The sequence below is a fragment of the Condylura cristata genome, unplaced genomic scaffold, assembly GCF_000260355.1.
Source record: "Condylura cristata isolate star-nosed mole 26May11 unplaced genomic scaffold, ConCri1.0 scaffold00007, whole genome shotgun sequence".
Taxonomy (NCBI): Eukaryota; Metazoa; Chordata; class Mammalia; order Eulipotyphla; family Talpidae; genus Condylura; species Condylura cristata.
Genome location: NW_004567108.1, coordinates 16403133 through 16537635, shown reverse-complemented (window position 1 = coordinate 16537635; position 134503 = coordinate 16403133). Strand labels below are relative to the sequence as shown.

General features: G+C 41.0%; 1 protein-coding gene across 1 annotated transcript; it reads right to left on the bottom strand.

Moving 5' to 3' along the window:
- Positions 1-13322: 13322 nt before the first annotated feature.
- On the bottom strand, positions 13323-87969 carry SLC1A3 (solute carrier family 1 (glial high affinity glutamate transporter), member 3). The gene is made up of 10 exons (XM_004678097.2): positions 87612-87969; positions 85721-85992; positions 66736-66873; positions 29465-29669; positions 26753-26795; positions 23950-24242; positions 21281-21514; positions 20549-20743; positions 17279-17413; positions 13323-15580 (listed from the first exon to the last, which is right to left on the bottom strand). Exons 2-10 carry the CDS (start codon positions 85899-85901, stop codon positions 15376-15378), a joined length of 1629 nt encoding a protein of 542 aa, XP_004678154.1. The 5' UTR covers positions 85902-85992; positions 87612-87969; the 3' UTR covers positions 13323-15375.
- Positions 87970-134503: the final 46534 nt, after the last annotated feature.

Here is a 134503-nt window from a genome sequence, read left to right as displayed (position 1 = left end):
GTGAGAGGCTCCACCAGAGACAGAGTGGGGAGCAGAACAGGCAGATCGACGAAGTACACTGCTGAGGGGAGCAGTGGGCTGGTCAGGAGAGGTCTGCCACACCATGTGGTCACCTCCGGGGCAGGCGGGAACCGAACCCATGCAAAAGTAGCTTCAGCTTCCCAGTGCTGCACTTTAACCCGCTGCGCCACCAGGGAGGGCCTCACAAGTCTTTTTCATAACACTTCTATCCATGTGCTGGAACCAGTGATGAGACACAGGGCCTGCCTTAAGCAATGGTCACCCTTCAGCATAGGAAGCTGAATGACACATTCATTAACGAAGTTCTTTGAAGTCTTTCTTTGCTCTCCCCAGTTTGGCAGGGAGGCATTATTTTTAAAAAATCCACATTTTTAAAGAAGGAAATTGAAACCACCAATCAATTATGGTTTTTTATTTTCCCATTCCAGTTGAATATCAACAATATTGACGGTTCTTCTTATTCTTATTGTTTGATTTGATTTCTAAAATTTATTTATGAATACAAGAGCTGGGGTATAAGCCAGAGGTGCAGGGTAGAGGGGAGGTGGGTGGGAATTGGAGTTGTGAGAGGATTCACCAGAGACAGAATGGGGAGCAGAACAGGCAGATCGTCGAAGTACACTGCTGAGGGGAGCAGCGGGCAGGTCAGGACAGGTTTGCGGCACCCTGTGGGTAGCTCCCTGACCTGAGCAGACCATCGTGACAATGTATTACTGGGCAACTTTCAGTTCATTTTTCCTGAGGAGGGTCTCCAGACTAGCTCAGCCAGTGCCTTGATTTTACACCTCTGACCTCCATAGCTGTAAGGGGGAAATTTAAATTGCTTCAAACTACTAGTTTGTAGCAATTTGTTGCAGCTGCAATAGGAGATTAATGCAGTTTATTAACAACAACAACAACAAAAAATTACCCCACAGTTGATTGCTGTCCTGGGTCATTGAAAGTCTATGATTCCTTCCCTTTTTTGGGATTTCAAAAGTGCATTGAAATGCTCAATTTAACAAAAATTATTGAATTATTCCTTTGCTAACTGTTATATATGTGTGTGTGTGTGTTTAAGTATGTGTGTGTGTATGTATTTAGACACACTAGATATATACTAGACAAATATACACAAATATCTCTCTTGCTGAGAGATCCATGAGTGTGGTATCTGGATTTCGTAAATGAAAGCAGATCTTGTACAATATGACATAGCTAACAAAACAGCACAGTTCCAGACTGGGAGGAGCTTGCAAATGATAGGTAATTAACAGCTAAAGGTGTCAGAGATAGACAATTAAAATTTCATAAAACTTTATGAATGCTTGAGTCCAGAAAAGCATATTCTGCTCAGAGCAAAATCAGCTATGGTGGTTCTTGACCCAGGGAAGCTACTTCCCAGGGGGACATTTAGAAAGGTGTTCAGGCTTTTTGATTGTCACAACAGGTTGAGAGAACAGAAATGGGCTGGAAATGAACATCCTCTATTGAGTTTTAAATACTGTTCTGTCCTCTACTCTGCTGTGTCCAGAGATGATGGAAGAGGGGTGTGGAGCATGAGGAATCACTTTGGCCGCAGCAGGGTTGGGTAGTGGTGGGGAGGTCAAAGCTTCCCTTCAGGTTAAATGTACTGGTGCTGGCCTCTTGGCCACCACCAGATGTCAGTGCTAACAAGGAATTTCTCCCCTTGGTTCTCTCCAGAGCTAAGTGCCAGGGTACACTTCATATGGAAAGAAGCACTGGTGGAGAGGGATGTCTAAGAGAAGTTTAACTGGCTCTGGAACCCATTTTCAAGTTCACAGAGTGGAGGATTTGGAAGGACTGAGTCAGAGGAACACATGTTAGGAGAGCCCAGAAAGAAACCTGGAAAACGTGTGGTAGGAGAACAGTTGACTCTTTAGGATTAACATTGCCATAGGAGCTTTCCTGTGAACCTGTAAAACCACACCCTGACTTTACAAAGTGAAAAAGCTATTGATTATTTGTTATAGACCCGCAAAGGCTTGAAGTTGTAACTTTGAACTTTAAATTTTTTTAAAGATTTATTTTTTTATGCATATAAAAACTGGGGAACAGGCCAGAGGTGAGGGGGATAGGGAGAGGATTCACCAGAGACAGAGTGGGGAGCAGAACAGGCAGATCATCAAAGTACACTACTGAGGGGAGCAGCGGGCGGGTCAGGAGAGGTCTGCCGTGCCATGTGGTCACCTCTGGGGCAGGTGGGGATCGAACTCATGCGGAATTGGCTTAAGCTTCTTAGTGCTGTGCTTTAACCCGCTGCGCCACCAGGGAGGGCCCCCACTTGAAATTTGAATCACAAAATGTAATTTATTTAGAAAGAATGTCTATACATATACATATGTGCAACTAAAATAAAAATTTCCTGAAAAATTACTTAATTACATATGATACACTTTGGTATTTTCTATTCTGCTCTGTTCTGTTCTTTCATTAAAAAACCATTAGTTGGGGGCCCTTCTGGGTGGCACAGCAGGTTAAAGCACTGCAGTAAGAAGCTAAAGTCACTTCCGCATGAGTTCGATCCCCGCCTGCCCCGCAGGTGATCCACATGAGTGTGGCAGACCTCTCCTGACCCGCCCGCTGCTCCCCTCAGCAGTGTACTTCGTCCATCTGCCTGTTCTGCTCCCCACTCTGTCCCTGGTGAAATCTCTCCGCATCTCTGGCCCATACCCCAGTTCTGTATGAATAAATAAATAAATCTTAAAAACAAAAAAAAGTTAGTTGGGATCCACTAAGATGATGACTCACAGTTTGAAAAACATTGACCCAGGACATTATGCTACAGTATATTTAGGTGAGGTGCTGCATTTTCAGTGCCTGATCAGAGTTACTGTGGTTAGAGTATGTTAAGGAGAAAAACACCTGCTTTGGGCATAAACCTGGACTCAAGCTGCAGCTTTGCTTGAGCACATTACTTATTTCTATAGACCTCAACTTTCTCTTATGTAAAATGGATGCAATTAGACCTCGTCATAGGACTGAGGTCAGGTGCCTGGTACATAAATGGTTTTCAACTTACGCTGTTCTCTCTCAAGGTTTTTATATTATTCATGGTAGGAAGGCTATAGTTTAGCTAGTCAGCGACATTCTGATGTGAAAAGCAGATTAATACTAAAGCTCTATTCTGAAGAATGGAGTAATCCTGTGTATGTAGTTTAGAAATAATTGTGGTTGGAAGGAGCATGCTCAAACAATGCCTCTTAGCGATTTGAAGGAGAGGAGGCAGATCCATTTTACAGTGATGTTCTAATCATGGGAGAGCAGAATATACAGAGAAGGCGAACAGGATGGTGAAGACAGCCTTTGAGCCTCAGAAATAGCCTCAGACTGCAAGGGACACCTGCAGATTCCTGCCTGGTTGGCAAGGAAGATGCTTCTACTGGCTCCTACAACTGTCTTATGTTACAACTCAGTCCCCTTTGACCTGACTTGATTTCAGCTATAGACCATTTTCATATTCACATTCAACTTTAGAGCCAGGAAAGACTTTAGAGGTTATTTGCTGCCATCCTGTGGCAAGTTTCTCTCTCAAGAAAGAGCCACCCTGGACGTTCAATATGAAAACAAAAATAATCATAACATCAAAATAACCATAGGTGTTCGTACAAGTACCTTCCAATTGTTACTGCTCAGAGGCTGGCCTGTTAGAGGCGAAGCAGCGATATAACTAGCTGGAATGATAATCAGCTGGAGAACTGATCTTCAGCTCTGTTTTACTCTGGAAATAGCTATAGTTTATTGAGCATGGGCTGTCAGCAAGTATTATCTAATGAGAGCTTTATAAAATTCCATGATTCCAGTGATACTCTGCCAGAGGAATGTTAGGGTTGGAGAAGTTACTACCCCAGTAAACACAGCGAGTAAATGCAGGGGTCTGATTTGTTACTGATTGATTGATCAATATAGGCAACATTGATTTACAACATTGCATGTGATTCAGAGACACAGGATCACACCTCCTGGGGGATGCATGTCACCCTGACACACGCACCATCAAAGCACCCATGTCCTCCACCATCACCCACTGTGCTCCTCCTCTGTATTTCTTTCTCCCTTTTTTCTAGCTTCTGTTCCAGTTTTCTAGATTTTGATGTTGGTGTTTGTTATTAGGTTTTCACTTCCCCTTTAGTTTTGTTTTTGTGTTTCATGTATAAATGGCAACTCGTCTTTGTCTTTCTCCTGACTTACTTTGCTTAGCATTCTCTGTTTCTATCATGTTGTGAGAAATAACAAAAGTTCATCTTTTTTTTAGAATTGAGTCTAGTGTCTAGTTCTTCTGCTCATGTTTTGATTGGGTTATTCTGTTGTGCTATATAGCATATTTTCCTGATAAACCCCTCTGTCCTGGGAAACAAACATTGCTTCCATAACTTAAGTTACTCTAAACAGTGCTGCAATGAACACATGAGTGCCTTCATCCCTTCTAATTCATGCGTTTGCATTCTTTAGGTGAAACCTAGGAGTGAAGTTGCTGGATCACGTGATTATTTTTAATCTTTTGATAAATGTCTACACTGTTCCCTAATGGGACTGGACAAGTGTACATTCCAACAACAGTTTTCTGCGGGAACCTTTTCCGTTGTACTCTAGTCAACACTTGTTTCTGGTCTTTTTGATATGAGCCATTCTCAGCAGTGTGAGGTAATGTCGCACTGTGGTTTTGATTTGCCTTTGCCTGATGATAACTGAAGATGAGCAGTTTTTCATGGGCCTGTTCACCATCTGCATTTTCTTCTTGGGAGAAATGTCTAGTTGTTCAGCTCATATTTTGATTGGGTTACTTGTTGAGTTGTGTGAATTCTTTAGAACCTAGATATCAGCCCTTTGTCAGATATATGATGTATACATATATCCTCCTATACAGTTAGGTATCTTTGTTATACTGATAGTTTCTTTTGATGTACAACCTTTTAATTTGCTGTAGTCCCATTTGCTTATATTTTCCTTTGTTTCTCTTGCCAAGGGTCTGATTTGAGTTAGGAACTTCAGTTTACAAAGCTCAAGTTTGGGTACAACCAGGTTGGGCTGCCTTCCTGTCTCAAAGGTGTATAAGTGGGTAAGTCTGAGAGTATTTTTGTTTGAAGTCTGAGAACTGGTGATATGGTGGATAGGGGAGTATTTTCTATTCTGCTTAGAGCAATTCCTTTATTTATTCTAATGAGAAGTGTTACTGAGAAGTGTTCCTGCCATCCTGTTCTGATTCCCATTGGGGAGAAAACAAATAGTAAACAAATGGCAAATGGTGGCCTCTTTCTGATGTCAAGGTTTTCCTGCTCTTTCAGGGAGTGGGTTTGAAAAACCGTTATGTTTTAACTTCAAGCCTTCTCTTCACTTTGCTACTGCCGTAATGAGAGGAAGGTGGCCAGATTCGGTCCAGGACTGAGTCTGCAGAAGCCCGAAGGTCTGGCTTCAGCGTCTGTCCAGCATTTAAGTTCTATCAGGCCTCGTGTCTGTCTCCTGTGTCCGGAACATCTTCTCACAGGGGCTCTGTGGTGAAATGAAGAGGTCTGGGGTGAACCGGGGCATGGCACAACCCCACGGAAAGTACAAATGGAGGAAGTTAAGGGGGAGAAGAACTCGGCTAGACATAAAAGTCCAACGTAGCTTGAATTTCATAAATAAACAAATCTCAGAGGGAAAAATAATAAGTAGAAGAAACTGGAAAAATTCACTGAATAAAAAAGAACCTCAATTAATCCTCATTTACCTATAATCTTAATAATTATTATAATACTAAACATTTAGATAATATTTTCATAGGCAAAGTTAACATGATTTTCTATTTTGTGTGTTTTTTTAGAGATTAATTAATTAATTAATTTAATGTTATTAACTTATGCATACAGATCTGGGGGTACAGGCCAGAGGCTCAGGGGCGGTGAGAGGATTTACCAGACACAGAGTGGGGAGCAGAACAGGCTGAATGATAAAATATACTGCTGAGGGGAGCAGCCAGTGGATCAGGAGAGATCTGTGGGCCATGTGGGTAACATCTGGAGCAGGCAGATGTTGAAATGGCTGAAAGTCATGCTGCAATGGCTTTAGTTTCTTAGTGCTGTGCTTTAACCTGCCACACCACCAGGAAGGGCCCCTCTATTTGTGTTTTGAATATACTTTTCGTCAAGCCAGCCCAGGGCACTCATGTACCTCAAGACTTAGAATAATCACAGCAGAGAGAAATCACTAGTGCTCAGGGAATGTATCTCAAAATAGGATCTTATATCAAGGCAATGGACTTGAGAGTAGATATTATGAAGAGAACATTTTCTCAATACCTTCATTTGCTTTGTTCACATACCAAGTCCTGGGCCTATTGAGTTAGACCATTGGGTTTTTACTGAAAGATTCAAGCAGGAAAAGGAGTATATGGCAGAAATTCACCTCTTGAGGTTAGGGCAGGTGGCAGGAAAGAATACTAGGGAGGCCATAAAAAAAGAAGTTGTGGCCCAAGAGGGAAGGTGTCCTGTCAGCTGAGAGACCTCTATGAGCAGAGAGCTCTGCTGAGTCCCTTCTTGTGCTGGGCTGCTCTACGCTAACCCTGGGCCCTGGTTTGAAGCCTGAGCTGTGCAGGGTGGGATTCAGGTTGAGCACAGGCAGGTGTGACAGGGACATTGCCTTACTGGGACTGAGTCCCAGGACTGGATGGAGAACGTGGGGAAGAGGAAAGGGAGTGGGTGTTTCAGGGGCTACACTGAAAAATGTCAGCATTTAGAAAGGAGAATATTTAGATGGGCAAAGACGGGGACAAAGATAGAGAAAATAAAGGATCTCTTGCTTCTCTAACTCCCAGTGGACTTCACACCCGGATTAAAAGACACAATTCTCAGCCTGGTCTATAAGAGTTTACCAGAGGGGCCCTCAGCCCCCTCTGACTGCCTCTCTGTCCCCTAGACTCCTTGGCCTCCTGGTTGTTCCTCTCACAGGCTTTCACCTACACATCAAGGATCTTTGTTCTGGTTTTATGTTCCCTTCAAGGGACCATCCTCCTCAGATAACACTCCAATCCCTTTCCAAGTCCTCTCTGACGTCATGGTTCTTTATATGGTGATTACACAACTCTATGTGGCTGGGGATGCGATAACTGGACACCACAGAGTGGGTGACTAGAGCAAGAGAAATTCATTATTTCACAATTCTGGCGTCAGGAAATCCAGGATCAGGGTGCCACATGGATGGGTTCTCCTGGCTCGACCATAGCAGCCTTCTCCCTGTGTCTTCTCATGGTCATTCCTTAGCAGGTGTATACTGAAGAGGGAGGGGCCGCGGGTTGAGGGAGAGGGAGAGAATACTGTGGAGTTAGGCCCCTATCTTTATGACTACATTTAACCTAATTATCTCCTAAGAAATTCATCATGCTGGAGATTAGGACTTCAACATTTTGGAGAAGACACATTTCAGTTCACAGCACTGAACTGTGAACTGTGAATCATTAACATTTATTATAATGTAGTTCTATCAGGGAAAGATCTTTCTTTACCCATAAGTCATTGTAACTGCATTGTCAGTTACTGTGCCTGGCACACAGTAGGCACTCTATAGGCACCTATTAGGTCCTTAGGGAAAGGACTGCATTTTTCCCTCTATATCCCAGTGGCAATGTGACAAATACGTGGCCCTGTTATAGTAACACCCCAGACAAAAGCACTGATCAGGTATGTATCTATGCTAGTACTTTATTTTATTTCCAGTTTCATCTGCACAATCCTAGAAAATAGAAATTGTCATCAATCATCATACTACAATTGAACAAATCGAGGAAGAGGCAAATCTCTTGTCCAAGGTCATAGGCAAAGCCAGGGTTTCCTTTTAGACTCTGGATTAGTGCACATCAATCCCACCTGGGAGTTGTTAGCAAACATTGCAGGGCTCTGCCCTCGAGTTTCCAATGGTCTGGGGTGGGAGCTGAGAACTTGTGTTTCCTGTAAGTGCCCAGCGGATGTGGGTGCCGCTGGTCCAGGCACTGCGCTTTGAGAATTCCTGCTGTAGACACAGAATGCTTTCAGTTCCTTTTCCCCTTCAGATTCCACAGCTATTTTGTCTCTCTGGCCTTTACTGGAGTCCATGAGTAATGGTTTCCAGTAAATGCTCTGTGCGTGACCATCAGGGGCTCAGAGGAAGACCTTTGCCACACGGTGGCAGCACCATCCCAGGTAGTGAGCTCTTAGAGTCTGCAAGGACGGCTCATTAGCACATCACCCCCTGGGTTCCCACAGAGCCCAGCCTTACTCCTCTCCTTTTCCCCTTGGCTCAGAGAAGGATAGCAGGAGGGGGCCTGGCAGAGGGAATGATTGTTGGCACACCCAGGGCAGTTTTATTCCCTGGGAGACTAGGGAGGAAGCTGGGTGGTCTCCTCAGAGTGTGGAATTGTGCACTACACAAAACCACCATGCAGTGTTGGGCGGTTGGGGGAGCCCGGCCTGACAAAAGGCCTCACAGGAGCCTGGCAGGGGCTGCCGGAGTTCATGGGGCAGAGGCCTGCGCCCCTGAGTGAAGAGGCCTGGCAGTTTCTCATGATGCCAGTTTCCAGGGGTGACCAGCCTCCGCAAAGCCTTCCTCCCTAAGGTCTATGAGGTCGGTGGCCTTCCCGGGAGTTCCATTCTGCTTATTGTGGCACAGGATGGAGCAGGGGCCCCTCTCCCCACCTCCAGCATCACCCCCACGCCTCTTCCTCCTTCATTGAGTTGGTTTTGTTCTAAACTTCTTAAGAATCTTCCCAAGTGCCAGGCACTATGCTGAAGATTTTATGACTCACACCTTCATAAAGAAGATATTTATGACATTCATTTATATGACGAAAGTGAACTTAAATCTATTATTTGCCAAACATAGTTGACCATAGGAACTAACATCTCCATGATAGGGGGATTTGGAAATGGGTTGGGTCCATTCAGTCCCCACACATGAGAACTTTCTTGAGTAAGTTTTCTCCCTTGTCAATTAGTAGCTGGGTCGCAGCTTAAATGAAACAATGCTTCATGGAGACACTGCAGTGTGAAGGAGGTGGAATTTGGTGACAGTTTTCAGTCTTGTGCTGCTGACAGAATCTTTGAGTGCTAAGCTCTCCCCAGGGTAGATCCATCATCAGTTCCTTTTTGGGGCTGAGCAGACTCTTGGATGATCTTTATTTTTTTTCTGCTAGATCTTCAAGCTCCTGGCTGGATGCTCTCAGGATATTTTATGATCCATTGAACCTAGAGATGATCCAGAGGAATCATCTGACAGCATTTCTCTAAGCTCTTTTCTGTCTGTAACAATGCACCTGTGTAATGGTTACTGGGGAAGAAACATCTCTTCCTCCAGTTGTAGCAGACAGGTCTTGCTTTTCCTATTCCTCAGCCTCAGCTGGGGAAGGGGCTTAGGTAGGGATGATGCCCATGTGTAGAGGCTGGAGTTCCCTGGAGCGAGTTGGAAAAATGCTTCATTCCCCACTTTATGATGATTGGAAAATGATGATCTTTGAATAGCACATATGAAAAAAACATGGGCGCTTTTCTAAAAGGAGCACCCCAAATGAAAAAATGTGTTAATCACTGGGGAAAAAAATATGTGAATACCAATGATTTCAGCCTTGTAATGAATTACAGAAAATATTTTCTGTTTAGAGAGGGGGAGTGGGGGCTGAGTAAGAACTGAGAGAAGGAAAGTGGGGAGAAAAGGAAAGAGAAGAAAAGAAAAACAGATGTGAGTCTTAAAAATATTTTAGGTGTGGATAACTGAAACACTTTGCTTAAGACCGTCTGTGAAGTCTTAAAGGTGATTGTTCAGGGTTTTTAAGTGCAGCCACAAGATTTACAAGCACATAATGAGTGATAATGCCCCCCCCCAAACTAATAAAAAAAGCAATGTAACAGATCTGGACTGCCTTTTAATAATTTGGGGGGGGGGTGTTGCCTGCAGAGAGAAAAAGTTAGGATGATTTTTTTTCTTTTTTAATTTATTTATTTTCGCATACAGAACTGGGGTACAGGCCAGATGTGCAGGGGCGGTGAACAGATTCACCAGAGACAGAGTGGGGAGCAGAACAGGCAGATAGTCAAAGTACACTGCTGCGGGGAGCAGTGGGCGGGTCAGGAGAGGTCTGCCACGCCATGTGGTCACCTCCGGGGCAGGCGGGGATTGAACTCATACTGAAGTGGCTTTAGCTTCTCAGTGCTGTGCTTCAACCCGCTGCGCCACCAGGGAGGGCCTAGGATGATTATTTTTAATAATCACATAAATTCTTTCACCTTTAATAACTTCACTGAGGCAAATAAACTGCCTTGAATTTTTCATTTCACTATGATATAGGGTTGCCGCATTAACAAATAAAAATCTACTTTGCCTTATGTAATATTTTTGGACATACCTAGATTTATTTAATACTCGGCAATGTTACTTATCTGAAATTCAAACTGAACTGGATGTCCTGTTGTATCTCACAACCCTGCTCATATGTGTAGCTTCATAAAATGTGACAGTTTGCAAAGCGAAGGTTGAAACAGCAATTTTGTGGTTGTTATGAGGGTAGATTCTGCTTTCTTGAGTACCTGTGCCAGGATGGAATGGAAGCCAGAGGTCCCAGAAAGGGATGGCAAAGAAGAAGGTGGGAGGAGAGACAAAGGACGCCCTGGCACTGGGGAACTGAAATGAGAAGGTCCTGATGTCATTTTCTGGGAGTTAGTGGTGGGGGGAGGGGGGTCCTTGGGGTTCGTGCTGGGAAAGTTTTCACCAGAGCTCCCCTTTCAACCGCATGTGGCGAATTCCCCCCTGAGTTTCTCCATGAGACAGAGACCCAGTTATATTTAAAGAGCAGGTGTATTAGGGAAAAGGACAGTAGCATTGGCCACTTGCATAAGCACAAGCAGGCAGGGAGAGCTGCCCAGGAATGGACAGGTTGCAGAGAGACCTGCATGGTTGCAGGCAGGAGGCCTTAGGAGAGCGGCCTCCACTGAGGGAGGTTAGTGTGGCTGAGAGGTCCTGGCAGGTTCAGGTCACAGGCAGGCAGGAGGCTGCTGCCCTGCAGAGGGAGAGAATGGGTGGAAAGATGCACCTGCAAAGTCACAGGTGGGCAGAAGACTGCCCTGGCATAGACATCTTCTATTTGGCAGGGGCTCACTCCTTGTGAGCCTAGGTTTGTTGATATTGAATAGAATCTGAAAGGAACAGGAGATTCCACACTGGGCTCCATCTCCATATCTTTATCTTTCACCTTTGGGGCCTGTGCTCTAGATACTGCCCTCAGCTGTCAGCTATCTGCTTAGATCTTCGCTCTGTCACCCAGGCATTGCGCCTGAGGATCTAGATTTCTACTGCGGTGTCAATGGCTATGCTAATCCCTTCTACCCAACTCCCAGGGTGAGTCAATATTGTGATGTCTCCTTTTTATTCTTTCCTCCATCAATATAGTCTCCTGGGGAGAGGTTACTGGAGAAGCAGGGTGACCACACAGAAAAGGAAAATGGGGGCACTGAAGGATTTTAAATCCCTTGAAGGTTTTCACATATTGATTCTCAGCACTGCAGACCTTGAAATTCCTTTCGTGCTTACCCCAGAATTCACTTTAAGAGGAAGTTCAGTCCTGCCAACAGCTCTGGCTCCTCCTAGTGGCCCTTGTGGGTATCGCTCCCCAAGCCCTGCCGTTTACCCTAGAGATGTCTCTGCTACTTCTTAGAACGCTGCCCATCAGCTTCCTTTGCTCTTGCTTCCTTGTTCCTTTTCTGTCGGCTTATTCATTCGACAAGCTGGGAGTTGACACCTCCCAACTGCTCCAGGCCTGGGGATCAGGCCACACAGAGCTGGTCATTGTTGCCCTGGTTCTGGGACCACCCGGTAGCAGAAGGGCAGGCCGCCTGGGAGGCCCTATGACTGACAGCAGCCTCGGGTCAAGAGCCCAGAGGGCTGCCCGGAAAGGGGTTCGGGGTTCTTGGCTTCCGGGGGAGGCTTCTTCCTTTTTTTGGCTCTGTGCAAAGGAGCCTTTCCTCTTGGGTCCTTCCAGACACACCACATTAACAGCGCCGAAATCTGTTTTCAGCATGGCGTTTATGAACAAAGTCTTAATAGTTTGTGAGACAAAGTGAGACAGCTTGGAAAAGGGAATCCTGCTTGGGGTAGGACGTGGTGCTGAAGGAATAGAGAGAAGGGGAACATGTAGACCCCCACCTGCTCAAAGTGTAGAATTAAAACAAATTTGTTAGGAATGCACTTGCTCATCGGCAATATTTTAAAAATGTTAACTTGAACATTTTTCATAGTTCTATTTGTGAACAGATCTGTGGCCACGTGTGGCTCCCTCTCTCTTAGTGACACCTGGAACAGTTGTCTCTCAGCCGAAATGGGTATCTACAGGCTGAGTAACACCACCTTCTCAGGCCTGAGCAGTTTGTAAGGGGTGGGTGCTTGGGGGTGAAATTCAGCTTAGGCTGCAGAAAGAAAACTGGAGACTGCAGCAGGCAGCACTTGCTAGCACTATCCTGAATCCTGTGTCCACAAACCCCACAGGTGTGCAGTTATGGATTCCCTGGGGGTGGGGGCTGGAGTTGATATGCTTCCTCAGGCTGTCAGCAGCATGCTTCCTCTTCCCCAACCAGCAGTTCAAATAGCACAGATGTCTTGGGAAACGTTAGGATAAATTGATCAAATGGTGGGTTGTCAAGATTTTGATCCAAAGGGCTTCCCCTCTAGGTGACTGCCACCTGCAGGTAGAGGGTCAGGTTAAAGAGTCCCAACACAAGTTCCCTGTCAGAGCACTCAAGTTTCCTGCTAGTTCTTTATTAGAAAGCATGATGGAACAAAAAGGAATCCATACATTGTTCTTCATGAACAGGACTAAATGGTTCACTAACATAATGGCTGTTTCTGAAATCTCCCTGGGGCTCTTCCTCCACCCTTCTTACAGCAGTAGTACTCACACAGATAAATCTATCTAATTTGAAGGTCACACAGAAAATTACTTCTTTGGAAGAACCAACGGTGACATGATATTTTCCTAATCCTAACATGGAAATGATTGCATTTACTGAGACGTTTGGATCTGCTGTGGCTGGAGGTACAGGCTGCTAGAGCAAATTGCTTTGCTCACTTCTCCCTCTGCCTCTGTTTCTAGAAGTTGAGCCTGGAGAGCGTGCAGGTGCAGTGAATCCTTACTTGTTTGCTTGCACTGGCTCTTCTTGCTAGTCCTTCTAAGATTTTACTTTAGTGCCTGCCATCTTTCTGAAGCATGAGCTCATTGCACTCATTTCATGAAAGGAAAATTTGTTTTCCTTCCAGGAGAAGAATAACAACAATATGCACAATTTGTCATGTAAAACTATTTTTTTTTTCTTTATTGAAAATACATCTACAAAGTAATGCTTCTCGGTCCACTCTGGGTGCATGAGTATACAGAGCCGGTGATGGGCTGTCAAGACGATCACCCTAGAGGATCTGCTTTCCATAAGAAGTGGTTAGTATAAAAACAGATCACACCATGTAACAGAATTAATTTGACATGATTAATTTTTGCTCTACTGATGTCATAACAGCCACGTACATTAACTTTCATAGTGTATACTTCCCAAAGAGAACTTCACCATTATATGGTTATTCACCACGGCCTAATGTTAACTTTTGTACACACGTAATGCTTGGAATCTAAATAAAAATATCTCTACCTGTATATCAGAGGATGCATGTCTATATTTTCAGTCTGTTAGCATAATTATGTCCATTCTTTACCATTTTCCATCAAACACAGCTGCTATTGTTTGACAACTTTCATTCTGCAATGATTGCATGGAATTCCTTCATGGTTAAAAAATGAATTTGCTATAAACCTGGAGCTGCCTTACCTGAAACTAATGTCCCTGCTTTTCCTTTTCTTGGAACTCTACTGACAATGTCTTCACACTAATTTAATTCCTACCATCTCTCTCAAGGACATGAACCAACCCACGAACCAAACCAACCCGAACCTGACTGTGGTGGGTAGTCCTGAATGACTTGGTAAGTGGAATTCCAGCACAAAGAAATGCCTTGTTTCTCTCATTCTAAGAACTTATGATTATGCTCAAAAACCTTTTCAAAGAAGAGACCACCCACCCAGCTCACAGATCTCTGAGAGAGAGCTCATTCATGAGACTCCTTTAAAAGATATAAGAAATGAACTTATACCATGACGTGCAGACTTCCTTGGGAAACGATTCTGAACTAAAGAGAAAATGGATTTCAGGTTAACCTGAAATCCACACAGATGAACCTCTCCTAGGGATAACCTCTAGACTGATGTTTTAAAAAACTCTTTATAATGTCAATCCGAGCCATTCTTTCAGAGCAGGCTCTTCAGTGTTCCATAGTAAGACCATGTGCATCCTTGCTAGCTGCTAGTCTTTTGATTTTCTGAAAGTCTAGCATCAGTTGAAGAGTGCTGGGAGACACTTTCCCAGAACACTCTCTTCAGATTGGGGAGAGTAGGAAAGAAGGGGATATTTTCCTGTTGGAAAGAACTGAGTGAAAAGCGGCACGATAGACTCACTGCCGAAATGGCCTGGTGGCTTGGATGACTGACATTTTGGACACAGGTCCTGGTAAACCACGCAGTTGTCAGGCCCCTACTTCAAATGTTCATTCTCCCAAAAAAAGGCCTTTTTCATGCTCTATGGAATGATACTTTCTACTCGATATTCAGAGAGAAAATAGAGGGCAGGCTTACTCATCTTGCCGCGGGATGCCTGGACTGGGAGAGACCATAAAAGGCAGCAAGGAAACTTTCTCATTTTACAGAGGAGGAAACTGAGACGTAGAAATGAGAAGTGGCTTGCCTCAGGCCACATAGAAAATTTATTATATGTGCCTCTTTGCAGCTTTGCTAGGTCTGTATGCATATTGTAAAATAAGGACCTGTCAGAAGAGAAAAGGAAAACTCCCTTCCACTGTCCAGCACACAGCCAATTTAGTTTATCCAGTTGTTTCATTTTGATGCTAACACTGAATTGCACTCTGAAAAATTTTTAAACTTTGAAAGTTGATTTAAAAGCATTTTTGCCTTTTATTTGACTCTTCCACTTATAAAAAAAGTCACATTTACAGGATGGTGTGCCACATAAATGTGTACGATCTGATCAAGACTATTTTTGACTTCAGTACCTTATTAGATAAGACTAACATGAAATGACTTAAAATTTCAAATGAATTTTGAATGAAATTTTGAATGAAAACTATACATTTTGGCCACTGCAGACTCCTCCCTTGTATTTCGAAAAATACCTCCCAATCCTGTCAGAGTGGAGGAAAAGGAAGGTATAGGTTTACTGGAGAGATTGAGCTGTAATGGGATAGAAACATTTTATAATGGTTTTCAAACACCTGGTGCTCAAGAAAGCATTTCTTGTTGTTAGTTTACATCTTGGTTTCACTGTCCATGGGCTTCTCAGATTCATTTTCCTGGGCTATCAGCTGATAGGGTTTCTTCATTTCATTCTCTTCGATCACTGAATTACCCATTTCAACATCTCTGTTCTTTAGTTCATGTCGTGACAGGTGCTCAACAATTCCGGCTCCCAGGGAGTCTCCTAGCACGTTGGTGGTGGTCCGTAGGCGATCCCTGTGGGAAGGTGGGAGGAAGGAGGAACAGTTCATGTTCTCAACCAGCCAGTTAGTCTTCAGAGGTGCCTCTTAAAATGCAGTTGTTATATTTACCAACTACATGATTACATAATAGGTGTAACTTTTATAATAGTAATTTTAAGTTATTAGGACTAGAGATCAGTGATTCTCAGCAACCAGTCTATACAGTTAGCATGCCAAGTTAGAAGGGGGTGGCCCTTCCCACTCCCCTTTTATTTAAAATTTCTCATTGATTCTTTTCCCTACAACTCACTTTCCTTTCTAGCAGCAAATCTCAAAGTGTAGTCCGGAGACTCACTGGAGGTCTCTGGTGAAAGCTATTTTCATAAAAATGCTATGATGTTGTTTTCCCTCTTCACTCCCATTTTCCCATGAATTTAGTGAAGTTTTGCAAAGATTATGGCACAAGACAAAAGATATCACAGCAGATTGAATGCAGAAGTGGTTAGGAGATTCCAGCTGTTTTGGATTAGGTGATCTGGATAAGGAGATTTGTAAAAATGTAAAGTGGTACCATTCCTCACCCTAAATTTTTGGTTTGGAAAAGGGCATTTTTCATAAAAATATTAGTCATGTTAATGTGGAAACTTCTAAAAATTCTTCAGTTTTTCTAGTATGATGCTTATAGCTATGACCCACATAGATAAAAGCTTTTTGAATCCCTGATAATTTTCGAGTCTACAGGCTGGCTGACACCAAGAGCTTTGGAAACCACAACTGTATATTCGAAAAATGCTCACACTGGTTGACTAGTGACTATGGGCCAGGCAGTCTGATGCCTGCTTCAGTGCATTTAATCCTCACTGCAAACCAGGAGGTAGATAACCTATGGTCGTGGGTGCAGGAGGAAGCAGGGTGGCTGGGGAGCCTGCGGGGTGAGACTGAGGGTCCTGCACAATCCAAATGACTGCAACAGAGGATCACAGCTGATTCTCCTCCCCACCATGCATCAGTTGCACTGTTGGGCTCTTGGGGGGGGGGGGGTGTTGGGGGAACTGGATCTAATGCAATTAACATGTGACCACTCCAGCACCTACAGGATCCTTGTAGACATTCACATAGAGCATCCTTTGAAACTTTTGAAAGTGGAAGGGAACTTATGAGACGAAAGAGGCAGAGATTCAGGACAGCAAGGGTCCTAGAGAGGTAGGGGTTCGAGTGTGTGGTGGGTACTTGGAAGTTTCCCCAGAGCCCCAAATCAAAATCGGTCCATGAATGACGCTAGCTGTCGTCCCACTGTCCTGCTTGGGCTCTGAGGGTCCATCTGTGCTGCATTACGCCATTGGAATGGGAAGCCCAGGGAGGACAGCTGAGCCAGCGTGTGAGGCCCGCAGTTCTGTCCCGGCCGCTGTGGGGACGTGTTGTGCAATTTAGGAACAGTTTTGCTGATTTATGATGGCTTTGCAGACATCAGGTTTCCCAATCCCTGAATGACTTTATGGGGTGCGAATTGTAGCCTCCAGATGTGCCCCGTGGGCTGATAAGGCTCATGGGGCATGCATCTATGGCTGGTCTCCAGATAAGGGCAGGACTTGGGCAAAAAGACAATTTAATCACAGGCCAAGCTGCCCCTCCTGTTTGTGAGGAGCTCTCTGGCAGAGGTGCCAGGCTGCCTGGCGCCCAGAGGTGACAGACTGGCCCTGCCAATGCGGGAGCCCAGCGTCAGCGTACTTACAGGAACCAGTCCACCGCGATGATGAGGGTGATGTCGTCGGTGGGCAGGCCCACAGATGTCAGCACGATGACCATGGTGACCAGGCCCGCCTGAGGAATCCCAGCTGCCCCGATGCTGGCGGCCGTGGCTGTGATGCTATTAAAAGAAGTAGCGAAACAGAAAACAATTTTATAAACCCAAATAGGATACCCTGCAAAATAAGTACGGAGAACATGCCTGCCTTGCCCAGATAACAGAGAAGAATGCGCTTTAGGGAATGTAAATGAGACCCTGATAAAACAAAAAAACCCAGAGGTAATAATACAACTAATATTTATCAAGCATGTAAGGAAGTTGGTCCCATCATTACAGTCATTTTTTTTTTTTTAAAGATTTATTTATTCATACAGAACTGGGGCACAGGCCAGAGATGCGGTGGGTGAGAGGATTCACCAGAGACAGAGTGGGGAGCAGAACAGGCAGATCTACGAAGTACACTGCTGAGGGGAGCAGCGGGCGGGTCAGGAGAGGTCTGCCGCGCCATGTGGTCACCTCCGGGGCAGGCGGGAATCGAACTCACGCGGAAGTGGGCTTAAGCTTCTTAGTGCTGTGCTTTAGCCCACTGCGCCACCAGGGAGGGCCCCATTACAGTCATTTTTAAGTGAAGTAACTGATATCTTCTTTCTCACTACCTGAAAATGCTTGGTAAATTCTAAAATACCGTAGTTCCAATAACAGATTGTCTAGTTTTTTCTCTATGCCAGTACAGGCCTGTAAAGACACTGAAGTTGTATGATTGGTGTGGCCAGAAACAAAATCAGAGTTATTAATCTAAGGACAAACTCCTGTAGCACTATGGACATTTTTTTTCTGAGGTAGTGTGGATCTGATTTATGAGGTACATAACTTATCTGGGACTCTCCTTGCTAAATATGCATCTAATAATGTGGTGTGAACATGTGAAAATGTTTTAGAAAGAGTAAACTATTGCCTAGATAGAATTGATACTAGCATAGTAATAAATCCGGACAGAGATATTCTGGCCAGTGAGATACAAGGACAGTGAACCAGTAACTCGCAGGTTATGTTACTCTACCTTCTCCCATTGGCTAAAATTTGGGGGTGGCACAACACCCCAGGGATGAGCACAACACCCCAGGGATGATGACCCACCAGCCTCAGTCTTGAGGTTTTGTGGAGCAGAGTGGTGGCTCTGAGAGAGAAGCATAACTCCACTTTTTTGAAGGCACTCTTCTTTTTTTAAACTCGGTCACATGCAATTGAATCTTTTTTAGAACTTAGGATTTTTAGCCAGTTTACCACCATATGTCCAAGAATAAATTACAAGTGAGCTTGGACACAGTTCTCCCTGCTGGGCTTTTTGCTAGTCTAGGCCTGGACCTCCTAGAACAGACAGGCCAGTCACCTCTGGTCACAATCAGCCTCCTCTTTTTCACCCCATTGTATCCAACAACTATTATCACTTTCCTATAATACAAAGCATACATATGGAATCTAATACAACTTCTTTTTTTTTTTTTTAAGATTTATCGATTTATTTATGCATACAAGAGTCAGAGGTTTTGGGAGGTGGTGGTGAGAGGATTCACCAGAGACAGAGTGGGGAGCAGAACAGGCAGGCTGACCAAGTACACTGCTGAGGGGAGCAGCAGGTGAGACAGGAGAGGTCTGCTGTGCCATGTGGGTTTCCTCCCTGGCCGGGGATGGAACTCATGCTGCAGTGGCTGCAGCTAGCTTCCTGGTGCTGCACTTTAACCCCTTTTGGCACCAGGAAGACCCCTAATATAGCTTATTCCTAAGAGTCTCATGCTCTACCAACTGCACTAGCCAGGCATACAACAGATTTATTTCTAACTAAATATGTAGACCCATACAAATATGTGGGGGAACTGGTAGAAATTAAAAAAGACTAAGGTGATATAAAAATCAAATACAAGCTACAAAGCTAGATTTGGTCTTTATCTGGGGGAAAAGACTATGAAAAATATGTTGGAGTTGGGAAAATTTGAATGTAGACTGGATGTTCTGAAATATTTAGATACTGTTATGGTTATGTCGGAACAATTCCTTATTCTTAGAAGATGAACACAGAACTACAAAAGTAAAATGTCACAAAGACAGAGACCAAGAGAATAGAGAAGTAAAAATAGTGAAAAAAAAATTAACTCTTAGATCCAGGTAGATGTTTACTGAAATATTCTTTCAACCTTTCAATAGGATAATTTTTATGATAAACGGTTGTGAAAATATATATCATCTATTTTGATCTCCAAGACAAATTGCTAATAACAGTGAACGCATGCAGACATATACAAAGAGCAGGGTCTGATATGAATTGTGATACTTAAGGTCAGCACTGACCTTTTGTGCTACTGACCTTCAGGAAAAAATAAAGAGGGTGTTGTATTCTCACATGGACGTGGGTGGGTAACTCCAGAAAGGTACACAAGAAAATAGGAAAGACTAGTAGTTACCTCGGGCGATGTAACTAGGAGATTAGGAGGTGTGGGAGGGAAAACTAACTTTTACTACATAACTCATATGTAGTAGTTAAAAAGTCCACGGAAGTCATATTCTCAACCTACTTACCAGTGTGGTTTGTTATTTATGTGAGACAGCCTAAAATTTAATCCCAAGCAAATGTTCAGGTTTTTCAATGCTGTTAATAAAAGTTAACAATTGAAATCTGATCTGACTTAGAAAAGATATTCCCATACTACATGTTCAGCAGATTTTAAATAGAAGAAGTTGGATATATTTATAGATGGTATGACTGGCAAATCAATCAGGTGGCAAACTTGGTTGCCACATAATTAATTAATGGTGTGACTCCATGAATTATGAAAAACACCGTGCATGTCTGTCTATGCATAAAAAAGGTCTTTCTACACCAAACATTAATGGCAGTGGACAAAGAGTATATAGCGCACCATTTCCTGAATCCCAAATAGGTCTGATTAGTTCCAGAAGTGGAAATGCCATTTACATGCCTGTGGGCACATATAAAAAGATGAAGAGTGACCTTGGCAGGCAAATTTCACTTTTAACTTTATATATTTCTCTATTATTAGAAATTCATTATTAATAATGATGTTCTTCTGTAATTTTTTTTAAAAAGAAAAAATCTAAATATCAAAAATAAAACTACTCTCACAACCCCCAGAACCTTATTTACGCGTGATCTCCTTCCCATCCAGTTTCTTTACCCAGATCCCAGCTCTTTGTTTAAAGTCATTCTGAAGAAAACTCTGAGTAGGACTGTTCCTGTACCTGATTGTAATAATCTGTCCAAAATTCAGGTCAAAGTTGTTTACTTGAGCGATGAAAATGGCAGCCAAAGCCTCATAGAGGGCAGTTCCGTCCATGTTAATGGTGGCCCCGACCGGGAGCACGAATCTGGTGATGCGTTTGTCCACACCATTGTTCTCTTCCAGGCACTTGAAGGTGATGGGTAGAGTGGCAGAACTGAGAACAGTAAAGTGGCATGTCAGCTGACTGTCCGGGCAGTTCACACAGCGTATGTGTGTTTGGCATTTGGAACAGAGTGTTCCTTCCTCTCCCATGTCCTGATTTAAAGGGAACTAAGTCAGCACTTGTATAAACAGGGGAGCAGGGTTAGGAACAGTGAGGGGCCTTCCCTGAGTCATTCGGCAGCTGCCTGCTTCTGGGTTCCTCTGTGAAACATTGCTTGTGATCAGCCCCTCATCACAGCAGCCAGGGGAGAGCTGCTCTGCCATGGCTTCCTCTGGCAGATGCCAACTAGAAGGGCGGGAGGCAGTAATAGTGGGCCAAGAGGAGATAGCCCACTATTCCCAAATCCCAAATAGGGCTGATAAACATTGGAAGTGACTAAGCCAATTTCTGAGTCTGGATATTGAGCCCCTCCCCCCGCAACCCAAGGGGAAAACAATAAACCTTCTGCTACTCTTAAGCTGAGGGTTCTGGTTCAAAGTCAAGGTTGAGAGGCACTTTCTTTAGGAGAATCCGCAGATGTCTACACACCTGGAAGAAGTTCCGAGAGCTGTGATGAGCGCTTGCAGCAACCCTCCAATAAAAACCCAAGGGTTTTTCCGAGTTACCAAGAAATACAGGAGGGGCAGGACAATGACGGCGTGAATGAGCAAGCCTACGATGACCGTGACTGTGTACATGGCAAGCTGCCCGCCTATCACGCCCATGTCTTCCATCTCCACAATTTTCCCTGCAATCAGGAAGAGGATGCCCAGAGGGGCGTACCTATATAGAAGCAACACACGCACAATTGAAAGTCTGATTTCCAACAAGCTGTTCTACAGACATTACCAAATGATACGACACAGTGAGTTGATTTCTAAGTGTTTTGCCCAGGATGCTTTAGCATGCACAGAAGCTGTGAACATCTGTCCTTTTTAAACACAAATTTAAATATAGATATCACCAAGTCAGGTTTTTCTCTCATCCAATTTCTCTAGGTCACAATTTTCCCCCCTCCTAAATCTGTGAAAACAGGCAGGTAGGAAGATCTTGTGGCTCACCTCTTTTTCCCTAAGATGACTCTCTCTTACTACCCTTGGGGTCACTTTTCTGGTCTCTAGATGCCTCTGGCTGCCCTGTGATGTACCCCAAACGACCAGCATCCCCTGAAACAACATCTAGACTTTTGGGAGTACTTCTAGCATCCGAGCTTGATCCCCTAATTCAAGTATTGTCCATTTCATGTCACCTCAGTGTCTTACATCACTGTGAGCGCTCTCAAGATGAGAATGGCTTCCTTATTTTTTTCCATAGTACATGCCACTTCTGTTAGGACTTAGTAGTGTTCAAATCAACTTTTTAATTTAGACACATTTACTTAAGGAAGTTTCATGTCATAGTGCAAAGGGAAAACTAGCACCACTTGCCATAAATAGGAAGTAAGTATAAAATGAACTTCAGAGCTACTAAAATGAATTGGGTGCAAGTGTGTGTTACTACAATCAGATGATAGGTGTCCTAGTGAAGCTGTTACTATCCACAGGAAGCTACTATCTTGGGGGTCAGAAAGAATGAACAACTAAGACACAGAGTGACTTGCATTTATTGAAACAACCCTGGTTGCTTCAAGGCCAGGGCACCTGGTTCTCAACTACTTTCGTCTCATGTGTGCAGTGAATGACAACCAACCTCTGCTTTCAAGAAGAGAGGCCACTCACCCTTAAGGAAGGGGTTTGCTGCAAACTGTGGCGGGCTGCTTATTTCAAATTGAAAAATACAATGCTTCTTTTAAGTCCTTTAAAAACACAGGCCAGGAAATTATACGAGTACCTGTTTTCAGAAATGTAATAACTCAACAAGTAAATGTACAGCCTGAAATGCTGCATGTGAGGTTCATTCAGCGGTCTTGAATGGGCTTCTTTCATAAAGGGGGTGAAAGGTGGAGGCATTTTAATAATATGAAGATAAATGTCCACTTTCAGCCCTGCCAGGATTTCAAAGGAGGGCCCTACGATTTCAACTGGGGGCTCCTGTGGAGACCACGGTCTGATTGGTCTTTGTGCTCAAGTTCATATCCATCCTGTCCAGACTCCTGAAAAATGGATTTCTCTGTGCTTTGGTGGCTATGAAGACAAAGGATATTTTTAATCATGTTGGCCAGTGCTTTTCTTAGAAATGGATATTTTCTTGCCTCAGGTGCCAAGAAGGAATCTGGATTAAAAATAAAGGATGAAATAAAGGATAAAGGATAAAGGAAAAGCAGCCCTCTCCCCCTCATGAGGCCTCAGCCAATCAGAGGGTTCTCTCCCTGCTGGGGAGAGTTTCCTTTCCAAGGTTAGTATTCCTGTGTGGATTCAGTCTTTTCCTTTGTCTCCTGTCTCAATTTTATTTGAAGACAGTTTTGCAATAAGCTTTGGCTTGGCATTCTAGACTTCCCTGGAGTGCTAGGGGCATGCAGGACAGTTATTTACATTTCTTTCTTGTAAGGGTTGGAATGGAGGAGAGGAGATGTAAATTTTTCTGATGCTCTAGGGGCCTCTACATTTACTTTTCCTTGTACTGGGAATTTTCTCCTCTTGGTGCTTTGTATGGTTGTCTGCTTCTAGTCTTTCAGAACTTAGCAAAGAAAAAAAAAAAAGAAAGAAAGAAAGAAAAAAAAAAGCCATCTCCTCAGAGGCCTTTCTACATCATCGAAAGCAAATTTTACGTCTCCCTTGCAGTCACTTTTTATCACATCACATCACACCACATAAAAGAAACTTGCCCTTTTACTTTATTTTCACAGCATCTGTGAGTAAAACATATGGTTGGTTGATTTCTTTATTTTCTGTCATCCTTAAAAGAATGTGGGATTCAAGGCCTCCTTGTCTGTTTTCTTCATTGTGATAGTCACAGTACCTGACATCATATGCTTGGCACATAGCAGACAGTCAATAAATACATGGTGAGTAATTAAATAGATATCAAATGGAGAATGGAATCCTGTCAGCATGGGGTAAAGGAGTTGATACTTTTCGAAAGAAGGCAGCAAATCTGATAAGAAAGACTTGTGTATCAGTTATTCGTTCAAGCTCATTGTAGACCCAGAAAAGCATTGCCTTTCTTGTGCTTACTAGAATGAGATCGATGCACTTGATCATCCTGCCTACTGACATTTCCTTGGTACAGAACATAGTGAGATAGTGAGCGTCATGTATATCGCGAGTGGAAATACATACCACATTATCACTGCTACCAGTCTCATTATGGCTTCATTAAGAGAATCAAAAAAGTCCCTTAGGGCTTGTCCCTGCTCCTTCATGTTTCCAATCACAAAGCCGAAGCACATGGAGAAGACGACAAGTCCTAGGGCATTGACCCCATTCACAGACCCGGCCACTGGCACCAGCTCCTCTTTGATCCTGGTGAGAGTCTCCATGGCCTCCGACACATTGTTTATCACGGCACCCACGAGTGTTTCATTGGGCTGGACGGGCACTTTAAAGCTTCTCTTCTCATAGTTGGTTTTGAACTTCAAAAGAAAAAGTACAAGAGGGGTTAAAGGTGATTTTTGCTTTTGTATTTATACTTTCCTCTAGTTCCAAAGTTTTACAATGGTATGCATTGTAAATATGCTGTATTCAGAGAATAGTGTTATAGAAAGCACCTTTTTTCTCTCCTTCCGTCTTGCCTTCCTCTCTCCCTCCCTCCTTGCCTTTCTTCTTTCCATCTACAGTCTTCTTCATCATCATAAATGTAATATATATATATATATATATATATATAATCTATGGTAAAGCCTTATTACTTCCTCAGCACAGACAGAAACATCCAAATACATCACAAATCATGACAGGAAATCACTATCTAGCTGAAGGTGTTGAACTATATATACACATGTGCTTTGCTTTCATATAAAACTCATGACTGTAGTGGGCTTTAAAAAACTATAAATACAAATATTCACAACAATGTCATAAGACATTCCTGACATTACCAGTTCTTAAGAATAGATGTGCTTGGTGATAAAAATCCACTTTTCAAGTCTATAGAGGTGTTTCTCTCCTTGTCAAGAGATTATCTTTCCCCCATTTCTACTGCACAGATGCTCCAGATAGAAGAAGATTCTATCACAGTGCTGTGGCCTTATGCCACAAGTCCTTCTCTTTATGATTTTACTGAAAGCAGAATTCCTGACCTTCATTGAATGGTAGTAATGCATCAGAGAGAATACCAATACAAAGATGTTGATTATATCTAGAGTCTAGGGGAGGAAAACACAGCTGTACTTGAAGTGCCAAGTCACTTCTTTACTAAGAGTAAATTGGAGATGTTGTTCAATGGAGAACTCTTTCCAAACAAAGACATGGGCATCTGTCCATACTCGACACACTTCCCTGAACAGACGTTGATACCAATGGGAATTTCAAATAATGAGGGAACTGGCCCCTCCTTGTGTCTGTCAAATCTTCTTATTCCACTGGGGTGTTCATGTGTTTTATACTTTGCCTAGGGTAACTTTCCAATACTGATCAACCTTTCTTAAGCCTCCAACTCTTTCCCCTTAAACACAGTTTGTAGCCTACACAGAAACTGCAAATTTGCATTTTGGTCTAAGACAAGTGGATCTGGGAAGATGCACTTGCTTCCCGTTCAGCATCTTAGCGATGTAATCCAAAATCAAACACAATAAATCTGCCAGAGTCAGCACTTTGTCCAGCACTGCTAGAAATCAGCATTTTTAATGTTTCCCGATGCCAACTACTAACTGTGCCCCGGGTGATGGGGATGGCTGTTAAGATTGAAAAGAGTTTATTATTTATGGTCACAGTTGTTTTTGACTAAAGAAAGCTAGATTTTAGCCTCTGAGGCTTTTTTAAAAGAAAAGACTCTTGTAATTTTGCAGTGTGTGCATGTATTCCTATTAAAGAGAGTCAATAAATTGTTTTGAAATGGGGAAAAGCCCAAAGGATAATTTATATGTGTAGAACTTGATCTTCCATGAGGTTAGGGTTTTGTTCTGTTTGTTTTATAGATCTTAAATAGAAGGGCTAGGGAATTACAAGAAGGGTCTTAAAGTGACACAATCTGAGAAAAGTTTGGTAACTGTTATCTGCCTCAGAATGTCTATTTGTTTCTTTTTCAAAAGTTGGGCAACAAAAACACTTTTATTTGGGTAAAGTTAGAATCCACCTGACTGATTCTATTTTCTAGTAATAAAATGTATCAGAAACAGTGAGAGCTAAAATTTGTTTGGCTGTGGAGTGAAAAGGAAGCAGACTTCAATATAGCCTCTAGAAAGGTATCCCATGACTTCAGTATCTCTATCTGGAAGCAGAATGTTAACAGTAGAAGAAAGAAACTAGAATTTGGAATTAACATAATGACTGGCTTCTGGGGATGCCATTTACTACCTGGGACATCTTGTGCCTGTTATATAATCCCCTGAGTTATCACAGATAAGTTGTTACATCAGTGAAGTAAAGAAGTGATACTCATCACATTATATGAGGGCTGAATAAAAAAATTAGTGCTTGGCAGATAGACAGTATTTAATAAATATGGTACTATTCATTTTTTATGATTGATTCTATTCTTTGGTAGAATACCGAAGTTCAGTAGCAGACTTCTACAAAACAACCCATTGATGTTTTAAAAAATCAAACCCAGAGGTTTGAATTACTCCCTAATCATTAAAGCAAGTTTAAAAATCACCTTAAATCTTGCTGGGAACACTGGGGTGTGGAGAAGGAGGGAGTTTCCTGACTAGATTTCTTAGCAATGAGTAGAGATGCTGAGCTATTTGTATGCAAGACATGTAGTGTCTGGCAAAGTAATAAGCCTTGAGTATAAGGTATGATCCTACCCTCCACCCCAATTATCCAGAAAAACCTAGTGCTTCAGTCTTGTTGACAAGCAAAATGTTTCTTACGGCACAGAAATGGGGGAAAAATACATTTAAAAAGGGGGTACCACTCTACTTGCAATTCCAAACTCCAAAGAGGAATTTCAATGATAAATTAGTGGCTGTAGAAGGTTTACCTGTTTAAAGCAGGCTTCCACCAGGTTTGGAGGGAACATATTCCTGAAAACAAAATAATAGTCACTTGAAAAATTTCTCAAATATTAAATGTGTGTCTTAAATACTTTCTCAGGTAGCGATTACTAGAACATGGAAAAAGGAAAGATTTTGGATTTTATGACATGTGGTCATCCCCAAGGGTAGCACACTTTTCAGGGTTGTTCACATTTTTCAGGGTTGTCCCAAGGCCAACTCTTCTATGTGACAATGGGGCTCTCTGTTCAGACATTATATCATCATTATGCATAGGGAAAATCAACATGAGAATGGAAATGTCTTTTGTCATAAGTATTTGGTCAATCAAGTACTATTCCACAGTGGATATTCTGATAATGTGCCTAGGGACCAAATGTTCTGAACTAAAAATGCATGGTCAACCTATGGAATTTTGCTTTCCCAAAAAGTCTTCCTAACAGCCGGTAGGTGATGCACTGTTGATGCTACTATAAGAATGTTGGAGGATCTTCGTTGACCTATGAGGAAATGACCCACAAAATTTGAATTTGCAGTCCATGAATTTAAGGATCTGCCAGTTCTTCAGAGAAGTGTTTCGGTTTATGGAGGTGGGGGAGGGGATAAGAAACATGGCTTTATTGGAGAGTCTCTAACCAACTGTGTGACATTGACCAACCCATGGCATCTACCTAGGTCTTAGTTGATTCATCTGTTAAAGAGGAGACTGGATTAAGCTACCACAAATGCTCTAAGGTTGAAGACTGGGAAGAGATATGACCTGGGCAGTTGTGGAACCCAAGATTCCCATTTTCATATGTTATCAAATCATGTTTTAAGGTTATAAACTCTTGTCCCTTTCTTCCCACTGCCTAGATCACTTTGCTTCCCGTTCCTTTCCATCTCTATTCTATGGGTCTATTTGTATAAATCTTAGTGAAACTGTGAATTCAGAGGATTCCAGGATAAATGCTGTAGCTCAGTGAGGGTGTGCACACTGTGTAGTCATATACTCATTACTCGGGTAAGAGGCGGGGTGTAGGGGGAGGCAGAAACACATGCAGATGTAATGGAACAGCCAGACTGAGAATTACAAGATTCCAAGTCTTCAAACAAAGAGTAGATATTATAAACAGAGAGAATATTCCTAAACCCAATTATGTGAGCATAAAGTTTATGAAAAAATTGTGAAAAGCCTTAAAGAACTAAATAAACTATGAACCAAATAAAACTATGAGTCTAAATAAAATGATCGTTACCAGGTAACGGTGTGATGTGAAATAATCATACAGGGTGGCTTGTTATCATTGTGATGAACTTCTTGGAAAAGACTTTCAATGGAGACTCCGTGGAGCTGGGTTTGCTCACGTACAGATGATTCAAAGTCACCCATGATGGGGACTGAGAGATGCAACTGAAGAGACCCTTTGTTCCCCAAATACCCCTTTACTCTAACCCCTTACTTGAGATAGTATGTAACTTCAAGTCTGTAGGAGGAGTTTCTTTTAGAAGCTCAAAGGGGAGCGCTTTAGAACAGGTATCTAGGATTGGTAAATGAGTCACTTTGTAGGTAAGTTGTAAAGAAAAGACAGTTGGGAGCTACACAATGGAGGAATAAGCAGGTAGGTAGTCTAGGGACCTGCACTGTGATAACTTCCACTTGCCCTTCTAGTCCATTCTCTGTCCTGCTCTGTATCCTAGGTGGCCAGTACCTTGGACTGTAGCACTTGGATTCTTATGCCTTCTTATGCCAGTAGGATGTGCTGACAGATGATAGGGTAGTAGACAAGAGTAGTGGATGCGTATTTTCTTTCAGCTCTCTTGCTTGTGTATAGCTCTATTTTTTCCCTCCAAATTGGGGTTTAGCTCCTTTCCTGGGAGAAGTTTTCCAAGGCTACACTCCTTCCTTTGTCCCTCAGAGCCAGGAGTGGTCACAAAACTGCTTCTTATTGCTGTTAGTCCCCTCCCACCAGAGTCTCACATTGGAGGACCCTTAAAGGTTGGACCCCTGCCTACACCTTTGCAAACCTTTTTCAATGATTCCTTTGATCATGGATCTACTTTCCTGCCAGGATGTGACTGGTATAAGGGCAGGTATAGAGGGCAAGTAGGAAGGGGCCAGGATCAAGCTTACTTTAAAGTTCTATGTTAAGTCTGACTCTATTATCAAGGCTGTTGCAAGTGGGCGATAAGACCCATTTGTAATCAGTGTGTTGTTGTACATGAAACAACATTCAAGAAGCTGTCCTGGAGTGCTTTAGTGCTTATCTGCCAAATCCTTTCTTCATAAACTGCACAAAAAGAAACTCTATGGAAAATCTGACTAGATAATCTCTCAAAGCCTTCTGGAAATAGATTGTGTATGCTGGGAGATGATACAGCTTACATGTTCGAAATAAGAAAAGTCCAATAAACAGGCTATTTTTGAATAAAAGCTAGTGGCAAAGAGTAAGACTGAGAAAAATAGGTTAAGAATTATTAATATTCCCAGGTGAGCTGCCCAGTTGAGAGATGAACTGGGTGAGCAGATTCTGAGTCCTAAAGGCAGAGCTTTCTGACTTCTTTGCCATGAGATAAGAAAATGGTGCCTCCTGTTAAATTCTCCCAGAAAGAAGCAAAGATTTGACCTGCGTGATATGCCAGCAAGGCTGTTTCATTTGGACACCTCTTCCAGCGCTTGGCTAACTCCAAGTAAGAGGGACGGGCTTGCAAGGACATACCTGATCAAGTCCAGGAAAGCGTCTGCAGCTGTCACTTGTACAATTTTGCCTTCTCTGTACATGTTTTCCTTTGTCCCCTTCCCAGGATGGATGATGATGACAATGATTATGCCAATCACCACGGCAATGATGGTTGTAGTCATGTAATAGACTACAGCTCGCATTCCCATCTTCCCTGATGCCTTACTATCTAGGGCCGCCATTCCTGGTGAAGGCAAACAGAAGGAGAGTTTCAGGAAGTCAGTGCAGGGAATTCTTCAGTGGAAGGTCATGGGAATAGCATTTCCTTCTACACTCCCATACCCTCGTCCCACTCTGTCATGGGATTTCACATGTTATTAGACTGTGGCACCGAATTTAGTCAGGGCACCACAGTGAAGGAGGAAAAGCCACAGAATAGCGAGGTGTTAACTGACTGCAAACATGTGAGATCACCCATTTTCTGCCCCAAGAGTTGACTCCACACAACTCTCTAATGATTTGAAAGGTCAATTCAATTCTTTCTTAGGTTATTACTAGTTAGGGAAGCTCTGAGTGTGATCAGTGAGTTGTGTGAATGTGTATCTGTGTCTGTGGGTATGCGAAGAGACATTTTAAAAAGACTTCCGCCAGGACAAAGTAAACATACCTAGCAAGTCTTGTAATGACTCACAAATTTATTGGTATTATATTCTTTTAAAAGAGTTATTATTTTCTATATAGACTTGAGTCTTTTTTGGTGTTTTTCTGTAAAATTTATTATTCTGATTATCTAATGACTGAGCTTCAGTTTAATTGAAAGTAGACATTGAGTTTAAGGCCAGAGTTCTCAAATAGCTGCTTTGCAGATTCATTTCATTTCATCTAATAACTTTTTTTAAAGGGAATGATTTTAGTGAGTTTCTTTTCACTTCTGCATCCTGCCTTCCTCGACCTTGTCCCGCGGTCCTGGAGAACCTCATCTCATGCTAAGCATTCCTCTTCCTCTCATTTTCAGACCCTCAAAATCTACAAGGTGTTAAGCTAGGTGAGAAGGGAGGTGTGGCTTGTAAGATTTCCTGAACTACTCTAGCAAATGGAACGCATCTTACTGTCTCTTGAGATGGGGGAAAAAAATTGAAAATGACACATCCTCTAAAGCTCAGATTTTCGATAAAAATATGGACTCTTGAATTTCCTTAGCTATTTCCTCACTTTTTCTTCCTTCTTTTTCTGGCCCAATGCCATGAAAACACTACAGTTCATTGTATAATCCAATTATATTAATCAGATTATTTCTTTCCTATTTCAAGTTGTATGTTTTATAAATGTCTTAAAGAACTACAATCTATTTCAGTGATCACTGTCAGACTGTCAGTGGCTGAATATTTAGATAGTGACTCTGTTCATACCAACATATTTAGAATAAGGAAAGTATTGAAAAAAATCCATGGTTGCTAGACAACCCTCTGTGTTTGCCCCCAGATCTTAATACAATGGTAATGAGGTGACACAGGAAATGAAGCCAGATCTTTAATTTCTAATTCAATTTGTATTTAAATCATCATTCAGAATTTTCATAATGTGCACTTACTTAGTACCTGACATGTTCTTATTTTTAACAATAACCTATGAGACAAATTGAGGAACAGTTAAGTAACCCTCTGAGGAGTGGAACTTGAACCCAATCTTATAAGATTTAATTAAATATAATTTTTGCCCCTGACAAAACCAATTACTGTCTCACAAAGGAGGCCGATTTTGGCTTTTGACACATGAAATTATCTTTTTTTATTCTTGCCCACGTTCTTGAAATTCAGGGTTAAGTATCCTTTTATAGGGAAGGCACAATGTCAACATTTTAACAGCATTAAAAATGAGCTAATCTGTTCTCATAGTGTTTGTCCCCTATTTTCATTTTCAGGTCAGAATCACATCTCAAAATATCTTGGCTTTCCTCCACTTGAAGTGGTTTTTCTCAGAAGGGGCCTCTCCTTCCCATCATTGCCTGAGCTTGTCCCCACTGAAGCCTGCGGTTTCTCAGCTGAGGAGCAGTTTGGGCACAATAGGCCGGATATCTCTGTAGGGGTACCAGGCAGCAGTATTTTATTTCTCCAAGATGCTTTCTTTCCCTATTGCCTTCTATTCTGTGCAGCTGTTCCGGTTTCCCGCCAAGGCTTCTCTGACGTAGCTGCCCAGTATTCCTGACCTATTGCTATTCAGAGAGAGCACTAAGTGGTCAAGGTAGAGCACTGGAAAACAAAGTGGCAAACAAAGGAGGATGTTTAAATTTCCCTCCCCCGGATCATGGAAGGAGGAATGGGGGAAGTTATCCCAGCATCTATGGCTATGGGGCTATCAAACATAGGAAATGAAGTTCATATATATGATATATATGATATATATATCATATATATTTTTAATTAAAAAAGTGAAAACTAATATGAAAGTATTTTCTCCATAGGTTCTAATTCTGATGTAGCTGAAGACAACCAATTTTAGGAATTTTTGAGGAACTTTTTAGTAATGATTTCCAAATGGAGAATGAGTAATCAATTGAGAGGTCTAATCAACATGTGTGTATTCACCTTTTCCTCTTGACATAGAATAAAGCAACAGCTGGTATTATACAGTCAAGGAAAGAGTGTGTGCGAGGATTTCATTGACCAATTTTTCCTTAAAGGGGTCAGTGGTCCCATACAACTCTACTTGTCTACTTCTGCTCTGGGTACTGGGCATCCAGTTCCTTCCTCCTACTATGACTACTCCCCTTTGAGACAAGCTTGTTAGCAAAAGGGACTGTTAGGAACAAGACCACAAGATGTCATCATGGAAACCACAGGGCACCTGGAAATACCTTCAAAGAGATTGACCTTGAAATTAGACGAACTAGGAAAATGGAGAGAATTCTGGAAGACAAAACCCAAAATGGGGGTCCTTCCTTCTCTCCCTCTCCCAAACTCTGTGACCATTTTCCTCAACCTCAGGAATCTGAGAAATAAAACTCAGTTTCAGAGACAATTCACAAACGTAGGTGAGTCTGAGGTCAAGCTAAAATACAAAATCACTTAGTAGAAAATGGAGCTTTGGCAGGAAGTGCTCTAAGTGTTGTGGGAAGGAAGAGTTTGCATTAAACCGTATCACTTTAAAATATAGAGAAGAAACTGAGGAAAACAAAAGTAAGGAAATGAGATGACATCAAACTAAAAAAGCTTTCTTATAGTAAAAGAAACCACCACAAAAACAAAAATGTCACCTAAGGACTGGAAGAAGATATCTGAATACATATTTCTGACAAAGGATTAAGATCCCAAAAAATATAAAGAACTCACACAAGTCAAGAACAACAACAACAACAACAACAACAAAAAAATCAAAAAATGGGCAGAAGACCGAATAGAAACTTCTCCAAAGAAGACATACAGATGGCCAACAGGCACATGAAAAAATGCTCAGCTTCACTTATTATTAGAAAATACAAATCAAACTCACAATGGCCCATGCCAAAAAGACTGGAAACAAGAGCCGGTGAGGGTGTGGGGCAAAAGGAACTTTGTACCCTGCTGTTGGGAGTGTAAATTGGTGCAACCTCTATGGAAATGACATGCAGGTTCCTTAAAATATTAAAAATAGAGCCACCATAGGATCTAGTAATAACCCTCCTAGACACTTATCTGAAGAACATCAAAAGACTAATCCAAAAAGATATAAGCCTCCCTGTGTTAATAGCATTAGTCATAACAGTCAAGACAGAAACAATCTAAATGTTCATTGACAAATGACAAATGATAAAAAAGTTGTGGTTTATATATTCAGTGGAATCCTACTCAGCTACTAAAAATGATGACATCTTGCTTTTACAACAAGTCTGTATGAAACTTGAGGTTGATTATGCCAAGTAAAATCAGTCAAAAAGTGAAAGACCAAATAGATTCTCTTATATGTGGACTATAACCAAAACAAGCAAAGTAACAAAACACAACAAAATGACTTTTAGACTTTGAAAATTATGGTGGTTACAGGTGGGGGGCGGGGTGGTCAGTCAGAGGAAGGGCAGAAGGGTCAATATGATAGTAGAAGCAGTGTTAGTATTTTGGTGTGCGTGTAAGGGGTGAGGTGAAGTTTATACCCAAATAGAGATATGAAGATGTACTCCTGACAATATATAGTACTGCAAATCAATAAAATGTTTTCAAAGATTCAAAAAATATACTTAATAGAATGCCTTACTTTTTCATAAAATATTCCTTATTCACCAATCCACACCCAACGGGAAATATATTCAAATTGCTATGCCAAGATTAGGAATCTTGGTGTCATCTGAGAATTCTATCCTTACAACCATGTTAATGAATTGAATGCTTTAGAATTGTTATGATGTCAATTCTCCCTTAAATGACCTATAAATGCAGTAAAATCCAAATAAAAATTTCTGGAATGAAAAAATATTGATAAAAAAAGAGCATGGGGCCCTCCCTGATGGCACGGTAGGTTAAAACACAGCACTAAAAAGCTAAAGCCACTTCATCATGAGTTCAATCCCTGCTCCAGACGTGACCCACATGGTGTGGCAGACCTCTCCTGACCCGCCTGCTGCTTGTACTTCGTCGATCTGCCTGTTCTGCTCCCCGCTCTGTCTCTGGTGAATCCTCTCACCCTCCACATCTCTGGCCTGTACCCCAGTTCTGTACGAATAAAAAAAAAAAAAATCTTAAAAAAAAAAGTGCAGTGGGGGTAAAGGGGAGACAGGAAGCTGCTAGAGTGTGTAGGTATGTGTGGGAGACTGATACAAGGATGGATTAATCTAAATTCGTATTTGAGAAACACATCCCAGAGCAAGTAGCAAAGGTAATGATCTTGACTTGTCTTTTTTTTTTTTTCTTCATTCAATCTTAAACTTCATTTGGGCTTAACTAAGCCAGCCCCACTCAAGATACCCATATTTTATTCTGTAAAAAACCTGCCATTAAAATCTAGATCTTTAAACTCAAAGTGTGGAAGGTTGTAAATACATGATGTCTGTGGACAACGAGTCTTACTTTTCCTCTCTAAAAATCAACCTACCACTGACCAGTCATCGAATCATCCATCATCCAATCAATTCCACAAATGTGTGACCTATTCACCAGAGAATTAAGCATCTAAAGGAAATGGAACAGGATATTTTCTATAATATCAACGATTAGGATTTTGCTTCAATTGTCTGGGTATTTTCGATAGTAATTACTGTGAAGAAAGAAGAAAGGCAGAGAGTTTTTTTGATGTAAATGGGTAAATATGTGCTTACCTCTAATTCTCAAAATTTGTTTAGCATGATAAAATGCACTAAATTAATGGGAGTTTGGGGGGACTGATGAGGAGGAAGTTTCCATAAATGTGCATGTGGAACTTTTAAGTCTGTGTAATAAATTAGATTTCTTTGATATAATATTTGGTATGATTTCATGTTGAAATGATACATGGATTCAGCCAAGTATTAAAGCATAACATGTAAATGTCACATTCCTAAGGTTGTATCAGGTGTGTGAATTTTATCCTTCCATCTGCTAAAAACCTATGCCATATATTAATGTGTCTCAGTGTACTGCCCCCTCCCAAATTCCTGTCTCTGGTTTTGAAACATGAAATCTAAAGAAGAAACTTTATGTTATGAATTGTCTTTCTGCTCATGCCTCTGAGGTCTCGTTCATCCAGGGCTGCTGGACCACATCCAGGAAGAATAGGAATGGAGAGAGGGCAACCGCTGATTCAAGAATATTACTCAGTTTCAGTTTTCATTTTATTTCAGACGTGCTCTTTATTCACAATGGGCTTTTCAAACACTCATCTAATGAAAGCCCTTCTAGAATTTCAAGATGGGCAGTTTTGCAATAAGAAAATCAAGGGTGAGCTCTAATACGAACCATATTCATTTGCACACGAGGTGATGATTTTTTAAAGAAAGTTATACTTTAATAATACATTATGCTGTATACTTGCAGACTGAAAAATGGACTCCTGTGTCCTAAAGCAGCTGCTTACCGCTGGGAAAATGACACATTTGTAACCCTCCAAAAGGAGGGTGAGCAAGAGAGTCAAAGAACAGAGGGGAAAGGCAGTGAGGAGATGGGAAACCAGCATGAAACAAACCACTTAAAATCTTAAGTTTTTTCACGGAAATATTTCCTTCCTGCCCTTTATAGAATTGATTGTCAAGAAAGCAAAGTTCTCCATGGGTTCCGGGGTAGAATGCCAGTTGTTAAAAGTTAGGTAAGAAGCTGTTGGTCATGACTTCAGTACACTTTTGAATCACAATTCGTAACAGGTTATAGTCTCAGAGCTTAATCTAAAAGATAAAATTCATACTACTTACCACTAATTTTAGGCATCAAAGGGACACATTTTTCTTTTAAAATTATGATCTAGTGATTGAGATCAGCCTCTGAGGTTAGATTGATTATGTAGATTCCACTTATAATCCATGTAGCCTCTCTAAACCCTCATTTCCTCATCTGTAGAATGGGAATAACCAAAGTTCTCTAAAAGGGGTTCATTGACATTAAAGGGGCTTCTATCTAGAAAGTATTTCAAGGCAAGCTTTCAGCAAATGTAAGCTGTTTTATTATTAACTAGGCAGATCAATGATAAACTACTCATAAATGTTATTTGACCTTTCTAATCCTTCATTTCATCTATACAAGAAACTAATAATATCTGCATTACGAAGTTAGAGAAAACAAAGAATCTGTGAAAATACTATGATTATTTTATGTCTCTATTAGAATTTTAGTGCAAATTGAGCAGAATGACCTGCTCAATTATTCATTGACGTAGCTCTTCATGTCACCAGTGCCTGCACAGGTACCAAAAACGTTGTGGAAGAATCATTCTTATACTGGCTGCTGCTGTTATACTGGGAACTACACACACACACACACACACACACACACATACACACACTTAGTTGATTAGGTTACTGTATGAATTACAAGTATTAAAATTGCTTTTGTTTAAAATATAGTGAGCAAGGTGTGAAGTTAGAGGTGGGGATGTTTTAGAGTCCGTGACTGTCATGGAGCCAGAAATCCCCATCTAATTTATAATTGCCTGTATATGTGATTTCTTCATCCAGAGAGTCAACCACTGACATCCATGGTTGGTTGAATTGGTGAGCGTCAAATCAAAGACAGGGAAAAACCAGCATGTCAGTGAATTTGAATGCCATGTGCCATGACCAACTATAACTGATTTTGGTTAATCTTCTTTCAGTTAATCCAAAATAGATTCATTCTAACTTGAAGAATGAGAGATAGATCTTGAAGAGAAAGAGTGGCCCAGCATTACCTGGAGTTGCATGTCCAGAGCTCGGAGGGGCAGGTGTTCCTATCTGGTCAGAAGGGCAGGAGGCGGTGCTCTCTGCCACTTACACCAGGCTGTCCCTCCCTCTTGCATACCATTTACTCTCTCTTCCCCACTCCTATATTTTCCCTCATTTGCTACCATGATTCACTTTTGCAGGTAATCCTATATATGTAACTGCCTAAGTTATACTGATCCACATGCTAACAGGAGAATGAGGTAATAGGTAAAAAAAGACAGAGAAGGGAATAGAAGGGGGGGTGTCTAAAAAGTGCTTATGATCAAGTCCTACTGAATGGGCCATGACTGGTGTTTTTGTCCATTAATGAAAGAGAATAGCATAGAAAATATGAGAGTGTATCACGTGTTAAAATATTGTTTTGTAAAACTTTTCAGGTGTGTGTGTGTATGTGCTCACACAATGTGTGTATGGCCAGGTCACAGTGTAAAACACTTTTATGGGTTCTAGTAAAAAAAAAATTGTGTGTGCATGGAAACACTGGTCTATGTCTCCATTCAGTTAATAGTAGAGGGTTTCAAAAGAGACCTTGAGTTACAGTCTTTCCTTCTTGCCATCTCCCCTGAGCACTTTTATTTTTCAAAGATTTATTTATTTATGTATACAGAACTGGGGTACAGACCAGAGGTGCAGGGACGGTGAGAGGATTCACCAAAGACAGAGTGGGGAGCAGAACAGGCAGATCACCGCTGAGGGGAGCAGCGGGCGGGTCAGGAGAGGTCTGCTGTGCCATAGGGGGTGACCTCTGGGGATTGAACTTGCACTAAGGCGGCTGGGGCCAGCTTGCAGTGCTGCATCCCAAACCATTGCGCCACCAGGGAGGGCCCACCTGAGCACTTATTTTTATCTCACCGGTGAAGACCAAGCAAATAAGGCTGCTAACTGGCCAATGAGTAAGCATAGAAATTTTATGGATGCTGTAACATTTAGAAACCCTTGGAAAAGTTTTACTTCATGGAATTTTGAGTCAGGAAGGTAACTCTTAATATGGAGAGTAAATTGCCCCCCTACAAAGAGCTCAGAATGATTTTTTTTGTGTGTGGAATTTCCAGTCAATTAAATCACATGTATTTTCACAGAGGTTCCCCCCGTGCTAAACTCCCTACACCATTACTGCTGTTAATAATATCATAAAACTTGACATTTCATTCATCTATAACACTACTGAGTTTTATGATGTCATACAGCATGAGACTGACAAAGAAGCCTCCTTACAAATTTATTGCTTGTGATGTCATATAATTGTCAGGCAAATTGATTTTTTATTTGACCCTTAAAAAAAACTTATCAACAAGAGTTTTTTCCTCTGGGTTCTAGTGTTCGCCAGTAGAATAAATGGTAGAAACGCAAAAGGGTGACATTCTCTTTTGAAAGACTGTTAAATAGGAAAATCACTGGAACAGACAATATTATTCATGGAAGAAAAATTCACATAAATCACCTTATGTTTCAGTCTGGTAGGGTAAAGCAGACAGTCCTTTTCCTTAGCAATAGTCATCCTTTGCAAAAGGATTATCATACAGAGGAACAAACAGCAGGAACTGAGGTCTGTCTTCGACTACTGCTACCTCTAATATCAAAGACCTCCCAGTCCCCTTCACGTTCACCTTCACCTCAGGGGAAAGGGTGGAGACGAGCTCTCCTGGGTAACCAGTGTGTGAGGCTGTCTGCATGCTTGGACTCTGCTTTTCTCTACTCTTGTCTCGACCATCTGGTAGCCTGTCATCACAGCCTCTCATTACAGCCTGACACAGCTTGGCCATCACTCCTGGGACTTGGTCCACCAGAGCACCCACCACAGGGACTTGCTGGCTCTCAGCAAACTCTCAGGAACTCAGAAGGGCCAGCTCTGTCACTCCCTTCTCAAAGGTCCATAGCCGCGGTGAAGGCCTACTGAGAGGTGATTTAGATACCCATTTACCCTTCACATTAGCCTATCCTTTACTCACGGTATTGGAATGTGCTGCACAATATGCTTTTCTGAAGAGGAACCAGGGAGTAATTCATCTTCTTTATGTGTGCTAAGCAGAGCAAGAGGGAGAGGCAAGCAGCGAGATCCATGATGAGCTGGGGAGTAGTGATTAGTAACAGCTGACAGCCTCAGACCAAGACCCTTTCTTTGATTACCACATTGTAACAGCCGAGCACAAAGGAATGACTGTCCTCTCGCCAAGATTTAGAAACCCAGGACCACAGAAAATAGCAGCTGAAAGAAAAAGTGTAGCAGTGGGTCTTCAGGCCAGTGGGACTGTATCTTGGTTATACCTGTGCAGCCCAGCTTTCAAAGAGCTGGTGTCACATGGGAAGAAATGCCAGCACGGGCGGGCCATCCACTTCCAGCCACCAGGAGCGCTGACGTGAATGGGGAAGGAGGGAACTTCACTCCGAATAGAAAGCATGCAGGGAGCAGCAAAATTGCTTTGGTTTAATGAGAGGAAGTCCTTTGAGGGCCAGAACTCCAGCCTCCTCTGCCTTTCTCCCCCAAAGAATCACGATTTACAACCAACCACTGGATGAATAGTTTGTAATTTCCAAAACAGCCCCTCTTTACATTGGATTGTGTTGCTCTGGAAAAGACCTTTGTGTTCTGGGTCTCATACCACTTTCTTAGGAAGAGGATGGTCCAGGCGGCACATTTCCTAGCTGGCAGAAACCTGAATGGGACCCAACTCTACAACTGCGCCAGACTTGTCCAGCGTTAATCAAAGGGTGTCTGAAGTTGACTGCGGAACATGGCACACTCAAGGGGTGCCCTTTCTTCCCAAGGAAGGCCTGTCCTTCATAGAAGAAAAGGAACTGAAAGCCTCATAGAAATTGAAAGCAGTATATGGGCATTAAAACCAATTCAACCCAGCCCTGATTCCCAAAAGGCAGTTGGAGCAGGGCAATGACTCCAGGCCTTGCAACGAGGCTGGGAAGCAGCAGATAATTGAGGGCCAATAACACAAATTGTGGGGCTCCCATGTCCATCTTCTTGCCCCATTCATTGCCATCACAAGATTCTGGAACCACAATCCAACCTGAGAACTCTGAGGTGTCTTGATTATGCTTGTTGACTGCGGCGACGGAAATGAAGCTAGTTTCAAAAGATAAATTTCTTATTAAAAAAGAAACAGTTGACATTGCAATGTGTTTTCTTCATCTCTTTTCAAAATAAAACCCAGAAATGGAGAATATTCTCCATTCTGTAAAAGAGTATATTTTAAAAATCGAAGTCACATTTTGGTCATTTATTAAGGAGAGAGTGGAAGGTTAAGTTGAGAGGGTACAGATGGGGTTGAGGAAAGGAGGAAGAAGAGATGATGGTGATAAGAGAACTGAGAGAATGAAAGGTAGGGGGGAGAAAAGAGAAGAGGAAGAAAGAGAAAGGAGGCTAAAATGCAGAGAAATTTGGAGTGGAGAAAACATTCAGTAGGTACTTTTATCTCAGTCAACATATTTCTTGGGCCATGGCCAATGTAACCCCTTTCAGTTCTGATTAGTTTTCTCAGCATTTAAAAATTCATCAATTGTTCTTATCTAATCTATAAAGGAATAGTCGCACCCAGGGAGTGGGAGATTATGCTCCCAGTTTACCTGGGCCAAACAATCAAGCAGTATCACTCCACCAAGAGTGAAAAGGCCTGGAATCAGTTGGCTGCCCGCATCTCTGCCTTACATGGAGCAAGAGAAAATTTTCTCATTGGAACAGGAAAAGCTTCATTCCCCTGCCCGCCCCCCCCCCCCACCAGGGCTAAGGGCGACAATGGAGTTGAGTTATTCCCTGTATATTACACAAGTAGTGCTGATACACATTACCAGCTTTTTTCTTTTACAGAAGGGAATTCGTTTCTGCATAGTCAAATTTAATGCTATTATCATCCATGGACCTGCTTTCTAGGTGCTTTTCAGTTAGAGCATATTTAGGAACTTCCCACAACTCTCTTGGAGAATTGCTCCCCAAATTTGACTTATTCTGAATCGACTCAGGGATACAAGACAATATCAAAGGATGTAGATAAATGATGTTTGATTAATTTGAGATTAATGTTGCATGAATCAGCTTGGTAAAATTATCTTTAATCCTAAATTTAGGGATTGGGGAGGGAACCCTGGGTACAAATAACCAGTGTTTGTAAGAAACAGGAGTGAGCAGCACACACATTTGAGTAAAATCTGGTGGCAACAGTAAATGGTTGTTGGGGGGAGAGTGAGTGAACACTGAAGACATTGTTGTTAAAAGGGAATAAAAGTTTTTGCTTGCTCATGTAGCATTCAAGTTTTATTAAGGACTTTCTCAATGCTCTGGCCAAAGGCATGATTGTTAGGGCTCTGAGGTATTGTAAGTAAGAAATTAAAAAATATATTATTGTGAAATTACCTGAAGCAAATAAAACACATAAAATTATTCAGCAGAGTGACTGGAGTGAAATTGGGAGGAAAACAAGGAAATCTGTTGGTACACATTGGAAGGAAATGGTTGTAAAAAACTCTGAAGTTTGTTTGGTTGGAAGCCTGTTTCTCTCCCAATGAGCTTGTGACTGGTCAAGATCCATGACCTCTCAGTGTTTCAGTAAATGAGGGGACTTAATAGTATTTACTTCATTAGTTGCTCTCATGACTATATGAGCTCAACATGTGAACCTTAGAACAACATCTGACATAAATGAGCAAGCTCTGACGATGGTGATGTTTTTGCTTTTAAAATGCATTTTTAGCTTTGAAGGGCTCCTTGGAGCACCACTATGAGATGTGAGAAATCAGAAGGTAAAATTACACCTTACACTGCCAGGCACCATGCTCAATGTTGCACCTCACAGCTCTTCCAAACAATTTGAAAAGTTGAGATGCCACAATGGTCAAGCCCCACATATAGGTAAGGAAACAGGGAGTTTAAGTCACTTGCTCAGGAACCCAAGGCTAGTCAGTGACATTTCTGGCATCAGACTCAGTCTTTCCACTTCCCAAAAACCCACTGTTTAACCCTCTGACATAGTGCCCTGTAGAGTTTTAGTATTCTTTTCATTGGATTTGTATCAACTGTGGATTTGCTCTTGATTCATCTCGTGGAGAAGGCTGAAGAAATCTGTTTAAGTTCAGTTTTGAAAGGTGCCAGATATGTGTAAAAAGGGAAGATGCTTTTGGTGTACAGTAAGGCAATGTCAACGAGTGGCCGTAGTCCACGCACTGGGCCACTCACACAAGAGCTAGTCCGATATCCCTGTGAACTCACAGTCGCTATCTGCCTGTCTTTATTTAGAAGGCGTTATGTTAGGTAACAGCTACCCTAAATCAAAGAACAAAGAAAACTCAAGAGTGGATGACTGCACACTGCTGAGGCCTTGGGTGATTCTTAGAACTCCTGGGTCTTCTGGATCCCCTGAAGCATCCCTGCTCTCACATCCATTCCTTTTAGAGTGTCAGTCATTGAACCTTCTCTGAGCCCATTCAAGATGGTGTTCACCATCCTCATGGTTGGGCAGCTTCCATTTTTAAACAGAAAAATATTGAATGGTCTCACTTATAAGAGGAGTGTAGAGAAACCAAATAAGGAATCAGAAAAAAAAAAAGTAACCATAATAAAGTAAACATCAAAATCATCAGGCAACTATAGATCAGGGACATTCTGTAGGGGAGGAAGAGGGAGAAGGCCCAGGACAGGGTGGGAAGAGCACAAGGGATTATGGTGATGGCGCAGTGGGGAGCTTGGGGTGGGGATTTCACAGGGAAATCGCACACTGTACAAAAATGAAGAATGATGTAGAGATGAAGTTAAAAGTAAAAAAAAAAACAAAAAAAAAACCAGCACTGTGAAAATAGTGAAATTTGGTTCTTTAAAACCTTTTGTCTCTCAGATAAATTTGCTTCTGAAGGAAGCCTGAGCAAGTTGGGTGCACATTTTCTGGAGGTAATTGTTTTTCCCCAGACTAAATACACATCATTTTGTCCAACTGATTCACATATATCACTAACTTGTAATTTCTCCTGCTGCCTATCAGCTAGTGTCCTCCTGCCCTTTTCTAAGCTTCTTTTCTTCTTTTCTTTCCAGTCCCTGCCCTGCCGTTCCTTGGAGTCTAGACGATCAGTATTCCCTAGATGTGCCTTGAATTTTCCTGTCTCTGACCTTTGCTTTTTTTTTTTTTTAAAGACTTATTTATTTATGCATACAGACCTGGGGTACAGGCCAGAGGTGCAGGGGCAGTGAGAGGATTCACCAGAGACCGAGTGGGGAGGAGAACAGGTCGATCGACAAAGTACACTGCTGAGGGGAGCAGTGGGTGGGCAGGAGAGGTCTGCTGCGCCTTGTGGGTCACCTCCCTGGCTGGGATCGAACTCATGAAGTGGCTGCTTCTAGCATCATAGTGCTGTGTTTTAACCCATTGCACTGCCAGGGAAGGCCCTGATTTTTGCTTTAAGGCTTCCTCTGCCCTCATCCTCATCCTTCTTTCCTGTAGAAACAAACTACTACCATTAGTCTAGCTCCTCGGTCTCCATAGCACTTTCTTTCTGTTGCTTGGCTTCACAGCTTGCTTTGTGTATAGTCCTTGTGTATCTAGAAGGCTCTCCATGAAAAATTTCAAGTCTTTAAGGCTAAAGATGGGCAGTGACTCATAACTCTATTCCCCACACCAGGTAGCAGATTGCCTGTCCCAAACAGGGATCTGCTAACTGTATCTTAGATTGGCTTCCACATCCTCTTAGCCACTCTGCTTTGTCAGAGTTGCTGCGACACCTTAAGGTGCTCAAAACTAAACACTTTTCTTCAGAGGCAGTGTGGCCATGCAGAGTACAATGAACTATTTATAATCCCAGGGAGGAAGTACAGACCATATTCATTCTTTGTTTGCAACCACATCCTACTGTTGGTTCATATTAAGTTTTTGGTCACATGAACTGATGCCAAGCTCAGTTGCTTCTTGCTCTATAATTGCACAACTGCCTTTGAATCTAAAAGCAGAAATGTTCATTTATCTCCTGCTCAGCTTCATCTTGTTGGTTTCCTTCCAGCATTGCAGCTTACTGAAGGGATGCTGAACAGTGATTATCAACATATGTGGTGGAAACCATTCTTTTTGAGCTTATGCCATCTGAAAACACAATGTTTGTTGTGCCTTGTAAGTCTTTTACATATGAAAATATGAATCAGGACAGGACTTTTAAAAGTGTACCAGTATACTTTGCCTCACCAATTGCCTTTCAAACCTTAAACACTCCAGTTTTTTTTTTTTTTTTTTTTTTTTTTTAAGATCAGAACACACTTTAGCTCTTCAGCTGGCTTCAAATCCACTCCGCTATTTTATTAGGGCCTGTTTTACTGTTAAAAGTACTATGGAAGAATAAAAATTTTCCAAATAACTAGAACAAAGTGTATCAGGAATTCCACAACCAGTTATTATAGGAAGACAATATTTTTGAAATACAAAGATTATTCCTTGTAGTGCATGGAATTTTGTGATTTTAGGAAATAAACATTTTCCTAAAAGAATTAGTAGTATCAGTCTAGAAAAACCTATGCTGCTAACTGTCCTATCAAATAGGAATGTACTATCGTTTGGGTAGAGGTGTAAACACATCAGTGATGAATACAAATGTGTTATTCATCTGAAAAATATAGACCAGAGTGATCACTTTTCACATTAGGGAAGTTCATTAGGTGATTCTTTGACAAAAATTTTTGGATGTGCTATTTTGTTCATTAAAAAGTTTTGAATTGGGCCCTCCCTGGTGGCGCAGCGGGTTAAAGCACTGCACTAAGAAGATTAAGCCACTTCTGCATGAGTTCTATCCCAGCCTGCCCCAGAGGAGATCCACATGGCGCGGCAGACCTCTCCTGACCCGCCCACTGCTCCCCTCAGCAGTGTACTTCGTCTATCTGCCTGTTCTGCTCCCCACTCTGTATCTGGTGAATCCTCTCACCCTCCTCATCTCTGGCCTGTACCCCAGTTCTGTATGAATAAATAAATAAATCTTAAAAAAAAAAGTTTTGAATTGCCTTTATTGCATCTTCACTTTTAATCCCTCCACAATAATATATCAACTTGTGATTTCCCAGGCATCGTCCTTCAGATATAAGGACTGTGTTTACTGTTGCAAACCCAGTCTTTATCATAGTAGGACTCAGTAGATATTGCTGATGAATCACTGCGTCTGCAAGGGCAGCAGGTGAGAATAACTAGACAACTGTACTCAACGCAAACATAGGTGAGTTATTTAAGTAAAATGTACTTTAATGGGAGCTCTTACCACAGCTAGGGCTGGGATACAAACGTACCAACAGGAGCACCTACTTGAGTAGTTCTTTTGTTGCACAGACAACTCATATTCTCACCCAAAAATCAAATGTTCAGCCACACGTAACACAGTAAATTAAATGTAAATTATGGGAAATAATTAGCTCATGTGAAGAAAAGACTCTATCAGAGGACATTAAATTAGAGCAACATATGCATATTAGCATTATAGATTGACCCAGCACAGGACAATCTGGAATCACACAATATCAGGGATTGCATAGCAGTAAGAGAGTGGCGTTAGTGAAAAATCTGAGTTTGAACCCAGGTTAATCCACCTGCTAGCAGGGAGACCCTGGGAATTGAGTAGGTTCTCGGAGACCTGGTTTCTACAAAATGAAGGCAATAGCCGCACTGAAGGGATATAGCTATGTGTGGTCAGTGCCCAGCATGTCTTTACACAAGTAAAAGACATAATAATAACTACAAGTAATTACTATGGTAAATTAAAGAAAGTCACTTTTTACTACAGGGGGCTGCACCAGAGGGGAGAAATCAAATGTTCTACAAAAATTAACAAAGATGTAATAAAATAAATTAAACATTAAAAAAAATCACTTTGGGGGAAGAGAAAAACCAAAACCACAATCTAAAATGGCAATGCAAATTCTCATAGATTTTCAGCTTCAGATGTAAAATCACGCGTTATTTAGCTAATTATTGAGGAATTACCTTGTGCCAGTTTTCCCAGTCTAAGTAATCCATGTAACACTGTCTCTAATTTGCACAATTGTAATGCTATTAAGATTTGATTGTAGAAAGTATAACCCTACAGGGAACCAGCAACCACTCTGAGAAACGATGTTATCAAAAAGCCAAAATCAAATGCTTAAAACTGAGGCTAAGTCATGGCTGAGGGCCTCTAAGTTTGGAGAGTGAAGCCAAGAAACCAAGAGGCCGAATGGTGTACAAAACCACACCACTAGTCAGCAGCAAAGAGAAGACAGAAACAAAGATTTCACCATGGCTTTTCAGTTCATGCAATGCGGTTTACAGCTTTGCTCTAGCGCACCAACTCGAGGCTGGTTAAATTGACAACAGAAGAAGTTCTCCAAATCTGGCATGGTCATGAGCTTTCCTGGTCAATGGGTATTTTCTTTTATTCTAACATAGAAACTGGAGTGACTTCAATTGTTTACTCAAGGTCACCCACAAGCAGTTTTCTCATTCTGAAGTGGGCAAGCCGCAACGAGCATGATTTAGGAGGCAGCAAATCAGCTGAAAGGAGGTGAGGTAACCAGCAACATGACCTTTGAAACTGGCTACCAGCTAGTGCCAAGGCCAAAGCATGGTCAGCGAGAATCCCATCAGGTGACCTTGCTTGCGGCTGACAAAATGATCCTCTCCAGACAGGTGCTCTGGCAAGGATGGATGAGCTGGCAAAGAGGAGCCTTACTTTGGCTACTGTCCAGAAGGAGGTCTCCGGGGGCTTTGACTTGGGGCTTAGAGTACTGAATCAGTGTCTAAGAGTGACAGTCATCACTAATATTAGACCAATGCCTACATTTCCAGAATGCATGATTTCAGCCATGATCTTCAGGTCAATCTGGAGACCCCACTAGTCTCAGAGGACAACTGCTTCAATTACTATCATTTCTACTATTTTTACTTTTTTAAAGATTTTATTTATTTTATGTATACAGAAGTGGGGTGCAGAGGTGCAGGGGCAGTGAGAGGATTCACCAGAGACAGAGTGGAGAGCAGAACAGGCAGATTGAACAATTACACTGCTGAGGGGAGCAGCGGGGGAGTCAGGAGAGGTCTGCGGCGCCATGTGGGTCACCTCCCCATGGGGAATTGAACCTGCACTGAAGTGGCAGCAGCTAGCTTGCAGTGATGCGTTTTAACCTGCTGTGCCACCGGGGAAGGCCCACTTCTATTATTTTCATTCCATAAATGAGTCTGGAGTGCCCTAGCGACTTTCCCTATAGCCAATCAGTGCTGCAACTGATGTATTAATAGAAATGAGTTTGGTAATTCCAGAATTTGTGTGTGTGAGTTTTAAGACAGAGACAGAGTGGGGAGTAGAACAGGCAGATTGACAAAGTACACTGCTGAGGGTACCAGTGGGTGGGTTAGAAGAGGTCTGCCACACCATGTGGGTCAGCTCCCTGGCTGGGGATTGAACTCGTGCTGCAATGGCTTCAGATTTCAAGTGTGGTGCTTTAACTTGTTGTAACACCAGGGAGAGCCCTGTGTGTGTGTTTTCAAAAGATTTATTTATTTATGTATACAAGGGTGTAGGCCAGAGGTGTGGGCGTGAGAGGATTCACCAGACAGAGTGGGGAGCAGAACAGGCAGATACTGACAGATATACACTGCTGAGGGGAGCAGTGGGGAGGCAGGAGAGGTCTGCTGCTCCATGTGGGCCAGCTCCCTGGCCAGGATGGACTCATGCTTCAGTGGTTATGGATGGCTTCATAGTGCTGAGATTTAACCCCTTGTGCCACCAGGGAGCCCAGAATTTGTATTCTTTAGAGCCAAAGGGGAATCACCACAAATAAATGCAGCCAGGAGGGAGCATCCTCTTCTTTGAGCCTCTGCTCCACATTCCTCAGCAGGCCCTGGCTAACTTTTCAGTTGTAAACACCTCAACCCTCTGCAGTGGTGGGGAGGTCTGGCAGAATGATCTGTGACTGGCCATGACCTCCTCCCTCTGCACCTACACAGCTGATGGAGCAGCTTGGTTTTGAACGAGTTAATAACCTCTGCCAGACAATAGCTGCTGTGAAGATCTCCAAGCCCAAAGGCGGTGAGGACAAGGAGGGGAATGAAGCATGAAACCATATGGCAGATGCTGTCAGGACGATTTACTGCGTATCCAGTGAAAGCTCAGAACTATACAAGGTTTGACAAGGGAACAAAAGGAAATGGTACAGCTTGTGCCCCCTGAGAAGTGGATGGACAGACTGATGGAGGCCACAGCACATGGAGATACCACATGACTGCTTGAGGAAAAACTTGCAAATGAGCAGAAATGTAAACTGGTTCAAGCAGGGAGATAACTTGTGCAAGAAAGTGAGCGGGGATGATGATTCACGGGACTGAGATGCCAGATCTGAGCAGAGCGCGTCTTCAGCTACCACTGAGGGCTGGGAGCAGGAAAGCATCTCCACTGGCCTGTCCAGCTCACTGTGCGTGTTCTGGATGCACAGTTTTCTATATGCTCTCTGACAGCCCTTGGAGGGGCAGAAGAGCGTGCTCAGAGGTGGATTCTGACATTGAAACTGCTTCATGTGAAAATAAGCATTTTCCGTTTTCTTAGCTAGTCATCCTCCACTCCCTTGAGATGACTTATTTGAGCGCTGATTGCAGGTCGGGCTAGGGGTTTGGAGGGAAATACCCCCTCTACTTGCTCTCAGCGTTCAGAGGACGGGGGGGGGGGAGCCCCACACTCTGGCAGGCAGAGCAGCACTGGGAGAGCACATACCAGAGGCGGCGAGAGAAGGGAGGCGTGAGTGGTAGGTGAGAGGGGCCCTCGGACTGCGGGAACTGTAATAACCCATAAGCTGGGCTTCTGGCAACACTTGACTTTGCTGTCGGGGATAACTAGAAAAGCAGATTTAGAAAGGAGGAGCAATTTTAGTGCCAAATCAGATCTGCCCGTGCATGTTTACCAGATTGGACTTCGAGAGCCAAGGATTTAGTAGTGATGCCGTCAGAACCAATAAATAGGTTAGGAGAACTCATGAAGGGTTCGTGTGGAGTCAGGGGTTAGGTATTTATGTGGACGCTGGAACACATCAAAGGCATAAAGGCTGCTGAAATTCTAATGATGAAACATGAAATAACCCCCCAAATTGAAAACTAGTACCCCTTGCAATGCTGCCAAACACCTAGCATCTGTTCAAATCTATTATGAACCATTTCCTCCGGGAGGGAACGTGGAAGAATTGCAAGCAGCTGCTGAGAAGTAAGCTAGCTGGCGATGCCGTTTTCACACTGCAAGTTCATGTGTGCACTTATTTATTAAAGTAACAGCATCACGGATCACAGCCAAGCTGCAAAACGAATGGGGAATTCAATCACAAATCACACGTGAGGTCAATGCCTCGAGGAGGTCACAAAACAACCTAAGACGTACTACTTTTAAAATGCATTAAAGAGCAAGCTAGTAGATCAATCTGACTGTTTTACATTTCTTTACAAAGCTGTCCCGTGGCTCTCCCCTGGAAGCAGTTCAATTTCCAGTGCCCTTATTCTATATCAGAGCCTGCAGTGCACAGTAACAATGTAGTTTCTCTAATTCATCTGTTAGAGGTTTTAACTTCTCTGGGGTTGGGGGGTTCTGGTGTTCAGGAATTGCTCTTGGTGGTATTTTCTTCCACTGTGCATTTACATCTTAGAGTCTCTACGGGAGAAGAATGATCAGGCCCTGTGATCTAGCAGTGTTAGTAACACACAGCAGTATTGGGTTACTTTCTTTCTACTAAACTTTTTAGTACTGGTTCATGCTCTCTGGGTAACTCTGGGAATTCTTCAGGGGCATGCAGAAGACTGAATTCAGCCCTTTGTGTCTGTAACTGTATACCTGTTATTGATGCAGAGGATGAAAAGAAAACAGCAAACACACATTGTTCTATTTTTAAGCTGTTGGACTCAGTGCCAGGGAAGCAAAGATGCCCTTCCTCCCCTTGAAAGTTACTGCAAGCCAGGACTCAATTCCTCATCTATGTACTGAGAGAGACAGTATGGTGTGTGTGTGAGTGCATGCATGCATGTGTGGGCATGCTCATGTGTGTACACACTGCAGTTGAAGTCGGGGGTGCCAACATAAATCTTTCCTCACATCCGGAAATGCCTAGCAGGGAAGAGATCTAGCTGGCAGTCAGAAAACTCCCATGTAATGCTCACTGTTTGAAAGGGTGTACACTCATGTCCTGGGGCTGAATTGCTTGCCGTGGCTTTAAGTAGGCATTCCACCAAACATTAACTGATTGAATCAGTGAATCTTTCCAGGAAAAGCATGGCAAAGCTCTCTTTGCCTGTTTAAAAAGAAAAAAACAAAGCCAAACACATAAATTGGCAGTCGGGTGCAATATTTTTCTAAGTCAAGAGTCCAAATGTTTGGCTTTTCTGCTCTGAAATTCCTCAAGGAAGCAGCATAATAGTTTTAGGAAGACACCGGGGAACTCTGACCCCTTTTCTTGGGGGTGTCTGAAAATGTTAAGCCGTGTATAGTACTTTTTTTTTTTCATCAAAGGGGAGACTTTGAGGATACTTTCTACAACAACTGAAGTCTCTTGGGGATCTCTCAGAATGACTGTTGCCAGCAACTGTGGGTGAAATGCAGACAAATCGGTGGATGCTTTTATGACATTTACAGTTGGCTGGAGGTGGTGGACGGTGACAACGAGGAGCTGGATGGTGATAACAGTGCGTCTAACCCCACTGCATGGGCAGGAAAGGTTACAATGGAGGAAGTGACATCCGGGTGAGACCTGAGGAGAAGAGTCTAAAGCAGACTCCAGGCTGACAGGCAGAGTGTATGAGAAACGAGATAGAAAGAGATAGATGGGTTGACTCCATACAAGGTCTGGTTGGAGGTTTGACCTTTATTCCAAAAGTACTGTGGGAGATAAACTCAGAGTTGAGTTACAGGAAGATCATACTGTCCCATGGAAAAATGCAGGATAAAAAGAGCAGGGCCCAGGGTGGAACTGGGGACAGGAGGCAGGGGATAGGCGATGGAGATTAGGATGGTGTGATCTGAACAAGAGTGGAGGTGATAACCAGCATCAGAAGTCACCACTACAGAGGCAGAATCACTAGCCATAAACATTAGGGAAGGGTCACAGGATAGGGTAATTTCTAGTTTTTAGGGCTTGTTTCTAAATTTCCTTTGATTAAGAAAACATTTAATCATTTTTCTTACTTTCTTTTCAAGTCTAAATTAGCTGAATTTCCCACCATGTTTATGCTCTTTCACCAGGGGAAAATTTACTGTACCCACTGTCTTCATATAGTGAACCAGTGTAAGATCTTATGCCTTGAGTATACGGTATAACATTATAACTGTTTGTGTTGTAGCTGTATACATGTTATTGTTGTAGTGACAAATACTGAATGTGGATTTTGACTATGGCACATGAAGAAGGGTTTCAGCACCTCAGAGTCACAAGAAGGCTGAATGTTTATCCTACAAGAACACTACTGTAAAAGCCAAACTTTCAAACTCCACAGAGGAGGAGACTATAGAAAGAAAGTTCCAGAATGTATTTGGAGACTGGCCAAAGGTCTGATGAATTATAGGGGCAAAAAGTGGTAAATGTTGAAGGCTCTAATTAATTTAAACACTGTATTCCAAGTTATATTAGTCATCAGTAAGAGAGGTTTGTTGACACAAGTCTGAAATTTCCTTGTAAAGTTCCTTATTTAAAATTTTGAAGCTTAAGTTCATTGCTTGTGGTGGTATAATCCAACCTGAAGATAAAATAAAGGAACATGCAAATCTTAAAAAAAAAAAATCTTCCTTTCAACATTGAGGTTATGCAATCATTTCAAAAAACAATAATGGAAAGATGTTTAGATGAGTGAAACATTCTTTCTTACACATTAATGTGCTTGTTTTTCAAATAAAAGATAAATGCATGCTAAAGAGTAAGTTTAAGGTTAATTAGTCCAAAATTAAAAGGAAATCCCATGTAATCACATAGAAGTACAGAACCGCTTACATGCTTACATAAAACCTAATACTATAGAAAATAACAGTGAAGTAATGAACCCCAAAATGCTCACTAGAAAGTCTCAGTAGCCAAAGCCCATTTTAGTCTCCTCCACATAACAGTTACTTTCAATTTGAAAGCAAGAAACAAACAAAAAGGCATGATATTGTGATTCATTGCGGTAAAAGAAACTGTTAACTTTTTTTTTTTTAATATTTATTTACTTATGCATACAGAACTGGGGTACAGTCCAGAGGTGCAGGGGTGGTGAGAGAATTCACCAGAGACAGAGTGGGGAGCAAAACAGGTAGATTGTTGAAGTGCACTGCTGAGGAGCAGCGGGCAGGACAGGAAAAGTCTGCCGCACCATATGGGTCACCTCCCACCATATGGGTCACCTCCCGGCCAGGGATCAAACTCATGCGGATGCGGCTTTAGTTTCTCAGTGCTGTGCTTTAACCTGCTGCGCCACCAGGGAGGGCCCACAACTGTTCACTTTTAAAGCATATGCACTTGCATCTACTGTCTTCTTTCAAAATACGATTTCAGTTATCAAAATAAAATGAGATGAATGGCTAAAATATGGACAGTTGCTACAAAAATAGCCTTTCAGTCACGATTTAACCACAAACTGCTTTTTCCGCGTGCTGACAAAAATTGCTTTCCACAAAGGAATCGTTGATTCTATCTGAATTTGTATATACACTCTTAGATGAGCAGACTGATGGGTGGATGGCAGGAATAATACGCCAAAAAAAAAAAAAAGTGGTGAAGGGGCTTCCTTGGTGGCTCAAAGGGGTAAGTCTCAGGACTGTGAAGCAATCTGCAGCATGAGTTTGATTTCCACCAGGGAGGTGACCCACATGGCACAGCAGGCCTCTCCTGCCTCACCTGCTGCTCCCCTCAGCAATGTACTTTGTCAATCTATTCTGCTCCCCACTCTGTCTCTGGTGAAGCCTCTCACTGCCCCTTCCCTACCCTCACACCTCTGGCCTACACCCCAGGTCTTGTATGCATAAGTAAATAAAAAGAATCTTTAACAGAAAAAAAGAAAAACTGATTAAATTTGCCTTAATATACTTGATCTTCCTCCCTGTTTTCTGAGTAGAGTTTGAAATTATTTTGAATGCCAAAAGAAATATTCTACTTAACAAGAGATACATTTGAATTTGAGTGTATCATGATTGAATTTCAAAAATGAAAACATTTATTTGGAAAGATCAAGTATGCTATGCTCCAGAAAAATTCATGGCAGTTAATTTTGCCTTTTGTACATTGAAAATAATTAAATTATGTCATTCAAGTCCTCTTAATAAGTTGCATTATGATCAGCATGTGGCTGAAAATAGAAATTGGTTAACAGTGAGTGTTTATCAAGTACTCACAGAGTTTGTAGAATATTTTAGGAGAAAAATGATCAAATTAGACTCTTACTGGAATTACAAAAGGAGAATGCCACATTTTCAGTTGGATAAGAAAAGTTTTTAAAAAATGAAAACCTAAAACTTAGTTATGCAGAATCCTAAAGCTTTCTTACATCTCCTTGACGATGAGGTGAATAGAGTTTAACTTCATTACAGCTCTTGAAGATATGTGTTCCATAATGTGCTATCATCTGGGGCCTATATGTTATTAGATACATTTTAGTCTGGGACCAGGGTTGTAGACAGTGATGATTGCAATGAAAATCACCCCATGGAATCAATTCTACCCTCAATCCTTAATGAACACGGGGAGGATAGAGTGTTCTTTGAAATTCCTGTCCATCCCTCTGCTTCCCGTTCTGTCACTGAGGCAAGAATCACTTGTTTCTGCAAAACTTCAAGGACTCATTTTTTCCCCCTACAAAAGAATGTGTTACTTATAAATCTTGAAACAGAAATATTAAGACAAGAATGTTTTCAAAAACTTAGGGACCACTCAGTTGGAATTTTCTCCTTGAAGATACCACAAACACGGTGTTTCCAATTGTTTTCTTTCTAATATCCAAATCCCATTTCGCACTAGGAAGCTTAAATTATCATTATCAACAAGGATAAGCCATCACACAGCCCATGCCAGTGTGGCACCTAGTGAGAAGCTTGACGGCAAAATTAATAAAAGTGGAGACACACTGTCTACCTTCATGCAGCTTGCACTTGGAAAGGAAACTCTGGTCCTGAGCCATCAAAAGCAAAGCACAGGACTGACGAACAACGCCGATACTCATACCAGAGTGTGGTTTTGTCCAACCACAGGCGCAGACATTACTGAACAATATCTAACATTTAGTTTTCCAAAAAGCTTGGGGTATTTTATTTATTTTTTTGAGGGTTTTAATTTTATGCCCCTTGTGTGTAGTTCAACACAGAAAGGATAATCTGAAACAGCAAAATAAACAGAGAGAAGTGATTGTTCATGAGAAATAAGTCAGCCCTTGTTATCAACAAGAATCCTTGTACTATTCTATCAGCATTCTTCAAAATTCCAGAGTTGCCTTGGTCAGACTGACACCCTTGCTGTTTCTAGAAGTTTTGCCAATATAAAATAAAATCCCAAAGACCCAGCCATCTGTATTTTCCCCTTAACAACATAGTCCTGTTTTTTGTCCAGTGGCTTAAGTTTAGCTTATGCCCAAGAATCTTTGTTAGTGGATACGGAGGAACAACTTATAATTAGTCAGGGCATTACTTACACATCTACAAGAAGATGTCAAGATCATTATCAATATCAAACTCAACCTATGTTTGGGTTGTAGTCCTCTTTAGACATAAAAATAAGTAATTATCAGTACCACAACAAACTAGTTTATCAAGTTTAATTAAAAGTGGGTGCTGACGATTCAACACATGAAATAGAAATGCAATGAAACAACCCTAAGTTTACTGAGAATGGTCAGGTGGCTCTTACTGATAGGCAAAAGACAGAGGAGTCATTCTTCAGAAATGCAGAGCTCAAGATTTAGATTTGAGGTTTTATTAGTGATTCTAACCCAGGAGAGTCCTAAAAGAGCACAATTAGGAGCTCTTATTGCAATCACCTAAGTGCAAACATTTATTTTCTTTATGAATTGAAAATAAGTGACCTGGAATTATGCTTCACACACCCAAAATAATTATAATGTATATATAAGTCCATAATATGTTTAAAAGACCTGAATGGAACTTTTGGTTTAGCAATGGAGCTGCTCTGTACATTGAGAGGTATCAGGCCATTGAAGCAGCTCATAAAATCCATGTTAGATCAGTGAGATTTGTATATGCAGTACATAGGCATATGCAGTACAGTCTAAGTACCCCAAATTTGGAGGGACCTTACATGTGCCATCCAGAGGTCCTCTTGCTTCAGCCCATGTCTTCCTCCCACCCATCCTCACCCTCAGACTTTCTCGGGCCAAACAGACAGGTGACAGAGGAATGTGTCAATTTAAAGACTCTCTGATCCAAGAAATAACATTCTGGATAAGCCAGGTATCCAGAAGTGAAACCCAGGAGACATAAGGACAAAGTGACAAGATAGTTAAATCTTGAAAACATGTAAAGTAAAAGGTGTCAATCATAAAGGACTATGATGTGTGGCTCCAGTTACATGGATGAGTCTAGATCAGAGATCTAGAGTGGGAGAAAATGGATTGGTGTTTGCCTGGGACTAGAGGAGTGGGGTAATTGGGGGTGATGGCCAAGAAATGTGGTTTTTTTCTTTAAGTTAATGCAATGTTCTAAGATTGTGGTGTGAGTTGCACAACTCTGTGAATATACTAAAACCATTTAATTATGCACTTAATGTGCATAAATTGTATGCACTATGTGACTATTTCAATAAGGCTGTTAAAATTAAGCGCCATCTTGAAATAAGGTAAATGTTAAATCAACCAAAATGCAAGAAATAATTCAAGGGACTTTATATAAATAAAAGAATCTTTGCATTGCAAACTAGGTTTCTATCATTCAAAGGAACAGAGGATGTTAGTCACAGGGGACAAAGTCTGGCAACAAGTATGTTTCTACCAGCTGAAAATTATGACACATTATACCTCAAAGATATTAGAAAATTTTAGATTGGCAATCACACTTAGGCTAAAGAGCTAATGCCATTCATGGAAATGTATTTATGCTTTTGCTCTTACACTGCATAATGTATTCTATGTCATATTATAGCACTAAATATGTAAATATTTAATTTGTGTGGTGAATTTTCTGTTTGTTGTATTTACCTAAATAGGTCCAATAGGTTCAAGAACTACTTTATTAATGCCTGGCTCTGAAACGATCTTTGGGAGCCACGGTAAAGGAATGCTTTCAGATATGTCATGAAGTATAGTCCCAAGATAAGACTGCCAAATTCTATTTTAAAATAAAAATATATGGCAAGATTCCAGTATGTACGCTATCAAGTTTCCATTTTTTCTGTGTGTAGTGAGTCATGCTGACATTAATGAATTGTTTGTACCTATCACTGTATTATAATTTGGGAAAACTTTGTGGGTTACTTTTCGAAGCTAGCTTTCTAAAATAATGAAATGTCAAATCTTAACACAAATACCCTTCAGAATAATGTATTTAAGTTATATAGTTTAACTAGGAAATAATTTAGTTGATAAACCTTAAAATACAGGAACATGTTCTGGAAAAGTAGAACTAAAAAAAGCTATTAACATTAGAGGCATGGTCAAGCGATAGTACTTCTGGGGGAGGACTTTGGAAAAAAATATATGTAAGTCTACTTATGCACATACACACTCAGTTTGTGCTATAATGAAAAGTTATGCCCAAAATTTCCAAGTATCAACATTTTACTGCATCACCACCCACTACAGAGATGTCTTGCTCTGATTATGGAAGAGTTGAGGTATTTAAAATAAAATACTGGTAGAGAAATTTATACCATAAATGGAAAAAAAGTAAGGAGCTTGGTTAGCAACACTTTCTCAGAGCTGTGACTGACAGCTCTGGGGTGTCTGTGTGTGTGACACAAAAAAGAAACTAAAAAGACATTTAAAATTTTGCCAAGATATTTATCTTACATTTCCTTTGTTTTCAGAAATGTAATGAAACATCTGGTATTTGCTTCAAAATAATTCAGTGGTGAGAAAGTGTGTAGGTTGGGGAGGGGACTTACGGGTATTATAGATGAAATAAGATTGTGTGTGTGTGTGTATTAGTGTCTGGTGCTGAAACTATCATTGGGGGCTATGGCAAAGGAATTCTTTCAGATACGTCATGAAGTATATCCTCCCACCTTAAAAGTACTGACAAGGCTGCCAATATAGATGTCAACTTTATATACAGGACCTAAGGAGCCACAATCATCTTGCTTTTCTTACGGAACTCTCCCTACTTGACTGGCCAACAGTTCCTTCTACTTGTTTACCCACCCTCAGAATCATGAAGCTCAGATACAGGCCATCCTTAATCCAATGCCCTGTGAGAGGAAATCCCCTTGGTAATTTAGGGGAAGTTTCTTTCCTCTAAAGAAAACTCAGATGAAAATGCAAGCAATTCTTAAAAATAAATAAATAAATACAAAGATGGCCAAACCTCTTTCCCCAATATGAGGAAGTCCAGAGATGAACTTTTGAAAGCACTGTGGCTCTGGTCATGTAGCTGTTGAGGCCAGAGCAATTGGGGTACGGCTCTGGCTTCTAGCTTGGGGAGCTGAGATTACTGCAAGGATCTTCTCTAAAAAGCTCAAGAGAAACATATCTTGACCATTGAGATAGATTTGTGGAAAAACATAAAACTTGCAAACCTGGATTCTACCCAGACTCACAACTGACTGAAAATTCCTACAGACCATTCTGCCGCAGAGTATCCCACCACCCTGAGTCTGATGCCTGCTGGTCATGAAATCCACACCAAGCCCAACAAAGGTCCTGTCCCAGGGGTTAGTCCTTTACATTGTCACAGAATGCCTCGAATTTCTCTCCTATTTTCAACCTCCTTGTCTCTTTCTGTTGATAAAAAGGCCAGCATTTCTTTACTAAGTTTATAGAACACATAAGCTTTTACAATGGAATGCAGGTTCCAGTTATTTTCAGGATAAGCGTACTCCTAGGAGAAATCTTTTCAAATTAGAGTCCATAGACTGGGTGACCGACCGTGTGTGAGTGTGTGTGTGTGTTGTTGTTTTCATGCTTTCCTTTTTTATAGTTCTATATTGCTTTACTCACATAGATAGCAAACATTCATTTTATTTAAATGACTTTAAGTAGAACCAAGTAGGATAAACAACAAACTTCTGCCTTGTGGCATGTATTAACAGGGCCCAGGAGAAAACCAGGGAAGGCTTCCCGGGAGAGGAGGTGTGAGAACTAATAAGGACTTGAATTATGTGATGCCACACCCAAGGAATGATTCTAGAAAACTGTGCAGTGGTGGTTCCTAACCCTGGGTGCACAGCGGAATCACCTGGAGAACCATAAAGAAATATCCACACCCAAGACGTATTCCAGATCAATTAATTGAAGAATGCTGGGAAGAGTAAGGTGAGAAATGGAGGTGGGGAAAGCACATCTCATGTAACATGTAACATAAATCTGAGTGGGACAGTACAGACTCTTAGAATGTGAACTCCAGAAGTTAGAAGGATGCCAGATGGTGTCTCACTACAGAATCATCCTACCCAGCCAGCTCCCATCACCACTTCGCAATGCCAGTCAGAGTCCATCAGATCCTGGAACCACCATTGTATCAACAGGAGAAATGCTTTTATTCCCTGCATCTCCCACAGATCCCCAGCTCCACAGTGGTTTGAAGGAAATTATCAAACCGGTAATTTGAATAAAATCTGATCTTTCAAGAAAATAACTTCATTTCAAAAGGAAACTTTACAATTTTCCTTATTTAAAAAAAAGAACTTTCAAAAATGGCTTACAGACCAAGACTGATCAAGATCACATTAACTTCAAACTGCTAAAGTTGGTAGATAAGAAATCTCACTCACTCATGCCAGTCCACGTCTTTTGGAAAGTTGTATCTCATACTGAGCCTGGAGCCTGGAGTCTCTTATCTTTCAATTGAAGGATTGTACTACAGTTCTATTCAAATTTTTACCACATTTTTTTTCCTGTCAAACATTAAGTTCTGAAGGGTGAAGAGACCACAAACAAAATGCCTCTGAGGCCCTGGTTTGTGGCAGCTGACATGAGAACTGGTCCAAGCCCACCTGGTATTAGTTTGGGTTCAGTTCTGGGAACACACTGGGGTGTGGGGGTGTAGTGAAAGGCCTAGAAGTATTGGGTGCAAGAAAACTGAGCCACTAAGCCTGGGCTCAGGATCCCTGCTGAAGCCATCTGAAGAACTGCCACCCTCTCTTGGTCCATATGGCCCAATTAGGACCCATAAGTGGACCTTACAGGAAATGGACTTTTCAGCTCAATAGAATGGACCCTAGAATATATAATTCAGGTATATCTTGGTGGCCACCTTCCAGGTGTGGAGGGAATTCCCGCTCTGGGTGCCAGGCTGCATGGTAGGTATTACCTCTACATGCCTTCCTGTTCCCCTCCTGAAAGCAGGAGGATCCTGTTCTCCTCTGAAAAGGAAAATTTTTGTGGTTGAAATCCTGTGAGGCACCCCTTCTCTCTGACTTTCCATCTGTGAGGCTACATTCTCTGAGGTGAATGTTCACATTCACAGGACCCCACCTCTGGTTCTACTGCATTTAATGGTGAAAGATTCAGGTGTGCAGAAAACAGTGCAGGACAAAAGGAAAATGCTGTCCTTCCCTGCTAACAGATTGTTCCTGACTAGGCAGCCTGATCGTCTAACCTCAGCTCTCATCCCCATTTTCACGCCCCCAGCATCCCAGTTGAGCTACATCAGCCTGAACTACATCATGGTAGCTGGGTTTGCTGGATGGCCCTGTGCAGTCATGTTGGGGTTTTAGCAGAAAGAGGAAATGACTCATGGCAGTTTTGGAGACATGTGGTTCAGCTTTGAATCTGGCCAGCGCCATTCTGATACAGCAGCGCTCAGCTGCCCACCTCCTGCCCACCTCCTGCAGGGCAGCCTGGACACACAGCTCGGGTTCTGGCTTGGAATCCTGAGCTCAAAAATGACCCAGGTCTGAGCTCCTCCGGTGTCAGTTAGCTCAAGCTCTCCCCAGCACCGATGAAGTCTTAGAAAGGCTGGCTTGGTAAAAGGACCCCTTGGATTTGAAAGGCAGGTGGCGGGGTGGGTATAGGCAGAGACTTAGCACAGGCTTGAGTCAGTTTTGGTGGTTGCTGGACAGCAGTCACTTGGGGCAGGAGTGATGGAGTGAGGAAGGTTGGAGCCAGCAAGAGGGGAAAGGCTTGACTTTGTTTGGGAAGGTTTGACTCAGCCTGGAAGGAGCTTCAGGAGGAGACTGGATTTCGGCTCTAGGAGAGAGGCTGCTATGGTGCTGCCCACAGGTAGGCAGGATCCTGGTTCACTGCATCCTGGTGTGCCACAGGCTCCAGCCTCCCTTCTGAGGGACAGTCCTATCTTGCATGAGCAACTTTTGGTTTGTACTATTGGATACTGGTCACTACCGGGCTAGAATAGCTGGCCAATTGTGGTCTTGGAAACTCTTTTCTTATTCCAATGCCTCCTTTGTGAATAGCACTGTTGTTGCACACTGAGACTGAGCCATGTCTTGCACCAGTAAGCGTGTGGGTGAGGAGCCCACAAACTGTGAAGTCCCCCCAAACATTTGCACACTTGCAGCAGAAAGAGGAATGGTCCCATTCCCTAGTTTGTTCCACCACTGAGCTCACCCCGCCATAGTGACTGTTAACCTGAGATCTTGCAATCACATGTCTATCTCCCAACTTGCGTCTGTACTCTTTGAGGTCAGGGATCTTGTCTTTTTCATGTTGGTCTCCTCAAGACACAGGAATGTGTCTGGCACATAAGCCTCAACAAGAATGACATTGTCAGCAATGAAGAGGTACAAGTTTTCTGGGACAGCTAAACTGAAGTGATTACTTCAGTTACTTACCAAAACCCCAGTCCACAAAATAAAAAATTACCCAGAATTCCTTTCTATGTAATGCAGAAAAGACAGGTGATTTCTTTGCCCCACAGACGAGTGTTCCCTTGTGTCCCACCACCTACGTGGATGTGACTAGATGGTTCTGGATGGATGTAACTCAGTCTCTTTTCCCATGGTGTGAGCAGCTCTGGTGGAACCAGTCTGTCAGCTTCAAATGAACTGAAGCTGCTGTTTTTTTCCTGGTTAGTTTGTTTCCAGGTCACCACGAAGTGTTTGTGTGCCGAGACAGAGACTCAGTTTCTCTGAAGTTTTTGGTTGGCTGGAAAGGCTCTGCTCAGTGTGGCATGGGGAACCCACAATGCCACACACCGGGGTTGTTTCTCAGGAAGAGAAAGACTGGGCAGTTGTATAACCAGTGATAATATTTAGACTTTTGCAGCTGTGATTAGGTAATCACACCCCATGCTGTAGGGCAGAAACCAATTCTTTCCAGTGGTGAGGAAGGAATTCTCTCTAGCTCCCATGTTGTTACTTCATTAGCTTCATGGTGTCTTTAGTTTACCTTTAATAAAAATGATCCCAGAAAGGATGGCTGATAAAGGAGTTGCATGGACTCTAGGGGCTTAGTTACATGCCCTTGAACTAAAGCTCTCTCTTTGCTCTAGAATCTTCATTTATAGAGTATGGACCACCAGGACAGCTTTTGCTGCTGCTACCTCACTGCCAATGGCTACCACTAATTGAACACCTATTTTGTGTCAAGTATAAATCCTTAACAACCCCAAAACATTAGTGTCCTTATTGTCTTTGCAGTATAGAGGATGAAAAGGAGGCACCAAGAAATGCCTTTCCACCTGCGATAGATACCCTTCCCACCCCTGTCTTCTATAAAATGGGTATGTGGGGCTAAGAGAAGGAGTCTACAGTCTTTTCTTGTTCATAAGTGCCTGCACTGTTTCAAACAGGTCTCAACTGTATGTCAGAGTCATGGGGATGAACAAATAGTTCGAGATTTTAAATTTGTCTTAAGTGGCTTGGCTCTCAATTCTGCAAGTCCTTAGTAAATCCTGCACAGATCCAAGAATTAGGGATAGCTCATTTTTTGTCCTTTTATATTTGATGGAATGAAAAAGCTTTAGATTTATTGCAATTATCAATTTTCTGAAGCCAAGGGTCATAATTTGAGGCATAATATTTATTGTTTTTACTTTTATCTTCTCAGGGAAGAGGTCCTTTCTTGGTGATAGCAGCTTGTTGGCTTCACCTGTAGTTAAGTTCCATATTTCACTCAGTTCCTGATCTATACACGGGGAAGGAGGTGGCCTGAGAATACCTGGCCCTTTACGGAGCTTGTCATGGAGGAGGATTATAGGTAGGTAGATGATTGGCTTTGCTTTCCCTTTTGCTTGTTTCATTTTGGATACCAAACAAACAACAACAACAAAAATCACTTGTTAGCATTTTCCAAAGGTCTTTTGGTTCCAAAGATCTCTTGTCCTTTGAAAGGATTAGGTAGACAGAAGACCATGGCTTGGAAGGAATGGCTCATCTAGGCCAGTATTTCCCAAAGTGGGGTAAACACAGTGTTATTTATTCTGCTGGTACAGAATTCCACCTTAATTCATCTTAAAACCTATAGCGAGAAAGTTTTTCTTTTCAGTTCATTTTCAGCCCTTTGTATAACAGGAGAGAAAAAGTCTTACTTTGGCATTCGTTCATATGTAACATCTTACTAACTTTTGGAAACCTCCCTTCTTCTTGTTTTAGACCCGAGCGTAGGTCTCAAGCTCTCAGAAGTTTCAGTGAGCAATAGAATCGGTGGAGAATATTCTAACACCGTAATACACTCTCTCCTTCACAAGGCAAGCAACAGGAGGTCTCCATTTCCCTCACTGATTTGAGGCATTGGAAGAAAAGAATGTTAATTGAAAGAAAATGTTAAGTGAATGAGAAAAGGGGTGGCACCCATGTAACTTGGGATGCAGATGCTATGACTCAAGAAATCATGTCCTTAAAATAAATCAAATTGTCTTTCTTGTTGACTGTAGGGCCATCCCTTCTCCCTCATCCATGGAACTAGAATCTGTTTTTGTATACTGCATGATTTAAGGGGTTCAGGGGAGATTCTTATCCCCTGCCCTTTATGCATCTTCTTAGGGACTGTCTTTGTGCTCACATATCTTTGTGTCTAACCCCGTGCCTGGCTCAGTAAGAGCACAAGAAGTAGCTATGGGTCAGCGGCTGTTATAAAACAAACTTCATTCACTTCAGAATCCTCCCTCCAGGGTGCCTACCGGGGACCCAGATTCTGGGCCCCTTTTATTGTCTCTGCCGCACCCCTCCCATCCCCGTTTTACTTAGTCTGTTAAATTTCACAGATTGAAACCAGAGAGACAAAAGATTTATTTTGAGGTAAATCATACAGAAGGAATGTGCACTTAGAATGAGAAAGGAGGCACTCGATTTCTGAAAAGATTTCAAAGTAAGGAGGAGGTGATATGTTTATACAGCACAACCTGAAATGGAGTTTAATTATTATCTAGTGAATTTAATCAGACTCAGCCAGTCAAACCAACTCATATTTCTGGCATGAAATACCTAGTTTGGCTGCCTACTCTGACCAAATCAATAGAAATTGGCGCCAAACCCCTGTTTTATTGTACGGTGTGTTGGCACAGACATACTCTGCTTGTTAAAAAAAAAAAAAAAAAAGTACTTGAGTACAAATCTAGCCATTAGGCTTTCTCCCAACTTCTCTTTGGCAGTTTCTGGAATGCTAATATGCACCAAGGATGTTTGGGAAAATTGATAGTTCAGATTTAGGAAAAGGAAAACATGGCTTACAGGGACTTTAGAGCTATAACTGACAAACACACTGGTTTCAGATATAAAAATCTAACTTGTTTTTCTCAAGTTTATGTAACTTTCGTCCAGTTAAATGGACAGAACTTGCAAAATCAAAACCTAGTCTAAAAAACGCAAGATACTTTTCATGAATTTTGATTTCTATCCTCAAAACCCAAGGACTGCTGGACTTAAGAGCACTAAATCTATTAAGTGTTTTCCTGGTGGGAAATACTTTCTATGGGAATATGACCTCTGAGTTCCTACCCCAGTACTGGATGCAGAAAAGAGCAATAACTCTTATGCAACACAGGTAGACTTAGAAAATAGAGTGAAGCTGTTTATGTAACAATAGAGATGATGTTTGAGAGGTGATTCCACGTTAAGATTTGGCTTCACTGTCAACAGTGGAATAAGCAGCACGTGACCCCCCACTCTAGCCTGATGGACACACAGGTCCAGCAGGGCTTTTTCCATATTCAACAGCTCCGATACTCAAGCCTGAATTCTGATAGAGTAATGCATGGGTGAGATTAGCCTGGCCAATGTTTTGTTGAGCTTGCAGTGTTTTGTCCTGTTAATTACATTGAACAGTTGAAAATCAGAAGTTTCTTTAAAATGTGTGAACTTCCGGATTGTCTTGAAAAATGGGAAGATTTGGCCCTTGTTGACACATGGCAACACTGACTAGAGCTGATTCTCTTCAGGGCATCGTAGTCTCCCTGCCTCTCTGTCTACACGATTCTGCAGCTGGGGCCCTTCACTTCTCGCTCGCCACCACACTTACTCCTGTGATTTCCTGCTGAAAAGAACTGTTTCTCTGTATCCATGACTTTATCAAAGTAGGACAACAGTGAGAAACCTGAAGTGTCCATTTCCTCTACTGATGTTACTGCTTGGCCACCAGATGCACTTGGCTTTTTCCACTCTAGAACGGTGGCCTTACCTTTATTTCCTCTCCAGGCAGCTCATACTCCAGCACTATCTCTCGATCCACACAGGGATTCTCAAGGCGGGTGTTTAATATTCGGAAGTATCACCACTCCTCCTCAATTCCATGGGTCATATCCCTCTTTAAGTACAGTCATTGTACTTAAAACTATGAAGAAAATTCTTATTGAATCATGCATTCCAGCTGATCGTAAGTATCAAAGTTACTGGGCAGCTTAGAAATTACTCCTTAAAGAATACCTTCTTAAAAAGATCTCTGGAATATTATGCCCCCCAAACGTCTGGCCTTCACATGGTCTAAATAAGTCCTGGGACTCTCTAAGTGATCTCAATTTGCATTGAGGTTACATTTTCAAAGTTTACATAGGCCACTGGCAACCTGGCAATTTCTCCAAGGTTTACTCACGTATTTCTTTTTAACCATGCAAAGAGATTGCATTGTAGTGTTTTTTTTTTTTCTTGCAAATTGCTCTATGAAAGCTCTTATTTCTCTGATGAACTTGATGTATTAAGTATTAGAAAACACAGGAAAATGTCAGCTCAAGGTAACTGTTAACTAGAATTGCTAGTAAGTGGAAGCAATACTTTCTCTAGTTGTACTGAACGAAGGCTTTCCTCTTATAAAGGGTAACACAACTTTTGCCCAGTTACAGAGAGCAGAAACTGCTAACATTGGTCTAGTCCATGAAGAAACAGTGTGAGCAAAACCATGACCCTTTAGTATGGTTTGAGGGACATTATAGACACCTACTAGCAGAGATGGCTAAGAGGTTTCCTTGCTCTATGAAATAAAATGATGGCTATGAATTCTGTGCTATACATGCTAACTGCAAAGGGTTTGTTTCCCAGAAAGATCATATCATGTGGATAATAACACAAGGCTGCGCAATCATGTCTGATTTAATCTGACTTCTGTGATAAGAATTGTGGGTGCCGTGATTACTCCTAGCCAGCAACGGAAGGGACGAGAGCAGTTTCAACAAGTGCCCTAATCATCCTGTTGACATGATTGTTTTATGGGCCCTCATCTCCACATGCGAGCCATTTGCACACAAGCAATCACTTGCTTACAGCCTTGGACAAGTAGAAGCCAGCAGAGGAAGAAAAAAAAAAAAAAAACAAACAAAAAACTGACATAGTTTCTGTCCACGTAACGGTCAGCACTCCAAGGCATGTAGTGGCCAGAATCTTGCGCCACGACTTCGGAGTTTTACTATGAAGTTCTTATTACAGAGAGATCTTGAAAGAAGATTTAATACCCTTGAGAACTCGCTGGGAGGAGGAAAGCTCCTCAGATCAGCTCACAAGGAGGCCGAGTGTTCTGCCTCAGAGGATGCGGAACCAAAGGTCGGACATAGAACAGGGCCAGTAATACCTGAGTTCTGGGCTCTAGCTACAAACCCAGAAACCATCCTGCTGGGGCAGTGTCTATGGAAATTCCTTCTCCAAGTCAGAGATGTGCTGTGGGGAAAGAGAAGAGTGGGCAGGAAGGAACGTACAGTCACATTTTTTTTTGTTTTTTAAATCACTTGTCTCTGTGTTCGCCAATCACACACACAAATGCCTCTTTAACTATTTCCCATGCAGGAATAAATTGTGATCTCACTGTCCTAGACAACAGAATCTTGTCCTGCCACGTTTTCCACTCATTGAAAATCCAAGAATCTAACTGACAAAAGATCCAGATGGGGGAATCTCCCGCCCCCTCCCCATTCACCCACCAGCGTAAAAGGTAATGGGGCGGGGTGGGGACGACTTGAGAAGGAAATGAAATCATGCGGGTTCACCAGGAAAAGATAAAGTGTTGGTGGCAGTAGAGTTGGTGAGTGTGTTGTGGGCATTACCTCTCGATGAGGCTTCCAAGAAGGCTCCCGCCAAGTCCTGGTGGTTCTGAGAACAAGCATTCTTGCATCAATAGCTAATAGGCTGTCCAACCAGATGTTATCTGGGTGGGATAAGAGGGTGAGAAAACAGACCTGTTGTACGCTGTTGTCAACTGTATCGCTGTGGTCAGAGAAGGCTGATGGTGTAGTGTTTAGCAGGGTGCCTCTTTGGTAGTGAGGCTGACCAATTACGTGGCTGTTTCAATCTGTTTCCTCTTGTGATTGGTAACATATGAGAGTTATAATCATTCATGCATTACTAAAGCCTCCTTTCCAGCATTTTGAAGGGACTTTTTTTTCTAGAACAGAGCATGCATCCAGTAGAAACCTAAAGCATTTGCTTTTCTAAGCAATCTTTTGCCAATAAGCACACTTAGGGAAAAAAAAACAACAACAACATATATGGTACCTGTGACAAGACTGGAGACGATAAGGGGTAACACCAGCATCTGTAACATCCTCATCAAGAGTTCACCAGGAAAGGAGAAGTACTTGACTTCCCGGTAGCTCATTTTGTATGGTCGGAGGGTAAATCCAAGGATTGTACCTGAAAGGAAAACAGGAGAAAAATTAAGATATTTTTGAAACTGAAATAACTGCCCTTGAAAAATGATCAAGTATTTGGATAGTGGTTACTCCTGTTTCCCAAGAGTCAAATAATTTTAAGCAGCAAATATTTGCGCTGCTTTGGGAGAAATAGACGCATCTATCTTTTCAACTGTAGTCTGGAAGGGTCTGTCTGAATCCAGGGGCTTCAAGTAGAACATGGAGAAAAATGTTCTCGCTTTTTGCAAGTGAAACATTTCTTTGTCTAACTTGAATGGGGTGGAATCAAGGTTCACACGGCTCAGCAGAGTTACCAGGGTGGGTTATCACTGGCAAGTATCCATGTATCCTTGTACCCATGACCGAGGCAATATAGAGAAAAATCCTCTATAACCAAGTTCCATTGTAACAACAGATGTTGGAACTGCTAACATCATACCCATTTATATAAGGTGATGAGATTTTCTTTTTTTCTAATTAAAAAAAAAAAACTTCACTTCACATTGTTAATCTAGTTTCCATCCTGGCTGTATACCACACTTTCTAACTACATAGTCTGTTGTTGCCTTGGTAATGGTATTACATAGTCTTGTTAGTTGTTGGCAGGCGCAGACTTTTCAAAATGAGCAGCCTTTGCCCCAAGAAAGGTCCCCGAAAATTTAGGGGAATATAGGGGAGAAAGTAAATTACCTCTTAGTTTTCTTTCTACCTCTGGAATTTTGAGGTATACTTTTTGAAATATAGCTTTATACACAAATCAAATTACCTGTGATTTTTGAAATGTTTGGAAATTAACAAGCGTATTGAATATTTGGCCCCTCTCCCTTTCCCCTAATTTATTCTCCTTATGCAAAGATAGGAACTTAATATTATGTTTTAAATATTTTAAAAACTTGGGCCCTCTGTGACTAAACTTTGCAATTTTATTGGAAAAAATACAAAACATGTAAGTTATAGAGATGCCTAAGTTATCTAGACATGGGGAATGGAGGAGAGAATACTGGGTAGACAAGTTCTCCTTGAGGAAGCAAGAGGTCCTTTGAAGAGTTTGAACTTCCTAACTTCTTATGAAATGGGCTTCTTTATGCAACTTCATTTCAATCGTCATTACAAATCCAATTTCAATTCTTGGGTCTCAGTAACCCAGGACTATCCATTCTCTGAATACGTGCTTTGATAGATTTTTTAAAAAAGATTTATTTATTTATTTATGCATACAGAGCTGGGGTACAGGCCAGAGGTACAGGGGTGGTGAGAGGATTCACCAGAGACAGAGTGGGCAGCAGAACAGGCAGGATGAGAAGTATACTGCTGAGGGGAGCAGTGGGCTGGCCAGGAGAGGTCTGCTGTGCCATGTGGGTCAGCTCCAGGGTGGGATCGAACTCATGCTGAAGTGGCTTTAGCTTCTTAGTGCAATGCTTTAACCTGCTGCACCACCAGGGAGGGCCCCGTGCTTTGATATTTTAATTAAGAATCTGACTCAGGGCCCTCCCTGGTGGCACAACGGGTTAAAGCACAATACTACGAAGCTAGCTGAAGCCTCTTCAGCACCAGTTATATTGCCAGCTAGGGAGGTGACCCACATGGTGTGGCAGGCCTCTTCTGTCTCCCTGCTGCTCCCTTCAGAATCTGCTGTTCTGCTCCCCACTCTTGTGTCTGGTGAATCCTCTAACCCCCACCCCACATCTCAAACCTATACCCCAGTTCTGTATGCATAAATAGATGACCCTTACAAAAAAGTAATCTGACTCTATGTGACTAAAAAATCTGACTAATTCAGTTTTCAGGACCTTTAGGAAAACGTTTACTGTCTTTTTCCAATGCAACAATAAAATGTGCAAGGGAGAAAAGATTACTTGGAAAAATGTGGTGAAATGGAGGCAAAAGTGTGCCCCTACTGGTTGTACCCCTTAAATAGCAAATAGCAAATGAGCTTTTGTCACATGCCAGGAAGCATTGTCAGCCTGTTAGTAAACTTACCTTTACAAACTGTGTTAGTAAATTTAATCCTTATGAAAACCCCAGGAACTAAGTACTATTTCACCATCAATTTCCTGATGGAGAAATCTCATTAGCGTGAACTGAAAACCTACCCAAGACAAATTGCTACTCTCTATCAAACTCGAATATCTAATCAAGTGGTGCAGCTGGGATTTAGATCTTGGCAACTTGGACTCAAATCTACCGTGTTACCCACCTCAGAAACAACTACCACTTGTGTGATGTATCTGTAATTTGACCACAACAAGCTAGGAATCATCAACAGCTCCAAATAACAATGTAAGATCAGCTTTGGCTTCAAAAGTTCATTTCTAAATTGCTTATCTGCTAGTATATCTATAACCTCCTAGTAATAACTGCTTCCAAGGATGGGTAGGAGCCTGGCTAGTCCAGAAAACTTATTTAAATTATAATTTAGGGAAAAAAGAATAACTGCTCTACTAATGAGATGGACTCTATGGGTAAGAGGTAGATGAAGAATGGAATTCTTGTCTCTAAATTCTAGGTGCACTTGATCCCAACTCCCAGAGTCAAATCTGAGTCAACACTGAATCCTCTCTCCTTTCTACAACCACAGCAGCCTCGTTCTCTTCTTGGATGCACCATGTACTCTCTCTCTCCCCTAACCCATCAATCTGTGGCATATATGGTACTTACTTTGTGCGACCAGTATTCACTACATATTAGGAAGAAAGTAAGCCATCTCAGTGAATGGATTCTGGGCAATGAATGATTCTGGGAAACTTATGAATTACAGCCTCTTAACTCTCCAACCTGCCAAATTGATCTTTATCAGAGCAATAGCAAGACATTCAGGTAGGCAAAGCCTCCAGTGATGGTGATATTTTCCTTCTGTCTCTTTCTAGTCAACAAGCTGGTCTTGCTTGGAAGTATAATCCTGGCCTCAGTTTCTCTAAGATGTCTCAGTTTCTTTACCGCCTCTAGAATCCTAAGAGCTCTATCTTTATAGGTAGAACAACAGAAAGGTGATATCATTTATTTATAAGGGGTGGCTATAGTTCAAGCTTTGAAGAATAGAGTTATTGCAAATATATCTTGAATCAGTTTTGTCCCAGGCTATGCTCTGATTTGTTGACAACTTCTGGGTTTACCCGAGTTGTTTATATTCTTGGGGAAGAGGAGATTATGTTGGGGCAGGGGGATATTCATTGAGCCTTTACTATGTGAATGGTGACATGATCCTCACCACAAATTTACGAAGTAGATATTGTCATGTCTGTCTGAAGATGAATAAACTGATGCTCAGAAGTTAACTTGCCCAAGATGGCACAGCTGGTAATTGGTTGCCATTGGTGATTCTAAACCTGTCTTTCTAATGTACCTTAATATCTCTCAAAAGTCAAGCACAGCGTAGCAGACTTAACCTGAGAGCAGTTCCCAAATAAGCCTGGCTCTAGGGTCTTCAACACCTTTAACCCCCAAACTGTGGAAGAGCCTTAACAATGACCTGATATCTTGGAATCCTTCACACGTCAAAACTGGGTTATTAGTACCAGATCATTGTTTCAAATGGTTCTCCCAAATTCCTTTTAATGGAATGATTTAAGTAGACTCGAATAAACTTTAATAACTAAAATAGCCTTACTTTTCCCTCTCCTGCACACACTTTGATCCTTAGAAACAAAAAAGTAAGAAAGGGGGAAAGGACAGTACAAAAACTTGCCCAGGTTCCCATGCATAACGACAACTGACAGTTGTTAAGCACATACAAAGTACCAAGTTGTCAAGGATACTTTGCTTCAAGGGTACCTTGGGGCCTGGACTAGTGTCTCACACATCTCATGGATGAAGAATCAGAGTCCCTGCGAGGAGAGTGAGTAGCCAAAACTACAGCTGCTCCAGGGTGGAACACTCACAGGTGCAGAGAAGAGTCAGACTTCTTCCGCACGTCTAGGTGAGCAGCCGAGGTGGGCTTCTCTCCTGACTGTCCATACTCACCAACTCTTCCTCACACATGACCTTGTTGTAGTTAACACTAAAGAGCCTATGTTCATACGCATATTTTGCCTACCTTCTGTTCTATTTTGAATTAAGTTGACTATATTGAGCTTATGTTGGGAAAAGGTTTTGTTGATTTTACTTCATGAAGTCAACATCTAGGTCTTTTTGGCTCATTTGTGAATGAATAAATCAAAGACATTTTTCTCCAGCTTCTGATAGGCTGTGTGAACAAGTGGGAAGTTGACTAGTCATCAGTATCAAATCAAGAGGAAGTGCCCCAAACATGAAGACTGCTTTTTGGGGTAAGCAGCTCAGGTTTCTAATTACATTCTAGTTCAGTAATGAAAAAGAACCAGGGTTCTCCTAGCCTGCCACACAGTCTATTTTAGAGCCTTCTACACCGCCCTTCCACCCGATTAGAGGACACAGGGCAGCCGAGGGCTGCTTCTTTCATGGGGTTGTGTGGTCACGGCCTCTGCGAAGCTGAGCTCCATTAGTGAGCACTTATTTGAAGCACATTGATTGATGTTCCCAGAGCTAACAAAACCTTCATGGCCACCTGATCTTTAGTGCACAAGAACAGACTCTATGATTGAATTCTGTGCATCAAGAACAATATTCAGAATAGTTTCCTGTCAGGGTTTGTTAGAGCTGAAGCTACGTTTGCATCTTGGTGACATTATATAATATGCAGATGTTAAGAGTAACACCCAGACTATACACGCTCACTCAAGTCTGATCTCATTTCTGTTGCAGCATTTTAACAAGATTTCAGGAATCTAGGAAATATCTTAATTAAGGTGTTCCAGGTAATCAGAATTAACCAGACTGGTTTGGTGCTGGGAACAAGGATGCATACTTTGCTGAAATACTTTCTTCTAACCTGAAAAGTTCAAGCAGTGAGTCCTTCAGGGGTTCACTGGCTCCCCTGGGGAGTCCATATAACAAATACTTCTTTGGAAGATTAAATGTCACTTCACTTTCTAAACCAAGACACAATGTGTACACTGGAGCCTCAGAAAGAATACATCATGTCTGGCCTGCTTGTGAAGGCCAGACAGGCACAAGTTGAATGCTAAAGACCTACTTCAAGAATTTGGTCCATATTTGATCTGATAGAATTATCAATAATATTTAGAAACCAGGAAATTTTTAAAAGAATGAGACACATTTTAAAGTCAAATTTGGACCAAATCACCCAATTAAACTTATGGTAGTGTTAGAGTTAGAAATAGTAAAATTTTACTCATGTTTCTGCCCTATCTATGAGCTCTGTGATAAAGTGGTTGGCAGACCAAAACCTAAAGTAATTACTCTATGTATAATTCTCCAAAAAAGAAGGATTTGCTCCCAAACCTCAGATACCACAGAGAATCACAAGTCACAGTGGCTCTGACCTTGACTGAGACCTCACATTCTGAGGCTGTTATGAGGAAACTACCTAGGACCCACCCAGGATGAACCAACTGGTGCTGCTTGATACTGCAAACCCATCAGAGGGCATTTAAACTCCCATTCAGAAAAAGCCTGGCCAGCAGATTTTCTGTCAGAAGGGGGCTTATATGCAATATGATGCCAGGAAAATAATACTATCGAATAGTTTTTGTTGATAGTACACCACTGGTTTGATGTGACAAAATACTGTTTCTCAACCAGGACCCTTTCATTTATGTAGCAAAACCCACTAGCGCTACCTTGTCTCATGGTTACCAGAATCTACTTTATGCTGTAACAAAATCACAGGAGTGACAATTATCATCTTTGCCTGTGCAAAGGTGAAACAAGGTCACACTCAGCAAGTGAGCTGCTTAGAGCAGGTAGGGGTCTGTCTTACTGGCAAAGCTGCTTCTCTTGCTGTGAGGACACACAGAACAGATGCTCTAACAGATGTTTGGTGAATGAACGACATAGGGATTCTAGCCCATTCCTGCCTTCACTCTCCATGTGTTTGCCCTAGGCCTCAGTTCTTCTCCCTCTAATTTGAAACAGAGAAGGTCCAATATGTAAACATCACCCTTGCCTGGGCTAGGGCAGTTGCTTTAACTGATGCCTCCATTCTGCTTCACCTCTCCCCCAAATCACCCCCTTTCAACCTATTCAAAATGTAATATCCAGAGAGATTCTTTTAAATCTATGCCTGCAAGTCCCTCCTCTCTGCTCTCCTCACTGCTTCTCCTCCCCACAGGGCAGAAGCCTAAGGCCAAGCAGTGGCTTTACCTGGGCACTTGGGGCTTCCTCAGCTCCTCTGTGCTTACAATCCATCTTCTGCTCCACCCCCTTGCCTCTCAGCAATTAGTCCTTATTCTTCCATCACCTAAGACATGGTTCTCCTTAAGACCCAAGGCCCTTGAAAGGCTCTTCCCTTTGCCTAGAATAATAATCTTTACAGATAGTCACAAGCTTTACTTCTGTTAAGACTTAGCTTAATGTCACTTTTTAAATGAGGTCCCCCCTGAACTTTCTTCTCTCTTAGCTGAATTTGTTTCAGTTCTTAGCACCTTCCAAACTACAAGTTTCTTTCATTATTGTTTCTGCCTGTTTAAAATGTAAGCTCCATAAAGTGTGGGTCGTTTTTTGCATGTCAGTTGAGTGACATGTATACTAAGCTTCTAAAATAATTGCTGACACATAATAGGTGCTCAATATATTACCCAGTGACTGAACAACCCGAAGGGCTTATTCTTTTTGATGCTTGGTATCCACTATTCTTGGACTAGGGAAGAGTCCTGTGCATCTCCTTCCCCATGCACCCCCTCCCCAAGCACTTCCCCTCTCTCCTCCCCTCCTTGCTGGTGTTGAAATCATTTCCTGAATGGAGGAGTCGCTTTAATCTGTGTCCCATGGGAAATCTTAATCTCTTGTAGTCCGTGAGCATAGTAACCTACCTGAACAACATCCATTCTCTCCTCTTCCTAACTCATCATTATTGGGATCTATGAAACTGGATCCAGGCTGAATTTATATGTTTCTTATATGCTTAGCTTTCTGGCTTCGCTACTAGGAGTGATAGCTCCTGATCTCAAATTCTCTTGTGTGACAGGTTTTTTGAGAGTGAGGGAGAGTAGGTGTGATGCTGAGAATTAGAGTAAAAGTTCTGGGCCTAATCTTGCCATTAGTAGATACTTAAAGATTTCATACTTGTAACAAACTTACTGGACTTGATAATCGCTATTCTGTAGATGAGTCTGGGTCATAGAAAGGGTAAGTCACTTGTCCAAGTTCATGTGGCCAAGAAGGGTTTCAAACTTAGCTTTGCTTATTTCCTTATACCATATATTCAAATGATATCATCTCTTTGGAAGTCTTTTTTTTAAGATTTATTTATTTTATGTATTTATTTATGCATACATAAGAGCTGGGGTACAGGCCAGAGGGACAGGAGCTGTGAGAGGATTCACCAGAGACAGAGCGGGGAGCAGAATGGGCAGATTGACAAAGTACACCACTGAGGGCAGCCGCGGGAGAGACAGGAGAGGTCTGCCACGCTATGTGGGTCACCTCCCTGGTCACCTTCTTGGCCAGGGATCAAAGTTGAAGCAGGCCAAAGCAGGCATGGCCAGCTTCCCAGTGCTATGCTTTAACTTGCTGCACCGCCAGGGAGGGACTTTTTATTTTTTTAATGTACAAAATGAGAGGGATAGCTTGTAAAATCTATCCCTCTAAAATCTTTATGAGCTTTAATATTCTCAGCTGTGTGTGTTGGAATGACAAGGATCACATATACCAAAGCGTTATCCATCTTAGCCATGAATTCCTCTTGTTTCTTCTAGTGAATTCTAAAGTCCTTGAAGATGTATTTAAAAACCTTTACTAAGTCAAACACATTTTATCACATTGGTCATTGTGGATTTTATGGCAGGTAGGCAATAATAATGAGAGACTAAATGGATTTCAGTATTCACTAGAGTGTAGACCAACTTGGAAAAATATGCCTGTTTCTTGCAACCTGATGAAGCTGGTGGAATAAATTCCATTTGCTCATCTTCACAAACAGGACAAGAGCAAAATGGCAAATTTACCTGCCTACGATGGCTGCTGGTCCCTGCCCTTTTGTTTAGCCCAAATTTCCAGGCATTTCTTGAAGAGACCTACTGTGCAGTTAAACAGCCTTCCTACCCTCCCCCACACCTCTGCTCCCACATCCTTCAGAGGTTTAGGCCCTGGCTTGGCTCATTCTTTTGTGGTATTTCCTGTGGCTGGAGGTGGGGAATACCTGCTCCAGCCTTGTTCCACTGGGGGTGCCTGGATGAGGCTCCCCTACTGACTGCTGTTGATCCACCTGGGGGCAGCTCTGAGAGAGAACGTTAGCAGAAGGAACCTGGGTGTTCTGAAAAGTCTCGCACTTTCTTCCTACAACTGCACTAGCAGAGGCTGTGTGAAATGGCAATTCGACTTACCAATCACCTTAGAGGCCTTTAAATGACCAATCCGTTTTCATTAAAAGAAATTTCTGCCTTAAAGACAGCAGCTAAATGCATCAAACCCTGTTGTCTTCTGGTTAAAAAAAAAATATGAATGAGTAGAAATTGGAAATGAAATATAGTTGAATGTATTTAAATATATTTAAAGTTTTCCAAGTTTTTCCTGAACTGTTTCTGGTGTGTCCATACTCACCAAAACACACAAACTGTTCCTGGCAGTCTACTTATCCTTACTTCTGGTAATGGCAACAGTGAGGGTAACTCTGATTTAACTCCCATCATTTGGGAGAGATACAGACTCGATGGGATACAAATGAACAATATTTATCAGATTCACAAATGTGTATACTTTTAGCCTCAGCAAGTTCACTTCTAAGATACATCCCACAGATAGACTTTACCTAGGTGACTTTTACACAAGTCTCTTCATTCTGCCCTAACAAATATATCTGAAAGGTAGAAGCAACTTAAGTATCCATCAATTGGGAATTGCTCAAATAAATCATGTCTTAGTGCAGCCCTGGGAGAGAATAGGAGCCTCTTTGTACACTAAAACATATGGATTGCTAGCCAAGGTATTGTAAAGTGAAAAAAACAAGGTATAAACTGGGCTATAGGCACTGTGCCACTATGTGCATACAAAACCAAAAATACTTTAGAGTATTCATAAAGTAACTCTAAAGGAACACCAGCAACTGCTAAGGTAAACTGGATCCTGCTGTGGGATGTGGGTGTGTATGCTGCTTTCATTTTATTCTTTTGTTCTTTTGGAGCATTGTAAATGTATTTATTTCCCGAGTAAAATAACAAAATAAGCAAAGAAAGATGGCTCCAACTTTTTTTCTTTAATCTGCCTGAATTCTATTCTACATCATTTCTGCCAGACGCCTGGATCTTTCTAACAACTCACTTTGGGTCTGGATTGGTTTCTCCTCAATCTTGCTTTAATTTGCTCTAACAATGAGTCTGCTCAATTTGGGCTTTGGAGAGGAAAGTCACTCGTTATGCTCAGATTTATAGGGAGTGGAAGGATCACTTTTTGACCAAACAACTCTTTTTTTTTTTTTTCTGGGGACAAGGAAGTAATGTGAAAAAATGCTCTGAACTCAATCATTATAGGCTCATGGGCTGCTTCAACCAATTAGCCCTTGGAGTTACAAGTATACCAAAGCCGAAAAACCACATTATAAACCACTCAGCAAAGGTAACATGGTCTTTCATCATCGTTTCTATTGTGTAAAGTATTGCCATGCCAGAACTTACAAAGCCCTGGGAAGTTTACTAAAGCCAGCTTTGTTTACATGACTACTTAATATGTCTTAAAAAAGCAAATCCAAGAAGACAAAAATAAATATATAAAAAGGAAGACAATTTTGGTCTTACACAGTCTCAAAAAACTCATCCTGTCAATAGTTGGTCTCTTGATGCCTTTACCTTCAACTCATCAATAAGCTGAAGACATTGGCGGACACATGTACACTGGTATTTTGCCCTGTTTGATTTCAAGATGGAATTTCAAGTGCTGCAGTGTGTCTAAAAGCCAGAACCATCTTTTCAGGGTGAGAAGGTAACTGTCCAGCAATTATCCATCTCTACTCTCATTAGGGTTAAATGGGCCTCATCTTACAAGAGAAGGTCTCTCGCTAATTAAATAGCCAGCTGTTTTGTCTCAGGGAAGCAACAATACTTTGTGGCCTGGAGTTGCTGCTGGAGAAATGAAGAAGTCACTTTGGGTGTAGGAAGAATGGAGTTCCTCTCTGGAGACAGAAACTCGGTCTTGAAATTCAAAACTTAAGGGTGCCTTTCAACAAGTTGATCCTAAATTTACCTTCCAATCTTGGACATGATACACAGAGAAAGAAAGGAGTGCCTTTTCCCTACCTTATCGTAACTTACCCGGGTACATCTTCTTTATCTAGTTTTGAGGTTTTTATTCTTCCGTTGGTTTCAGAACCACTTAAGCTCATCTCTTGATTAGGTTTTGTGATGGTGCTATTGATCGTTAAGCAATAAGCTCTGGACAATTTTGACAGCAGAGAAGCTTGACATAAAACTCAACTTTTTTTTTTTTTTTTAACTCTGAGCAAATAGCTAAACCTCTTGCCCTGAAGTGCTCTGTGTGTTTCCTCATCTCACAGCAATGCTCCAGCTCACCTACTGCCAGACCGAACACTTGACGAATGATAGCACACCAGTGTTCCATAAATACCAAGTGCTCTGCCACCTGGAATGCACAGCTTGGAAAAGATGGTACTTAGAATTCAGTTGCTTCTTCCAAACAGTGTAGGCTTTTTGCAACCTTGTTTATTGTCTAGCAAAAACAAAGGCCCACAATTTTTTCCTCTGATTTAGGAGCGATGGGCAGAAGACTGAAGGGCCAGCAGAGGTGACTGCAGAGATGGCCTCCCTCATTCCTCACACAATGGTGAGGAAACATTGATGATGATTCAGAGTGGGGAAGTCTGTTGTCGTCAAGAAGTCCTCGGGCAGAGAAGGTGGGTGCTTGTTTTATGGTAGAAACTCACTGGAATATGTTGGAAGAAAAGCAACATCGGGAAAAAAATCCTTAAAATTTTATAGCACTGTGGAAAACACTATGTTTCTCATTCCACATATTCTGTTGCAAATTAGATTTTAGATGATAGAAATTTGGAATTGGGTGTAGACATTTGCCCAAATGTACTTTGCTGATAAGCAGCATGTGCAGCTGAGATTTGTCTTCAATCCAGGACGGATTTAGTGGATGGCAGAGCTGGGTCTGTAACTGGGACCTTTGGACTCTCAGCTGCATTCTAGACATTTGTGGATGCCAGTTAGAAGGAGAAAGGACCTTCCATGAACTTACATTGCTGCAGATGCAATGCAGGAGAGCTTTATGAATGCTAGCATTGCAACAGGGGAGGGTATGTTTTTATTGCAGGTAATTGTTCTGACCATGCCTATCTATGTGACTGCATACTTGAAAGAAAAACAGATCTGAAAACTGCCTGCTGAGTTTTCTCATTATCTGAATTAATGGGAAGAAAATAGTGTGAAATGAAATCCAGAGATAATCTTAGAACAACACAAAGCTTTCTATCCACAACTTGAATATGACCTTAATGAACTGTTAGAAACCAACAACATTTCTCCCAAGTTTCTAGATCCCCTTATTTTGTCTACCCCCATTCTGATGGAAGTGGCAGTAATGAGCAATAGAAACCAAAAGGATGATGAAAAGGAGAAACCAGGGAGCTGGGGAATGCCTAAGATTGGTCTCAAGTGGTCTGAACAAAAACACACTATTGAGAATATTAAACCATTTCTCAGCCATTTCCCATGTTCCTGAGGGAGGTATCTACTGTCACTGCTCCCTCCACTGAGCGGTGGGTATTGTGATAAGCACTGGCTGGGGATTACTTTCTGCTCTGGCTCAGGAGGCCAGGTAGGTGAGGCACAGATAGTGATGTATCACTTACGCTGAGGCCTTCATCTCTGCCTCTCAAAGCCCTTTACATCTATTAAGTCTCTTCCTACAACGCTCTTGGCTTTCTTCTCTAGCCAAGAAAACAGAAACCACTTCTCCTTGACCTAAACCAGGAGTCCATCTTATCTCCTCCCCACAGTGCACACTTTCATGCAGTATCATAGCAAAGATGGAAGCGAAAGGAAAGGGACTTACAGTTTCCATGGAGCTTTTACCTGCCACACATTTAAGGAAATTGTTGAAAGTTACATGGTTGTAACATGGTTGTAAAATGGAAGAACTGAGATAAAAATCTTGGCAGGAGGTGACATAATTATAGTATTTTACACATGAGAAAACAGGGGCCTAGTTGCAGAACTGGGGCCTGAGCTGAAGTGTCTGACTCCAGAATTTGTCACTCGGATCCACATCCCTGCATCTTACTGAATTAGACCCATGTGCCAGGAGGCAGGTCCTTGGAATGCTTTTTGAGTTTAATGGGGTAGACTGTAGAAAATGGCAGAGAAGGCTGGGGTTCCAGGGTGCTCTGGGCATATGTTATGTATTTTGTATTGCTGGGCCTGGTGGTTTTTCTGCATTTCTGCTTCCTTGGGGAGAAGACGTAGCAGAGAGAAGTCAGACTTGAGTCCTACACCCTCTCCCTGAGTCACTCCACCGGAGCAGAGCATGTGCATCCCATTTCTCAGCTTGCAAGGTCTAACCCTTCTCTCCCAGCCCTCTGCCCTGGGAGCTGCTGTGAATTGCAGCCAATAGCTGCGTTCTGTCTGCTCCATAATTCTTAGGGAGGCTCTCTTTCCACAGATTCTTGCAGCTCCTCTCCCTCCTCATTTCCAGGAAGTGTTGACGAAACCATAAATCTGAACCCAGAAACCCACTCACCGTTCTTTGGGTTTCTGCCATTACCCTGTGTAGAGAAAGCCTGTTCTCTCAGTGAACTCAGAGGATGCCGGCGTGGGTAGTAGGCTGCACCCACTCCACTAACCCCAGTGGTTGCCTAGTTTGATCCCACAACTAGTCACTTCAGTATAGCAGCTGATAGTTAAGCAACTGGCAGAAACCCATTAGCTTGAACCAGCTGATTCAGCTAGATATTGGGACTATCTGAGGCACAGAACACCACAAAGGCATTTTCTGGAAGATACTTCCTTAAGTCATAAAGAATGGCCCCAGAGTTCATACCTTTCTGAGAACAAACCCAATTACAGAGTAGTTTATGCGCAGAGTAGCCCAATTCACTTATTAGCATTCATTTAATATTCAAAGATAGCACCTGCACTTGCTCAGTACGGGGCTTATGAGCACCCAAAACTCTACAGTGAGTCTCCAGTACTCGCTCCACTGCTGTGGTATCCCACTTCTCCAGTTTAACATGTCCCAAAATGAGTTTATAATCCCATTCTTCCTCCCACCGAAATCTCCCTCGTCTAGTCTACCTTCTAGTCTAGTCACATTGACAAGCTCGCAGTTACTATGCCAGAAGCTTCTTCTGTCAGCACTCCTGCAATCTGCCCTCAGGACTCAGGAGTTTAGTGCTCCTTTCCATCCTTCCTATCCTTGTCAGTGTAGCTCCTTAGCTAATTGCGTAACAAAACCAGGACGGACATTTCCTGAAAGGAAGGAGACAGCACTCAGAGAGTGTGGTAGATAAAAGAATGAACTTGGAGCCAGAGTGGGTGGATTTGAATCCAGTCAATGTACGTTAATTAGGGGATAAATCTCTGAGCTTCAGTGTCTTCATCTGTAAAATGAGATTAATCGAAAGCCTACCCTGCCTAGCTTGTGGTGAGAATTAAGTAACATTAATATACTAACAACACTGAAACATTGCTGGGCACAGTCAGTGTTCCCTATCATATTATTTATATCGTGACAGATGAGGAAACTGAGGTTCAGAGCAATTAAATATCTTTTTTAAGATCACCCAACTATGCAATAATACAGATAAAATTTAGTATGCTTAATAAAAAGCTACTGTTTTTTAAGATGTGGTACAAGGGTTCCCGGTGCAATTGTTATTAAAGAAATGGAAACTAAAGTATCAATACAGACATCAGATATATGGATAATATAGTCTCACTGAAGAAAATGTTCAGTTAATAACAGGTCTTACTACCTCTGAGCTGTATATTCATATGTCACTTCCCTCCTCCCCCATCCGTCTCTCCTAAACTACCAGAGGGCAGACTTATTGCATAGCCCAGGGCTAGACATACAACAGTCTATTTGTTAGATTGCTTAATAGCATTCAATCCTTTAAAGAAAAAAACATAACTTATTTATTTAACAGAGTAGAAAATAGGTGACTGTGGTAAAAAGTGTTCAAACTATAAAAAAGTTTTTAAAGGAAAGTAATATTTCTCTCATCCCACTCCCCAAACACCCTGCTCCTAACCCAAGAGGAAGCTAAGATGACCAGTTTATTGCCTACCACAGACAGACAATGCTTTGAATTTTAGTGCAATTTAAATACAGTTTTAAATAGTGTTAAGGACTAGTTGACAACATTTCATATAAATTTAGTCAGATGTGACCATAGAGTTGAGGCACACAGCAAGGGAGGGGACGGGAGAGTGCTCAAAGCAGAGGAGAGAAAAGCACAAGGGACTGTGGTGATGGATCATGGGTGCGATGGTGGTGAAGAACTAAGGGGATGCACCTGAGAGGAGAAATCAAATACTGTACAAAAATGAACAATGATGTAAGAAAAGAAATATATATAATTCAAAAAAATTTTAGTATGTTTTCTTCGCAAGACATTACCGATTTCCCAAAAAGCCATATAAAGGACAACGCAAATATGAGCTCTGTGTGTGTAGATCAGTAACAGAGAAAGGTATTATTTCCTGTGTTTGTGAATTCCCTCAGGCCAATTCTACACAATTCTATTTACAGTTTCTATTCGTTTACATGTGATCGTATGACCCATTTCTTCAGAATTCTTTTGCCTGAGATTTCTTTCTTTCTTTCTTTTTTTTTTATTGTACTATAGTCGTCCCTTGGACATGGAAAGTCTCAGAGTTCTGTGGCTTGAACATGACAAGGGACTTTCCTTTTTTTCAGTGAGATGTCTGAGGTCACTCTGACACAACTTTACCACAGTTTGAAATGAAAAAGTGTTTCCTGGAGAGAGAAAGACAGTAAACACTCTTTTCTGTGTGGTTTTGTACGATACCTGCAACCAAAGAATTCTCCAAGACACTTTAGCTAACACTTCGGTAATGAGCACTCATAAAGGACTTAACACTTGGAACTGCCTTCTCTTCTGTTTCTAACCTGATCCTGTTGGGTGTGTTTTGTCACAGCACAGTATACTCAATATGTGACATGAGTTAGAAATGACATAAGACATGCCATTGCTTAAAAATGACTTCACATTGCACATGTGGTTCTATGCCTGCCTGTGAGTATCATGAATTGGTGTTGAAATGTTTATAATTCCATTTTATTTTGAATAGATGTATTGACATGTCTCTACTCCTTGCAGTATTTTTTTTTTAACGATCTTCCTTGACTTACAATGGAATCATATTTCAAGAAATCTACTGTAAGTTGAAACTATCATAAGTGGAAGATGCATTTAATACACCTTATCTGTGAATATTATAGCTCAGTCTAGCTTACCTTAAAAGTGCAGAAAACACTTAGTCTTTAGTAGGGAAAAATCATCCAACACAAAGCCTGTTTTATAACAAAGTGTTGAATATCTCATGTAGTTTGTTGAATACTGTACTCAAAGTGAAAATGGAACCATGGTTTCTCTTGAATACATATTGCTTCTGCCTTATTGTAATGGAAAAATCATAAGTCAAACCACTTTAAGTTGGAGACCATCTGTAGCTACCACTTACATATATTAAAAAAAAAACAAACATTTTCTTTTAAAAAGACAAAACAGACTGAGTAACAGATTCTCCTCAACATACATGTATTCTCAGTCTTCTATTTTTTTAAACTAAATCAAAACCTAAGAATTAAAAATTGAATAGCTATAGTTTTCTCACCTCATCTTTGGAGGAAATAACTATTTTCTTTTTCCTTGATAACATCCATTTTTTTTTCCTATGCTGCCACAATATAAAGTGGAGAGCTTATATCCAGGCATGTTCTTTCCTTATTATTTCTTCAGGGACTGATGCAGACATGGATCTGGTGATGAGCTGAATGGAGCCTTTTTCTCTACTGATATGTCAACAGAAGACACACCAAGAGATAACCGACGAGTTCTTCCTCCTCTCCTAAATCTAGTTGCTACTTCATTGTCTACTTGTGAGAGTTAAGTCTTTAGTGTCGACTCAGTGGTCTTGCTGACTATCAATGAGCTCTTTTCATTTGTTTCTTTGTGAGTGCCTTCTTCTCGTTATTTCTCCCTCCTCAGTTTCCACTGGTAAAGCCAACCATGAAGGCATCCTGCCAAGTTATCTACCCCTGCTCAGCCAAGTCATTGCAGTTCTCACAAGCCTTATTGGGCCAGGAAGTGATCCCAGAACTCCTAGAGAAAACGGACTCTTAAACCCTGGCATTATCTGTCTTCTCTTAGGAATGTTATTTCCTTGTAATCAATTAGAAAGTTCCTACTCCATCGACCTGCTTTCCAAGTCCAGATTTTATTACTTTCCATTACTCTGTGAAACATTTCTGTCCTAGATATTGTGCTCTTATATTTAAGCATTTCTGCCTCTTTTTTAAAAAAAAATTTTCAAAGATTTATTTATTTATGCTTATAGAACTGGGGTACAGGCCAGAAGTGTGGTGTGGTGGGTGAGGATTCACCAGAGATAGAGTGGGGAGCAAAATAGGCAGATCTACTGAAATACACTAAGGGGAGCAGCGGGCGAGACAGGAAAAAGTCTGCCATGCCATATGGGTCAGCTCCCTGGCTGGGGATTGAACTCGTGCTGTAGTGGCTTCTGAGAGCTTCATGGTGCGGTGCTTAAACCCCTGTGCCACCAGGGAGAGGCCACATTTCTGCCTCTTTTTCAAACATATTCCAGAATCACAGAGCTCTATCACTATACATATAGGGTTGCAAACTAAATGGTGTTTGTTAAAAAAATGACTTAATAATTTTCAGGAGAATTATAATTTTCATTGAGTTTAACTAGGTAAATTGTATAACGAAATGACAATGTGATATGAGTGTATCTAGCACTACTTCTGCTTGGCTTCTACCAAGACATTAGCATTTCTCTTTCTGGCATTTCTCACACGATGTCAACCAGTCAGCAGAGCAGAGAGGCAAGATGGCAGGTTGTTTAAAAGAATGTCATCTGGCACTAGACAGCACTAAGTAGTTCTAGCATTTACTAGCTGCATGATTTTGGCCAAAGTACTTGTCCTCTCCACACTTAGTCTCCTCTTCTATAAAATGAGGATCATAGTAATTATAACTTTACACTCACTTCATAAACTTGTTTAAGGATTAAGTGTGCTAGGATCTAATAAAAATAATCTATAGAAAGTAGCTGAGCTACTGCTATATAATGTTCACTCTTATTACTATATAGCTATTGCTTGGCTTAACAACATCTGTAATTCGAATCAATAAATGGAGAGAGTTTACCACATTTTACACAGACTTCTAAACCAATGAGGCAGGATCACAACACTTCTTCCAGAAATGTATTCAAACCTGGGAACCTATCAAGAGCAGTCTCTAGGTTCATGAATGGTGCAGTTTTTGGTTAAGTTCTTTTTACATCTTGAAATAAAGTTATTATTTTCTTTTAAAAAAGTTTTATTTTCACCAGGGCATTTTCTCTTTGGACACCTTTACGATGAATTGAACAATCATTAATCATCAACAATGATGAAGAGAAGCCAATGGCCGATTAAGCATTAGACTGTAAATCTAAAGACAGAGGTTTAAGTCCTCTTTTTACCAAGCCTTGTTGAAATATATCTAAATTCATGACAAATTGCTCTTTTGCTGTCCTCCCTATAGGATTTTACTGTCCTGCCTTCTGGATAGAATTCTACTTATATTTAGAATCTGCAGAATTTTCTTAGTTTTTATAGTGATTATTCTCTATACTTGGTGAAGATAGTGGCAAACTCTAAGGTATAGAGAATAAAACTGCACGTAAATGCTTTTATTTGTGGCAGGCTAGTAGAAATTTAAATTAGAACACTTTCTACAACATGGTATTGGCTTAAGCGATTACCAACCTCAAGATTTTTCTATTGGTTAAGTCCAAAATTCTAAATAAATAGTTTTTTTTTTCAGGTATATTTTAAAGTAAGGTCAATGTTACCCATAAGTAAAAAACTGTAAGATACAAATAAGCCAAGAGAACAAATGATATTTCATTAGTAAAGATTACTGTCCACAATGCAAAATTAGAAACTGGATGAAATGCTTCAAAAATGGTATAGCTATTTATAGCAGGCGCTTTGAGGCAATGAATGAAAGAGATCTGTGTTAACATTCTCTCCAGTTTACCTTTCCCAGTCACTGGATGAGAGCGGGCAAACACATAAAAGATTCAGCCTCTGTGTCTAAGCCTCGCTCCCTTTCCTGTCAGTACCGGTTAGAATGGAATTACTCTTAGGGCCCTGTGGCTCATTTTGGGTATACTAATTGTGTAAATTAGTTTCAAGTGAAAGTGACATTGTTTAATGATTGCATTTTGGCTAAATCGAGACTGCATGCTTGCTTGCTTTTTTTTTTTTTTTTTAAACTGCTCAAGCCTAATGATTAAATTATCATTCTTCTGTGCTGTGCTCGTGAGATGAGAAAACATTTGATTTATTTCCCCTTTCCACAAGATCAATTGATTTGTGTTTTGCTTCTTTCAGGTTCTTTTGTGTTTATGATATACTGCTCCAAACACCCCCGAAGACCTGTCATTAAATGGAAAAACAACCTGTAAATTCAGAGGGAAGCCTACCAGAGGTTATCATTTTGAATACCTACAATCTGTCCCAGGCAACCAGTTGCCTCAGAGAAACAAGATCCAGGTTTTCTTTCTTTCTTTTTCAGTTGTTATCAAATGACTTACCCACAATGACAGCGGTGATAGTGAGCAGCACAAAAGCATTCCGAAATAGGTAACTTTTAACATCTTCCTTTGTGATGTTCTGCACTTTCTTCTTGGCTAACAGTGTGCGCTTTCGTACTCCTTGTTGAAATCTCTCCATCCTGCCCCCCGTCCTGGGCTCTTCTCCGTTGCTTTTAGTCATATTTTACTTATCTCGAGTATGTCTTCTTTGTACTTCAGTGTCTCCAGGTCACCCCCAGAAAGCCAGATCTTTTTGGCATTAGAGAATATAACTATAGCGTGAGAGAAAGAGACAGGAGTTACAGCCTCCAGTGGTGAGAAGTCAGTGCTGCTTCATACTGGGAGTAAGCTGTTGGCAGACTGCACAACTGACTCACTAGGTAGGGATCAGGGATTGGAGGGCAGCAATGCCAGGGTTCAATGCTAGAATGTGGCTCTTACTGGGCCACGTGTGAGAAAAATGAGCGTAAATTCAGAATATATGTGTACAAACTTCTGCTTCATCAAACTTCTGCTTCACCTTAAAAAATGTGTCCTTCCCTTTCCAATGAGAATATAAAAGGCTTCATCAGAAGTGGGTATGACTGAACATCACTGTACCCATCCAACTCTCCAAAACGTATTCAAATGCTTTGCCCAATATATACTCTCGATCAATGTGAAATGGAATTGAATGTAAAGCAAAGCTTAGTCATTACTGATGACATAGGTTTTGTACACGGGGGAGGCATACCCAAGTCAATAAAATGAATTGTGATACTGCTATTTTACAGGTTTATCTTTATAGGATACGTAATTATTTTCTACACTAAGGAAAAAATCTCTCAATTGTTATCAACTAGTAAATCTGGTCACAAAAGGAACACTACCCACAGAACTCTAGAAATACATTTGACTGTTTTACAGGCTAACTTCATTCTTTTTTTCCAAAGAAATACGGAATAAGTCTGGACCACCTATATATGATCTGAAATCATAATTCATTTTCATTGCTATGACAAGCCGAAGATCTAAGCAGCATTTGTCTTTGTGGCAAACTTACAGGGTGCTTCTGAGGAAACTATCCCTGACTTCTAAGTGTTTTAAAATTTAGGATTTCCAGCACCGATGAGGCGATGACTCCTATTTTCATTCCAAACATTACAGTGTGTGGTTTCTAGTTTCTTCAAAGTGCTCTTAGGTTATTTCAACACATCTAAGTAAGTCTCTCCTTGGTGGAAATCAACTACTTTGAAAACATTAAAGGATTCATCTTATCTCCTTAAAAGATTTCTAATCCATAATCTTCCCCTGATCAATCCCAATAAAAACCAGTTGTGCCAATGGAGTGTATCTGGCAATGCTGGCAACCAACGCGTGTCTGAAGAGACAGGAAGGCAAAAGACTCCTCAGAAGCTTTTGGCAAATCCAAGTGTAGGAAAAAAAAAAACAACCATGATTTGACTTAACAGTTTTTGACTTTTAGATAAAATTGCAGGTTGGGGGTCGGTGCCAGTAAGACCTCCTACTTGTTAAAAACTTCACAATTGATTAAAATTTTAGGGAGAAGTGACTGGGAGAAGGAGAGACCAGGTTTTTTTTTTTTTTTTTTTTTTTAAACTAATCTCTGATCCCCTTTCACAGTCATTTTTAAACAGAGGAGGTCAGTCTTGATTTCTATTCCATCTCGCACCACAGTCTGCACCAATCCATCCTGAATGACTCGAGCCCACATTAAGAGGAACCCGGCATTCACAGACACGCTGCTCACATTAAATTACCCACACGGACTTTATCTACCAAAATGGCTAGCTTTTACTCTCGCTACTCCTCTGCTTGGGAAACAGATTCTATTGGCAGAGAAATGAAACGAGAAACCAAACGCAGCAGGAAGACAGAGCGCGACACCTACCTTTTCTGATTTTGTAACGCGTGGAAGATACCCCAGGCAGTGACAAGGTGAACGTCCCAGGAGGTAGAGCCGGAAAGCACACGCGGCGAGCGCGGTGTAAATGTGCTCTGAAATTGCAAGTTACTATCAAGCAACTTAAGAAAAGGGGAGGAGTCTGTGCCGGGGGGAAAGGGGAGTGGGGAAATGAAAACTCCGCAGGGAGGGAGAGGGGGAAACCCGGGGTTTCTGGAATATTGATTAATCTTGGCGCACCAGAAGCATGCTTGCTGGCTTTGTTTCCCCCCTTAGAACACTTTCACGCTTTGTGGGTTCATTTTCATTCGAAATGCAAAACCCGGACTAGGAAGAACTGAAGAATGGAGAGCGCACACTCAGAAAGCTGGAGTCTTGGCTAGAACCGTTCCAAGAAGACTTTTCTATGGTTATATTTAATTATTTCACATTATTACAGGTTTCCTCCCCTTAAGGAAACATGAGAGTGTGCTCTTTTGCCTGGTGGTACAGCTGTTATGAAAGCGTCTCTCTTTTAAGAATTGGGGGGAAAAACTAACATTTCTTGGGAAGACTCAGAAAAGCAATCAAGTATGGAGGGGAAAAACGCTTACAACAATTCTCTAAACTTGCCTAAAGTTATTCAAAACACAAGATGAGACATGCCTTCGTGTTAGCATTTTAAACTCTATTATAACAAATCTAATTGAGCTCAAATTGCCTGCGTGGCAAAGACTAAAAAAGTAAAAAAAAAAAAAACAAAAAAAAAACACAAAGAGAACAGGATCTCTGCTAACCTGTAAAGTGGAAAGCATTTAAGAAGAGTGCAAACCTACACTCTACATCTCTTGATTTCAAGATAAGTTGCTGTACAGATAGATGGCTTAATTTTGAAGGATGCTGAATGTCTCCCGTTCCCTTTCTCCCACCCTATCCTTGAGGAGGGAAATAGATTATGAATAGATTTTTTGAAAATTAAAAATTCTTTTTGAGCAGGACTCAGCTCCAAAATTTAGAACTTGTTTAGCATGAAGAAAATAGTTTCATAGAAACAAAACCCAAACCAAAATTATAATTAGAGCTCTGTATTCTTGTCCCTTAAGTATCATTTTCCAAGCAAAGTCTGCTTAATTCTTGAGTCTGTATCCAACATGAAACTATGTCTTTTCCCCGTCATTAGCAAATCAAGATGCATCTGTCAGCTTCACTGTTTCTCTGTTTCTCCTAAGCCTTTTTGAGGACCTTTCTTTTGGTTGGAAAGCAATGGCACATATGTAAATGCTTTACAATTTTACAAGTAAGCAGCAGTTATAATGAGGTTTGAATTTGGTATCATTTTAAGAGTGTATTAAAAATATTAATTTTGAAAAAATATATATATAATTTTGTTCGTCCCAGCCCTCAGTATCTCTTCCTATTGATTTCTTAGTCATTCAGCATCTGTACCATGTTGGTTAACATTAAATTCTATTTTGTCTTCTGCTCCTTTTTGTTTGAAATCATGTTAAATTTTGCCTTCTCAACTAGATTATAAGTTCTCTGAGGGCAAGAACTGACCTTATACCTGATACATAATAAATATTAAGTAAATATAACTTGTAAGGGGATAACCTAATGCAAGGATAAAAAACAAAATGCTTTCAAACCTCCTGTGTTAAAACAAATCTACCAGTTTTTGTGTAGATTTGGTCTAGAGGTATATAGTAGGTGTTTCTCATACTATGTCTATATTTGAAAGCATTTACTTACTACTCTAGGTTCTCTGTGAACCATGTGACTGATTTGTCCTTATGTCATATGTAGTGACTTGTATTTCAAGGGTCTTAAGAGAAGTTTTTAAACGATTTTAAGTGGAATGTCAAACCCATTGACATTTCCATTTTCTACTTCTCTTTTCTACAGGCAAGACAAAAGACTGGAACAATCACACTTTGGTGGTCATAGACACGAGAAGTTGCTAATATTCCCCCTTTTCCCTTATTTTCTTAATCCCTAAAACTTGGTTAAAGACCATTTCATTAGTTTAGTTTGTCCAGACATTATGGGAGTCTGGGATACCCCTGAAAAGGGAAGTAATTCACCACTGAATGTTTTGTTGGCTGTAATAAAACCTAATGAGAAAATGAGATGCCAAGAGTGTCAGTTCAGAGTTCATCTGAATCACAGGGTTTTAGTGTGCAGGAAATATTGGGAATTCCTTCTTTTAACCACCATTTTCTCTTTTGAAAAGCTATTGCAACAATGCCCAGGGGCAACATGGGTTTACTCAACACATACTTCTGCCTTTTCCCCCTGTGCTATAAATAAGACCCTTAGGCACTGATACATTTTTTTCCTTCATAGAAGTATTCAATAAGTGAGAGACTAAGAAATTATGAACAAGCCTCTGTATGTCATATTTTATTTAAAGCTACTCAGGTAGGGGACCCAGAGCCAGGGAATCATATTAATTTTAGTTCAAGAGTGAAACCCAAGAGTGAAAAAAGAACCACATGTGGTAAATGCTGCTCCTGCTCCTTTTGAAAAAGCTGCCAAGATTTCTCTTTGAACATTCTATTATAAAGTATGTTGTAGGTAAATTCTTTTTTTGAGCAAAAAGTGATCACTAAAACAAGAAATAACCAAATCTAATTTATCCTTAAATGGACATCCCATTAATTAGTTTAAAATATGAGGAATCGTGGTTAACATGCATTTGAAAATTACAACATAGAACAGAACTGGCCAACTTCAGCATTCACGAGTAAAGAATTCTAGAATTTGAGGAAGAAAATGGATAGAAACTTTTTGACCTCTATAGGAGATCTCTCAGTTTTGTTTTTTATTTCATGAGGGAATTTGTCACTCCTTGTTCAAATAGCCTGCATTGTAGTGTCATTATAAGGAGTATAAATTCTTCTACATTTTTGAATCTGTAGAAAGAATATTAAGGCAATGAATGGGCCCTGGTTTTAACCCTGGTGCAAGTACTAAGATAGTAGGAGTAGAAGTACCCCTTGGGAGCAGGCTTTTCATTTTGTGTCAAATTTCTTCAGGCTTCAGTTGGAATATTAAAAGTAAAACAATGAAAAACCTATGGTGAGTTCGGTTTAGTTTGATTATTGACTGACTGGGTTCATTTTGAACCTGTATGAAACCTGAAAAATCCAACTATGGAGGGAAACTATAATAGGCCTTTATTATGTTCATTCATTCATTCAACAAACCTTGAGCAGCTACTGTGCTCCAAATACCAGTCTCTTTCCTCAAGAGCCCACAAACACACATCCACAATTATTTTGCAGTGGGTCACAGGAGCCCCACAGAGATTCATGGGAACTTTGTTCTGAGGACTATTGACTAATGCTGTCCACAGAGACCAAGAGTTTCTGACTCAGCAGGGTGTGTTTGGGCCCAAACACCAAATTAGAGTTCTTGAACTCTGCTCCTCGATAGTAGTGAGCCACAGGATTTAAGCACAGGTGATTTTGATTTTAGGTCAGTACAAGCACTTTAAGTGAATAAAAATTTAGTTAGGAAGCTGAGGAGGCCAAGGGGCATTTAGAAACCGGGGTAGTTCACACTCACATTAAAAAAAAAAAAAAGTTTGGATGAAAATACAATCTTAAGGCCCTTCAAGGAAAATCTGGTTTTAAGTCCAAACCACCTCTACCAGTATGTATTCTCTGAGTTCCTGGACTTACTACTTCCTTTGTTTTATTTGCCAGCATATTCTTTGAGCACATTCTAATGTTTTCACATGATACGGTTTAAGAAGTGGTCTGAGCAAGGGGAGAGGACTGCTGAACCCTAATTGAGAGAGAAGATGGCAAAAGGAGCCCCCTGTATAGATCTGCGAGTGGTGAGGCTGTATCGAACATTTCTTCATACTAAAACTGAAGAGGGTCTGCTTTTAAATGAAGATTTCACAAGTGTTATTGCTATTAATTATGACTTATATTGTGAAATGGCATTCTTCCCAGTTGCTCAACACATGCCAGCACTCCGAAGGACCAGAATCTTGAGTTAGCTGGGAAAGACCATGTAGGTTAATGAGAATTAAGGTCTTCAGCAGAGAGTTAGCAACAACAGCAGTCCACATTTTTAAAGAAATTTTTAGCTTTATGGGCATTTTTGCACGATTATCTAATCTCTTTAACAATGCTTTGAGGTACATTCTATCATTACTGGTCCTGTATATACAGATGTTGATGTGGAATTTTCATAGGAGTTAAGCAATTTGCCTTGGATTACAGTCAGTGAGTGAAATAAAGTTGTTTACTTTTCTCAGGACTTTGGCTTCTCATCTTTTTCTAAAAGAAGTCCCAGGAGTTTTCATTAAAGTTAGAGAGAAAAGAAAGACATTTAAAGGGAGATCTACCATCCATATTTTCTTCTGGAAACTTCATCCTATACTCTGGCCCTCAAATCCCTGACAGGTTTGGTTGTCTCTCCTATGTGCTCTCCAGGCTCCTTGAGCTTATATTTCCACAGCGATTATCACTCTTCAACCCTCTCTTTCTAGACTGTGGACTCTTGGAGAACAGAGTGTGTTTATGACTACAGCACACTCATAACCCATACAGAACATGCTCAGTGGAGAGTTGTTGCCTGAATGAATGGATACAACCCAGTGATGAAGAAGAGGAGAAATTTCACCAGGTCAGTAGATCTCAATTGTAAGACTTGAAAAAAGGACTCCAGTCAACAGTAAACTTGGGGGGGGAAACAGCCAATGGTCTTCTTATTTAATCATTAAATACAAAATAGAGCCAAGTAGGGGTGGCTCTAATAAAATGGGTGTATGTGGGGATAAAAGTCAGCTCCTAGCTCAGTGTCCCCAGCTTCTGCCTCCCCGGTAGGCCTCTGAGGCTTCTCATTAGTTCACCATGATTCTTGAAAACCAGTATGAATGAGGTCCACTGGGGCCTTGTATCCATTAATGCCAGTTTAGACCTTGAATCTCCCGTTTCTGCTTTTGTCACATTTTCAGTCACTAAACTACATGTTTCTCCCTTCTAATTTCGAATATGTTTTGCAAAATGAGCTTAGACTACATTATTTTTCTTCAGTTACTGTACTTATGAAAGCAATTTGTCACACCGATAATGGGCTTGCCTATTTAGTTTGGTCTATGTAGTTAAAGACACAAATTTTTATGTACTTAATGATTAATGGTTTCGCATTAGATTTCCCTGCCACAAATTAAACACAAACATATAAACAGTCACCAAAGGCAGTTTATGGAAGGGCATGGGTTTTATGAAGCACAGTGATGACATGAATCTTTTATAAGTGTTTGCTGGTATAGAATCATAATTAGAGCAATCAAGACAAATACACATCTTTTGTAAGGAAAAAGTAATTATAATTTAAAAGCACACAGCTCAAAGTTGCCATCACAAAAACGACTATTATAGCAACTATTTCACATTTGGACATTTTTTTGGCAGGAGGTCTGGGCATTGTTTATTGTGAGTCAGAAACAGGCACTGAGAAAATATGCAAATTTTTTAAGCAAGAGAAAATGCAGCATTGAGTTGAGAAAACAGGGTGAGTGGTGGAAACTGTCTGGGCCTTGAACACAAATCAACCTTAGTGGCTGAAATAATTTTTGGTCATTGGTTGTATTATAGTAATCTGAGATAGGGTCAGAATAAAGTTATTTTATACTTTAAAACATACACAGCACATGTGCTGTGCTCCTTTGTCAAAGTCCATCTTTTGCTCATGCTTTGTCTATAGACTGAGTCTCCATGGAAGGATGTGGGGAGACAGCCTCTAGGATACTGAGCAATCCCATTTTCATGGCCTGAGCAAGGGAATTGCTGGCAGTTCACCATGGGGTCACACAAGAGGTAAAGTCAAGACTCTTGACTCACCCAGCTGCTGTCCTACACACGAAACAACTGCTGAAATGAAATGAAGTGAGGTGACCAGTTCACTTCTGGCTCAGTTTTAATACTTCAGTGTATTTTACTAGAAATGCATTAGTCCAGTAATACAGTCAACAGTTGCAACTAGGGGAGTGAATGTATTTTGGAGAATGATACACTGAGACTGGGGTTGGGTTTTGTGAGCTTGGGTGTATATTGTGATCCTCCCCTCCAAACAAAAGGTGAGATTAAAAACCACATTGCAAACTTTTTTTTAACCCTTTGTGCAAATAAAATCTCAAACAAACAGCAACATGATTGTTAAGGTCTAAGAATATGTTGGGCTGGGGAGCCCAGAGCCACAATTTTGCCCTTTCTCTGGCTTTCCCTCCCCCTTATTCTTCTCTTGCCCGCACTTATAGTAGCTGTACCTTGAGTGGGTTCCCCCGGGAAAGCTACGGAAACACTGGATCAGCTAATTCATAGTATATACACAAAGGCTGAGAATAACAGTCTCATAACCTTTGAGGAAACAATAGAAAGCATAAAGAACTCCCCAGTGTTTGTGAACCTCAATTAATATATCTTATGGTGATTTGACTTGTTTTTGTAAATTTAAGTAGGGAAGATGTGTGGAGGTGTGTGTTTCTGAACTCAGGCCTGGGTGAAGTACGGGGTGGGGGTGCGTAGTGATGAGACTGATGGGCCTGAGTGTGCAGTTCCATCTTTAGAGGACTTGTGATGGAGCAAAGCCCCAGGCCAGGAGTGAGAAGTAAGGCACAGTCAAATTAATAGTTTGCCCAAAGCTAAGAAAATGGATGACAAAGTCAACATAGGAACCCAGGGCTCATACTTCCCCATTCTGGTTATTTCCAGAAAAACATATCCTACAATACCAACAGTACTATTGGTAACAGCCTAGTAACATTTCATCCACTTATGAGGCAGGTATTTTCAAATCTAATATTATGAAGCAATTTTGTCTAACAGGATCACCAATAGCCGTATGTACCTATTGAACACATGGATGTATCTAGTGCGAATTGAGCTATATGGCAAGTGCAAAATATACTTTGGATTTCAAAAGTTAATCCCTCAAACATAAATGATCTCATTAATATTTATTTATATTGATTAGCATTAGAATAATAATATTTTAGATACTGAATTTAATAAAATGATTTTATTATGCTAAAATCAAATTCATCTGTTCTTGTTTGTGTCCTTTTTGTCACTAGAGGATTTAAATTGCAAGCAGAATATTTTAAATTACATATGTGCTTCATTTGTATTTATGTTGGACAGCACTTTTATAAAGTGATTGCTTTTTATAGAGGAGTCCCTGGAGATGGCCGATTTAACAAAATCCCCCTCCAGCTCAATCACTCCCAATTCATTTCAATAGAGTAATATGTGGTGAGAATATTTTGGTCTCTACACAGAGGCTCACTGCTAATAGTAATAGTAATAATAAAAACAGCCTCCATTTATTAAGTCTTTCCTATGTGTTAGGCACTGTGCCAAGTATCTCATTTACTTGTCACAACAAACTTATTGTTTCCATGTTTTATTATCCCACTTTGCCAATGAAGGAATTGAGGTTCTTAGAGAATTAGCAACCAGGCAAGCGCACAAACTGGTTGAATGGTTAGACCGGGATTCCACACCAGGCCACTTGCATTCAAAATCCAGGCACTGGCAATTGGCAGACAATACAATTCTACTTTGCCAGAACTAACACTTCCAATGAAAACACTGTCTTTAGAATTCTACAAATTCCCATTCTGTTTGAAGATACTTCAGGTAAGGTTGGTAAAATGGTTGCAGTCCTCAAGGGTCTTATAGCATGTTAGGGAACACACAAATAGGCACAGTGAAATATGTGACTAATGTGGAGGTGAAGAGGAATTTCCACCTACTTCTGTGGTTTCTCCTTAGTCTGGTCTAAGTAAACAAATTAACATCAGAATGATTAATTGGAGGGAAGAATAAGTTTAATCATGGTATTTTATGAGGAATCCTCATGGAGGAAATTCTACAGTCAAAGGGCTCAAAATGAGGATATTTTTTCTGAGCTACGGAATGGGGAAGTGACCTGGGCTTTAGGAGAGAGGAGTTGGACTCACACACATGACAAAAGAACCAGGTGGTCTATACTTAGATGTTATCCCCCCGTCTGATTCTCCAATAAAAAGGTTTTTTTCTGCAGGTAGCCCTAAATCTGGGTAATGCTCTTAATTTTAATTCTTCTAGGTAATTAAAGAGTGGTAAAAATTTTTCTTGAGCCTTCAGGGTCTAAACTGACCTTAACTCTAAATAACCCACATACCAAAGGAACAAACAAAACCAACTGAAGCAAACTCTTATGAAATCTGACTGCAGAACTGAGGGTACTATCAATAGAAGGGGATGGAGGGTGAGGAGCAAAGGGGACCCAGTGGAGGTGGTGGAGGATTATTGGTCCTTTCCTGGTAAGATTGGTGTGACTGCATGCAGCTGAGGAGGTGTGAACCGACAGCTTTAAATCATACACCAAGTTGTGAATCAACATTAGCTCAGCAATAACAATTTCATTTAAAAAGCATATAAAAAGAGAATTTGCATGCCAAAGGTATTTGTCTTGGGAAGACCTATTTGGGTCATTTTAGGAAGCCCTATCTGAACATCTTTGGGAAATTAAAAAATAGAATTCTCTATGGAGACAGGAGACAGGTTAATATAGGTTCTGGGGGGGGGGGAAGGAAAGAATTTCATGGAAGAGGTGGACTTTTAGGAGGAATTCTGAAGCTGGGGAAGTTTATTCCACAGTTAGTATTAGGTCGGAGAGTCATTCCAGGTGGAAGAACTAACTTGCACCTGAGCAAAAATGCAGAGTTGTTTGAGGGGACTAACAGGTTGTCCAGATTAGCTTTTTTTTTATGGGGCAAAAGATGAGAGGAAAGATGTAAGATATAGAAAGCATACCATATTTTAGACAAGTGGAAGGGTAGGCAGTAAGAAAGCAGAAAAAATGTTTGTACTTTGCTATTTTGACAGCACAGACAAAGTGTTTCTCAGTTTGGGAAAAAAGCCTTTAGGTATGGCTTTCAAAGTCAAAGGTAGTTTTAAGAATGTTTAAGTCTTTTTCTAGAATCTGACGTAGTAAGTCATAACAACAATGCCTTCAATGGAGAAGGCAGAGCTGAAATCGATAAATCTTTGGTTTGCAGTAATTTCCCATAAACCCCCTAATAGACCTTTCCCTCCTTCCTCTGGCAGCCCTTGTCTTCGCTTAGCTATTTAAGATGACTTGTAAAGCCACATGTGTGAGTTAATCAGTCTAGGTCTCTTGTATACAGGGTGTATATGTGTTATTATTAAACATCTATATGGCTCTTTATCAAGCTGATGCTTGTTTGATTACTTGCCAGTCTAGAAGAACCCACAGGGTTAGGTGGGGTGATCTCCTTTGTACCCCAATACCTGAACTCTAGTATTTCATGTACATAGTGGAGTGTCTGGTTTTACCAATGTCTTATCACAGAGAATTTTATTGCTTCCTATCATTTTCTTTGGTCTTGATAAGATTGCAAACTTTTTTGGAGCTATTGGGGTTTGTAGAAGATCCCTCTTCAGGATTGTCTGAGGTCACTGAGAGCAGGCTGGAGATTTAAAAATACACATTGCATGAACTGAAGTTGCTGCGATTAGAATGAAAAAAGGAGAAAAATGGGAAAAAAAGAGAAAAGAGTAGGCAAAACCACAAATATTCTTTAAATGGATAGTAACAGGTATGGTCAAAGTTGGGATTTTCATTCTTACTGCAAAGTCAGTTTAGATAAGAGGAAGCCTCCTCACCGATCTTTCTCTTAAGTCTGATTAATATCCCAGTTCCTCAGTTTTATCAGCATGTGCTCTACAGGCATTTCTATGTTTATTCTTGCCCCCCCTTCAGTCCAAATAGAGAGATTGATTTGAATATATTTATGAAAATGTTTTCCCTTTAACATTTTTGAAGACCTAGGTCTTCAAAATGTCTTTTCTTCATTAAAAAGTAAAAAATAGGCCTTCCCTGGTGGCGCAGCGGGTTAAAGCACTGCACTGAGAAACTAAAGCCCCCTCTGCATGAGTTCGATTCCCGCCTGCCCCGGAGGCGACCACATGGCTAGGCAGACCTCTCCTGACCCGCCCGCTGCTCCCTTCAGCAGTGTACTTCGTCGATCTGCCTGTTCTGCTCCCCACTCTGTCTCTGGTGAATCCTCTCACCCTCCGCATCTCTGGCCTGTACCCCAGTTCTGTACGAATAAATAAATAAATCTTTTTAAAAAAAAGTAAAAAATATAAAATGTTAGTGTTGCCTTTCTACACTATTTAACATTCCCCAACTTTCTCTCCACATTTAGCAGTTCCTCACTCTTCATGCAACAAATAAATAGTAAAGAAAAAGAAACAAAAGGCCCCAAATGGAGTCCATGTCACTGGGACTTAATAACTGCCCTCATTGCAGGAAAGCATGCAGTTAAAATGGAAATGTGAACCAACTGACCTGGAGTTTCCCGGTTAGCCCTTGTGAGATCACCTGTAGGATAAGATACTACCATTTCCTAATGGCGGGTGACTGCCAAATAGTATTTTTTTACTTTTGCTAATCACTTTGTTCTATCCTCTTTCTAACGATAGAAGCTTCATTTTGTACAATTCTTATAATGACTTCCTACTTCCTAGATGAGGCATTACCCAATCCAGCGATCATTAAATGAAGCCAGTTAGGATAAAGCCAATTAGACCTTTAAAACTAACTTGGTTGACTTTTTGTTATTTAACATTACTCTGTCCTGGGCAGCTTAAGATGTTGTAGATAGAGGGCTGAAGAAAGGAGTGGAGACCTTGGCTGTCTGGATCTTATGGTCCAGTGTGTGGTGGTAGAGAAGGCAGACCATAAGCAAATAAGTAGACATTGCTTCAGGAAAGGACTTTGAATCTCACTCTGAGTGGGTTAGGGAGCCATTGTAGGGATTCACCTAGCCCATAGGAGTGGACAAACTCTGGAGGCACCATGGAGAATCGCTAGTAAGTTTAAGGGACCAGAAATGAGGCTGCGGGAAATGTTCTAGTGACAGGTGATAGTGTTGCAAGCCTCAAAACAAAGAGCCAAAATGAGAAACAAACAAGCATTTACTTAGGATTAAAGTGTTATAATTTGGGGTACACAGTTTCAGGGAGAAACCTAAAATGTGCCTCAAAAAGATTTTATGAAAGAGGACAATGAAGCAAGTGGCTAAAGAAAAAAGGGTTTTTAGTGTTGAGTTGAAACTGTTCTTGGCTATAAGTAAGTGGTTACTGATTTTATCCTTTAGCAAAATTCTACAACCTTTAGTCCTTGATCAGGATTTCTACTCTGCTGCTGGGCTTTCAAACATCCAGTTTGTGAAATAATTGCCCTTTGGCCCAGTCCTAAGTACAGACGAAAATCTGTTTTAGTACTAAGGAAGCACTGATGCTATTTTAAAATGGCTGCATTTAAGACTGCTTTTCACAGTGATTAACCAGAAGGATGCTGAGTTCTATTTGGGGATGTATTTGAAAGAATTGTCAGGATTTGATGATAATTTGGATGAAATAGGTATGAAAGAAAATGCAAAGCAAGATGGAATGTTTTAGGGTTCTGCAAATAGGATTGGGTAAATGGAGTTTAAGTGAAATGGAAACAGGAGCCCAAGGTTCAGGTTAGATGTAGTGAAGGAAGAATTCTGTTTTGCACCCTCAGAATTCCAAGTGGTGAGTTCCAAGGGGCATAACATTCAAGAGAGAGATAAAGCTGGAAGTATACATTTGAGAATTGGAATTCTGCACATGGAGCATAAGTGTTCTGCGTGAATGTTCGAAAATATCATGTGAGGGGATATGAAGACAGAAGAGAAGATCCATATATTTTTTAAAGATTTATTTATTTATGATATAAGAGCTGGGGTGCGGTGCAGAGGTGTGGAGTTGGGGGGTTGAGAGGCTTTACCAGAGACAGAGTAGGGAGCAGAACAGGCAGATTGAAATACACTGCTGAGGGAATAGTGGGCAAGACAGGAGAGGTCTGCTGCGCCATGTGGGTCACCTCCCTGGCCGGGGATCGAACTGTGCTGCAGCCGCTGTGGAGAGCTTCAAAGTGCTGCAGCTAAATGTGCTGCACCATCAGAGAGGCCCCAAAAGATCCATATTGAAATGAAGTCAAATAACTAAAAAATAATAGAGTTATTATGATTAATATTATGTATGCTAGTATACCAAACACTGTTATAATGCTGGAATAATAGCTAATTGAATCTATTATTCTGCCTTGCCTTGTTAACCAAATTTTTGTAAACATTCATTAGCCCAGAAAAGGATGAGGTTTCTGGCATGAGGTACTAGAAGAATATAATTGTAATTTACTGACTTGGGGATAGACTTGTGTGAGGTCTTGTCAGGGTAGGGACTCAAAACTTGAAATAATCAGGGAGCAATGTCGAATAGGTTGTTAGATGTATGAGAAGGAATTCAAGGAAGAGGTCTAGTTTGAGATTAGACCTGGTGTTATCAAGTCTTGGTGATAATGTTTAAAGTAGAGTTTAATATTAAAGTCTGGATGTCATCTTCACAGCACATGAGGGTAGCTACAGGATGGATAATCATGGATAGATAACCAAGCACTGACTTTGGAAGTTCTCCAGTGTTGAGATGGAGACGATATGGAAGAACTGAAAGGGATACAGTTGAGGTAAGGCAGGAAAGCACAAAAGTGTCATGTAATGGGCCAAATTTCCTTAGACTCTACAAGTACTTAATACATAAAATAATCACAGTCTCTTTCTAAACATAAGCATAAAATATCACAGGTTTGAGCTACATGGTTTCCTGTGTTCAGTTCTAAATTTAGGACTGGATTATAAATACATGCCTGCAAAGAAAATAATATGTCATCCAAATAGTTTTGGTATTGTTTTCCCAAAGGAATATTTGGGAATTATGCTTCCAGCTATACGTAGCCTGTAACTCAGAGCTGCATCCTGACCAGAGATTTGGCTGGCTGTGCTATGGGAAGCTGCGAATGTCAGGGCCTGGCTCCTCACACCCTCCTGCCATGCTGATATGCTCTTTGGAGTCTCTGGTCCTTGAATTTGAAGGGTTGAGAGTAGGGTTCTCAACAGTCAACTCCAGGGAGTTGAATGTCAAGTCAGTTGGATGGAGTCTTTACGCAATGCGGGGAACCATAGCACTTGATTGAACTTTTGCAGTTTACATTTTCATTTCTTTGTCTTTTGAGTTGTGTGAAGATCTTGCCTTGGAATTCTGAACTTGGGGGTGGAGGAGCCCTCTGTAGAGTCTTCTGTGGATAGAAATCAGGAATCTGTGAACTTCAATGGGAAAAATATTACAACTTAATTTTCATTAGCGTTTTATTAAAATTTAGTAGGTCCTTCAATTAAGAATGCCAATAGTGAGGCTAGGCCTCCCTAAGATGCTCAGATGGGCCTGCCCAAGGTGTATCACTTTGGTATGTGTGTTATTTCCAACTAAGATAGATAAGGTCCTGTGGGCGCAGAAGAAAATTTTATTATATCCTCTGTTACCTAGAATGGAAATTAGGGATATTACCCTAAATTAAGATTTTTACTCCTAACCTGGATATAAATACCTTCATCTTACCCCTTTACTTTAGTATGTGAGTGAATTTGTACTTTTCTTACTAATTTGTTTGCTGTTATTTTGATTACTTGATCAACCCAAGCTGAATCACATTCCCTCTTCACCCCTAAAGCAACAAGCCTTATCAGTATTAGCAGAACCTGGACTTTGTCACCAGCAGAAATCTTACATATCATCATATTGCCTTACAGTTTCTTCAGCTCAAATGTCATGTACGTATCTCACTTCAAGGCTGCAATAGTTATTAGACCTGATGCCTTATCTTTTTAATTGTCTTAGAAGAGGAGCACATACATGTAACTGCATTTCAATATAATTAATTCTTTTATATCTTTTGCATTGGAGTTTATGCATTTATGTTTTTGTTTTATTCTGAAATGGAACTTCACTAGAAGCACAATGGTGTAGAAAGGTAAAGAAACTTACTGTTTCTGAACTTGCATTTTTTTTCTACATACTTCCTGCTTCTTGGTACAACACCAATCTTAAAATCAAGATAGCCTGGCTGAAATCTTGATGATTTGGTTAGTGCCATTCTATTTGCTCATGGGCTCTTTTATTGTCTAAGATTTTTAGAATTTAGGTAGTGAGGTCTGCTATTGCTACTTTTTTCCCTCTGCAACTTCCAGCTTTGAGTATTTCTTGGAAAGACTTGCCCAGTCAAAAGTTATAAAAATACTCTACTCTCTAATGATTTCCTTCGTATTGTTTTGTTTTTTCATCTAGCTCTTTAATTGGAATTTTGTTCTAATGTCTGCTGTGATATAAGGATATAAATTTTTAATTTGTTTTCCTAAAACGAGAGCTAAATATTCTCACATTTATTGACTAGTCAATCTTTTCCTCACCATTTCTGTATTTGCCTATAAATACACATGTATACAGTAGCAGCTTTACTGAGTCATAGTTGACATACAATCACTTCTAAACAATATACAATTCGGTAAGTTTTGACATATATGTCTACCAATAAAACCATCATCACAATCAAGGTAGTGAACACTTTCTATTTTTAAATTACTAGTTAAATAAAAACGATTAATAAGATATTAAATTTAACATCTTAAATTTTATTTACCTTTTGAATAGCTACCTACAGTCACATGTTTAAAATTCAAAGACACAAAAGGTTTTGCTGTATTAAGTTTCATATTCATATCCTATCCCAGCCTTAATTGTTCATTTCCCCCTCTAGAAACCCTCAATGCCATTATCTCCGTTTGTATCTTTACGTATTTACTTATACATTTATTGATTATCGTATATCCATTATGTCTTAGTAAAACTACTAAAAATATGGTAAATGAGGAAAAGGTTGTTTAGTCAAAACAAAACAAAACAAAACAAAACAAAAAAACACAAACGTTCATGCCCCTGAAAGCAAACACCCCTTCGCTTTCAGGGAAAGACCTGCGGGAAGACTTATTTGTCGTCGCGATACTTTTACTGCTTTTTGACTTAGCCGGAAAGCAAAGCCGTGCGCGCGTTGCAGCTGCATAAAAGGGCACTGACTGCCACAGGAGTCGGACTTTGTGGTGGAGCTTGTAGACTCAGGGCAGATTTGTAGGGTGTTTTCAGTGCTTACGGAGAACTGTGTACAAGAAAAATGAGTGAGGCTAAGACGTGGAGCCGACTTCCGGTTCGAGCTTTCTACGTCAGATACTTCACCTTGGCCTTCAGGGACCTGCGTGTCCGATGGCGTCACATGAGCGTCTTCCTCTCTGCCCTGTAACCCCTGCCTCCAGTTCCTCCCACCACCCAGCCTTCCAGGACTCCCCCTAGCACACCGACACCCCGTCTCTCAGCCTTCCAGTGCGTTGGCCTTGTCCCCAGTTCTGGTAAGTGAAACCGAACTGTGACCACGATTTCTGCTCTATGCAATTCCTGCGCTACAAAGGCTGTGTATTTATCACATCATTCTTGTGTGTGCCATATGCCAATGTTAATCTAGGTTTCATAAGCGATTTAGTATGGCTTGATAGATATTTGGGGGATTCTGGGGAGGTTCCAAATATTTTTCCATATAAATAATATATTTAATTATTTCTTTAATGTATGCCATTTGGCTTCTGAATGGAACATGCTCTACTTTGATATCGCAGGGGAAACCTGTACTTGGCACACATTTACACATACACGCACACAGTAACACACAGTACCCATACTTTTGTATGTACCTGCTCTTTTCTTACTAATGTACCTTAGACCTCATTTCATAGCTGTAGCTAAAAACATAGATTGAGGCAGCAGCTCTCTTGCTCACCTGTGACTAAGCAGGTGTTTCCCTCTTGGTGGCGGATCCAGCTTAGTGTCCTGGGAGATGGGTGGGTCCATGGAATTCCAGGGCAGGGCTATTATTCCCAGACATATGTTCTGAAACAAAATAACCTTAATTTTTTAAAAAATAGATTTATTTGGCCCTCCCTGGTGGCATAGCAGGTTAAAGCACAGCACTAAGAAGCTTAAGCCACTTCCACATGAATTCGATTCCCTGTCCCGGAGGTGACCACATGGCGTGGCAGACCTCTCCTGACCCACCACTGCTCCCCTCAGCAGTGTACTTCCTTGATCTGCCTGTTCTGCTCCCCACTCTGTCTCTGGTGAAGCCTCTCGCCACCCCTGAGCCTCTGGCCTGTACCCCAGTTCTGTATAAACAAATAAATCTTTAAAAAAATAGATTTATTTATTCATGCTTACAGAACTGGGATACAGGTCAGAGGTGCCCCAGAGGTGGTGGGGGAGGGGGTTGGTGAGAAGATTCACTAGAGACAGAGTGGGGAGCAGAACAGGCAGATCTACTGAAATACACTGCTGAGGGGAGCAGCAGGCGGGTCAGGACATGTCTGCTGTGCCATGTGGGTCAGCTCCCTGGCCAGGAATCAAACTCATGCTGCAATGGCTTTGGAGAACTTCATAATGTTGTGCTTTAACCCATTGCACCACCAGGGAAAGCCAATAATCCTTATTTTTAATTTATATATCAATATATATTAATGTGGTAGGTACCTACAGGAAGAGAAACCTAGTCATAAATGAAAGGGCAGAATGAATTTATTTTTTAATGTATTAACAATCAAAAGAAATTCAGCTTTATTACATAACCTCCCAAGAATGGATGCAAGTCATGATCACAACAAGCTTTTATGACCCTCTGTGTGTGTGTGGCTTTTTTATTTTTAATTTAAAAACCATTCTCTAGTCTATCTTAGTGCTACTGAGTTCGAGCACACTTCACTGAAGAGCTTGTTAATGTTCATTACGGCATCTGGGTTGTATTTTGGGAGGTCTGTGGAATTTAATTAGAAAAAAGTTGGCTCTAATTTCTCCTTTTTGTCCCCCCACTTGAAAAAATAAAGCCTGGTTGTTTGAAGACCCTTTACAAAAATCAGTCTTTAGCTGCCCCTTGATTTGTGCTTATTGCTAAGAGTTTTCCCAGGGGAGGACTGAAGGCACCACTAGAACAGTCCAGGCTTTTCTCCTATTACTTGTCTATCGAAGGGCTCCAGATAAGAGCCCTGAAGAAGGGAACACATTCAGCCTTCACAGCAGGATGGCGGTACTTTATAATAACCTCTCCCACAGCCCTGAGCCCTCAGCACTATTCATTTCGTACTAGGACCCTTAATACAGCACAAAGGAAGACTTTAAAAATCTCTGGACCCCACATCCCTGCTGAGTGCCCAGAATGCAGGATACTGCACAGCAGTCTTCAAAAAGCCCCCTAATTTTGTTTCTGTCTCTGATTTCTGGGCCAGAGTCTTCTGCCTGAACGAGGGGAAGAACAGCTGTGTAAATAAATACAGATGACTGCTGCAGGCTGAATGCTGTCCCAACTGCCTGCTTTCTTGCATAGGTCCTCGTTGGTTGTGTGTAGGATGGGTAAAGATACCAACCAAAAGTACTGTGATATATGGAATTCTTTGGGGGGGGAAGGGTATTAAGCACCCAGGAGATTTTTCTGTGTCAAATAGGGATGCAGAGCTGCCTCAGCAGGCAGTTGCCTGTGTTATGGTAGTCAGGAACTCCAAAAACTCCATTTAACTAAAACCAATTACTTACGCAGCAAACATCTATTGAAAATATACTACATATAAAGCATTTTTTCTAAGTGTATTTTGGGGACACTTGGCAAACCTGAACGAGACCTTCCTATGCTTTTAAGACTGTGGATCAGAGCACTATAGTCTGAGGGCAGCAGAAAGAACAGAATGGTTGACCAAGTTTTATGGCTTAAATATAGCAGGAACAATTTTAAATTGTCTCTTTCCTGACCATTCCCCAAGCCCTAGGTTATTCTGGGGGAAACTGGGCAGAGCTGACCCAGAGAAGGAAATGGGTAAGGGGTGCTTGTGTCCATCCCTGCTTTTTCCAGAACACTCTGCAATAATGGGAAGTGCTCAGCAAAGGGCTGGAAGGTTCCTGAATTAAGAGTTCTTACATCCAAGGCAGTTAGTACTATGGTATGCAAGCAGTTAACCTCTGCTCCCCGTCCTAAGTTGGGAGAGTTCTTTCACAAGTAGGACCTGAGCTGGGTGTTGGAGAAGTGGGTATGGGGAGCAGGCTGCAGGATGACGCAGACTCCTTTCCCTGTGTGCTTTTTCTGAAGTGTACCCCTGCACCTTTCTTTCATATTCTGGTAATTTGGCTGTCATTTCCCTAAAGCAAAACTTTTTTAAAGATTTATTTTATTTAGGTATGCACACAAAAGCTGGAGTGAGGGTCAGAGGTATGTGTGTGGGATGTGTGTGTGTGAGAATATTCACTAGAGGCAGTGGAACAGAACAGACAGATGTACTAAAATCCACTGCTGAGGGGAGCAGCAGGTGAGACCGGATAGGTCTGCTGCACCATGTGGGTCACCTCCAGGACTGGGGTCAAACTCGTGCCTCAGTCCCTTGTGGTAGTTTCGTAGTGCTGAGACCTAACACCTAGTGCCAACAGGTAGGCCCTAATGGAAAACCTTTACAAAATCTTCTGTTATGTCTTTAAATAAATAAGTAAAACAAATAAGAGGAACACTTGAAAACTATTGACCATCCTTAAAAAAACAAAAGCTACACATGCTTCTACTATGGACAACTGGCTTACATGCTATTTCCTTTCAAACAGGTCAATAGTTGGTATAATATGAAAAAAGTTGTGCGCTCATTTTTAAAAACCCAACATTATAGTAACATTTTCCATATAATTTCTAGCTCTGCTTTTATTTGTATTAACTTGGGCGAAACGCTTGACTCCTCTGAACCTCAGTAACCACATCTGTAAAACAGAGATAACAGCAAAACTTCCTTCACAAGATTGCTGTCAGGAATTAAGACAATACATGTAAAACTCTTAGTTTCTGGCACATAGTAAGAGCTCACCAAGTATTAGCTATTATTAGCATTTTCATGCCATTTTTGAATTAATTATATTACTGAAGTCTGATTTCTCAAGACTATATAATAAGTCATCGTCTAACTGTATTATGATTGATTTAAATGTTGCCCTATTTTGGGTATTTATATTGGGTAGAATTTTTGCTATTACAATAATTTTTTGATGAAAGGGCCTTGAATGTAAAACCTTGTCCACCTTGACATGAAGGAAAATTTCTGGAAGTAGGAAGAGTTGTTGGGGAAAAGGAAGAAAACATTAGTGGAGGTGGGGTTTTCTTGGACCATCTCAACCTACACGCTTCCTAATTGCTAGTGACCACTTCAGACAGAAGACTTCTGAGAAAGGCTAGCAGCTTGGGGGTAGCTTCTAGAGGAGTCTGAGCTGAATGAGGAGAAAGAATTCTTTGGGAGACTTCTAAGTCTTCCCTCCCTTTTGTTTCAAAGGGTTGGGACTCATTGACCTAGGCAGACTTCAGGTCTAGTTCCATCTCATTGGCTAACTGTTGCTTTGGGCCCATTTTCCCTGGGCTGTCCTTTAGTAAAATGACAAAACAGGTTTCATTTCCAGAGCAACTTTAAGTGCTAGCACTCAGCAGATCTAGACTCTGACAACCTCATAGTCAATATCACTTTCCTGTTTCAAGTGAAGACCATAACTCATGCAATCTAAATGCAATCATTCATCCCTTCATTTACCCTGCACCTATAACTCATTCTGTCAGAGAGATGAATTTATGAATCCTCTTCTTAATCATTAGAGAAGTAGGACAAGAATAAAATTACATTGCACATTGAGATAAGTGATATAATAAAGGCTATTACTAAATCCCATGGAAGGATGGAAGAAAGAGACATCTGTTATGTTTTTAATGGTGTTGATTGGGTGAGTAGGTCAGGTTGGGAGCAGATTCAGCTGGGGAAAAAAGGTGGGTTGTTCCCAGTTTCCTTTATAGATGAGCCTGATTACCCGCTCTGCATGAGACCCTTATCTGTATTTAGATTGTCGCCATAAAGCCGAGAATGTCCAGGATGGACCCACTCTCCCAAGAGTGATGGAGAATGGTGTTTAGGAAAGTACTAGAGACATTGGGTGAGAGTGATTTACACAGTATGTTGTTGGAGAGTTGGGAAGGAAGTGCTTGTGTGCCTGCAAACTCTGAGAAAGTGTTCTTTTGGACATGGTAGAAGAAAGCTTGGATTTGGATTTGGAATAAGAATAAGAATAAGTTCAGCTCAAGGGTCTAAGATGAGTTGCCAGATCTCTGGGAGCATCAGTAAACAGTTCCAGGAACACATACCTAGATATAAAATGTGTAGGGCTGGCATATACGTCAAACATTTTTTAGAATCTCAGTTTACGTATTCTAAAGGTATGAATAGAATTTCTGCCTAAGGGAGTATTGATGAAGTGATGTGTATGTGGTCATTTGGCAAATATCTGGGCATTGTTGTCGTTCTGGAAAAAGGAGAATCTGAGCTGTGACCTTAAAGACCTGGCTTTTCCAGCAAGCTTTTAAGGAAGCTTCTGCCACTCACCAGGGAGCTGTGCCTTGTTGGCAGAAGGCCACTGTCCACTAGCAGTTCCTGGAACAGGGCCTACTGCTGAGGTGGTGGTGGAGAAAGCACTCAGGGGAAAGGGAAATAGAGCAAAGGGGAAGGAGGACAGGGTAGTTGACTAGTCACAGCCCAGCCTGGCCTGAGTGCCAACCCACAAGGGGTGCTCAGGCAGTAAGGTCAGGGGGCGCGGGGCGGGGTGGCTGCCCACTGAGAAATGGCCACTTAACATCTTGAAAAATGGGGCAAGGTATGGACTTGCTCTTCTGTCTTTGATCCTCCCTGTTATATTCCAAAGGGAAAAGCTGTGATGAAAGGGATTAAGAAAAAAAGTAGGGCAAGGGAAAGATAAACCAAGTAAGACTTGCCAGGATGCTAGTGGCTTAGACAGCTGGCTGAGTTTTTGGCCTGTGTGGTGTGGGAGAAATGCCCCAAGAAGCGCTGTGTTCATCTCTCTGACAGAAAACCCCAAGATCCTAAATGACCTTCTGACAACTGCTCCTGACCCCTGAGGAAGAGGGGGATGGAGAGGAGAATATTCATTTTGATAAAGGATTGAACACGCAGTAGAAGAAAGAGAGGGAACTGTAGGGCACCCTAGGGTACCTGCACACAGCCAGGAGGGGAATTCATAAAGGAATGTTAGCTTACGTATGAATGTCTGCTGGTGGGGAGCAGCTACTGAAATAGCTGGCTTTTTTGAATGGAATAGCATTTGCAGCCTCTGGAATGTGTTATCTTGGAAAATATTTGTTCTACATGCTGCCCAGTGCAGAGATAGATTTCTGTCTGTGCTCTCTCTGGAATTGTTCAGGTGCCTGGTTAGATCAGTGGGCCAGACCCAGAGAGTCTTGTGCAAGCAGAGGGGCAGCATGTCTCGAAGCTCAATATATACACTCTGTCAGTACTTGCTGTGTCATGCAGTCCTGCCACTTGGACAAGTAATTCCCCGTCCTAAGACTCAGTTTCCACATTTGGAAAATGGAGTAATCACATCCATTGTAGGCTTATTGTGGGATTAATTAAGTTTGACCAAGTCTCCATTGTAGGCTTGTTATGAGATTAAATATGTTTGTACAGGTGCCTGAGTGCTGCCTGACTCATGGTAAGAACTATGAAGTTTTAGCTTTTATTAGAAGGTGTACAATAAATGTTAACTGTCAGAAAAATCACCAACATTAAATACTTTCTGAACACCCATGAATTTGTTGATGGTAGGCTGTATGTTTATTTATGGTGCTGACTTGAAAATGTTTTATGCCCAGGATCTTACTTGCTGGAGCAGATACACTGATTTAGAGATCTACAAAGAATTAAAGAATAAAGTGTAAGTAAGACAAAAAATATAGAGCTGATCATTAGAAGTGAACCAAAATTTATGTTGACTACCTTAACAAAGGAATCTCGTTTCTTACTGGTGGGATTTTAAAATTGGTTGATAGGTCAATTTCTAGCTATTACATAGTTAATATGCCTAGAAAGAAATTCTTATTGATATATGCCAGGTACCATTCTTGTGACTATTTTGTGAATTTCTAGCTATTACATAGTTAATATGCCTAAGAAGAAATTCTTTATTGATATATGCCAGGTATCAGTATTTTATATATTATTTTAATTATTATAATAAATTAAATAGTTGTATGTTATATGGCATAGTTATAGAAATATTTTATTTGTACAATAGTATATTGAGATATATATATATATATCTTTAGTTATCTCAAGGATCCTGGCACAAAATATTTCTCATTTTCCATTTTACAAATGAAAAAACTGAGACTTAGGTTGAAATTGCCCAAGTCCACACTGTTATTAAAGGGGAGAGCTGGTATTTAAGATTAAACTGTTTGAATTCAAGCCTATTTTCTTAATGTCAAAAAATCCAAGCCTGAATTTAGAAGATCAGAAAGATTTCAAAAGAAGTAGAGCTGGCATTGAAACGGAAGATTAGATCAAGTGGGGATTGGTGGAAAATTCTCAGTGTATCGTCATAGAACTAGTTATTTGAGTTTGAATGGGAAAACTATGATTTATTAACACTTCTTGTGAAACACTGAGGTTTACTTTTTTTTTTAGATTTAAGTTTATTATGAGTCAGGAAATATGTAACCTGGCTGCCTATAAAAGCTAATTGACGAAATTGCACCAATACACGATCTGTCTACAGATACAGCCACAAAGGGATAGGACAGGAATTGGCAACTGGAACACTAAGAGAGCGAGTGTTCTTGGCAGGAAAGGTCTAGAATACACAGGTTCTAACAATTGGAACTTGTTGAAGGAATCATAATGTTGTTTTTTTTTCTCCCTAGATTGCAGTAATAAATATAATAATATTTCATTCTGATACTATATCCCCCTTGACCCAGGCATATTTCTATGTGGTAACTCTTTTATGCCTTACAACTTCATGAATAGATCTAATATTCCCATTTTGTAGATGAGTAATACTTGGTAGGCAGCATATAACTCTCCACATCAGCCCTAGCTTTTAGCTACTGCTGTGGTCACTTGTAAGATGCATGAACAGATTTTTTTCTTTAACATCTGACTCAATCTGAAAGAAGATTAATAATAACTCATGTCTCCTTTCCCCAGATGCTTTTAGCTACAGTGTAATAGCCCCTATTTTTAAAGAACTATATCCAGGATTTTAGTTGTTAAAAGGAAATATGGGCCCTCCCTGCTGGCGCAACGGGTTAGGATGCAGCACCGCAAGCTAGCACAGTGGCTTCAGTGCGAGTTCGATCCCCGGCCTTGGAGGTGACCCACATGGTATGGCAGACCTCTCCTGACCTGTCCGCTGCTCCCCTCAGCAGTGTACTTAGTTGGTCTGGCTGGTCTGCTCCCCACTCTGTCTCTGGTGAAGTCTCTCACCACCCCTGCGCCTCTGGCTTGTATCCCAGTTCTGTATGCATAAATACATCTTAAAGGGAAAAAAATGGAAATATGCCCACACTTAAGATAACTACTTCTGAGGTTTGATAAGTTACTGTCTCTGCCAGCCACTCGGTCTAAGAGCCACGTGTACCCTGCTGCATGAATCATGTTTGGATGGGTCATGAAACCATGAGATTGTCTGTCTGTCAGTGGGAAAGATAGGAAACTATAGGTTAAGTGTATGTAAAACAGATCTTAGATATACAGACTGAACAGTGGACAGAGGCAGATATAGAGAGAAAATCGAATGAACTCACTTGTTACTTGGTAACTCTTAACATATGCACTAAGTACTTTCAATTAAAAATTAAAATTTTTTTTAAAAAGATCAAAATTAAACAGCAACCCAGCAATCACAATAAAATGAAACAAACCTGAAATGAGGTTGAAAATAAGATCCTGGATGATTATTTCTCAAGACAGTTGATGAAGAACATAAAACTTCAACAAAATATATGTTAACACCAGGGGTTTTACTGCTATCACTAAACATCTAAAAAGCAGAGACATACATCTGCTGAAGAAGCAACAGTACCTACTTCAAAGTTAGATTTTAAAAGGACTGTGCCCAAAGAAAACAGTTTAGCATGTGCAGCTGTGGAAATGTATGTTTACACATCATTCTTTGAAGTGTGACTTTTCATTTAGATCAAAAAGACTGTACTTCTAAATTAATTTCAGTCATTTTCAATTTCAAGATTTCTTTTGTATTCCCAAAGCAATGTTAAAATTGCTGACTTCATTAGTAACAGAAGAATTTTGCCAACAGTTAAATGATTACATTTTTATGTTGGGACCATCAGATACTTTAAATAGGAAGTCAGTCAAGTTAATAAATACAATTAATGATTTGATTCTTTTTCCATTTGACAAACCATGAAATCAAAGTACAGCTTTTAGAAGTACATCTGTTGAAGAGAAAACATCTGATATCACTGTGAATACTGCAATAAACTCAATTAAAAAATACGACATTGGAGATAAAATTATATGTTTCTGGGTGATATTATGATTATAAATTTTGGCAGAGCTCAGCACCATGGCAAAAACCATGTTCTATCATCATGGTATACCTAGTGGGCAGAAATTTGCTTGGAGTTGATTTTGGTGCACACACAACTTCTAAGTGTCTCCAAACAAATGTAAACATGTTACTAATTGAAATATAAGCTGCTTACAGTTAAATTAGCATGTATTTTTATTTGTACACAAAGTACCTGTGTTACAATTTTTGTGTGTAAGTCTATGAAGCTGATGTTATAAACAAAAACTTCCTTGTGGCTGGGTGTACTTTCTGTTTACGCTTCATTAATTAAGTCTTATAACTATTTCAACTTTTTATAGCATTGCTTGGAAAATCAACTTAAATTTCAGGTTGTTCAAAACAGAGCTTCCAAATGGGATGGGACTGATATTTACTCACACAAATGCAAGAGTTAAACAAATTAATGATAACTCAACTGATAGAATAGGTCAACATAGGGAAAATGTCTTTCGTTGATTTTATTTTTAATTTAATAAGTTTATTTTCTATGCTAGAATTGATTGAAATTGAGAAGACCTATACTTTTGTTAATCATCATGATTTAAATATTTAGAAGTATCGGCCCTCCCTGGTGGCGCAGCCGGTTAAAGCACAGCACTAAGAGGCTTAAGCCACTTCCGCATGAGTTTGATCCCCGCCATCCCCGCCTGCCCCAGAGGTGACCACATGGTGCGGCAGACCTCTCCTGACCCGCCCGCTGCTCCCCTCAGCAGTTACTTCGTCAGTCGGCCTGTTCTGCTCCCCACTCTGTCTCTGGTGAAGCCTCTTGCCTCCCCTGAACCTCTGGCCTGTACCCCAGTTCTATATGAATAAATAAGTCTTTAAAAAAATGTGTAAATATTTAGAAGTATCATTTATAAAGGATACCCCCCCCTTTTTTTTTTAAGATTTATTTATTTATGCTTACAGAACTGGGGTACAGGTCTGAGGTGTGGTGGGTGAGAGGCTTCACCAGAGACAGAGTGGGGAGCAGAACAGGCAGATGTACTGAAATACACTGTTGAGGGGAGCAGCAGATGGGTCAGGAGAGGTCTACCATGCCATGTGGGCCAGCTCCCTGGCTGGGAATCGAACTCGTGCAGCTGTGGCTTCTGAGAACTTCAAAATGTTGTGCTTTAACCTGTTGCACCACCACCACCAGGGAGAGCCTAATAAGGATGCCTTTTAGTCTTAAAAAATATATGATATGTGGAAGAAAATAATTTGAGGTTATAAAGAAAAGTATCTGAAAAAAGTTTTGGATTGAAATATTTGCAGTTTCAACTTAAATGTTAAAATTTGAGATTAGTGTTTATTTAATAGACTCTCTCACCTACCGTCCAGTACTTGTAAAGAGAGACATTCCGTAGATAAGAATATTATGGTCAAATGAGGGGGATCAATTGAAGCTGTCATGAATTCCAGACTTTTAACTCATAAACATCAGCTGTGAAGAATACTGTAGGCTATTTTTGGAAGATAAAAATAATAATTCTATTTTAAAAATATTCTTCAGAAAAATACCAAATACATATTAAAGAAGGTACAGTTAAGAAACAGAGTAAATACATGAGTATGTATCAAGGATAATTACCAATATTTCACTTTTATTATTTTTAGTGTTCAGATTATATAAAAATTTAAATAACATTTGTTCTAATATACTCAGCTAAATTACTTTAATGCTTTAAAAAGAATCTTAGTTTTGAAAATGATTCTTAATAAATTACAAATGCTCCTGTAAAATAGCAGTAATTGGCTAGTCGCTGAATAAATATTTCAAATTATTACATAATTTGTCTCAAGTTATTATTTTAATGCAAGTTCAAACCTACAGAAAAGTTGGTTTAAGGAGCTCCAGTATTTCTACATCATTCACCAGCTTCCTTTTGCTCTACTTACTTAAGCATTTGCCTTCCCCTTTTCTCTTTTACTCTCAGTGTGAAATGATTTGTATGTAAGCTCATTTTTATGAATGATTTCAATATAACTTCATGACTTACATTCTTTTTTGCTACATCATTTCATGTGGGTTTTCTGAAAAACATTTACATTTTGAAAACTAAATATTACTGTATGCTGTTACCTAATCTGTAATGGTTCATACTCAAATTTTATGCCTTATCTCAATAATGTCTCTTATAGACATATTTTCCCAGTCCAGGACCCAGTCTCATTGTTACACATGGCAGTGGTTGTTAGATCTCTCTTACTTGAAATAGTTCTGCTGTTTCTCTTAGTCTTAACCTTGACATTTTTAAAGAGAACAAGACAGTCATATTGTCTTGTTCAATATGAGAATGATTAGTTTTAGGTCATGCATTTTTGGCAGGAATAAAGTGATATGTCCTTCTTAGTTCATCCCATCTGTAGGCTCATCATGTCAATTTGTCCTGATATACTCTAATATCACTTAGATTATAGGGGTAAAGTGGGGCCCACCTGATCCCTCCCCTGTAAGACAGATATTTTGGGAGACAGCAAGTTCTTAGAAATCATGTAAATAAAATTTTCACCCACTATATCAGTTGATTTGACCAAAGGAACTCCTTCAAACTGGTTTCTTATTCTGCTGTGTTCTCTTATTTTTACAGCATTTCCTTAATTTTCAACACTAGTTAATACAGGATATCTTGTGCTCTTTCTGCTCCAGTCCTGAAATCAGCCTTTTGTCTAAGTAATCCTGGGTTTTTAGTAAAGAATGATATTTCTAACCCAAGACCTCAGAACTATGTATTGTTTCATCCATGTTATGCTTATAGGCCTTCTCGGTGGTAGTGTTGATGTACTCTCATACACCCATGCACACCCCAAAATGCACGTATATGAGTAACCCCCCTCACCTCTCACTCTCTCTCTCTCTATATATATATATAATATAAATATATATAAGTGTGTGTATGTGTATATATATATGTAATCATGAATTTTATGCCAATAGTTTGAATTCAGTCCCATAACACAGGACACATTCTAGTCTTTTCTTGTTCTATCTCTGGGACTACTTTTTCCAGATAACTAATCTGGTTCTCATCCCCCATATAATTTCTCTTTTACCATTACCTAGAATATACGGAAAGTAGCTCAGAATTGCTCAGCCATACTATTGTGGAAAGCAAGCTTACTAACTAGTGTTTAATATATGTCTACATTTTTGTTAGGAATTACATACCATGAAGTATAGAGTCTTCAGTATCCCATGTGTTAGGATTTGGCAGTGTGACACCTGTGTAAAATACCCTTATGTAGATCAAGAGAATGTGTGTCACCGTGGCGAGTTACTTCTTATCCCTTCCCAGCCATTAGTCCTTTTCTCCAAAGTTTTTATTTTTTCTGATTACTTAAAAAAATCAACTTAATGGGGCCCTCCCTGGTGGTGCAGCGGGTTAAAGCACAGCACAAAGAAGCTTAAGCCACTTCCGCATGAGTTCGATCCCCGCCTGCCCCGGAGGTGACCACATGGCGTGGCAGACCTCTCCTGGCCCGCCCGCTGCTCCCCTCAGCAGCGTACTTCGTCGATCTGCCTGTTCTGCTCCCCGCTCTGTCTCTCACCCTCCGCATCTCTGGCCTGTACCCCAGTTCTATATGAATAAATAAATAAATCTTTTTTAAAAAATCAACTTAATACAGTTTCATGTCTTGTAGAACTTTATTTGCAGGTTGTGAAGATATTTTTCTAGATTCTTCTAGAACCTTTCCAGTTTTAGTTTTTACTACCAGGGTTATTATCTGTTCAAATTAACTTTTGCAAATGATAAGATCAGAGTTGAGTCCTTTCTTCCCCATCCATATCCCCACTGTGTCAGTACCATGATTGAAAACACCTTTTTTTTTCAAGTCACTGGTTTAATGTTCATATTGAAATTTATTTTGTATTCCTGGATTCTACTTTTGTCACTGATATGTGTCTATTTTTATGGCATTATAACAGTCTCTTCATTATTGTAGCTTTATGGTAAGTTTTAAAATGAGGTAGTCTAAATCCTCCAGATATGTACTTTGTTTTTAAAGGTTACACAGTTTACTAGATTTTAAAATTTGTTTTCTTTCAAAGATAATCCAGTTTCTACGACTGCCTTTGATTGTTCTCTAGAGCCTTCAAATGGTTGTTTTAAAATATTTTTATCATTATCTGCAGAAGATACAAACTACTTCCCAATACTATATATGGAAACATTAATACAAATATTATTTCCCAATTTACCTAACAAAGGGAAAACCTGTTTTACTGCATATATCTGATTTGAAATGATAGGCTATAAAATTGTAAAAATAAATTCTTACATTTAATTTGTGAGATGAGAAAATCTTGTTACTGCTGATATGTTCACATTAAAATATCTAATGCATTAACCTAAGCCTATTTCTGCATCACTAGAATGTATCTCAGGCCACATGCAATTCACCGGAGTAACTGCCCTCCATTGCCCTAGCCATTATTCAATATGCTGAGTCTATGGTTATGGGCTTGGATGTTGTGGTAAAGTCAAGTTGCTATCAAGGTTTCTAAGTGCGTTCTCCACCCTCACCCCTACCCAACCCCCATTTCTGTCCTTATCTCCTGGCAATGTAGCCACAAACACTTAACAGCTGAAGGCCGTGGGCCAAATGCACCCTGAGGGGCATGGAAATACTCCGTGTTCTTCCCTGGCTCTCGGGACTGGCTCTCTGCCCTTCACCTCCGGTTTCCTCATCACCCTTTCTTGCCCTTTGTCCTCCATATCATGTGTGTTGTGATCACGTGCCTTCAGCTTCCTGTTATATTTGGACAGTAGCGAATGACCAGCTAACAATGTAAAGGCAGAAAAATGAAGCTGGAGCTTTTATTCCTGCAGCTTCTTTATTGGGAAGGGTTAGTGTCTCTGCGCCTCTACAGCAAGCCACAGCCCTCTCATTCCAGCTACCCACTTTAGGTTCTGGGATCTATGTGTCGCCTTGCCTTTCAGGCTTTTGTTATTAGCAAAGTATACCCACATTTTTCTGCCCACACCACATGAAGTAGACCCTTTATTAACTACCCATGAACTACTGTGGGCTGAATCTTTGCTGTTCAGACTGTGACTGAGGCAAGGCACTCTCCTCACTTAGGATGTGTGCAGGGATTCCCACGGGGAGCAAACTCTGCCAGTATCCCAGAAGCCTGTTTTAAGGATTCAGATGGGGATCTCAACATCCTCTTGCATATTAGCTTCAATGGGCCATCAATGATAAATTTAGGTGCCTCAGATTGAGGGTCAACAGGTGGAGAGTAGCTATGAAGGAAAAGACTCAAGGTTAAGATGTGGCTGACTTGGAACAAGGCACATAGCTGAGAAGCTGTAAGTTCCCCCGGTGCAGGTTCCCTGGTATTTAGAATATACCTCCAAGAAACAGCCTTGCGTATTCATTCAGAATGATTATGCACTTCAGTCAGGTAACTAGAAAGTGTGTCTTGGTTGTGACATTAACATCACGGACCTTAACATCTACTTCTGTTTTTCCAAACTCTACTTTGACAAATCATGCTAGGTCAGTGGCACAGCTGGCAGGAGTTGTTGGCAACCAGGTCTCTTCCTCCAGGATCTCATCAATTACCTTTTCCGAGGTTGTGATGGGGAAATTTCCTGTCTGTGTTATTTTAAACTGACCCATATCAAGGGTTAAATTCCTTGCTAGGATCATAGCCCAACTTGTATTTGGTCCAGTATTTTTCTTTCATCAACAAAGGTCTTATTCTTGTCTCCAATGTGGGGGCTAACCTCTTCTTCAATTCTCCAACCCCATTATTGTTCTCTTCTACTTCTACTTACTCATGGACTGCTTGCTGGATGAGGAGGCAATGGAAGTATTCCAGTTAACATCTTCATGCAAAACATCTAGGTGACAACTGAAAGTACATAGGGTTTAGTAGAGAAGACATTCAAGATGCCAGTGTTTGAGATGGATGAGGTAATTCAGGTTGAGCTCTCAGTGTTATGGGATAAAAAGGAGAAAGCTCACCTTGGGAAGAGGTCTGACAAGCTTTTCTATATTAGATACTTGGAGAAGCATACATGTATAACTTGAAAGATAAACAGCTTTCAGGTAACGAGTTTTCAATAGGTCAGTAGGTCACAGACACCAGGACCATGGTGTTCCTTGGGAATAACAGGACATAACAGGACACAAAGATAGCCACAGATATGGGCAGAAGGAAAGTGTGTGTCAACTGAGGGAGAGATAGTTGCACAAACAAGACAGGACTCAAGCAGGCCCACTGAGCACAGAAGGTGGTCATGCTGAGGGACAGGTGTGGAACTTACCAAGCTGTGTTGGTGGGAGAGTGATAATTGGCCTCAAATGAACAGAACACTTCTGGCCCAGAGAAGACTGGTATCAGCAAGGTTATTGATAAAGCTTTTCTATTCCATGGGAGAGGGGATTACTGCAGCTTTCTTAGCAAGGTGTAGTGAAAGTGATAGAAAGGAATAGACAGACAGCTGGGTTTGATTATATTTACACTTTCGAACTCTGGATTCTTATGAAGACTAATATCATTTTCATACTAAACAAATTCATTGACACCCATCAGCTACTTCTTCAAGATTGAAGATGTGGAGTTTAGGGAAAGCATAGGAATAAGTTTAGGGGAAATGGCCCATAGTCTTGCGGCCAATAGCTGAAATCAGCAGGCATCTTATAATCCCTGGGTCGTGGCAGTGACTTTCCCTGAGTATGTTGGTTTTCTTCCATCTGTGTTTGCTTCAACCTCAGGGGACAATCTGTTCAGTCACCAGAGATACACCTTCAAAGAGTTTTCTTGGCTGAGGTCCACTCATGGGGCTGGTAGTGACCTCATCTTACTGCTGGGGGTTGGGGGGTTGGTTTGGGACTTGCTATGTCAAGTTCCTGACTAGGAAGCAGAAAGGCCCTTCTTTTTAATGCCTCTCATTTTGGAACACCTTGGAAACTGCCAGTTAGCTTGTTAAGTGTTTTTCCAGGTATTTGTTTTCGTTTTAAAATAATTGAGCCCCTTGCCCTGTTTATTGTCAAGAGGCTTTAGAGATAGTCAACTGCTTATATTCTTTTCACAAACAAACACAAAGTGGGAGGTTTGGGGAGGTACTGGGGTGGGGAGGTTCAGGTGTTTCACTTTGCTGGCACAAAACTAGGATGTGTAAGGAAAGAAGAAGTACTTGGTCAGATTTTCCTGAACTAAATTGCAATTTTGATGTTTCGGCCATCTCATGGAAAAATTCACACTTCTTTTTTTCTTCGCTGTCTTCAGATTTGAGACTGTTCAGATGCATGCTGTATTCACTTGTTTTATTCATCTTGAAGTTGAGACTCCCTACCTGACTCCCATATTGGAGGGGAAACCACGTGGCAGACCACCTTCCTCCTGCCTGGTGTAGTCAGCTATGGATGCAAATTCAAATCCTTCAATTCCTGAATTCACATCCTTCTCCAGGAGCAAGTGGCCTATGTGGATTCCCCTGGAAGAGCAATGCAGGAATGTCTGGGAAGAGCAGGAAGCAGGGAAACATGGAGAGCGAATCTCCACTTACAGTCCCGGAGAGGGAGGCTAGGCCTGGACCAACTGACCTGCTTCCAGAACAGGGTCCCCCATTGCCAGAAACAGTTCTTTCCCCTAAGAACCTCTGACTCATGCCTCTAATAGGATGATTATGGTTTCCTGGCTCAGACTTGTCCTTTTGCAATTTTTTTTCTTTTAAAAATTTGAATTCTAAGGCCTTATGTAGATTAATTCTCCTGTTTTGTGTTCTCATGATAGTTTTTATAGCTCAAAATCCCTTAGCCAAACTAAATTTTAAACTGCATATGTAAAGACAGGGTGTCTGCTCTATCCACTATGGTCAGTTCAGTATCTGGAGTAGTAAGTAAGTGAATGAATGACTGAATGAGTGAATAACTGAGGTGCATTTCCTATGTAGCTCGACCAAGGACAAAAGATTTTTAAGAGCCATTAGGCCTCCCAAAGCCATCGTAAGAGGGAGCATTTCCCAGACTGTTCCTAGACTTTTATTTGGGGCATAGTTCAACAAGTGTGGTCATCTGGCTTCTATGTTACAGTCGACTAGAAGTAACTTGAGGACACGGAATTTGAGTGCTGCTGGCAAGGGGCCACCCCGATAGTGAAAAGGGAACAACCTACGGTCCACAAAGACAGGTCTAACTTGAGCAAAATGTTGGCATGTGAGGCTACTGACTACAAATCACTCTACAAACTTCACAAGCTCCTAAATCGTCCCCATATTAATCTGAAATGTAATACTTTGGTTGGCAGTGAGCATTTTCCTGTTATCTGGAACATTTACATATAGAAACTAACTTATTGCCAATGATTCTGGGGTGCCAAATATTGGTATGTTTGGGCATGTCAATGTTATTTTTTCAGATCCTTTAGAAAACCTACCACTTTTCTTTGACATGAGTAGTGCTTTTCAGATTCCATTCTTACTGACTTCACAAAATCTAAGACAAGCTGTTCTACAGTGGCCATAGCTTAGCTGTCCCATGGAAAGGAGAAGAATCTTTTCTTAATTCTAAAGCCCGAAACAGTCTTCATGTATATGTGTATTGGGGATTTCCTTCAATTAAGAAAAAGGAAAAAACAGACCAAAAAAGCAAACTAACGGTATAGAGATATGAAAAAGTGAAGTTTTTGTTCACACAGTGAATAATGGAATAGAAATTTCTAATGATTTCACAGGAAAGAAAAATAGAGACATGCAACCTGAAAGAGACTGAAGAGATTTTATTCAGGCAGTGGAGTGATAGGTACTTGCCAACAGAAACTGTGATTCTTCCAACACCATTTTTACGCTCATGCCACATTGAACAATATTTGCTTCAGATTTCTAGGTAAGGAGAAAAACATTGTATGACTCAAACTATGAAAAAGTGTCCCTACTCCAGAATTTAATATTTGAGGGCACACATGGGTTTCTTTCGTCTGTGCTTATTCTAAGGCAGGCACCAAGTTGTCTAGCTTGGGAGTTGCCACTCCATTAACACCTGAAGGGAAATGCATGCCAAGCCCTCACTACGTAATGTGAAATATCAAGAAATGGTTATTCAAACGAGGATTGGAAAGGAACGAAAGGAATAAGGGAAAAGATGAAATAGGAAAGATGGGTGTTTTAACACTCAGTTTATATTGATTATGAAAGGTTATAAAGAAAACCAACAGAACTTTTGCACAGAAAATTACTTTTACTGAAACCACTTTTTTCATTTTCCATTCTTTTCTAAAATTGTCAACAAGAGCACATGCTTTAATAGTTAAAACCATAGTGTATTATACTCATATTGATATTTTTGTAACTTTTCCTTGAAGACTGTTGCTTGGAACAAGCTGATCATTGTTTTTGGGAAAAAGAGAGTTAGCCTTTTATCTCACTTCATAAATAAACTCAAATTTCAGATTGATTGGACAGTAAATGTAAAAATGAAACGTCTATTAAATAGGGGCCTCCTTGGTGGCGCAGCGGGTTAAAGCGCAGCACTAAGAAGCTAAAGCCACTTCCGCATGAGTTCAATCCCAAACCCTGGGAGGTGACCACATAGTGCAGTAGACCTCTCCTGACCCCCCCGCTGCTCCCCTCAGCAGTGTACTTCGTCGACCTGCGTGTTCTGCTCCCCACTCTGTGTGTGTGGTGAATCCTCTTACGGCCCCTGCACCTCTAGCCTGTACCCCAGTTCTGTATGCATGTATAAATAAATCTTAAAAAAAAAACAGAATCAAATAAAGAATCATATAATTAAAAAGAAATACAAAGTACTTTGGAATGCATTTAAAATATGTAAGACCTATATAGAGAAAATGAAAAGCTTTTCTGAAAGTAATTTAAAAAGATTTAATTCAACAATGACATAGGTTGTGTTAGTGAACAAAAGCCTTAATGCAGTAAAGCTGTCAGTTCTCCCCAAATATCTATAGTTCTAACATTTTCAACCCAAATGCCAACAGAACCCTTGGAATTTGACAGGATACCTCCAAAATCACTTGGAAGAATTAACATAGGTGAAAAATTGTTGAAAATGTTGAAAAGGAAGGGAATGGGAATTCTGTGCAGCATTTAAAATTAAGATAAATTTGGCCCTCCCTGGTGGCGCAGGGGGTTAAAGTACAGCACTAAGCTATAGCCACTTCCACATGAGTTAATCCCTACCTGCCCCAGAGGTGACCACATGGAGTGACAGACTTCTCCCGACCCGCCCGCTGCTCCCCTCAGCAGTGTACTTCGTTGTCGATCTGCCTGTTCTGCTCCCTACTCTGTCTGTGGTGAATCCTCTCGCCGCCCCTGAGCCTCTGGCCTGTACCCCAGTTCTGTATGCACAAATAAAATAAATCTTTAAAAAAAATTAAGATAAATTCTAATGCTATAATAAGTAGGTAAGTAAGTAAAATTGTACTTAACTGGCCTAAAAATAGACAAATGTTAACGTAACAGAAAGGGATCAAAGCATATATATGTGAACTTAATATATGAAAAGGAAGACTAACCATGTGAATAAAAGAAAGATATCACTAGTGCACATCATAAAATATATTTCTATAGAATTAAAATGTTAAGTCTAAAAGGGAACATTAATGAAATATAAAAATAAAGTATGCATAAGTATTTAATCTTGAGGTAAGAAAAGCTAAGGTATAAAGTGAATGTTTGAAATTAGTATGTGTGGAGGCTAAATGACAAAGTGAAAGGAATGTAATGAAGTGATAGAGTTATTTTCTTAGTGTACAAAGAGACTTTAAAATTCAACTAAAAATGATACTACCACCAAACAAAATGAACAAAGAACGTGAACAAAAAATTTCACAGGATTACTACAGGGGACATTTAAATTATTTAAATTATGACTGTTGTACAGCAAAGACATGGAATACAGGATAGGTTTTTGCTTATCAAAGTTAAGAAAATAATACAGCTTTCCTGACTTTGAGGATATGAGGAAATATGTACTCTCTTGCACAACTTAGAGGAGTGTAGAGCTAAAATCTTTCTGGAAGGAAATCAGGTAATCTATTGCATCAAAACCTTTAAATTTAAATTGTAACGTCTGTGGGGTTTCTTTCTCGACAAGAGTGTCTCTCCATTTTTCCTATCTTCCTGGGTGGATGTCTTTTCTTCACTGCCTGAAGGGCTGCATTGGCACCTTGGGCATTTGCTTGATTGTGTGAAGCACATACCAGGTGTGTCATGGAAGATGCTCACAGAGGAAAACCTGAACAATCAGGGTGGGAGTCAATGAATAAGTGCTCCTCAGAGTACCAACCACAGAGAATACACTGATGGTAAGTCCGCCATTAGGAATCCGCTAGCCTCTGTCCTCAGTCACCATGCACTGTGGCGTGTGCACAGCAGGCCCGAGAGCAGTACAGCAGTGGTGTCAGCCATGCAACGCAGTAGGGTCTACCGACTTGCGTTCTCTCCCACCAAGGCAAGTCAAATAATTTCCATTGTTCATCATCTGGCGTGTTAGCACAGAAGACACCGTTGTATTCTTGATCTGAACCCAAGGAGACTAGCCAGTTACTTGGTGGCAGGTTGACTGTATTAGTCCCCTTCTATCCTCAAGAAGAGCAATTATTCTTACTAATATTGACAGTTATTTCAGGTACAGGTTTACCTTCTTTGCCTACAGTGACTTCACCAGCACCGCTTACTGAAGGTAGGATTTCTGATTACTGATAAAGGCTCTGACTTAATGTGCCCACGGTCTAAAGGACCCAGGCATTTACTTTATCATAGACAGGAGGGACAATGGGCAATGATCAGAGAATCCATTGGTCCTACCACATATTGCATCATCTGGATACTATTGGTATGGTAAGAAATTTCAATGTTCTTTTAAAGATACCGATAAGATTCTAACTTAGAGGATAACACTTTTAAGGATCAAGATGTGTTAAATGGTGCTATATCCTCAGGACACTACAGCACAGAGGTACACTAAGGGTGGGAGGCTGACACCAAGCCATGTGCCTCAATGCTTCTTGCCTCCCTTGCATGCCCCTGCTTCCAGTCAACGACATATCGTATTGAACGTGAAGGTCCTTAGCATCAATCGTGTGTTGGTGAAAACATGAATGAATACAGTCACTATGGAAAACATATGGTGGTGCCTCAAAAGATTAAAACTATAACCTCCACAAGATCAGTAACCCCACTTCCAGGTGTGTAAGTGGAAGAAAGGAATCACTATCTTGAAAAGATATTTTCATCTGCATATTCAGTATACATCATGTATGATAGCCAAGACATGGAAATATATACCCGCTGATAGATATTCATGGATAAAGAAAATTTACAGTGTATCTAATTTTCATACAACAAATAATATTCAGCCATTTAAAAGTAAGAAAATCCTGGGCCTTGAGGGTTTATGTTAAGTGAAGTAAGACAGAGAAAGAGAAATATTATATGGTATTACTTATATGTAGAATCGAGAAAAAACTCAGATACAGAAAACAGATGTTTCCAGAGGTGGGAAATTGAGGGTTGGGGGAGTTGGATGAAGATGGTTACAAGGTTCAGACTTCTAGCTATAAGATTAATCCTGGGGCTGTAATGTGCAGCCCGGTGGCAGTAGTTAATAATGTCCCGTTTGTTTGAACATTCCTCAGAGAGTAAATCTAAGGTTCTCATCACAAGGGAAAAAAATGTAACCATGTGAGGTGACGGATGTTCCTAAGCTTATTGTGGTGGTCATACCCAACATTTGCAAGCATTGAATCATCATGTACACTCTAAACTTATACAACATTATGTCAATTACATCTCAATAAAATTTGAGAAAATAATAACAGGAGAAAAGAAAAAGTTAAGGGATGCTCTCCTGACTTGCTTTACTCAGGTAGCAGTAGCGGCAAAAGTGCGGTGGGATCGTTTGGACAATGCCCCTGGTTATAAGGTCGCAGGTGAAAAACCGCTGGCCCTCAGTGATATCCTGAAAGGAAGACATGCCTCTTCAGCTCACACTAGATACAGTTAGTTCTGTGCTCATGATGCTGGGTAAGGGGTGTTTGCCATAGATTTGGCATATGTATTGCAAGGAATGAAGACCAGAAACCTCCAAGCAATGACTATAAACTTTGAGATGATCTGTGTAGAGCAAAGTACTGAGGGCCGAAGGGACTTTTCAAAGTTGGAATTTGTTTCTATCGAGTCTGGAAACTCAAAGGCAGGAGGCTCACTGTGCACAAAGGACTGTTTGGGCATAGGGCCAAGAAAAGTTTTTCTCATTAAATCACTTCTGCCCTTACAATTTTTGTTCCTTGTAGCTCAGATGGATTGTTTCATTTGTCAGTATGGGCCAAGTATATTACACAAAAGGTGGAGTGCAGCGAAACAAATCAAAGGAGAATGGCTCGACTCTGGACAGCTTTGCGCACAGAATGCAGAGCTCTGAATTCTGACCAATTTTCTAAAATCGCAGTTTCAGGAGGCACCCAGAAAAGGACTTTGTTATTAATTTGTTGATTTTTAGAACTTTAAAACTTGGAAACCAGAGGGCAGTCTCCTCATGCTGCAGAGGGAGGAACAGCATCCTTGGAAAGTAAAATGACTTGTGCGAGGTCTCGCAAGTCATTGGAGGCTGAAGGGCAGTAGGATGTAACACCCCAAAATGTGACTGTAGGTTCAGGGGATCTCCCCAAAATATGCCTCTTTGCTGTCTTGATTATCTTGAATTATTGTCGCTCAAAAACAGTAAAGAACAGGAAGAAACTTTCTCTGATCTCCCCTCTTGTGCCAGGAGAACGTTCTTCCAGAAAGGAATTTAACCAGCATAAATCCCCTTCCCAGGGGTTATCAGCCTGGGAAGATCAACTCTTATCACAGGGGAGGAGCCCAGAAGTCCACAACACACGCAGGCAAATTTAGTCACAAACTCTAATACTTCTTGTTTATTCTTCCAGGTCTCATTCATTTCCCCCAAATAACCTATTCTTCCTCAATAAGCCTGCCTGGCCTCTGTCCCTAGTAAAATGCTACTTAATCCTGAATTTCTTAGAGTGAATTCCTCATTTGTCCTGGGTATCTCCCACGTATCAATGAGGCATAGGTATGAATGCTTTTCTGTTTGCTTTTTCGCTTGTTAATCTTTTTGATAAGGACTTTAGCTCAGGATTCAGAATGTTAGAGGGAAAATCACTTTCCTCCCCTACTACGCAGAGCCAAATTAGAAAACCGTGGTGCACCTTTCTTTCCACAGACCCATCTCTAGTTCTAAGGGACAAAGCCAAGGACACCATTATCTATAGCAATTTGTTCTGCCTGTGACTCCTAGTTAGGGGGTTACCAATGAAACAGGGCTTGACAAAGAGAATTCAAAATAGCCCTTAGTAGAAACAAGGAGGGAAATGGAGTGTGCTGGACCTTACGTTTTTTGCCTGGAAGTGACTCCCACATTGCAGGAAGTTTCTTTCCCTTGTCCTTCCCTTCTCCCTTGAACTCCATATTCAGGCACATTTATTTCCCTGGGGTCCTTTTAGTTTCTGCTTAATGAGACCGGTGGTTGCTGAGTGTTTGATTGACACTCGGTATGTACAGCTTGTATTCATCTTCCTGAGAAAGGGCATTGCACAAGAAAGGATTGCCAATGGCAACCGTGGGGGCATTTCTGAAAGCATTCCTGGCCGCTCTGTTCCCCACCCCGAGGAAGGAACCGCCACTTCGGACCAGTGGCTAGAGGGAGGCCTGACTTCTAAAGTAATTAAAATATTTGTATGCAAAGAGACCTGGGGTTCTTTTCTCCTCACCCAGGGATTTCTTTACTTTTTACCCACATGCTGATCTCCTGATTTCCAGGACACCTAAGCCAAGTCTAGGCTGGAAGGATATACTCTTGGAAGGAAATCAAATCAGTTGCAAATGAGTTACAACATCTCAATTGCCTTAAGAGATCAAACAAAACTCCCTGTGTGCCTCAGACACCAGGACTGAAACCTTCAGAGAAGTCCCCCAGCTCAAAAAAATGCAAATCTGTGGCCTGCCTACATGGAGAACCCCAGCAATACCCTTGGGGGTTCAGCCAGGACACAACAACTTGGACAAGCGCTTGCTGGGCCTGTGGCCTGCCAGGGTGGTGTAACTAGTGAGCTGGCTGGAACAAGCTCTGCTGCTCCAGCCAATGAATGTTTATGTCAGGCCAAGAGTAAAGAAAGTTGATTTCTCTTACTTTGTACTCTGAGCATTGCCTAGGGGGAGGGTGAATAAGTGAAGCTAGATTTTTTTTTAAAGATTTATTTATTTGTACATACAGAACTGGGGTACAGGCCAGAGGTGAAGAGGTGGCGAGAGGCTTCACCAGAGACAGAGTGGGGAGCAGAACAGGCAGATGGACGAAGTACACTGCTGAGGGGCGCAGTGGGCGGGTCAGGAGAGGTCTGCCGCACCATATGGTCACCTCCGGGGCAGGCGGGAATCGAACTCATGAGGAAGTGGCTTTAGCTTCTCAGTGCTGTGCTTTAACCCACTGCACCACCAGGGACAGCCTAGATTTTTTTTTTTTAATGTTCGTAGCACTCTCTTGTTCCTCAGGACTCACTGCTCCTCCCCCTCCTCCCCTTGCCTCTTTCTCCCCATCCCAGCATCCCTTCCTGTTTTCTCCTGGAGCAGAACTGCTCAGTAAACATGCACATGACAGGCCATTATCTCCTTGTTTCAAGTGGACCTCATTTTTTAATCTAGCTGGAGGGTTCTTCGAATTTAAACGTTAAAAACAGACCGATGGAGTTAGGATTTAGAGAGTGAGCCTTCCAGTTGGAAAGACTCATAAACACACCCAGTGTTTTTGAGGTATAATTGATACAAACTGCACAACGTGGTGAGTTTACACAAGTCTATATATACCCATGAAATCTTCACCACAGTCAAGCTAACGAATTTGTGCCCATCACCTCCAAAGCTTTCATCTTGTCCCTTGATCTTATAAAGAATCTTTTTATCTAAGTTGAATTTATTGGCATAAAGATTCTCATATTTACTAATTGTTATTTTAATATTTATAGAATCTAAGGTGCAAGCATTTCTCTTTTTCATATTATTAATTCCTGTTGCATCTGTTTTTATCCTCATCAGTGTCCAAAGTCATCAGTCTCATTGATCCTGTCCACACAGCACTTTTTCATTTTATTTACATGGCTCTTGTTTTGTTTTCTATTCATTAATTTTTGCTCTGGTATTTATTACGTTTTTCTTTCTGCCTTATTTTACTTCCTTGGTTTACTTTTCTTCTATTAGTTTCTTAAAGTGGTGTCCCTGATTTGAGAACTTCCCTCTTCCTAACATAGGCAGTTAACACTGTATATTAGATTTACGTACTGCTTCAGCTGAATAACACATTTTGATATGCTTTCACGTTAAAAAAAATACTTTCCAGTTATTATTATTATTTTTTTTGACCACTGGGTTATTTAGAAGTATGCCACTTACATATCTTAAATATGCACTTTTGCAGTGAGGGCAATTATACCTTAAAGAAATTGTCCTCCCAGATATATGGGCATTTTCCCAGATATCTTGTTGTTGATTTCTGAATTAATTCCATTGTAGTCAGAGAAGTACTTTGTCTACATGTGTCCTTGTCTACATGTGTCCTTTAGTAAATTGACACTGATTTGCTTTATTTTTTCACCCTATGGTATGGCTTGATAAGTGTCCTCTGGGCACAACTGTTATTAGAATGCGCTAAAAATATCAATAGGAAAGTGTAAAAAGGTGATGTTGTTCAAGAAGTCCACATTTTTACTGATTTTCTTATTTATTGACATAAACAATTATGATTATGGACTTAGAAGACTTTTCTGAAGTTCTACCAGTCTTTAGCTCATAGATATGTGAAACTCTGTTATTGGGTACATAAATTTTTGGAATTGATATGTACTCTAGAAGAACTGATTCTTATAATGATGTATTAAGTGTCTCTATCCCTGGCAAGAGTCTTTACTTCTAAACCTAGTGTTTAAATTAAAATAGCAACACTAGCTTTATTTTGGCTACTGTGAATAGGATAGATGTTTATTTTTCCATCTGTTTTAATTTTCCATTGCTGTTGTGACAAATTACCACAAACTTTGTGGTGTAGTGTTGGTTCCTTCTGGAAGTCACTCCTATCCTTTTCTATCTAGCTGCCTTGGTTCATGGGTTCATGGTCCCTTGCTCCACCTTTAAAAACCAGAGCAGTCATCATTACGTCATCATCTTTCCATTGTGCACTTCTTTCTCTGCCTCTGCCTCTTTTGCCTCTCTTAAATGAATCCCAATGGTTATAGTAGCCTACGTGGATAAATCTCCTGTCCACACCCTTAATTTAGTCACACCTGCAAGACCCCCCCCCCCTTTGTCATGTAGGTGACGTATTCACAAATTGCAGGGATACAGATGTGGGTATCTTTAGGGGGGCATTTTTCAGTTTACCATACCACTGTTTTAGCATTAACCTACTGGTTTAAAGTTGACTTATTGCAGGCAGCATGTTCTCTTTTTAATATTTGAAATTAGAGTGTTTCGATTGTTTACACTTAATGTGACGAATAGAGTTGAATTTAAAACTTTGCTTTTTGTATGCTATTCGCCTCATATTTTCTCTTTTGTGCTCTGTCTTAGTATAGTCAAACATACACTTTACCACATACCACAATTATTAGCATGTGAAACAATTTAAGCAGATTTAGCTCTGCCTAAATTTTCTTCTTGTTTCACATCCTAGAAACTCTCTCTATGCAGTCAACTGGAGTAGTTGTAGAATTCCCCTTACTGGTCACTCAGCTTTTAGTATTCACTGCCCCTTCAACACCTGATGTTTAATGCCTAGAAAGCCATTTTTTTTTCCCAAATATTTTGTCTGGGTTTTAAATTTTTTCGTGGGAGGGCAATTTCATGGAATGGCACTTCATCTCAGCTTATAGAAGTTTTCCAATCTTCATATAATTGTTATTTAACTCAGTGTTTATTTAAGTAGGAACTCTGCCAATATATCTTAAGCATTTGCATATTTCCTTCATTAAAGGATTTGATAGAGATCCAGGTGCCTAGAACCTGAGAATTATAATCAAGAGGTCATTTCCCAAAACACAAATGAAACACCTCGAAGCTAACAATGGAAGTCATTTGGAAATTAGAGTACTATTTATAAAAATTAATTGAGCTGCCTACACTTTATTATGTAAATGTTGAGAGACAGTTATCCAAGTCTCATGTTCCTGCATGTCTTATGAGCAGAGGTACTACTGTCTTCTCAAAGATGTTTGTACAACAAACAGCCTGGAGAGCAAAGATAGAATCTTCTTGTGGGGACGAGAACATGTTTGCCCATGGTCTGATATAAAAATGATTTTTTCCACTAGAGCCCAGGTTTGGGGCAAGATTGCTTAGAGTCATTATCAAAAATTCAGGGTTCCTGTACTGCACAGAGCAGATGTCACTGCTCCTTCTCTCATTACCTTGTAGGACCTGGGCTTTAGGTGCTGGCAGAAATGTTCTTATGTTTACACTGTTTGTTGTGCCACGAGTAACATTGTCTGTCTCTGTCCCTAGCATCTTGTATATTCTGCTGGCATCCAAGAGAGCTGTGGCAGGCTAGTTTGTTTGCTTGCCAGGCTGGAAAATATCAGATCCTTTATGGTTTTTGACAGTAAAATAGCACACTTTTGCTTAAGATGAGGCAGTTTAACTGGTTCCTAATACCAACAAGGTCCAAACTAACAATGTAGCAAAGATGGAGGGAAGAAAGAGACATGGGAGTGTGGAGAGTGAGTGGTAACTATGGTTGACCAGGTCTGGGCTTCCTAGAGAAGTAAAGCACTGTACAAACACCAGGTGGTGTTACTGTCTTACTCACAGGGATCTGGGATGGTGAGCCCGCAGAAAACAAAGACTCAGCAGGGCAAGATGGCCTTATTCCACTAGCTGAAGAGTTTGAAAGTAGAGGTGAAGTCTGTGGTAGGATGACTAGCCAGACTAATCCTCTTTTAGCCCCTGTGGCTGCTGCACATACAGTCAGATGTGGCCACACTTGTGGGAAAGGAACTGCTGCCATGGACACATCACATGTGCATATCTATATAAAATAGGCAGAAAGACTTTAGTACAAAGGCTGAGTCTCCAACTCCCCACTACTGGGCTGTCTAGGGCCGCTCCTGGTGCCTGGCCCACGTGCCAGTGGCTTTGCACTGTAGCATCGTACTCCTCACACCTTAAGTTTTCTTTCAGCAGGTGAGCAGTATCTGAGGAGGGTCCCATCTCTGCACCCAGGAGTCCTAATGTGATGAGTGAGAAATTTGGTATAGAAATCCTTCAGCTCCTTTTGTTTGGTAACTTCTAAGCTCACATTTGAATGATCTCTGTGGGCTCCCAAATGGGTTCCAGTGATTCACAGCACAAGAGGGGTCTGACTTGCAATGTATTTGCTGTCTTTTCTTTTTATCTCACTGCTCCTTTCTTCTTCCAAAGTTCCCTGGGGTCCTCTCGCCCCTCCCCCAAATTTTTTATACTTGAAATCTTCTATCAGGGTCTGCAATCAAACTAAGCATGTAAAGCCGGGGGGGTGTGGACATAATGAAAAATTACATTTGATGTACAGCCCCGTTGAAAAAAGAACATCAAAAAGACTGCTGAAAATTCCATCAGTGAGACTCTGGAGCTAAACTCTAATGCAGTCACTGGCAAGAAAAATGGACTTTTTAAATGTCCCCTAGGACAGGGGTATGAGGTCTTTGAAGGAGAAAATGTCCTGAAAATCATGGTGAAATGCTTGCTCAGGAACATAAAACAGATGCCTTTAAAACCCTATCAGTGATGCTGGGAGTCCAGAGGGCTTTGATAGTTCCAGCCTTGTGTTTTATTTGTTGGCAGGATGTTTTAGATTCGCCAGAGCTTTGGGGGTTGCCATAGTATTTGTAAACAAAGTTCTGTGGTCAACAGCCTCTGGGGTGGTACAACAATGTGAACGAAAGCTTGAAGGAGGCAGGGTGGGTGCTTCTGGGAAACACTTGAAAAACGACATCTTGGAAAGGTCACAGAACACCAGGCTACGGGGCTGATGCTTTGCTGACTGGCATCGGCTACGGTTCTCTCCTCCCTTCCTGTCCAGCACCCTTCTTTGCTGTACCTGTTTTCTCACTCCTTCCTTGGGAAGGGAAGGAAGTAAAATCACTTGAGGGCATTTCTCTGGTGCCACAGATGGTGTAGCGGAGAGACACTCCGCTTGGGCTCTGAAATGAAGGTGGTTGAGCCTTCTGCTGAGTAGTTCCAAACAATCTACTCTTCTTTCTCCTCTAAAGGATGAGTATGAAGCAAATAGTTATTGCACATTCATAAAATGCTCTGTGCCAGGTACTAGGGAATAAAAAGATGATTAAAATAAGCTTTTGTCCTAAGGAGTCACAGCTCCATGAAGGACAAGTGGTGGCACTTGGCACCAAGTGGACAGCAGAGGAGGGGGTGGGCACTTGGGAGTGGACACAGTCCTCTTTGGAAGGCAGGAGAGGCTAATGACAATAGTGTTTACTGAGTAGTTGGATGCCAGCACCATTCTAAGTATATACACGTATTAACTAATATAGAAAGGCATGAGACAGTACTGTTATTGTCCTCAGATGAGTAAACTGAGAAGTAACTTGCTTAAGGTCACACAATTGAGCCAGGATTCAAAGCCCCAGGGCACACAGTTTAATGATTGCACAGCGCTGCAGGAATCCATTCCTCGGAGGCTGCTCCAGGAGTAAAAATATGAAAAATAGCTGTGGATTAGTGATCTTTAACACTTTGTATGCACCTCTGAGAAGATAGGCTTGTCCCAGATGTGAGACTGGAATCTAGGAATATCCTGGGAGAAGCGTCTAGAGACATTATCGTGCCCATAAGCAAAATGACCACAAAGTTTCTATTTCAGGTAACTGTGTTTCTGGGTGGTATTTAGAAATTCCTCTTTTCCTAAAAGTGGTGATTAGAGCTTAGGCAGGAAGTGAGAGATTTATGCAGAGAAAATGCAAATAAGACAACATCCTAAGGAGCTGTGATTTTAGATCACTAGACCTTCCAGAGCCAAATGATTGTCTTGAAATTGAAGAGATTTGCAAGTTTGAAAGAAGAGCCCCAGTAGAGCCTGGATACTAGAGCTGACTTGAGGCATCAGAAGGAAGTACTTTTGCTAAAAGAAAGTTGTTTGAAAAGATCAGCATCTACTTAATATCGAATGAGCTTTCTGAGACTGGACAAAGGGAGGGGGTACTCAAGGCAAGAGGAACCTTGATAAGAGAAAGGAGAAGCTATTGAGAAAAAACGGGGTCCCAGCGCATAGGTGGTGAGAAATGTGATACAGCAGGCATTGACTTCATCACAGGAGCATGGGCCAGGGTGGGAAATGGTTAAATCTACAACCTCCGACCTGGCTGGAGGCATGGAAGTCAGCTGTGCTAGCCAGTGGGATAATAACCTTGGGGCCAGAACCTCCTGAAGGATTCTGTAGCCAGACAGCAAGGAATCTGGGGTGTCTAGAGAAACCTCTATTCGTGCATTAAGCTGAAACCACACTGGTGAGTGATGTATTGCAGCACAAAACTGTTGTCACCATGAAAGTTCCTCGGACAGAGCAGAGTTTATTTAGAATCCTGCACAGACAGTGTGCACTGGACATTAAAAGGACAGATCCAGAGGGAGAAAGAGGGGGAGGGGATTGACCCTTGGCTTGGCCTATCCTCCAATAGAAAATCTCTTAGTCCCATTTTCCCTGCTTCCTGAAAAGGAAAACACATAATAAATGCATAGTTTAAAGGCTCACAGAGATCCATTCCTCTTGTTAGGAGATAGCATTTTGTATAATGTGGATGGCTTTAGAGGTATTTAGGGGGTCAGAATTTATATACTTTCAACCAAACCTATTTATTTCAGCTGCCCAGTTCAGTCCCTACTTCTAAGAGGTAACTGTTGGTGCTAACTTTTTTTTTTTTTAAGATTTATTTATTGCATACAGAACGGGGTACAGGCCAGAGGTGCAGGAGCAAGGAGAGGTTTCACCAGAGACAGAGCGGAACAGGCAGATCGTCCAAGTACACTGCTGAGGGGAATAGCGGGTGGGTCAGGAGAGGTCTGCTGCATGTGGTCACCTCCAGGGTGTGGATTGAACTCATGCTGCAGTGCCTTTAGCTTCTTAGTGCTGTGCTTTAACCTGCTGAGCCACCAGGGAGGGCCTCATTTAGTTTTTTTTTAAGGTAAATGCAGATCATTTTCCCAAAAGGCTGTCCCAGTTGACACCCCTGTCAACAGTGTTGGTTTGGTCTCACCATCAATGTGTGAGGTTTCTCCTTTCTCCACATTTCTCAGGCACCACTGGGAGTCTTTTTAATACGTGTCATTCTCACATGTATGGGATAGTATCTTATTGTGATTTTGTCTCCCAGGTGTATTTGAAAGATGTGTAAGCTGCCGTCTGTGTGGAGTGATCTGTAGACTTATCTTAAGACTGTTTGGTTTAGCTCCTGGCTCGAGGCTACTGTCC

Excerpts from the sequence above, each read along its gene's own strand:
- SLC1A3 (XM_004678097.2), bottom strand. The coding sequence starts at position 85,901 with ATGACTAAAAGCAACGGAGAAGAGCCCAGGACGGGGGGCAGGATGGAG. Across the intron at positions 29,670-66,735 it reads CGTCTCCAGTCTTGTCACAG|GAATGGCGGCCCTAGATAGT; the intron begins GTACCATATATG and ends TGCCTTCACCAG. Across the intron at positions 17,414-20,548 it reads GGACAGATTATTACAATCAG|CATCACAGCCACGGCCGCCA; the intron begins GTACAGGAACAG and ends TTCTTTTAATAG.